This window comes from Mustela putorius, unplaced genomic scaffold (genome assembly GCF_011764305.1).
Source record: "Mustela putorius furo isolate JIRA1106 unplaced genomic scaffold, ASM1176430v1.1 tig00003972_pilon_pilon_pilon, whole genome shotgun sequence".
NCBI lineage: Eukaryota > Metazoa > Chordata > Mammalia > Carnivora > Mustelidae > Mustela > Mustela putorius.
Window position 1 is genome coordinate 9,640,278 of NW_025422115.1, and position 144,179 is coordinate 9,784,456.

Consider the following 144,179-nt stretch of genomic DNA (forward strand, 5'->3'; position numbering starts at 1 on the left):
CCATCACACACTTTTACAGCTTTTCTCCTCCCTTATAGAATGTCTCCCAGGCAGAGATTTCCCCCTCTCCTTTCAGCACTTCCAGAACCTAAATGAGAATCCGGCTGGTGATGCCCATCAAATGGTTGCTGACGGAACACCGGGGCGGGGGCAGGAGGGGACTTCCTCCCAGGTCTGTTTCGTCAGGCTGGAGAGACTTCCCAACCTGTGGAAGCCAGGTTCCCAGTCGCTGACACCTAGCCACTGGCGTAAGGGAGGGAGGGCCCTGGAGGACTGCACCCCAGAATTGCCCCGCTCTCTCCCAAGGACCCCGCGCAGCTTCTGTCTGAGCGCAGGAGGGAGCGGAGTAGGGACCAAGGACAGGAGAGGCAGCGCTGGCCCTGGATAGCCCCCGGCTGGCTGGAGGCGTGATGTGGTGGAGACAGAGGCTGGGCGGGGTGCCCACACTGTAACCAGTGCCGGGGTGCACTTCCCTCTTGCACCCGCGGGCTGCAGTTCCCCGGGCAGCCGCCGAGCCTCCCAGGCCCCCGCGGACCGGCCGGGGTGGGGGCGGGGGCGGGGCTCATCACGTGGAGAAGTGCGCGGAGGCGGGCGGGGCGGGGGCGCGCGCTCGGCTCTTTAAAGGCGCGCGAGCCGAGCCGGGAAAGGTGGCTCCGCGGCCGCAGGCGCAGGCCCGGGCGGACCAGCGAGACGCGGGGCGCGCCGGCCCGTGGCAGCTCCGAGTCGCAACATGCGCCGGTCGGTCTGGCTGGCGCTGGCCGCGTCGCTCTTGCACGGTAAAGCCGCCAGGTCTCCCAGCCCTCTACTCCTCCTCCGCGGGATCCCGGGCGCATTCCGGCGGCTCCGAGCGCCCCGCGCCGGGGCCAGGTTTGGGGGCTCGCGCGAGGAGGGACGGTGGGTGGCGCTATGGGGGTGCCCGGGAAGGGCGAGACCCGTTCGTCTGGGCTGCTTGCTTTAGGTGGCGGGGGTCACAGGCAGGGGGCGTGGGGCGCACCCCCGCTGGCCTTCCCTGAACAGCCCGCCGGGCTCTCCTTAAGTGTCCCTGCAAGGCGAGTTCCAGAGGAAGCTCTACAAGGAGCTGATCAAGAACTACAACCCCTTGGAGAGGCCCGTGGCCAACGACTCGCAGCCACTCACCGTCTACTTCTCCCTCAGTCTCCTGCAGATCATGGACGTGGTGAGTCCGGCCCGGCCGCAAGGCTGTCCTCTCCCCGCCGTGGGTTCTGAGGGGTCGCGGAAGCATCAGGCAGCCAGGCGGTGTAGTTTGTCTGGGACAAGCCAGCTGGCTCAAGGCCAGGAGGGCCAGAACTCTGCCCCTAACCTGAGCCTGCTCACTGCTGCGTGCCTCAGTTTCCCCTCCCGCCGAAGGAACCCGGTATAGCATGTTCCACTGCTCCGGCCACCTGTGCATGAGTACTCCAGCCCCACCCTTCCCTCAGCCTGAAACTCAGGATGAACGTATTCCCATCCTGAGCCAGAATCAGCAAGAATAGGGTCCAAATGGTCACATTGCCGTATCCGTTATGGTATAAGTGTTAGCATGCTGTCTGTGTCAATTTGGCCATCTCTAGACTTTATTGCTGCCTGTAGTATGTAGCCTCTTTGGGTAGGGGCTTGGTGTTGGGCTTTGCAGCTGGTTAATCTGTCCAGCCAGATGGCCAGCTGTGAGCATTTACACGCCCCCTTTGCCCCAATTCCAATAATGGGCTTTTTTTTTTTTTTTTTTTTTTAATCCCTTCCTGGTGATAGTAGTGCTGGCAGTCCCACTCTGATGGTGAGCAAGCCTCAGCACTCGAGATACACTTGTCGGTCAGGCAGCTGCTCCCAGCCCCATGGGGTTCTTTCTTTGTGGACTTACTAGTGCTCACTTTAGTTGACAAATCTAAATAATGTGTGTAAATTATTTTTTTCCTTTTCTTTTGCTCAAAGACAGCGTTGAATGTTCAGAGTTCATGACATATTCTTCATACAATACAAATATTTTACAGAAGTGTTTGATTCATTATAAATGGGTTTCTGTGTCTAATTTGTACAAAGTATTAGCCTCTGTTCTGGGGTACAGGGACGCTGGTGTTCAGGGGGAGGGAAGACTGTGGTGGGAAAGAGGTGTTCAGATAGCCTCAGTTCCACGTAGAAAGTGCTACGATCCACCAGAGGGGTGCAGATAAGTGGTGTAAGAAGACAGGTGATATTTCATAATCTTACAAATAAAGAGGACCCACGTTACCACACTGATGCACGTTACATCACTTAACGTAGCTAGAATTGCCATGATGAACGGCTCCCTCTTCCATAATATACCTGCGTTAAATGTGCACTTCTTCCAAGAGACAGAACTATCCTTAAAATATTCAGTGATTATGTGACAACATAGACGACTTATCAGGAGGTGTGTAGACAAGTGCCGTCTAGAGTTTACCAAAGAACAAAAATCACTGTTTACGGAGCTTGGATTTCAGGAGAGGGGAAAGGATGTAGATTTGGAGTTAGGGGAAGAGAGGCTGAAAAGGAAGCTCTAGGACTGAATGAAGCCAGGTCAGAGAAATGCCAGTGTGGAGGCTTTGGGAGCTCCACAAGGCTCTGCCCCTTGTGGGGAGGGAGTAGTTTCTTTAAGAGCAGCTTCTCTGTTACTTCATTACTTCAAGAGGTACTTGGGGGCCTCTGTGGGTTCTGGCTCTCACAGTTTCTGAATGGTTGCTCTTTGGTAAGTTTTGTAAGTGTCCTGAATCTGTATTTCCCTGTTAGTGAAAGAGACAGGATAACATTTCATTGGTCACTGTGATGAGCTAAAGATGTGAAGGCAACTTTGAGAGATTACAAAGCTAGCACAAGACTATGGTCTTTTTCATCAAAACACACCAAACCAAACACTCTCCACCCCACCCCCTGCACATGGCAGAGGACCTGTCAGCTAAGTTAACACACTTCACAAGTGGTGCATGGTAGGCTGAGAAGGTGAAAGCTGCCCTCCCCCATCCCACTTGCTCAGGATTGGCTCCAGCTAGCCAGATGGCCTCACCATGGCTATGTGCCACAGCTGCTTCTCTGGAGTGCTGGCTGGATGGCATGTGAAGGTACAAGGCTTGCTTAACCAAGGAGCAGGAACAGTGAGCATGTGGAGCAGTCCTCCTAAGGCTGTGGCAGTCTCTTTGGGAGAGAAAATCACTCCCAGTGCAGCTGCAAGCTTCTTTCTAGGTGGTTTTATCTCTTTAGGAGATCCTTAAGGAGTCAACATAAATGAAGGATTCGAAGGTCTTATGAGAAATTTAAGTGTCAGCTAGGGTTACATGATGTGACAAAGAAATAATAAAACACAAGCTTGTGTCAAGTTAGGAAATTTTAAAAACTATCAAAGAACTTGAGGACTGGGGCGGGTTAAGCCTCTGCCTTCGACTCGGGACATGATCTCAGGGTCCTGGGATTGAGCCCCGCATCAGGCTCTCTGCTCAGCGGGGAGCCTGCTTCCCCCTCTCTCTCTCTGCCTGCCTCTCTGCCTACTTGTGATTTCCATCTGTCAAATAAATAAAACAAAAACCAAAACCAACCAACCAAACAAAAAAGAAACCTTGAGGACTGAGTATCATCATCATTCCAGTGTTGGAGAAACCTGAAGATAGCCATGAGGTCATGGGAAGGTGGGAGGAAAAAAGCCTTGGTCTCTCCCTGGCCATCCAGCCATGAACCCATTGAGCTTCCCAGGCAGGCAGTGCTGCAAGCTCATGGTGTGGCCTTGAACAAATTACTTTAACTCTCTAAGCCCTGTTTCTTCATGTGTAAAATAGAATATTAATACCCACTTCAAGGGTTTCAAGAGGATTAAATAAGAAAAAATGGTTGACATTCACTGGTAATTCACTGAAGGTTTGCTCGATCTTAATTATGTAGCTACTCAACTCAGAGGTTGGGAAGTTGATGCCTAGAAAGGTATGGTCACTTGCCCAAGGTTGCTTATTGGTTAGTGGCAGGGCTGCGAGGAAGACCCACATCTGACTTTGAAGTGCTTTGCCTCTTACCTCCTTTGCAGTGGGTAAGGTCTTTGACAGAGGAGTTAGCTTAATTTATTTACATGGGCTGAACTGAAGCTGATTGAGTGCAACTACTCTGAGATCCTAGGTGGGAAGGAAGTCTCTATATCAGAAATAATGAAATATGCAAACATTTGTAATCCATTCGGACTTGGCTCTGCCTGGTTTTGAAGCAGAGCCAGGGTGCTCCAGCTGGAATCTTAACACCCTAGACAAAGATACAGTGGCTCTCATAAGGATTCATGTGATAGTCCTGACTGGCGTGAGATTCTCTTTATAAATTTGGTAATAGGGGTCATTTACTTACCCTGACTGGGCTGTTCTAGACATCATTACCCCACCCTCCAAGTGTTGTTATTGCTCCCCTTTTTGCCAGCGAGATTTCCTGGCTGGAGTGATAGGGAAATGGCATATGATGTTGCATATTTTATTTTCATGAGCGATCATTTCTATTTCACCAATTTATTCCATACATGTTTACTGAGCTCGTTTTGTGAACTTTGCTAGTTCTGGGGATTCGTAAATGAATAAAGGATGGTTTCTACTTTTAAAACTCACAGTCAGGCTAAGGAGACTGACGTGTAGATCCAAGATTACCACATGTGTAATTTAACGTACATGCCTGTACCAAGTGCTACAAATACACATAGAAAACATTTATTTCCAGTGAAGGTAACTGGGAATGGTTTCAAAGCAGAGGTAGTCAGATTTCTAAAATTGAGTAGGAATTTGCCAGTTGGAGAAAGTAAGACTGACCCTCTAGGTGATGGGGGCAGGGTTAGAAGAGTTTGGTGGAGGACAGGACAACTTCAGCAAGGTAGGTGCTAAGAAACGCTGGCTCTCAGTTATTCTTGGCTACAGGTTTTAATGCAAGACTTCTTAGAATATTGAGTGTTCTTGTGTTTATTGAGAATTTCTAAAAGAAGGGTATAGTATTGACTGAAGTAATTTTTCTCTACAGACTTTTCTGGTAAGAATTAGTTTCTAGAAATGCACTTTACAAAATGCAGGATAGGATTATTTTTTTGGAGGATGTATGCATTGAGTTCAGAGACAGGAGGGGAACAAAGCGTGAGGTGCGTTGAGTGTTCTGCAGAGTTGAGGTTTTGCCCTGGCCTGGGTATCTCTGAGAGCATGAGGAGACAGTGTGCCAGGGGATTTGTGAGGCTGAAAGATCAGCTTGCCATAGCAGATTTTCCTAGAAATGGAAACAATCTAAACCATGATACTGGTATTAAATCTAACAAGTATACATTATAGGTTAGAATGAAAAAAATGCATACATTTTAAGAACAAAGCATATATTTTCAGAGGGATTGTTTTACCTGCTGTGGTCTGTTCTAGCTATCTAACAGGCCGCTTGGTGAACTGTTAGGTGGAGAGTGGGAAGGTGTGGTGTATTTTTAAGCAGTGGAGGGATATAACTAGATCTGTGTTTATTTAGATAGAGGATGCTGAGGGCAGTATGTATGTGGGATAGATTGGAGAGGAGGAGAAGTGTAGACAAGGGATGAAGAGGTCGAAACTTCCCACATGGTGGAAAAGTGAGAAGTGGACAGAATCCAGAGACACTTTGGATATCCAGCCTATGATATGTAACTGTTTATATAAACTTCGTGTAGCTACATAGATAAATTTGTTATGTAAAAATGTCTAACTTATTCCTAAATGCATACTCTGACTCATGGCATTTATTAATTTAGTTTGTGGGCTTGTAACTGGGCTGGGAATGAGATGATACACAAGAAATCATTTTGAAGTGATACAAATGCAAGGTTCTAAACTGCCAGTAGTTTCCATAATATTTCTCCTTTATTCCTGCCATGTAGTCATTCACCTGTACGCATACATCTTAAGGCCATTCTAGATGTTGATTTGCATACAATAAATGTGCACAGTTATGAAAGCATGTCCAGAAGGCAAGGCATTTAAAATGAATAATGTGAATCAACACATAATTATACACAATGTAAAACACATAATTATGCACGAATGATTTTTTGGTATTTTATGAATTCTACTTTTAGATTCAACCTTTTAGAAGCTTTAATCACAAGACAATAGAGCTAAGTGGCCCCACATTTGGGGTTTGCTACAAATGACGGCAGGTATGTTTGTGGAGCCCGATGTTGTAAGGGCTTGTGTGTTATCTGACATCCCATGGCGATGCTTTGCTTTTGTCAGACCTATGATTTTGCATTTACTGGCCACTGTTTAAAATGCTACAACTCTCATTTAATAGTATCCAATATTAGCTGTAAAAATTGTTTACATTGAACACCTTCTGTGCAGAAAGCCCAAGGTACAGGTAAGTATCCTAATGATGTTTTTATATGTGGTATTTCTTAAAACTGTAAATGTAATATATATATATATATATGTATATATACATATATACATATATATATAATATGATTTTTTTGTGCAAGAAATGAAATTTTTAAACAATAGAAGAAATCATCACCCAAATCACCATCACTCAAGATATTCTGGTGTATTTCATGTTCTCTTTTCTCTGTGTTTATAGACTATATACAGAAGTATTTAAAAATTAAAATTGTATAACCCCATTACCATACTTTAAACAATATTAGCAGGCATTAATTTTAAAGTGATACAAATATGCCAAGTAGTAAACAAATACAGGTTTTAGATTAAAATTGAATTCATTTTCCACCATCATGCATTTCTCACCATCAGTGCATGTTCAATCTCTGTCCCTCTTTTTATTTTAGAAATCATTTAAAAAGCATGTATTGAAGTGATTCATGATGTTACTTTTAAGTTACATGAAATGATTCACGATGTTGTTTCTAAGCCTTTTCATTTTGTGCCAGTGCATGTAGAAAATTGCAGAGATCATTTGAAGGTTTTAAGGATACTTTTTGTTTGGATAATTTTTGTTTGTTTTTGACCAACATCCAGGTCATGACATCAGCAAGCACAAATTGCTTCAATCTAGTTAGTCGTTGAGAAGATGGGGAGCTGGCCTTACATTCCTGTAAGGGCTGATCTGCTTTTGATTTTTGATTATACATACTATGATGTAAATATAGAGAATTTACTAGAGTCTTACCTCTTTTCAATGGACTCGAGCTCCTGTTTTGTCCCTCTAGCTCTCACATTCATCAAGATCTGCTTAATTATTTGACCCTGTAGACATTGTTTTAAGAATCATCAAGGGGTTGTTGAAAAGTGGCCCCCAAACCTGTTACCTTCTCAGGTCTTCCCTCCCCTCCTGGACCTTGGCTCCGCAATTCTTCATTGCCCTGTTAAGTGCTCTGGTGTTTTTATACACACGATCGCTGCATTTTCTGTCCTCTTTAATTGTTCTCACTGGAGGGTTTGTGAGAACCACTTAGTTCCTCATTGCTGGGGGCAGAACTGAAATTCTAAATTAAAAACTTGTTTACAATGCACCTTTGTAATTGATCCAGATTTACTATGCTAGAAATTTTATCCCTCTCAAACCTCTTTATGGCTTTGGGACATAAACAAACATACAAAATGCTTTAGCTTTATAGACTGAGGATTATGGGTGCTTTTACTGAAGGAATCTTTCTTGTAAATGTTGCTTTTCTGGTCTACCACTGAAGGTATTCCCCAAAGGGTTCAGTTTTCTCAGAGCCCCTGATTCATCCCTGACATGCTGTTAAAGGAAGAGAAATAGTCTTGTTATGGAGGGATGCCAACGAAAATCTCTGTCCTTTTATTGATTTATTAGGATTAGGTAGTGTTTTACTCCTCAGAGGAGAAGAGAGTCATTTAGAACCTTCTAATAGCAGTTCCCATGGTATTTATTTCAGTGATTTACTCATTGACAGTCAACATCAGCTATAAACCATTTCAGCAAAAAAAAAAACCAAAAAACAAAAAAAAAAACCAAAAACTACAACCCCCAACCAAACTATTGTAAAAGTGTGTCTGTGTACATATTTATGTGTATACAAATACACACACACACACACACACACACACTTGTCTTATCTTTCCTTGTTGAATATTTTCTTGTTGAATATTTATTTTGATACCTCAAAATAAGATATCACATACTATGCTTAAGTTTCCATGGAGAAAAGCTGAAAGTTAGAACAAAAGCTGAGGAATCACAGCCCTCAGAATGCCAAAATAATTGGCTGAAACTAACAAAATTAAATGAGGAATTGTATAAAACCCTGTATTATGAGTTAAAAGCCACTGAGGGAGAATGGGTTGTGGGAAGGTCTTCGATGTGGGCCTGACTCCAGTCTCTAACTCAGGTAGTCTCACCTGTCTGTGACAGGTGGAAGCTGACAGGAAGGGAATTGTAACTGTCATGGTTAACAAATGCCACCTGTGAGATGATTCTCAAAGTGTGGAATTTACTCTTGGATTACTGTCTGTAAAGATTTTTGTCTTGGACAAAAAGAGGTATTGCCTATATTGGAGGGAAAAGGCATATCACTAAAGCAATAAAAATCTGGGGCGCCTGGGTGGCTCAGTGGGTTACAGCTTCTGCCTTTGGCTCTGGTCATGATCCCTGGGGTCCTGGTATCGAGCCCCACATCGGGCTCTCTGCTCGGTGGGAGCCTGCCTTCTCCTCTCTCTCTGCCTGCCTCTCTGCCTACTTGTGCTCTATGTCTGTCCAATTAATAAATTAAAAAAAAATTTTAAAAATCTGTTTAATTTCCACTGGAAAACCATTAGCATGATGTTGAGCACCAGGGTTTAATTTTGCCCTTCTCTGGGGATGTATACAGGTGGGATAACACAAGCACACAGTGTGTACTCTTTTGGGTCTGGTTACTTTTGCTTACTTTTATTTTTGAGAGTGACATTCAAGTTGTTGCCTATGGTTGTAGTGTATACATCTTTATTGTATGAATGTAACATTTATTCTATTGATGGGTAATTAGGTGCCAGCTTTTGTCTATTATGAAGACCTCTGTCATAAATATTCTTATTTTACATGTCTTTTGAGGCCTGTGTGAATGCATTTCTATCTATCACATACGTATATATATGGGTGTATGCTCTAAGTCATAAGGTGGCAATACCTTTCAGTTTTCCAAATGAAGCCAAATGAAATGATTTCAGAATGATTCTAAACCAATTAACATTCTCACCAGGAGTGTATGAAAAGTCATTATTGTTCTACATACTCACCAACCCTTGGTATTTTCAGTGCTTTTAATTCACCATTCTGGTGGGTAGGGAGTGATACTTCTTTATGATTTCAATTAGCAGATCCACTGATTACTAGAGGAGTCAAGGGCTATTTCATTTCTTAATTTTCAAGTTGATTCTTTCCTTTCTTTTTTTAAAAGATTTTATTTATTTGTCAGAGAGAGAGAGAGAGAACAGGCAGGCAGACGCAGAGGGAGAAGCAGTCTCCCTGCCGAGAAAGGAGCCTGATATGGGACTCCATCCCAGGACACCGGGATCATGACCTGAGCCAAAAGCAGCCGTTTGACCGACTGAGCCACCCAGGCATTCCTTTTTTTTTTTTTTTAATTTTGTTTTATTTTTTCTGTTTCCGAGATTCATTGCTTATGTACCACACCCAGTGCTCCATGCAATACTTGCCTCCTTAATACCCACCACCAGGCTCACCCAACTCCCCATCCCCCTCCCCTCGAAAACCCTCAGTTTGTTTCTCAAGAGTCCGCAGTCTCTCATGGTTCGTCTCCCCCTCTGATTTCCCCCAATTCACTTCTCTTCATCTCCCCATGTCCTCTGTGTTATTCCTTATGCTCCACAAGTAAGTGGAACCATATGATAACTGACTCTGCTTGACTTACTTCACTCAGCATAATCTCCTCCAGTTCCATCCATGTTGATACAAAAGTTAGTATTCATGCTTTCTGATGGAGGCGTAATAGTCCATTGTATATATGGACCACATCATCTTTAGCCATTTGTCTGCTGAAGGGCATCTTGGCTCTTTCTACAGTTGGCAGATTTTTTTTTTTTTTTTAAGATTTTATTTATCAAGTAGGCACAGAGGCAGGCAGAGAGAGAGGAGGAAGCAGGCTCCCTGCTGAGCAGAGAGCCTGATGCCTGGCTAGATCCACAGGACCCTGAGACCATGACCCAAACCAAAGGCAGAGGCTTAACCCATTGAGCCACCAAGGTGCCCCAGGCAATTATTTTCAAGAAGTGTCTGTTCATGACTCTTGCCTCTTTTTTCTCGGCTTGCTTGTTTGTTTAGTTTTTCCTTAATGATTTGTATCATTAACTTTTCTATATTATGGACATGAGCCCTTAGGCACTTCAATGTTTTTGCAAATATTCTCTCAGATTCTTTGGCTTGTATTTTTGCTTTTTTGAGCTTTGCTTTTTCCGTCTTTTGTAAATCTTTAATTAAAGTATAATATGCTTCTAGAAAAATGGTGCCTTTTGATGCACAGCAATTCTTCATTTTAATGTGACCCAACTCATAAAACCTTTTTTTCTGTGTTTAATGCTTACTGTGTCCTATTTAAAAACTCCTTCCCTTTCTCAACCTCATGAAGATATTTTCCTTTAGAGGCTTTCTGTTGTTGTTGTTGTTTTACCTTTCATATTTTATGTGCCATCCACCTCAAGTTGATTTTTAGTTTAGTATATTTAAAGGTGATTACTTTTAAGTAGCTTTGTGGAAATCTTGACTGATGATTAATTTCAAGGGTTGTTAGTATAATTGCTATGTGATTGTTGAACTATATCACACTTGGACATTTTATTATCTACTGTGTTGGCCCCCGGATAGATTATTTCAGTTATTTAATGTGTGTATACTATGCAGAAAATGTATAGGCTATGACATTTTTTAATACTTAAGAATGTCAGCGTGACACACAACATTTACAGAGCCAACAATAAGGATTTATGAGAAGCCACAGTCATATTCCATTTTTCACATTGCCGTCCATTCCCCTGAGACCTTCAGCAGTTTCTGTTTCTGGCTATGATTCCTGATTCCATACTCATTTCTTATTCCTTGATTGATCAGCTTTATCCATTTGCTATTGACTTCTTGTTATGATGAGATATGAACGTGATTCACTCAGAGCTCTCCCTATCTGCTCTCATAGTACTGTTGTCACTTCCACTGATCACTTTTATACCTTCAAAAAACAGTCTTAAGACTGTCATTTCTGTTAACCATAATTTGGTTTCCTAGTCTATAAGCACTAGAGTGCTGTCCCTACTTTTTTTTGTTGTTTTTTTTAAACCACCTCTATCTCCATGTTGGTAGCATTTACATTCTCTCCTGTAGCCACCTGTAATTTATCTGTAGTTTGATTCTATCATATCTTGATTTTTTTTTTTAAACTGCCTTCACAATTTTGTGACAATGTAAACTATACTCTCTGAAAAGCCATTTTTTCTGAGTCTATAATTCTTTCTGTTTGAATGTTTCTTTTGTCATCTATCCTGGTGTCAAGTTTAGATGTTCTCCTTTTTTATACTCTTCACCAAATCTTATCATTCTTTTCTTTTTCCAAGTCTTTAGTTATGCTGTTTATTCCCTCTGTTCATTATAGAGTTGACTTCCTTTCTCAGAGGAAATTAGTTGAGGGTTATCATTCATTTCTTTATTTTTTAAATTCATTTATTTCAAACTGAATAATATTATTCCTTCTAAGATAATTTTTCCTTTTTCTTTGAATTTGCTCATTTATTTGTTTTTCTGTTTATTTTTATGATTTGTTTGGCAAGCTTTCCTAAAATGCCTTCTGATTCTTAGATTTCTCTTTGCATTTTAAAATTAAGGAAGAGAAGCATTGGTGAAAGTGTTGTATTTGAGGGTAGAATTTAGTGTCAGCTGTGGTTTTAGGGCTTGGGTGAGGACTGTTAGATTTCTTTGAAGACACTAAATGCCAAAGCGCTGGATGCTTTGTCTCAGCATCGTCTCCTGTCACCTTAGCTTCTTTTATATAGAAGCTATCCGTGCTACCCAATACAAATACAATGTCAGCTGCAGGTGTAATTTTAGGTTTTCTAGTGACCATACTTAAAAAATAAAAAGATATAGGTATAATTCATTTTAATAAGATATTTGATTTAACAAAATATACCTAGTTATTAAAATTTCAACACGTAGCCAATGTAGAAACATTGTTACTGAGATAGTTTACATTTTGGGGGGAGGGGAGAGCTAAGGCTTAGAAATCCAGAGTGTATGTTACACTCATAGCCCATCTCAGCACTAGTCACGTATCAAGGACTCTGTAACCATATTTTGCTGGTAGCTACCATATTAGACGACACAGTTCTAATCAATCTTTTTTTTTTTTTTTTTTGGGTTTTGGCTCAGTAGAGTAAGGAGCAACCCTGGCTGTGATGGTTATCCTCAGAAGGGAGTTGACACTGTTCCAACGCTGTCTGTCACCTCACCCATGTTGGCTCCCCTTCGTCCTCCCTGCATCCTTCATTTTACTTCTGAACCCAGCGAGGTTTCAGGTACCATGGGGCATACCTGCCCCTCTCACCTGGCAGCCCCCTCACCAGTATTCAGCACAGGGCTTCCTTCACTCTACACTTGCAGATGCTAAGCCTCCCTGTATGTGCTCTCTCTGTATGTAATGTATTGAAATATCTTACCTTCTTGTGATCCCATTCCCATTCTCTTTGTTTTGAGGCATTTTAATGATTCCACTCCTTTATTTTAATTCTAGTGGTCATAGAGGGAAAGGGGAAATAAATAGGGGTCTTTTAAGCTGACGTCTTAAACTAGAAACTGACAGGATATTCTTACCAGCCACTCAGCCAATGGCATAAATATGCTGTTATGTATGTTTAATCCATTGTTTGATTCACAAGTCCATGTTAGTATTTCTATAATTCACTTAGATCTAATTGGGTCCTTTAAACTGAGTGGTGAACACTTGGGTAAAGTTATTTCTGTCATTTTCTTAGATCAGTGCATCTCCTCAGAATGGTGTATGATCATATCCTGCAGGTGGCCTTTTGTGACCTATTGAATATATGCTTAAAGTTACTGTCTAAAAAATACAATTAAAAGTTGTAATTCCCTGCTCCTTGGCAAGAGCTTTGACTTTAAAAGAATGAGATAATAAGCATTTTCTCACACTTCTCACATATACTATTTAAATGTAAATAAATGTTTTCTTTTAAAATAGTCACTGTAGAAAATGATGCATTTACTCTAAAAACACTACTAACTTACTGAATACTTTTGGACTCCTTTTAGATTTAAAGCACTATTATTTGAAACTTTTCAGCAGGGCTATTTTTATTTTCAGGATGAGTTTATTATGGATGACTGGGTATACCTCAAAATAGGGTCTTGCGATGAAGGTCGGTGCTCTTAAATGAGATGGGGATGGATTTTCTGTTTTTATCTTTCTTTTGGATGCTTATAATCTGATACTGAAGAAAAATCAAAATAAAGTTCCCCAAAGTGTCCTAAGCAACATAAAACCTTCCTATACTATTTTCAAAGGGAGACTGTAATGAGGTAATCAACTTTTTAGTATGTAAGCTTGAAAAAGCTTTAGTTTATATTCATAGCTTATATATTAAATGAAGTGTTTTATGGGTTTTAAAAATTAATTGGCCAAGGCTTCTTTTTTTCAGTTTTTATTTAAACTCCAGTTAGTTAACATACAGTGTAATATGACTTTCAGAGGTCTACTATATAGTGATTCAACGCTTCCATACAACACCCCTTGCTCATCAGAAGTACCCTCTTTAATTCCTACTTCACCCATCCCCCACCCAACTCCCCTCTTGTAACTATCAGTCTGTTCTCTGTAGATAAGAGTCTGTTTCTTAGTTTTCCTCTCCTTTTCGCTTTGCTCATCTGTTTTGTTTTTCAAATTCCATGTGTGAGTGAAATCATATGGTATTTGTCTTTCTCTGACTTATTTCACTTAGCATAATATTCTCTAGCTTCATCCATGTCATTGCAAATGGCAAGATTTTATTCTTTTTTATGGCTTAGTGTTATTTCATTGTGTGTATATATACATTGTGTGTGTGTATATATATATATATATACACACATATATAATACAATATGTACATTATGAAGTATATATGTGTATATATATATATATGCCACTTTTCTTTATTCATTCATAATTTGATGGACACTGGCTGTTTCCATGATATGGTTATTATAGATAATGCTGCTGTAATCATTGGGATGTATTTATCTCTTTGGGTTAGTATGTTTGTATTCCTTAGGTAAACACCTAGTAGTGCAATTGCTAGATCATAGGGTATTTCTAGTTTTACCTTTTTATGGAACCTCTATTTTTTTCAGAGTGGCTGAACCAGCTTGCATTCCCACTAATAGTGTAAGAATGTTCCCCTTTCTCCACATCCTTGCCAGCATCTCTTGGTTCTTGTATTTGTGAGTTTAGCCATTCTGACAGGTCTAAGTTTGTATCTCTTTGTTGTTTTCGATTTGCATTTCTCTAATAATGAATGGTATTGACTATCTTTTCATGTGTCTGTTAGCCATCTGTATGTCTTCTTTGGAAAAATGTCTGTTCGTGTTTTCTGCTTATTTCTTAACTGGATTATCTGTTTATTGGTTGTTGAGTGCAATAAGTACTTTATAGATTTTGGATGCTAACTGTTTATCAGATATGTCATTTGCAGATATCTTCTCCCATTCCATAGGTTGCCTTTCAGTTTTGTTGATTGTTTCCTTTGCTGTGTAGAGGCTTTTTCTTTTGATGAGGTCCTAATAGCAAAAATAATAATTTTTTATTTTGTTTCCTTGTCTCAGGAGACATATCTGGTAAGAAGTTGCTATGCCCAATGTCCAAGAGGTTACTGCCTGTGTTCCCCTCTGGGATTTTGATGGTTTCTTGTCTCACATTAAGGTCTTTCATCCATTTTAAATCTATTTTTGTGTATGGTGTAAGAAAGTGGTCCAAGTTCATTCATTTGCATGTAGCTGTCCAGTTTTCCCAACACCATTTGTTGAAGAGACTTTTTTCCATTTGCTGTTCTTTCTTGCATTTTCTTTTCTTTTTTTTTTTTTTAAAGACTTTATTTATTTATTTGACAGACAGAGATCATAAGTAGGCAGAGAGGCAGGCAGAGAGAGAGGAAGGGAAGCAGCCTCCCTGCTGAGCAGAGAGCCCGATGCGGGGCTCGATTCCAGGACCCTGGGATCATGACCTGAGCCGAAGGCAGAGGCTTTAACCCACTGAGCCACCCAGTGCCCCTGCTTTTTCTTTTTTTTAAAGATTTATTTATTTATTTGAGAGAGAGTGAAAGAGAGAGCTAAGGGGAGGGGAAGAGGGAAAGGAGGTAGAAACTCTAAGCAGACTCTGCACTGAGCATGGAGTACAGCATAGGGCTCAATCTCATGACCATGAGATCACTACCTGAGCCAAAACCATGAGTCAGAGATTTCACTGACCACACCACCTATATTTCCCTATTCTTTCCTGCTTTGTTGAAGATTAATTGACCATGTAATTGTAGGTTCATTTCTGGTTTTCTGTTCTGTTCCATTGATATATATGTCTATTTTTATGCATTGGCCAAAACTTCTAAAAATATTTTAAAAAAACAACTTAAAAACTTCTTTACAAGGTTTGCTCTTTAAAACTGAAAGTGCTACTTTTCGATTTTTCGTTAAATATTATAGCTATCCTCAGAAAATTGTTACTGAATCATTTAGGCCAATATTTTATATTTGCCTAAAATATCTATAGATTGAGGATCAATAAAATTCTAATGGATGATAACTAAATAATAATAGGAATGTTGATTAAAAATGGGCAGATCACATAAAATCTTGGTATTTGCAAACATTCATACATTTCTGGTTAATTTTCTCAGGTACATCCCTGAGTCAGCTGGAAGTCAGGAGATGCTATATATTTGGTTTGTTTTTTTTTTTTTAAGTTAGGCGAAGAGTAGGCAGTGTAGGTAATTAAAGTAGGAGCTGTTCTCTAAATACGGCTTTGAGGTTTTCCTGTTCTTTATGTTAGTAGTTGTGTATCTTATTGCTCTGGAGTGAGCAAACTGCATCAGAGGCTTTTTCCCCAAAGTCATTAGGCCAGGGAGTGGTGACTTAGGGTCCCAGGAATGAGAGAGACATTTAATGCAGCTCCCTGTAAGTTGGAGTTGAGCTGGAAGATGGTCTACAGCCACAGGAAATTTCTCCTTAGTTTATTTCCCTCAGCAGGAGTCAGGCCAGTTGGATCCCTCATCTTATTCCTGTGTATGGAGCAATTAATGGAACGGTCATGGCCCGAACAATCCTTTGTCAGTAACCTTCGGGTGTGTATTAAAACAGCAGTGTACAGATGGCACCTTCATTGTCTTTGACAGGGAAAATTATGGGTAGTGGATTAAATTAAAGGCTGAAAGGGAATATTCATGACAGGAAATTTGTTTCCTTTCCAGTGGTGGTTTGCATCAGCAGGGAGCAGCTGGTCACTGATGTCTCATCACAAACCATCTTTCCACTGGCTTCCTGCATTTTTCCAAATATCACTTTAAAGGCACACCAAATTAGAGAGAAATTCTTATAAAGTGCTTGAGACTTGATCTCAAAGGAAATTAATAGCAAGATGGGATACATGTTGTAGTTTTGGGTAGATTGGAAAGATTGCACTGATTTCAGAAATCAGCTTTTTGAAGGAAAATGAGTCTCCTTTTGACGTATCTCTGCATCTGTCAGGAAATTTGGGAAGGACTGTGGGTATGACCTGAGGTGGTTGGAATTCAGGGCCTGGCTCCCCCACTAATAGGTAGCTTTGATGGCTTGACTCTGGGTGTATATCTCAATATCTGAATTTGAGAAGAACCTTAAAATGTCGTCATCTGTATGTATATAACTTTAAGGTTTTCAAACGCTGTCATACACCTTATTTTTGTTTCTTCAGTGATCACATGAACAATGTATTCTCTTCTCATGTAGGCAGAGAAAGCTTTGGGACTTGAACCCAGGTTCGTTTGGAGATTTTAAAAAATATATACAGTATTCAAAATATTTATATAGGTGACCAATGAGATTTTATTATCATTTTGAATTATTTTGGGGGTATTTGATATGTCTATTTCATTACAATTATTGTTTCTGTTGCTCAAATTCTTAGGTTGACGCCTTTGTCTTTTTGGTGTAGTTTCTGTGACCACGGGTATTTTCTGTTTCTAGCGCAAAATACAATGAAATGTTCCAGACTTATCATATATCTCCCTCTCCACACCTGGATCCCCATTTATCAAGAAACTTGTCAGTGGGGAATTATGTTTGGAAATCACTGATTGACAGTAGGTAATAGAATGACTTCTGACTGGAGTCTACTACCTATCTCAGAAAGAGATAACTGAACCAATGGGAAGTAAGAATAATAAAAAATGATTTTTTTAAAAAAGCTTCAAGGAAGACAGGAAAGCTGATGAAAAAGTCACACTGCATACTTCAATTTCAACAAGTATGAGAAAAGAAAATCTTTAATTCATTCAGAATAGATGAAAATAATTTGCCAAAGGATGATTGCCAAAATGACATCTGTCATCTTACAAGAAAAACCTTGGGGGTGTCTGGGTAGCTCAGTGGGTTAAAACCTCTGCCTTTGGCTCAGGTCATGATCTCAGGGTCCTGGGATTGAGCCCCACATCTGGCTCTCTGCTCCTCCTCCTCTCTCTGCCTCTCTGCCTACTTCTGATCTCTGTCTGTCAAATAAATAAATAAAATCTTAAAAAAAAAAACAAAAAACCTTGGATTTGAGAATTCAGTGGACTGTAGTGTCAAAGATCAGATGACAAACTGATTATTATCTCCCAAATCTCTACAAAGACAAGTAGAAAAGCAAAAAAAAAAAAAAAAAAGTTTTTAAGTATCAAGGATTCAATGTTTAGCCCCCACAAACTATCTGCAAGAATTGCTAGGAAGCTCATTCCAGTTATGCAAAAACAAAAACAAAAAAACCTGAACCCTAACCAAATCCTTATGAGTGGGGTATAAGAAATGCAAATAGTAGGAGAGCAGAAAAAATTCCTTTTAAGCCTGAAGTGTCAAGCAACAACAATCCCTGAAATGTTCATAGCAATCTGTAACCCAGATCTCTCCTGTTCTCCCCTACCTCTCTCTCTCTCTCTCTCTGTGTGTGTGTGTAATAACCAGGGCGCCTGGTTGGCTCAGTTGGTTAAGCAACTGTCATTGGCTCAGGTCATGATCCTGGAGTCCCAGGATCCAGTCCCACATGGGATTCCCTTCTTGGCAGGGAGTCTGCTTCTCCAGCTGACCTCTCTCCTCTCATGCTCTCTCTCTCTCATCCTCTCTCTGTCTCAAATAAATAAGATCTTTAAAAAATTTTTAAATAACCTCCTTAAGAAAATTATAAAATTTTCAAACCTTGAAGGGGAAAAATGAAGCAAAGAAATTTGAGCACTCCAGTAATATCCAGAAATGCTTTTAACAAACACAGCAAAACGCTGTAGGGAAAACAGTGACACATTTTGGTGAAAGAACAAGGCCAGTCTTACCCATAATCCCATAATCACTACCGTGAAATGGGTAGGTAACCCTATTTAAAAATGGGAACCCCAGATTCATTTTTAAAAGTTTGACCTATGTGCTACTTTCAAATTAATTTCAAATGAATCGACTTGTACTACTCAGGTAAAAAGAATCAGATCTAAATAAATATTGATGGGGAAAAAGCTACACCAGGGAGATGTTAACAGTAGACTCACTATTGTATCTTCCTCTCTTGCAGGCTCACTGGGATGATTAATTTAATATGTCAGCTAGACCGGACTAAGAGATGCTCAGATAGCTGGTAAAACATTATTTTTGAGGGTGTCTGTGAGGGTGCTTCTGGAAGAGAGTAACGTTTGAATTTATAGATTGAGTAAACAAGATCACTTCCACTGATACTGCAAGCATCAGCCAATCACTGAGGGTCCTAATGGAACAAAACAGCAGAGGAAGGGTGAATTTCATTTTTTCTCTCCAAACTGAGACCTCCATCGTCTGCCCATGGACATCAGTGCTCCTGGTTCACGGGCTTTCTAACTTTTCAGTTCTGAAAAGATTTACACCATTGGCTCCCCAGTTCTTGGGCTTTTGGACTCAGACTGAATTACACCACCAGATTTCCTCATTCTCTGGCTTGCAGATGGCAGATCATGGGACTTTTTGGCCTTTGTAATTGTGTGAATCAATTCCTGTAATACATTTTCCCTCCTTCCTTCCCTCCCTCCCTCCCTCTCTTTCTTTCTTTCTTTCTTTCTTTCTTCCTTCCTTCCTTCCTTCCTTCCTTCCTTCCTTCCTTTTAGGGGAACCCTGGCTAATGCATTCATCAAGGAAAGCCATGTGCAACTAGCATGGGTGGGAGGGTGGCTTCCCTACGCTGTGAAGGCACTGATGCAGGTATCAAAGTCCAGTGGGAGGACAAAGCATGCCTGTCAAGGGGTGATGGCAGAGGTTGGGACTGTGGAGTGCATGTTCAGAGGGATAACAGCAGTAGCCAATGCCAATGCCTGGCTCTCCATTTAGTCCTTGCTGCAGCTCTGTCCGATGGACTGCTACTCACCTTATTTTGTTAACTGAACACCAGAGTTGGTGTGAGTTTGGGGGAATTGTAAAAGTGGGACCACGAGGCACTGATAACTGCATATGACTTACAGACCGTTGGGAGCTCCTCAGGTGCCCGCATCAGGAATCCTGCTGTGTGGACTGCACTTACTGCATCCTCCACCCAGCTCAGACCAGAAGCTAGGTTGAGGCCAGAGAGCAGGGAGGAGGCCCATCCAGGCACTTGCCCTGCCTGCAAAGAACAGCCTGAGATGGCTCAAAGCCTAGTTCAAATGACATTTCTGTAGAGATTTCCTGGTCCCCTCTAGTCAGAATCAATCTTTTTCCATTTGGTGATATCAAGACACTTTGCTTACTTACAAGTTGCTGCTGGGAAGACTCAGAGAGATACACAAGGTTTGAGATCATAAGAAGAGAGTTTAAATCTGAACTCACACCTTCTATAATTGTGTGAGTTCAGGAATGCTGCCACACCTCTTGGATCCTGTCCCTTAAAATAATAATACTTCCTGTGATAATGTCACAGTACTGTTGTAGGTGGTGATGCTTTTTTAAAAAAAAAATTTTGTATTTTTGTTAATATAATTCTTGCACATAAATTAAACACTGAAATAGATCTGTATGGCTTATTTCTATACCTGCCTCCATTTCCAGAAGCAACCGCTTTCAATTCTTAGCTGTTTCTTTGAGAAGTACATCTAGAATCTCTAAATAAGATCCTTGTTATAACCACTACTTTCTGGTTTACAGTTATGTTCAATAATCAAGGACTTCCCAATACTAAAGAAGAGGATTTATTCCCGCATTTACTTCCTACTGCCAAACAAGTAATACACTTCCCCTTTTCTTCCCATTTTCTCTCAATGGCATTATATCACTGTTTTGGTTAAGTTAATGTATAGTATGTATATCAAAGTAATTATGATATTATTCACATTTGAACCATGTAGTAGCCAATGATTATATTTGTTTGCTACCATAATAATTTATTTTTATTTTCCTCAGGGCTAATGCTATTAGTTTTCTTCAGTTGTTGACTTTTTCATGTAAAAAATCAGTTTCATCCCCTACTTTTTAGTAGAAGTCTAAATTGTTCTTCCTATGTTCAGACACATGTAGTTTTGAGTGTTTCTGGTTCTCAGAGACATATCTTTTGAAGCATTTTGTCTTCTTATTTGAAACTAAATTGGTTGTTCCTTGAGTCTGCCGTATAGCTGTCAAACTGGTATTTTCTTTTACCATTGGGTTCTGTCAACAAATCTCTGTTAGCAACTCAGTATCCTACAATTCAATTCGATTCTCACCCCAGCTACCCAGAGTTAGCATCAGATCTGACAAGATAAAAGGCACAGAGCCCAGCAAGACTGCTCTTCTTTTAGATGCCAGCCCAAGTGGGGTCTCCAGGCTATCAGAACTTCTGCCCTGTTGACAGCAAATTTAGGGCTTTCCAAAACCCCCAGGTTTACTAATTCACTAGAACAACACACACAACTCAGGAAAATGCTATGTCATTATTGAGGATACAAATGAATAACCAGATAAAGTGGTATATAGGGCAAGGTCTAGCAGGGTCCCAAGCACAGAAGCCAGATCATGCTACCCTCTCGTACACCAACCAGGAAGCTCTCCCAAGCTTTGTTGTCCAGAATTTTTAATGAAATTCCTTTTTGTAGACATGCTTGATTAAATTATTTGCCACCTTATTGAACTCAATTTCCAGTACCTCTTCCCCATCTTTGAAGGTTGAACTGAAAGTTTCAGCCCTTTAATCTCATCTAGATTTTTCTCTGATGACCAGCCCCCATTCTAAAGCTTTTCAGGGAATCCCCTACTTTTGCCTTAAGTACTTCATTGACTTAATTAAGTCATTCCTGTAATTCAGGAAATTGAAAACTTTTTTGAAGTTCTGTGTAATTTCAGGACCATGGAACAGAGAATGTGTATATATAGGTTTTTTTTTCTATACTATACTACAGCTATCAAGTAGAGAAGTCCTGTTGCTGTTCTGTAGTTATATCCTTTTCAGGGACCCATGACATCTTTATAGGTTTCTGTTCTCATTCTGGTGGATGGTGTCCATTAGTAGCAGTCTGGGAAAAGGAGCATAGAGGAACATGTTTTCAAGGTCTTATGTGACTTTATTTATTTATTTATTTATTTTTGTGCTTGATATAGATAGTTTGACTGGGAAAACTAAATTTTTCCTCAGAATTTTGTTGTTTCCTTGTCTTCTATATTCCAGTGTTCCAATTTCCAAGAGCTCTGTTTTGTACTCTGTTCCTTGTTGGTGGTATCTGCCTCCTACTGAAACTTGTTCTTTTTACATTGATGCCATAGCTTCTCTTCCATCTCTAAAGTTATTTTTTTTTTAAGTTTTGAAAGTTTTCATCTCCCTGTATTGTCTGTTTCTGCAAAGGATTTTCTTTGCTTATTTTGTTTTCTGTTTTTTCATATTAAAGTCTTTTCCATAATGAGAAGCGATCCTTGCTAAGAACTGTGTGTGTGTGTGTGTGTGTGTGTCCAGATATCTCTCAGTGATTATGACAGAGTGGGCTTCACTGTAGCATGATCTGGCTGGGAAGATATTTGGGGGATCTTAGTATTTTTAGATCTTTTCTTAGGGATGATCAGTTTGCCTAGAGAATGTAGTGCTATTATGTAGACTGGGCAGTATGACCCTGACCAAGTTTTGAGAGCCAAAAAGGGACTGTGGTTAGAGAGGTCAAGTACTCTTTTTTTTTTTTTTAAAGATTTTTTTTTTTTTTATTTGACAGAGAGAGATCCTAAGTAGGCAGAAGGGCAAGCAGGGAGAGAGAGAGAGAGAGAGAGAGAGAGGAGGAAGCAGGCTCCCTGCCTAACAGAGAGCCCAATGCGGGACTCAATCCCAGGACCCTGAGATCATGACCCAAGCTGAAGGCAGAGGTTTAACCCACTGAGCCACCCAGGCAGCCCTGAGAGGTCAAGTACTCTTAACCCCATGTCTCTTTTCAGTATGTTGCCTGTGTTATGGCTGTACCTGTACCTGTGTCTCTGTGTTCAGAGAGTTCTAGTGTTCTGGCAGGCAGGCAGGAGCAATTGCCAGATGTGCATGTGAGTATATTGGGGCATAAACGACTCTTATACTTCATTCCAGTCCTCCTGTTTTAACACCATCTATACTTTTATAGTCACAGTGAGCTGCTCGTTTTGATTTGTAAGCTGTTCTGGGTTTTGTGTCAGCTTCCTCTTTGTTGACTTAGTTTTGCACTTTGTAGACTCTAACAAGTCTATTTCTTGTTCATATCTGTTTCACAGTACAAGTTATTTACGTTATCTCCTTTCCTATTTGCCTTTTATTGTAAATATGGATTTATGCCTTGACATATTTCTTTAACTCTTTTTTTTAATTTGGGAGGAAAAGGATGTATGCTTATGTCCAGATGGTATCTTAATAGGGGTTTTCTGAATGGTGGTACTGACCCAGGACTATGTGCAAGAACCCTATGAAGAACTTTGTCAAATACAAGTGCCTGAAGGATATAACTGAGAATGTAGAATAAGGAAACCCTAAAGATTCTTTCCTCCATAAAAACAAAGAAAACAAGTAGAACACTTTTTCCAAAATCAACTTTTTTTTGAAAACTTTGGAAATTAATCCAAGGCTTATAGATGGCTAGGGAACATTTATTCAAGAAAATCAACTGAATCTTGGTAATAACAAGAAACTTTGTAACTTGCTCTATTTCTCTTCCCCTATCTCCAGCCTCCCTATAGCCTTGAAACCTTTAGTCTGCAATCGTACCAAAAGACAGCAGCCTAACAGCACTGTAGGGAACAGAACAGCATTAAGATTCCTTTATAGTCTCAGTTCCAGAGAATGGTCATTGTTTGTTTCATCTGGTGATTTTTAGAAAACCCTACTTACAAATTTATCTTTAGGAGACCTAATCCAGAGCTTTCCCAGTCTGTAAAGCCTTTTCCCTGGTGGGATTTATTGAAAAAAAAAAAATGTTTTCCCTACGACTCCCATTTCTCTATTTTTCTTTAGTATCATCTTAATTGCTTTGTTTTTATATTTTTTCTCTGTATCTGTTGACTCCTTTCACTTGTTTCTCCCCCCTGCCTCCAACTTCCACCTGTTCTCTGTATCCACAAGCTTGTTTTTTGTTGTTGTTTTAGATTCCACATATAAGAGAGATCATGTGGAATTTATTTTTCTGTGTCTGACTTATTTCACTTTGCATAATACCCTCTAGGTCCATCCATGTTCACACACATCATAAGATTTCATTTTTTTTTTAAAGATTTTATTTATTTATTTGACAGAGAGAGATCACAAGTAGGCAGAGAGGCAGGCAGAGAGAGAGAGAGGAGGAAGCAGGCTCCCTGCTGAGCAGAGAGCCTGATGCGGGACTCGATCCCAGGACCCTGAGCCGAAGGCAGCGGCTTAACCCACTGAGCCACCCAGGCGCCCAAGATTTCATTTTTTATGGCTCAATAATATATCATTGTGTATATGTATAAACAACTTTTTCATCCATTGATGGACACTATGTTGTTTTCATATCTTGGCTGTTGTAAACAATGCTGCCATGATCATGGAAATGCAGATACCTTTTCGAGTTAGTGTTAATGTTTTTGTTTTTGTTTTTGAATAAATACTCAGATGTTGAGTTGCTAGATCATATGGTAATTCCGTTTTTAATTTTTTGAGGAATCTCCTTACTGGTTTCCATAATGACTGCAACAAATTATGCTCCCAACCAACAGTTCATAAGGTTTTCCTTTTTTCACATTCTTGCTAACACTTCTTATTTCTTTTTATTTTCTTAAAAAAATTATTTTTTTTTAGTAAGAGGTCTTCTAACAGGTGTGAGGTGATCTCTCATTATGACTTTGATTTACATTTCCCTGATGATTGATCATGTTGAGTATATTTTAACATACCTATTGTCCATCTATATATCTTCTTTTGAAAAAAAATTTATTTAGATCTTCTGCCCATTATTTAAATTGGATTATTTGTTGTTTTTGTTATTGAATTATATGTTATCCAGGTTGGAAATTTTAGAAGTAATTGCTTAAGGTTGGAGCTGCCTGAGTCAATGGATGTGGGAAATACACCAAACTAACCCAAAGACTGAAAGGAAAGCTGGGGAACTAGATGCCCATATGGCCCTTGAAAATATCCAGAAAGCACATATAAGGCTATGCACATGGTCAGAAAAGACCTGAGAAGCCCTTACTCTTCACCTTTGATTGACCTTGAAGCTGTGTGGAAGCAGGAACTAAATACCAAAGAAAAATAGTCAATTGTCTGGCTGACTGTTGAAAATTTACCTCAACATACACAAAGAGCCTGCTGACAAAGATTAGGAGACTTATTAGTTCCAGGCATTTAAGGAAATCTCTATTCCATCAACAACTGAAAACTAAGTAATCAAACAGTTACTTCACTGGCCACACACAGCAAAGAATACAGAATTAATTGACAAAAGTTACTAAATAAATAAACAACAAGTTCAAACCTGGGGGAGGTTTAGAGAATATGATTTTCAGAGTTGTCACATTATATAAAGTGTCCACTTTTGAACAAAAATATACAAAACATGCAGTGGAAAAGAGAGTATGGCCAATACACAGAAAAAAAAGCAATCAATAAAACTATTCTGAGGAGGCACACACATTGAATTTATATAGGTCCAATGAACTAAGGAGAATCCATGTATAAAGAAATAAAGGAAAATATAAGAATTATGTCTCACAAAATACTGAAGAAAGAGATATTTTAAAAAAGAGCCAAATATAAATTCCAGAGTTGTAAATTATAGTAACTGAAGTAAAAAAATTCACCAGAGAACATCAACAGCAGAGTAAAGTGAAAGAATATAACTAGGAATATGAATATAAATTGAGATTATCCACTCTGAAGAATTAAAAAAAATGAACTACGTCTCAGAGACCTGTGAGACACCAACAAATATATCAACATATGTAAAATGGGAGTCCTACAAGGAGGGAAGGAAAAGGGGAAGAAAGAATATTTGGAGATATAAAGGGTGAAAACTCCCTAAATTTGATGAAAAACATTAATCTACAAATCCCAAAAGCTCAGTGAACTACAAGTAGGGTAAACTCAAAGGGATCAGCACTTCATAATCAGTTGATGAATGCATAAAGATGATGTGAGATATCATATATGTATTTTTTCTTTATATATTAATTTATATTATGTATAATACATATGTATTTATATTATATATTATTATTACATATATTTATATATATAATGGAATATTACTCAGCCATTGAAAAGAATGAAATCTTGCTATTTGCAATGACATGGATGGAACTAAAGAGCATAATGTTAAGTGAATCAAAACAGTCAGAGAAAGATACCATGTGGTTTCACTCATATGTGAAATTTAATAAGCAAAACAAACAAAGGGAAAAGAGAGACAAACCAAGAAACAGACCCTTAATTATAGAGAACAAACTTATGGCCAACAGAGGACAGGTGAGGGGGTAGGTTAATTAGGTGATGGGGATTAAGGAGTGCACTTGTCATGATGAGCACCAGGTGGTATATGAAATTTGTGTATGGACTCACTGTATTGTACCCCTGAAACCAAGATAACACTGTCTGTTAACTAACTGGAATTAAAATAAAAACTTAAAAAAAACCCTTCATAATCAAAATATTGAATGCCAAACACAGAATGAATTTTGAAAACAGAATGCAAAGATCTTCAGATTAACAGCTGATTTATCTATACACATCATAAAGGATAAAAGACAGTTGGAAGGCATATTCAAAATACTGAAAGAAAAAAGACGCAACTATGAATTCTATATCCAGCAACACTGTGTTTCAAAAATTAATGTATTTCAGATTTTAAAACTCCACATCATTTTGTAACTATATATGGTGATGGATATTAGCTAGACTTACTGTGGTGATCATTTCACAATACATACAAATATTGAATCATTATGTTGTATACCTAAAACTAATTTATATCAATTATTCCTCAGTAAAAAGTGAAGAATATCGAAATAAGTGGAAAAATATCCCATGTCCATGGATTCAAAGATTTAGTATTACTAAAATGGGAATACTCTCCAAATGAATCTGCAGATCCAATGCAATTCTTATCAGATTTCTAGATGGCTTTTTTAGAAAAAAGAATCTTGAAAAAAATGTTAGAAGCCTTGCTCCAGCAATCAAGAGTATATGATACTAACATAATATTAGACATCTGGATCCATGGATTAGGATCCAGAATCTAGAAATCTACAAATTATCAGTCAATTGCTTTTTGACAAAGGTGCCAAGGTAAGTAAGGATTTTTTTTTCCCTAACAAACAGTTCTGGGACAATTGGGTATCTATGTTAAAAAATAGAATTGGACATCTACCTCCCACCATATACCAAATTTAGCTCAAAATGTATCAAAGAACTAAATTTAACTGCTAAAACTGTATAAATCTTAAAAGAAAACATGTGGTATATATTTGCGACCTTGAATTAGGCAGTGTTTTCTTAGGACAACTAAAGTACAAGTACTGAAACAAAAAATAAATTGGATTTGTCAAAATGAAAAACTTGGTGCATGAAAGGATAGTATAAGAAAGTGAAAAGATAAGCCCAAGGTTCTGAGGATTTTCTCCTATGTTTTCTTTAAAAGTTTACAGTTTTACATTTTTTATTTAAATCTATGACCCTTTTTGAGTTCCTTTTGTATAAGATATGAAATTTAGGTTGACTTTTTTAATATGCTATTTAACTGATGCAGACCTATTTGTTAAGAAGATTATCATTTATTTATTGAATTTTTACACTTTTGTCAAAATCAGTTAGCCACACTTCTGTGACTCTATTAGTGGGTTTTTTATTTTATTCCATTGATCTGTATGTTAAGCCCTCTACTGAAACCACATGGTCTTGATTACTGAATCTGTTTAATAAGAACTGTAATGTAGTAGGATTATTTCTCATACATTTTTCAAAATTGTTTTATTCTTTTTTTTTAATCTTTCCATATGCATTTTAAAATCTTGTGACATCTACAGATATCTTGCAGGGATATTGTTATAAATTAAAATAATTTCAAATAAATATATGTATCAAATTGGAGAGTATTATATTGAGTCTTCTGATTCATTAATATGTTATGGCTATGCATTTATTTCGATCTTTGATTGTTTTATCATCTATATTTTTAGTTTTCAGTGTGTAAGTCCAGTAGATGCTGTGTAAAATTTCCTCCCTCCGTCCTTCCTCCTTTCCCTTCCTTTCCTTTATGCCTTCTTTCTTTTTGTAAGCAATTATAAATAGTAATGTAGTTTTAATTTAGTTCATGTTTTGTTCATTTCTACTATGTAGAAATAGAACTATGTTTGATGTGTTCATTTTGTATTCTGCCACATTGCTAAACTCTTATTACTGGAGCTTTTTCTGTAGACTTCTTAAAATTTTCTATGCAGACAGTTATGTTTTCTGCAAATAGTGACAGTTTATTTTACCCTTCCCCATATATGCCTTTCTTTTTTTTTTTTTCTTGAACTTATTGCAATGCTAGGATTTCCAGCACTATATTGAATAGGAATGGATTTCTTATAGATGTTCCTTAAGAAGTTGAAGGCATTTCCCTCTATTCCCATTATTTATTTTAGAGTTTACTTTTTATTCTATCCATATGCAATTGATAATGATTGTGTGAATTTTTTCTTGTTTTGCTTATTAATATTCTGGTATTTTTATATTGTTTGTTTCTTAAATGTTAAACCGTGGAATAAACTATGTGGTTTTTGTTGTTGTTGTTGTTTGTTTGTTTGTTTGTTTGTTTTTACACTTAGAAGTCTTATGCCGTGTCCTTCTGGCCACTATGATTTCTAATGAATAACACACTATCATTTGAATTGTCTTTGCCCTATAGGTAAGGTATTGTTTTTCTCTAGCTGTTCTTATTTATTTATTTATTTTAAAGATTTTATTCACTTATTTGACAGGCAGAGAGGCAGGCAGAGAGAAGCGGTGGGGGGGGGCGGGGGTAAGCAGGCTCCCTGCTAAGCAGATAGCCCTATGCGGGGCTCCATCCCAGGACCCTGAGCTCATGACCTGAGCAGAAGGCAGAGGCTTAACCCACTGAGCCACTCAGGTGCCCCTCTCTAGCTATTTTCAAAGGTTTTTCATTGTCCTTAGTTTTTACTATGATGTGTGTTGGTATGGATTTCTTTAGATTGTCTTGTTTGGGATTTGCCACTTTTTGAAATTATAGATTTGTATGTCTTCTCACATTTGGAAAGTGTCAGCCATTATATCTTTATGTACTTTTTCAGTTCCACATTCTTTTTGACTCAAGACTCTAATAATACAATTGTGAGATCTTTGTTGTAGTCCCGTAGGTTGCTGAGGCTCTGTTCATTTTTTTTTAGTTTAATTTTTCTCTGTTTTTCAAATTGTGGAATTTCCATTGTTCTATCTGCCTGTTCACTCATTCCTCAATCATTCTGCTCTTGAGCCTGTCCACTTAGCTTTTCTTTAGGTTATTTTATTTTTCACCTCTGAAGTTTTCAGGATTTTTCTTTACATCTTGTGTTTCTTTGCTGAGACTATGTTTTCATTTATTACTGTTTTGCTCATAATTCTTTGAGTTCTTTTATGATGTTTGCTTTAAAATCTTTATCAGACAATTCTAACATCTTTGAATTGTTCATCTTATTGTTGGCATCTGCTGATTGTCTCTTTTAAAAATATTTTATTTATTTGAGAAAGACCATGAGAGAAGAACATGAAAGGGGGGAGGGTCAGAGGGAGTAGCAGACTCCCCACTGAGCAGGAAGCCAGATGTGGGGGCAGGCTTAATCCCAGATTTAACTGACTGAGCCACCCAGTCACCCCATGTTGATTATCTTTTACTTTTTAAAAATATTTTATTTATTTATTTGACAGAGACAACAAGTAGGCAGAAAGGCAGGCAGAGAGAGAGGGGGAGACAGATCCCTGCTGAGCAGAGAGCCCTATGTGGGGCTTGATCTCAGGATCCTGGGATCATGACCTGAGCCTAAAGCAGAAGTGTTAACCCACTAAGCCACCCAAGCACCCCTGATTGTCTTTTAAAATTCACTTTGAGATTTTCTTGTTTCTTTGTATGGTGACTGATTTTCAGTAAGAACCCAGACATTTTGGTTATTATGTTATGAGACTCTGGGTCATATTTAAGCTTTCTATCTATGTATCTTTCTCTGACACTACTTTAGCAGAGGAACAGGGGGCAATGCCTAATTGCTAGGTGAGGGTGGATGTTGAGATTTCCTACTTGGCTTCTGTTGGTTGACATGAAGGAATGGGAGAGGGATGGGCCCCTTTTTACTGCTAGGCAGATACAGATTTTTATTCCCGCCTCCATTACTGCCTAGTGGAAATGAAAGTCATGGCTTTCAAATTGTCCTTCTGGGACATAAGAATCAAAAATAAAACCCAGGGAATTCACTGAAGTGTTATTCCTTGGTACTAAGGTCTATAGGCAGTCTGCCTTCTCCTGCACACTTTTTAGAGTCTTTTCCTGTTTGCCTTATATATAACATCTAGAGTTTTTAGTTGCTTTCAGTTGTATTTAGTGGTAAGAATGGGAAAAATCATATCTACTCCATCTTTCTGGAACTTAATCATTTTTATGGCTCTTGCAATGAGCATTTAAAAATTCTACAGTAAGCCAAAATATGTAGTATCAAAAATGAGATAAGAATTATAACTCCCATAGTTGCGTGCATGTTAAGGTCAGTATCACATCCTCTATATATTTTATTTAGAGAGGTCAAATAACTCTTAGTAAAGCAGGTGGGTTGTGAGAGAAGATTTCAGAGAGCAGTTCAGTATTGAAAAGATCAGATTATATTCATGAGTAAGCAGGGGATGAAAAAATAGGAGAATCACAGAATAGAATTTAAATAATGGATAATACTATAAGTACAATTTTATGGGATGTTTTTCTCCCAAAACACATTCTAATGTGTTTCTAAGATGATTGTATTTTTTTAAGAAACATTTTAGTAATTACATGGCATTTCCCTTCATGGATATGCTACAATTTATTATTGGGCAGTTAATTTGCTTATAATATTGTGAGTACTGTAAGTAATGTAATCAGTACCTTTGGACTTCCTTGTTAATTCTGATTCCTGACTATTTCTTTAAGGCCATTTCTTAGATGTGGAATTAGCCCCCAAATTTAATAGTATTTTTTAAAATTCTGTTACATAAAGGCAAATTTAAAGGTTGCTTTGAAGAAAGTATGTAGTACTTTACACATTGACTCACAGTATCGGAAGCTACCAGTTTTGCTATAACATCATCAGTTCTGAGTCTTATCATTTTAAAATACTTACTTAAAAGGTGACTTGGTTTATTTTAAGCACATACACCTTTGCATTAATGCAGATTTAAGAAAATGGCCCACAGTTGTGGGAGCCAGTCATTCTTTCAGTTTCTCAGGATCATTTCCTACCATCTATCCATGAACCCATACCTAAAGGAGGACAAGTCCAGGATGTAGAAATGTAGCAATACTTCAAAGTTTTGTTCATTATTTATAAATTTGATGTTATAATTAATCCAATAAAATGAGAGAAGTCAAGCATATTCAGTGCAATATGTCACTTTTTTTTCCCATTTGTATGTTTTGAGTTGTCTCATTTTCCCCCTCTTCCAAATCAGCAATACATATTCACAATCTTTGTGCTATTATTCCTTTCCTTTTCACTTGTGAGTTAATTGGACAAGATTTTCTTTCTTATGAGTATGCTTATTCAGTTTTCAAGAGCCAGAAGAGAAGGTGTGTTCTGATCCTCTTAACTGTTATTCCCCTGTGCCACTTGTGGAGCTGGCCACTGTCAGGGACTGTGAAGACACATGAGGACAGAGGGGTGCATTTAAACTTCTGCCAAATAAGTTAGATGGCATCTCAGGAAGGTCCTACCGGAGGCAAAAGGGGACGTTGAGTGCTTCAGCATGCGGTTGATCAGGGGAGGTTACGAAGTATCTTTAGGTGTGAGGAAGAAGGTAACAACTCACTGTGGAAGTTGGTGAAAGTTCTTAGGAAATGTCAAGGGGGCTCTTCCTTCCCTGGGAATCTCTCCTTATTTCATAACCTAATCTTTTATAACAATCTGTTTATGAAATCCAATTTAAGGCAAGTGCATCTCCCTTGTTAAACTAAAGAGAAATTGACTGTTCTCGATTATAATGAATATAAAAATAGGTGCAGGTTAATTTTGATCTACTGGTGAAGGCATGATTATAGATCGAGAGGGGTTAGGAAATGGGAAGTTGTGGAAGAGAGATTCAGCTCCAGTTGTAGATTTCAACTCAGGCATCTCCTGCACCGAGCATTTTCTTAATAGTGAATTCAGGGTTTATAATGAAAAAGATTTCCCTGAAATATTAAGTGGCTGACATGTAACAAAAGGTCATTTATTAAGGAAGGGCATACTTTGGAACTTTAGGCAAACTATTTAATCACTGGAATCACAAGAAAGTTCCAAAGTCATCTGTTCCTGATTTTGTGATAGGAACATTTTTCTTGGTAATTGGTATAGTGTGCTTTATGGCATGAATCACTTCATTGTACTTTCCAGAAGAAGAAATGAGGTCTGTGAATAGTCTGAATTTGGCTTATTTAGCTCCTTATTGTTCCATGTAGAATAGGGCATCTGAATATGCTCTGTATTAGATGGGAAATGGACTTCTATCCTGGGGAAGGGAAAGGTGTAGACTTTTCCTTTCTTAGTGTTAGAACTCTGTGATGATTAGTTAGAATGAAGTGCCAAGTTATTTCTGGGTACTGGTCATTTATTGGCTTTCTACAAGTCTGTAAGAAAAGGATTAGAGCCTAAAGATCTGTAGAGGACTCATTAATTATAGCTTGTATAGAAGAACAAAAAGGATCCTATAATTCCATTTGGGAACCACAAATTTTGTCAGGTTCTTTGGGACTTATCAAAATCCTCATGATAACAGCATGAACTGGGGTCTGTGAGGGTGCATCCTAGTGTTTTTCTTTGTTGATATACATCATTTAGGTTGTACACTTTAGCCCTGGGGTTTCCAAGATGACCTCAGCCTGGTTTCTTTAAAGGGTAGAAGCTTGAATGCAGACTTCTCTGCTACTGTGTTGCTAGTCAGAGTTGGCACTGGGGACTGCCTAGGTAGCAGCATGTGTGAGAACATCAAAAACTCAGAACAGGCCTGTTGGGTCATGTTGGGCCACCTTTAGGACAGCGTGGGACTTGTGGAACTTCTGTGGAGGATGCAGTGTTGCCATATAATGTTTCTGATTTTCCCTCAGGTATCTGTATGGCAGAGAGCAGGTCCTTAATAAAAATGCATCACCAGGGTGGGCATTTGGTCCCATAGTCAGGTTGAAGAGGAAGACACTTGGAGTCAGCTGCTGTGGGCAGGAAATTTAGACTATTTCAGAGATGCTCTCTCCCCATGCTGGGGGGACCACATGCATGGGGGGACCATGTTGGGGACCCACTGCATAGACTGTACGCATGCCCAGTCTTATCTACCGCCTGACCTCTGACTCCTCTGAAGGGGCCCAGGGGTAAAATTGGCTTATCTTTTTACAGAAGTCCCCACCATCTGGCCTCTTCCTTACTAGATCTTTGGTTGCTTTAAATGCCATATTTTCTTTTTCTATTGAAATATTTTGTTGAAATATTCAAAAGAGGGAAATATTCTCATTTTGCTTCTTGTCCGCTTCTTGATTAAGATGTGCTGGGTAACATGCTGTTTGGAAATGGTGACAAGGACTCTCAACTCCTTTTCCTGAATTGTAGTTGTTAGTGTCCTGGAACCACCACAATGACATTCCTTGTTTTTCTAGTTCCTAAGTTTAGCAACATACTCCTATAGGTTATTCCCATCAGCCTTCTCCGTTTGAATGAGTTTAAGAATATCTGCAAGCTTAGAAATTTCTCTGCCTTTCAGATAGCGTGTAAAAATTTCAACGTTGATTCTGGAAGAAACCCCCATGTAGGCTCTTTGCGTTTTCCAACACTGGAACAAATGAGGTTGAGATGGGTCATTAGAAGTCTCTGCTACTGCTCATGCCTTCTTTAACTTGTGAAAGAAGGAGTAAAAAAAAAATACATTTTGTACCGTAGTCCATCAATTCTAAGATTATTTTTCACATTTTAACATTCTTGTAACATACATGTGTCTTACAGCTGAATGGCATCTAAGATTGGATGTCAGAGTCTTGTCCTGATGCTTGCTTCGACCCTTCAGATTATTTTTTCTTGTCTTTTACCTGCCTGGTGGTTTTTCTGTCATAAGTCAGAAAGGACCTGTAATAGGAGTTGAGGCAAATACAACTTAGTATGAAAATTTATGTTAGTTTGGCTATTGGTTAGGTCTTACTGTTTGCTGTAGCTTTGGGGGCCAAAATTCCTATAGTGTCCTTATTTTTGTCACATTCCTATAGTGTCCTTATTTTTGTCTCCTTGCTTGATCTTGGGCTGCCCTTGGCACTCTTGCTCAGGGAGTCAGCAGACTATTTCAGCCATACCCTGGTGCCCTACACCCATACTGTTGTCCTACTGGAGAGTTGTAGTGGTGGAGAAGTGTGGGGGGAGAGGAAGCATTCTATAATCTTATGATAAAATCACAGTATTTTGGTGGGCCTGTGCTCCTGGGTGTTTCCTAGTGATATAGCTCTTCCCTTCCCCAATCTGGTGAGACAGAAAGATGACAGGGTATTGGTGTGGGCAAGGTGCACTCTCCCAGCAGAAATAAATCTGACAAAGTCAGAGTAGGACTTTTTGGAGAGTAGGACTTTGCTAAGGAGAAGGCTCTGAGTGACCTGTTTCCCTAGAGTTGCTCCCTCTATCCTGTATCAGAGTGAAAAAGTGATCTTATTTTGCATATTTTCCATGAGAACTTGAGGGGGGGTGCTGCTGGAGATAAAAATCCATAGAAACATAGAGGTGTCCATAGAATTGTGGCTTGTGTCATGTGGACGAATGCGGTCTGGGGGTTTGGTTCAGTTCCCCTCCAACTATGGAGTCAAAGCTTTGTCCTCAGTCCCACCAAGGCACTGCTCAAGTTCTCTGTGAATATAACTGGCCACCACTGTTCTATGCCCAGGCCTCTGGCAGCATCAATTCATGCACTCACGATGTTCTTTTTAGTTTTCTCTTGGATTTTTGTTTCGAGGGATTTTTTGTACCTTTTTTATGAGCTTAGGTTTTCATTTAAAAAATTTTTTGTTTGATTTCTTTCACCATTTCTAGGTGTTTTGTGGCACGATGGTGTTCAGGACATGGAGTCTAGTATTTTGCCAGAACCAGAAGTATGTCTCCTGTGCACTTAACTTTTTTCATGGGTCTGCTCTCCGTTTCAGCTCTCCTTCTGTCTTCTTATGTCACCTCCATCTCCGACCTCTTCCCTAATGGACTTAATCGCTTTGTGTTTTTCCTTTGCACTAACTGTGATCATCTCATGCCTCATTTTCATGCCAGTAACTCAATTTTTAAGGGCCTGTTTTGTCCCTTTCTGGGTCTAATTTATTAGCTATGTAATCATGTTGTTTTGGTTCTCAGTTTATTTATTTAACTCTGCAGTTTCCCTTTCATTTCATTTGGTTATTTTATAATCTTGTCTTTGAAATCATATTTAATTTGATCCAAGGTTTTATTAAGTTATATAGTATTAAAGAACTCATGGGAAACATGCTTTTCTTGTTTGGGTTTTTTTTCCAGACATTATTTTACATTTTAGTTGTGCCTATCTGCGTGCCTTCCTTTCTTCTTTGTATTTGCTATTTTTAAAAATGTATCCATCCATTCGTTCATTCATTTATTGCCATATTTTATTTATGCAGCTGTCATTTCATCTTGCCCAGGCCTTATCCTCATATGTGCCTACTCTTAATTTTTAATTTTCTGGGTTGTAATGGTAGTGAACTATTTTTTCCCATCATTCTTTCCTTACTTGTGGTCCTGTTTATTTTTCCTTAATTTATTAAATCAATTAATCTATATTACTTGTAGAAATACAAGAAATGCCAATAACAAACCAAGGGAGAAAATATTACTTCTCTTATATCTTGCTTCTACCTTCCCTTCATTCCCTCCTTTTTGGCCTTTTGAACCTACCTTTGCATCAGTTACACATGGGCTGTTCTGTTGGGATCCCTGTATCTCTAACTGATGTCTTTAGAAGACCTCGGTTGTAATGAGACACACCACAGTCAGTTCCTGGCAGAGTTCATTGGAAAAGCCTGGTGCTGAAGCTGCACACATCTCTGTAATTTCTCAGGCATCTGTGGGGGATCTGGTGCTACATGTGATTCTTTGCTCTTAGCCCATTCAAAGATAATGTTTTATGTGCACTGCATGTGTAGTAGTGAAGGCAAAGCTTGGACACTGATTCAGTTAGGATGATGGTTAAGTGTAAAGGGAAATTTATTGTATCTGTTCAAGTAGAGTTGAGATAAAGTTGATTCCTGGGTCACGCAGGGCCACTGAAGCACTTCTCCCTCTCCTGCACTCCATAATCTCCCCTATTCCTGCCACCATGTCCTCTACTTCTCAGCTCTGTAAACTCCAGGAACAGTGTCTTCTTGGTTAGGATCACTCTTATGATCACCTTCCCCAGCTTCGTTCCTCCAAATTTGGGTCTTTGGGGGGAGATAGGGAGGCCCGTCCTCTTGCAGAAGTGGAAAGAAAGCCTTTCAGTCTCAGTAAAAAGTGCACTCTTGAAATCTCTCCTTGGGGAACCTGGGCAGTGCTGGGGATGGGGTTCACCCAGCAGGAACCATATAACGTCAGGGCAGGTTACTTCCCCAGGGAATCCTCTCATACCTGCACACACAGGTAGCAGAAGCGGCTTGGCCATGAGCCCCGGTCCCTTCGATATTGCACTGGGCAGTGGGTTGTTGTTGTTGTTAAGATTGTATGTATTTTTTGACAGAGGGAAATCACAAGTAGGCAGAGAGAGAGGAGGAAGCAGGCTCCCTGCTGAGCAGAGAGCCCCATGTGGGGCTCGATCCCAGGACCCTGAGATCATGACCTGAGCTGAAGGCAGAGGCTTTAACCCACTGAGCCACCCAGGTGCCCTGGGTGATGGGTTTTATAGGGGAAAAAAATCAGTTCGCATTGGCCAAATCAAGGACCTAAGCTCAGGAGACAGACTTGCCATTAGTTCACCTGGCATGGAAACTTTCCAAGGAGACAGCTTGATGGGCCAGTTTTGTACCCTTGGTTATGATGCATCTTAACTGGGCTTAAGTCAGTAAGGAATTATACACTGACCTGTTGGAATAATACTCTGGTTTGATTTCACAGATTTCTTCCAGGCTTCCTCTGCATTGTTCCTGAAAACAGTGTTCTAATGCTATGCAAGATTAACTTTGGTAATTAAAAATGGGATAAAAGGGTTCAAAAATCACTTTGGGGAATTCGAGAGGCAGTTTTCCAAGGACCATAATTTGCGTTGGTGGAGTTCTTTGGGGCACTGTCTACAGTATCAGGCTCTTCAGAGAGCCATGTTTTAAAGGACCACAGAATAACGCATTTCCTTTATTTATAAGTACTTAACAATACTGTTAGAAATAAGTATATATCTCTAAACAGTGGAGTGATGAGTAAAGAGTTCCAGAACCTTAGTAAGAAAATGGTGAGGTTCCAAGGCCAAGCCCGCTGAGAAGCCGGATGCTGGTGGAAGGGCATAAACATCCAGCACTTGAAACTGTGGCACACATTTTTTTTTTTTTTAATTCACATCTGCACATTCATATATCACAATACCCTTAACCCGTTAGGAAAATTGAATGTTGACATCAAGACATCTACCTTCTGGGCCCAGATTTCTGTGAGAAAACAAATGTAATTATGTGCCACCTGCAAAGGCAGGCCTTTGGGAGTAGAGAGGAGATTTTGTCTCGGTGGGACAACCTTCTAAGTCACCCCAGTACCTTTCTGTTGGAGGAACTTGTTTCTGATCACTGAAAGGTAGAAAACTTGGGACACCTGGTTGGGTCAGGTAAGCATCTGCCTTTGGCTCAGGTCATGATCCCAGGGTCCAGGGGTCAAGCCCACCTTCAGGCTCCTTGCACAATGGGGAGCCTGCTTCTCCCTCTGCCCCTCCTCCTCACGTATGTTCTCTTTTTCTTAAATAAGCAAACTTTTTTTTTTTTTTTTTTTTTTTTTTTTTTAAAGAAAGAAAGCCAGAAAACTTTACTGTGTTTTCGGGACTTCTTGTGTGCTACTCGTTTAATCCTTGCAGTTTGCTGGAGAGATGGCAATCAGTTTCCTATTTTTATGTATAGGAAACCGAGTCTCAGGAAAGTTCAGTGACTGCCCTAAGTCTACATAGCTTGTAAGTAACACAGCCAGGTCTGCCTGTGATGTCTGGACTTTTCAGTTGTACTCCCATGTCACAGACCATGAGCAACCTCAAAAGGAGAACAGAGATGCGGTAGGGCTCTGCACTACGAGAGGGCTGGGTTTTAGGTATAAGAAACAGAAGTTCTTAATGAATTAAGGCCCTTTATCAGTGACTCTCAAACTTGAAAACTTTTACTCTCGTAAAAGTTATGGGAATTCCTCCCAATTTTTCTCATGTGAGTTATATTTATCAATATTTACCATATTAAAAATGGAAATTAAGAAAACAGTTTAAGTCCATTAATTAATTTAAAATTATAATAAACCCATGCCATGTTAATGTGACCAGTATTTTTCTAAAAAAGTAAATACATTTATCCAAGCAAAACAATTAGTGAGAAGGATGGCACTATTTTATATTTTGCCAATCTCCTTAATGCCAAGCTTAATAGAAGACAGCTGGATTCTCTTATCTGCTTCTGTATTCAGTCTGTTGGTGACATCATATGCCATAGGCTCTCTGCAAAGCTCTGCTCAGTGCTCATGAGGAAATGAGGGGGAAATAGCCTAATAACTTCTAATGATTATGAAAAGTTTTTCGCTGATTCTCCAAAGCATCTCAGAACCTCAGAGGTTTCCAGGTGATATTTCGAGAACTCCTGTACAAAACAAATACCAAAGGGAACCACTTTTCATTTACATCACCAAGGTGCTCACTGTTCTGACATTGGGAGCAGAGTGTCATGGTAGCTCAAACACAGGTGTTGGGATAAAGAGGTAAGGGGGTGGATCTCAGCTTCCACGCTGAGCTGTGGGACATGGGGCCAGGAGCTTCTTTTGTTTCACAGTTGATATTTTTATGCACCCCTTCCCTCTTGATTATAAAGGAAGACATAGGCTCAACTGAACATATTTGAGCAGAACGGAGACATATATTAGGCTAAATTTGGGAGCCTTCCCGTAATCCCCATTATTAAAGGAGAATAATAATAGTACTGACTTAGCTGGGTTGTTGTCACAAACTTTAAAAAAAAGCAAAACTGTGTGTGTGCCTGTGTGCACACATGACATTTGGGAAGAATGCAGATGTCTACTGAAGATTTAACTACGGTATTTTCAGATGTCATTTACTGATATTCTCTGTGGTGAAAATCATGTGCTTGTTCATCTTTTGCTCATTTTTCTGTTAGATTGTCTGCCTTATTCTTATTGATTTATAGGAGTTTATTTCTTATTTTGGATATGAGGGGTATGTGTCTGTGGCATGTGTTTCAGATCTACTATCTTGCTGACTTAGGGAAAATCTCAGTTTATTATTCTGTAAAACTAGGACAAAAATATGGTTGGTGTAAAATTAAATTAGATAAAAGAAGTAATCCTTGGTATAAACTAGAGACTACATAAATAGGAATTTATGTTATCCAGCAATTTTTCTCTGCAAACAAGAATTTAGACACAGTGAGATGTATTGTTATCTACTTTTTCTCAGCTTCTATACAAAAGCAAAGAAAAAGTGTTGGGAGCTTTGCAAAATAATGTTGAATAATGTTGCTGTACAGCTTCCAGAAGAATAATTGCTATATGAAATACAAGATAGCACATTACACATTATCAGAACTGGTGTGCCCAAAGCAGATACATGCTTATTCTGGGAGATTGTTCAAAAAGCATGGCTGCTTAAATCAAAGTGCACTTTTTAAAAAAATATTTTATTTATTTATTTGACAGAGTGAGAGAGATCACAAATAGGCACAGAGGCAGGCGGGGGGAGGGGGGAGGGGAAGCAGGCTCCCCACTGAGCAAAGAGCCTGATGCAGGACTTGATCCCAGGATCCTGGGATCACGACCCAAGCCGAAGGGAGAGGCTTAACCCACTGAGACACCAGGGGCCCCAATCAAAGTGTAATTTTAAAAGAAAACAACACTCCCTTTATTGAAGTATGCGTGATATACAGAAACTTTATTTGTATTTATTTATTTATTATTTATTTCTATGATAACATTTAACACAAGATCTACCCTTTTAATAGATTTTTAAGTATATAATATAGTATTGTCAAGTATAAGCTCCATGCCTCACCAGAAATCTCTAGGAATTGTTTATCTTTCAGAGCTGAACCTTGGTTCCCCTGGCCTAAAACCTCCCATTCCCCTGGCAGCCACCATTCCATTCTGTGCTTCTTTGTGCTCAGCTACTTGTTGATTCCTCATATAGGTGGTATTTGCTTTTCTGTGTCTGACTTATTTTACTTAGGATAGTGCCCTCCTTGTTCATCTACGCTCTCACAAATAGCAGAATTTCCTTATTTTACACTGTTGGTGGGAATGTAAGTTGGTGCAGCCACTTTGGAGAACAGTGTGGAGATTCCTTAAAAAATTAAAAATAGAGCTTCCTTATGATCCTACAATTGCACTCCTGGGTATTTACCACAAAGATACAGATGTAGTGAAAAGAAGGGCCATCTGTACCCCAATGTTTATAACAGCAATGGCCACAGTTGCCAAACCGTGGAAGGAGTCTAGATGCCCTTCAACAGATGAATGGATAAAGAAGATATGGTCCATATATACAATGGAATATTACACCTCCACCAGAAAGCCTGAATACCCAAGGTTTGTATCAACATGGATGGAACTGGAGGAGATGACGCTGAGTGAAATAAGTCAAGCAGAGAAAGTCAATCATCATATGGTTTCACTTACTTGTGGAGCATAAGGAATAACATGGAGGACATAGGAGAACGCAAGGAAAAGTAGATTAGGAGACATTGGAGGGGGAGATGAACCATGAGAGACTGTGGGCTCTGAGAAACAAACTGAGGGTTTTGAAGGGGTGGGGATTGAGGGGTTAGGTGAGCCTGGTGGTAGGTATTAAGGAGGGCAAGTATTGCATGGAGCACTGGGTGTGGTGCATGAAGAATGAATCTTGGAACACTGAAAAAATAAATTTAAAAAAAGAAATAAAAAAGAATTTCCATATTTTTTAAGGCTGAATAATATTCTGAGGTGCTCAGAATAAAACAAAAACCAAAAAAACAATGAGGCATTAGACTAGCTGGCTTTGGGGTTGCTTTGTCACAAGGGCCTCCTATGATTCCATGGCAGGAGAGCTCTGTGGGGAGGGCACCTGCACAGGGACAGCCACTGGCACTGAGTCACATGTCACAGTTTTCAGGATGCTCTCCTTGCCTCTTCCACTCTAGAAGGTGGTCAGGGCCTCTGTTACCTCCTTATTTCCTAGGACAGAAAATTGGAACCCACAGAAACTGAGTGCCTATGATTGGAGGGCTCAGATTGGAGCCTGGAGGGTCTTCTGCTGGTATGGGGTCTGCTCCTCCACGCTGTCCTGCAGGGCTGGATCAGATCAGGGATGACCAGGTGGCCGCCTGAGGGTCTGGAATCACTGAAGCTCATGTTCAGATTCTGCGCTGCTTGCTGGTTATTTATTCAGAGACCCTGGGGCTAGGGTTTGGGACTTGGGTTTGGAGATATCATTCTCCCTCCCTGCAGGAATCCTAGTGTTTGTCCATTGTGCCACCCAGCTCATGAGGAAAGAGATTATTGAAAGCAGCTTCATCAGCTAATTCAGGATTTAAACAAGCTCAAGGGAGTGCAGAAGGCTGATGGCTTTTCTGTCAGTGAAGGATGTTTACTTGGGAGAGAAGGAAGCTTCCCTCCTGGGTTGAATAAGTACAGCTTCTGGACAGTGAGAGTGGAGCCCCTGCAAACCCTGCCAGGAACATCCAAATGCCTGAGGCCAGAGACGCATCTGGGAACCACAGCTCCATCTGCCAACTTTCTAAACCAAAGCCTCAGTCTCCGTGCCCAGTTCTCCACATCACCTCAGCATGGACAGCAATGCAAACCCTGAGGCATGATAGTTGAATGCAGGCTTAAGTTTTGCCTTGGGCCCTCTTGCAGAAGGCTCAGGAAGTAGGGCACTGCAGGTATGCTGGGGGTGGCAAGAAGGAATGGCTAGAGGCTGGCGTGGGCACCAGGGTGTGTAGGAGATCTGGCCACTGTAGACTGCGCAGGCCCTGGGTCACCTAAGCTGCACACTTGCAGGGCCACTGAAGTGTCCTCTGCAGGCAGGTGGCTATCCTCTGTTTTTATAACTCCAGGAGCTGGTTACTAGGTGCTTTCTGAAGTAGGCCGGATTCTTGCAGGCTGTAATCTCTCTTATGTCTCTCCTCAGTGCTCCTCATTCTCCTTTGCAAAGCCGAGGTCCTGAGCTGAGTTGCCGGCTCTATGCGGGAGCCGCTGTTGAGTCAGGAGGCAGCCTCAGTCCCGGCAGGAGAAAGGAAGAGGGTAGGGAGAGGGCAGGTCCTGGGAGGTGAGAAGGAGTGAGGTCTTGAAGAGCAAATGATACAGGTGATGTGATAAGGGAGCCATGTCTTTTGGTCTTCCAGTATCATAGGGTGTCAAAAGGAAGGCTCATTCTTGGGACTCCATCCCTGTCATTCTGTCTGAAGGCACCCTGTTCCTTTTCTGTCACCTTTTGTAATTATATCATTCTTGAGTTGTCTAATCCCATTCCTGACTCACATTCTACATTCTACGAGCTCAAGAATGATGTTCAGTTCCTACTGTATATGTCCGGATAGCAATGAGACGGGAAGTGCTCTGCAAACATTTGTTGAATGAGTGAGTGAATGAATAAATGAATGAACACTTGGCTGGACTGTGGCTTGTGTACTACACTAGGAACCGTAGACTTCATTCTGTTAGCAGTGCAGCTGGATAAGGGCAGAGAGCCCCATCTGGAGCTGAGTGGAGGTCAGTGTGTGGTGGGGTATTATCTTCATCAGCTTGGGCTCCTATAACAAAAATATCACAGACTGGGTGGCTTAACACACAATTATTTCTTACAGGTGAGGATGCTGGGAAATCCAGGGTCAGTGCCCTGGTCGATCTGGTATCTGTGCGAACCTGCTTCGTGGTTCATAGACTGCTCTTTTCTCCCCTGTGTCCTCACAGGGCCAAAGGGGTGAGGGGGCTTTCTGGGGTCTCTATCATAAGGCACTGATCCCATTCACAGGAGGCTCTGCTCTCAGGACCTAATCTTCCAAAGGCCCCACCTCCAGATGTCATCACGGTGGGGTTAAGTTTGAACATGGGAATTTCCGGGGGACACAAACATTCAGTGTGTGATGGAGAGAGGGTACTACACCCGGGGGTGGGAAAGAGGTAGGACATTTTGTCGCTGGGCAGACTGAGAAAGCTGAGAGACACAGCCAGCGGGTGGCCCTGGGCTGGAAGCAGGAGAAAGAGACCCACTCTGGGATGCACAGCCTCCTTGCTGATCTGTGGGCTGGTCCCCGGAGTCTCCGCGGAGGGCTCCCCTACCTGGCATCCTTGTGCTCTCCGGCAGTATCTGGCTGCTGCTTAGTGTTGATTACAGTTTGAAATGCCGGCACTTCAGTCCCATGCTGCTACACACCACAGAAATTCCGTTTCACTCTAATGAGGTTTCAGTTAGAATGTTGGAAAGAAGAAAGCCTTTTAATTAGATTGGTAGTAATTGAGTTCCCAAACCACAGAAGCTTTTTTCTCAGAAGCTGAAGACACAGATGCGATTAAAAGAAGGAAAGCCACCCAAATGGAACACTGGCTAATTTTAAGTCCATTAAAAACAACAACTCCTTAATAAGTTGATGCAATGGATATATGTCCTTAAAGAGTTCACTGATGCTTTCAAATAATATTGGAGATTGACCCGGAAAAAGAGTTTTCTTGCGGTGCAAATACACGGCTCTATCGGGGACCATTTGCTCAGTACAGAATACCGAGAGACGTCAGCTATGTAACTTTTTCCACCAAAAAGACACTGCCGTGTTTTATTTTGGAAAATAGGGTGTGTTTTTGCTCTAACCAAGCTGACAACATTTTCTGGACACAGCTGCAACCTGAGACTTTACTAGGATGCTGTCGCCTGTCGCTTCCCAAGCAGTTCTGTTCTTTCTTTGGGATTCACATACCTCCTTGCCTGCCAAGTTCAGCTCTCAAAGTTGCTCCGGGTATGAGCGGCTGAGCTAGGGGCATTGGTGCATCAAAGAATCTTTGCCAAATCCTTACATGTTCAACACATTTTTTTTTTAAGATTATTTATTTATTTGACAGACAGAGATCACAAGTAGGCAGAGAGGCGGGCAGAGAGAGAGAGAGAGGAGGAAGCAGGCTCCTGGCTGAGCAGAGAGCCTGATGTGAGGCTCGATCCCAGGACCCTGGGATCATGACCTGAGCCAAAGGCAGAGGCTTTAACCCACTGAGCCACCCAGGCGCCCCTCAACACATTTTTATTTTAATGGGGAACAGCATTTATTTCTCATTTGCATCCCAGCCCTCTGGCCACGCCCCAGCAGATGCCATGTTGTTTCTTCCATTGGGTCTGTTTTTGTGTAAGCCATCAGTTAAAGGAGCCAGGTAAATCCTGGTGGAGGAACTCACAGTCTCAGCTTCTAGGCACATCTACTTGGGGGCATTGCTTAATACTTTCTCCTAAAGAGACTGGCAGTTGTCAATTTACAGAGTCGTTTAGGTGGGAATTGGGTGCTAAGTTCTGCATAACACCATCACAGTAGAACTACTGCAGGAGACTTGCTCATTAACCTGCACACATTGGTATTTGCTGGGCCATCTTGGGCTTGGCCAGCTGTGATAAGATGATGCTTACATCCCAGCTGGAAAGGTTGATATTGCCTAGAATCTTCTGGAGACGTCCTGTGCTGGGGCAAAGCCATGGTTATTATACTATCCCAGGTTCTGCTTAGAGCACAGACTAGGCACCTTGCTGGATCCCATCCTTAGGTGGTTTGGAAATGTGGGGAGAAGGGGCTTTGAGTCAGAGATCCAAGTTTGATTAGCTCCGTCAGAGAGTCATCTTACCTTGCTGAAACTTGGTTTGCTCATTAGGACAGGATTTACCTTGTAGGTGTATGTCAGGGGCCAGGCATCCTTCTTGGTAGCTAGAAGATGAGAGAAAAGGTAGGCAGATCCACAGGGACCAGGCAGAAATGTGACCCATGCAGCACCATTGGCATACAGTGTGTCTGCTGCCATAGGGTCATATTCCCTTTCCTGGGGGAGGGAAGCACGAGATATTGATATTTGTTTAAAACTGTATACATTCTGGTAATAAACTTGACTTTAAAGAATTGGAATTTGTACCCAATTTTATTTTCTTAAGCATTTTAATTAAGGTAAAGTGTACAAAGGAGAATAAGCTAAATCATTAGCATGTGTCATCTCTGGATAACGGGGCTGTGGGGTTTTAATTTTCTTCTTTATACTTCTTCATATTTTGTAAGTGCTCTATAATGTACATAATTTCAGGATAAAGAGAAAAGCTTAACTCTGGGGAAATGCTGCTTGTGTGTATTTGGAAGTGCTCAATGCCTCCTAATTTCCACACACTCCAGCAGTCTGAGCAATCTGATTCCTGCATGAATAACAGTATCATTCCCTCTTTTGTAAACCATATAAACCATATTTATATGGGTCTTTCTTTTTCTTTGAAGGATGAGAAGAACCAAGTTTTAACCACCAACATTTGGCTGCAGATGGTAAGTTGGGACAATGGCAGTCCTCCCCTGCCAGTCTTCCTGCTCATACTTCACAGTAGCCAGTGCTTGAAATGCAGGGGAAGCAGAGGACCCCTGAGCAAAGCCAGGGAAGTCCTCCCTCACTGCACACATGCCAGTGTATGTGAACTAGAATGCCCACTCTGGGGTTTCTCATTGCATCCTGCAGGATCGAGTGCATGCTTATGTTTCTCTATGCAGTGATTTGAGGGACATTTTAAAACCACTTCATGCAAAACAAATAATAAGACTAAGATCTGCATTGTCTGTAACGTGTCTATAACCTGCACTAACTGGACCCCAGGGCTCAGGGGCACCTGCCTCTCCCACCTCGCCATGCCCCCTGGATGCACATATTGGAATATTAAGGAGTTGCCTAAGCCAGAGGCCTCCACACTTAGTGTTCCAGTGGCCCCTGCAAACATTTGGAAACGCTATATTCCATTCATAGATTTTTAACTTGACATCTAAAATTCTCACCTAAATTTAATGAATTGCAAATGATGTCTCTTCCATCAAATTGTAAATATTGACATTTGAAAGTAAAACTGTTAGTCTCTATTTTCAGTGGAATCTAAATGCCATAATAATTTGATATCCATATCATTCACTTAAGAAATATATAAACAAGGTCTTCTTTAACTGCCAGATATTTCACACAGTCCTTGTCTTCTTTGCACTGGCATTGCAATTCTAATTTTCACACAGAATTTTACCCTAACATAATATAATTTTGTGTTTGCAGGTCTTTTATTAATCACTCTGTCTTGGTTCTCTTAAATATAAATATTTACATAAAAAACTATTCCTTTAGACAGTGTGTTAATTTTTTTTCTTCTAGATTGATTTAGGTTTACAATGATTATTGGTACTTAATTCATCAAGGTGACATTCATCTCTCCACCAAAGATGGGTTTTTGTTTTAAATTAATTCATGTATTCATGGATGACTATTTTTTATTATCAGAAATGAGACACTGATGCCTATTTCACCATCAGTTCTATGACTTTTTAAAACAGATGTTATAATGTGTCACTCATAATGAAAGACATTTTCTTACAGCAATGTTAATCAATTCCTTGAACTTCTTCCAGATGACGTGCCAAAGATAATATAGTTTTATCAGGATGTATCAGCTGACAACTTGATTAGTTTCTCTTTCAATTTTGTTGAAAGAAAGGAATGAAATGAATTAAAACCCACCAAAGATCATTTGAAAGTTATTGTCACCCAAGTTTTAATGCATAGATACTGACATTTTGAATTGACTTGTTCCTTCTTGGGCCACTGTCCTAAGATAGGAGCTGAGGTAAGGGAAATATGCCTTTCTTTGTAAGGAGAAATGAGAGAAGGAAACATGGGGAAAAGGGTACTCCCAGGTGGTTCTTGGGCAGGTGAGTTTTAGTGGGAATGCATGTGGAAGTTGAGGGAGAGAAAATGGATTCATGCAAAGCCATCTGCCTTGTGTCCCACAAGTAAGCTTCGCTCTACATGAGATCCCTCAAAGAACATTTTAGAGATGTTGCTGCAGGATTTAAAGCAACATTCTTTAGTGAGCACATCCTACCTCAAAGCCTGTGCACACCTGCTCCAGCTTTCCTCCTTTTATCATGGGCACAGGGTCAATGCTCCCCTAGAGAAGGGCTCTCCCTCCTGGGAAGGGGTTCCCTCTCTTGGTACCTGCTGAGAACCTTGCTTTCATGGTCCTCCCTGTTGCCTCTAACCTCATAATAGAGTCTGCAGGTCATTCTCAGCATATAGGCAGAGCTCAGTTTGTCCGCATTAACCCCTCCAGTGACTCTAGTTTGCTCCTCACCTTTACAGGAATGTTCCTCCAAGTGGTGGCTCCTTGGGCTCAGACTGCCCCCAGCCTCTTCCTATGCTTCTCAGTTAAACTCACCCTGGCCTGGCTTGGGGTGAACAAACCACTAACCCCAGTTTGCTGAATGCTGTACTATGAATAACAATTTTCCCCAGTTTTTTTGTTGAAAATTTTCAAAAATTTCAAGCTCAGTCAAGTCACAGTGAGTGTATGTCCTCGCCTCATAGACTCTGTAATTAGCACTTTGTAATTCTTGCTTTCTCCCATATTTGGCCATCTATCCATCTTCCTATAGATCTAGCTTCTTTTTAAATTCTGTTTAAAGTAGAAGAGCAGACAGTGGTCACCTTCACCCATGTGTTTCATGCAGCTCTTTGACTAGGGTGTCTTTCAAGGCAAAATTTTAGGTACAGTACAATGCCTAGATCCTAAGTGTACTGGTCAGTGAATTGCCAGGCATGCTTTCAGCACTTCAATCCCACCCTCCTCAGGAAGCATCATCCAGGGTGATGTCTTGTGTCCCTTACCTGTCAATACCTGCCCTGTCCCCCTATTCCCCACCACGGGTAGAATACCATTGTTTTATCTTTTCCAGGGATTGATTTTTTCCCCCCTCTTATCTTAATGGGTCTCTCAGGGCATTTGGTAGAGTTGATTGGTCCCTCTTTCTTAAATCTTTCTTCATTTAGTGTCTAGATACTTCTCCTTAAGTTTTTCTCCTAATTCACTCAGACTCCTAAGTTCCCACTGTTGTCTCTTCATGTCTATCCAGCCATTCCTTGTCTCAAGAGTTGGAGGATCCTGGCTTAAGGCACCATTCAGGAGCTAACCCAACTTCCTTCATGGTGTCCCCATGTGGGCACCCAGTAGGCTCTTAACCCTAGTGTATTCCAGACCATTCATTCTTTTCCTTTCACACTTGCCACCTCCATAGTGAAGAGAAGCTAAAATCTTTCTCCACCCATTAAGGTCCTCCCAGTTGGCCTAAAATTGAATTTACATGAGACAGATTAACAGGAGAAAACACAGTTTTGTTATGTGCATATGGAGGCCCAATAATGGCATTGAGACCTACAGAAATGACCAAGACAGATACTTTTAAGCTTCTTAGACAAAGAGACACATTTGTGAGGAATTGACAGGACAAAGACCCTTGTCTTTGGGAGTTTTAATTAGTAAGGAATTCTGAAGGAAATTTGGACTGTGCTGGGAAATTAGCAAAAAGTAACAAAGATTGTTTCTACAGCCTTTTTGGCTCTAAATTTTCCTATCTCTGGTGATAATTATGTCTCTTTAGCTCCTGGTCCAGGGAGGGTATCTTTCATGGGAGAAATTTATTTCCTGCTTTCAGGGAGACAGAGGAGGGTCTGAGTATCCTTCTTGCACAGGCCTTTTTAGGTAACTTTTATTTAAAATAATCAGTATGATGGGCGTTAAGGAGGGCATGTGATGTGATGAACATTAGATGTTATATGCAACTAATGAATCATTGAACACTACATCAAAAACTAATGATGTACTATATGTTGGATAATTGAATGTAAATTAATAAAATAAAATAATCAGTATAACACAGTGGAACATTTTGGGCAGCTGCCCTTGGCCACTACAGTAGCTGTTTCCATTTGGGATAAATGGTAGCTCCATTGTCTTCATTTACTCAGAGCAGAAGCCTCAGAGTCACCCTTAACTCTTGTTTTTCACACCTACATCTGATCTGGCAATTCGATCTTCAAAACAGATCCAACTCTTATCACCACAAGTCAACCCCATTGCTTCTACCCTGTTCTAATCCATCATTCTCTCTCACCCATGCTATTGTGGAGACTCCTAGCCCAACTTTCTGTGTCATTTCTTACCTCCCCTAGTGATGTCTGTTCTCAATATACCAGTCAGTATGATCCCAATAAGAGAAGATGAAGGTTCAACCACAAGCCTCATTGACCCAGATCCTTCCAGAGACTCCTGTCTCACCAGTGACAAGCTGAGGTCCTTGAGGTATTCTCTGACTCTGTCAGCCTGGCCCTTGCTTCTACCACATCCCCCCCAGTCCTCTTTTTCTTGCTGTGCTCCCTGCCCTGCTTGATGCCCTGCACACGTTACCCAAGCACACATCCACCTCAGGGCCTTTGTGCTTGCTCCCTCTAGCTGGAAGACTCTTTCCCCAAGAACCACTTCTTTTCTCCCTCACTTCTTACTAGTCTCTTCCTGAAAATCACCTTTCCAGTGAGGTGTCCCTGACTACTGTCTCACACCCTCCCCTGCTACCCCAGCTCACTCCATTTTCCTTACCCGGTGCCTTTGTTTGGGCTGCTATAAGAAAATACCATAAACTGCGTGGCTATACACAACAGATATTTATTTCTCACAGTTCTGAATGCTGGAAGTCTGAGATCATGGTGCCACCAGCCATGGTTGGGTTCTATTAGGGCCCTCTTTTGAGTTGTGTTTGTGTCATGTTCTCACATGGTTGAGAGGGAGTGAGCTAGTTATTGGCCTCTTTGTATAAGGGCACTAATCTCATTTGGGAGGGGTTCTTCCATATGATCTAACTACCTGCTAACGGCCCCTTCTCTGACATCCTCACATTGGAATTAGGGCTCAGCATAGCAATTTGAGGAAAGCATGCATTCCATAAGGCCATTTCATTTTGTTTCTAGAGCCTTTGTCCCATCCTTTGTTTATTTGTTCTCTGGCTCTGAGTCTCCCTCCCACAACTGGAATGTACACTGGGAGGGCTGGTCTCAGTTGGGTTTATTCACTACTCTACCCCCAGTGGGCACTGAATAATTTTTGTGGAACGAATGAAACAAAAAAACTCAACCTAGGAACCTAGGAAGGGCTAAGATACCATGATACAAAATAGAGCCAACTCCAAATAACATCTGAACACTGTAGTGTAAGGTTGAAGCTCTGGAAATTCTGGGAGATAATACAAATGCTTCCTTTTTAGCATAAAACCAGAATTGCCCGTGTCCTCTATGGTACAGTCCTGCTGTTGCCATTTTTCTTATATAGAGAGAGACACCTAATATGTTCATTGCATGTGAGGTCACAGACAGGTCTGTCTTCTTGAAGCCTACATTCCTTATACCACAGTAAGCAAATGATCTTCAATGACATATATGACTTGGCAAATGTTTTTTTCAAAGTTGTTGTTTTTCAGGAAAATATTATTTTGCCAGATTATTACTTATTACATTGAGTTCAGGGTCTTCATAAATAAACATGCTTGCTTTGAAGGATGTCGCTGGAGACTTCTAAATTTCTCTCAAGCACAGCTTGTTTCTAATTAATTCTCACACTTGCAGAATTGTCTGCAACTTCATTTGTTCTAAAACTCACCTTATCTCACTTATCTATTTAACAAATCTTTTTGAGCACCTATTATGAGGAAGGCATTGAACTGGGTCATGTGAGGGAGACCCAGAAGTAGATGAGACCCAGCTTTTTCTCTTAAGCCATTTATAATCAGGCTGTGCAATTTACATTCAACCAAAAAGGTTAAAATATTGTGACCAAGTGAGTCCCTAGAGATATGGCAAGAGGCAAGCTGGTGGTAGGGACAATGGAGTTCACAGGTGGGGAAAATCTCTGCTTTACAGAAATGGACTATTTTTTTTTTTTTAACATCTTAATTTTATTATTAATATTTTTTCAGTGTTCCAAGATTCATTGTTTATCACCACAACCAGTGTTCCATGCAATATATGCCCTCCTTAATACCTGAGGCCAGGCTCACCCATCCCCCCACCCCTCCCCTCCCAAACCCTAAGTTTGTTTCTCAGATTCCACCATCTCTCATGCTTTTTCTTCCCCTCTGATTTACCCAAATTCAGTTTTCCTTTCCTTCTCTTAATGTCTTAATGTGAAGATCAGAGAGCAGTAGACCAGGGCAGAAATATGGACAGGAGGGGAAAGAAAAATCAAGGAAATTGCCTTCAGCAAATTTTATTTCCCAGAGCTTCCTGTTGCTGAATTGCTGTTCTGAAAACCTGAATCTGCATAATCTTTTCCCCCAGGGTATTTGAACTCTGAGGTCAATATTCTGCAAATGAGAGATTTTCTATACAGTCTGAATAGAAGGATGGAAAAGTAAAATAAATTAATTAATTATATTTTCTTTTGAGTTACAGTTTGTTACTGTGTTTTCCTTTTTTTCACTTACCCTTGATTTGGCAGGAATTTCCAGCTATTTAGATAACCTGAAGGAAGAGAAAGTTGCTGTTCTGTTTACCTCTTATTCCTAGGAGGAAGCACTTGGGGTATTTTTTTTTCTATAGAGTAGTTTCATCATTTTGGGGAGCCTGTCAGATATAATCTGATTTAATCTGTGAGAAGAAATAGAAGAACCATTTTGGTTTCTGAAGAGAAATCCAAAGACTTGCCTGTGCTTTTCAAAAGATCTCGGAATTTTGATCTCGGAATTTTGACCGTTCTTCTGGCTCTACCTTCCCCATCCTTTTTGTTCTCTATTTTCTACTTCCCGATTCCAATTATGGAAAGAATAGTATTCACATTGTAGAATGTTACAAGTGTCAAGGGTGTAAGGTTTTATAGGCGAGATAAACACAACACCAGGCAAAGTGGGCGCAAGGCAAGATTTATTAAAGGCACTCTCCGGTGAAGTTTCGGGGCTCAGGAGAAGGGGAGCCAGGAAAGTCGCACTGGGAGGAGGTGGGCACCCTCGGGGCGAGGTTCCTTGACTCTGGAAAGAGGAGTGGGGGAAGTTGCACTGGGAGGGAGTTGGCGGTGGGGGGGGGCATTGTCTTTTATTTGTTTCCTGCATAGGTATCGGGTTACCTATGGAGATGTGACCTGGGCATACATCCTTTTGGCGGGAGAGTCAAGGGTGAAGGAAAGTGTGGGAGGAGGCTGGAAGATGGCAGGACCCACGGTCATTTCTGTTATTCTTCCTGCACTCCCAGAGCCGCCAGTCATTTCTGTTGTTCCTCCTGCACTCCCGGAGCCCGCCAACCCAACAAGGAAGGAAAGAGGAAGGAGGAGGCCCACTTTCTTTCTTTCTTTTTTTTTTTTAAAGATTTTATTTATTTATTTATTTGACAGAGAGAGATTACAAAGAGAGAGAGATGAGGAAGCAGGCTCCCCGCTGAGGAGAGAGTCCGATGCGGGACTTGATTCGAGGACCCTGAGATCATGACCTGAGCCGAAGGCAGTGGCTTAACCCACTGAGCCACCCAGGCGCCCCAGAGGCCTACTTTCTTCATCTGTGATCAAAACAGTTGACTCGAAGAATTTTCAAAACACACATGTATGGAGTTTTCTGACACCAAGTACATGCTCTTTCACACCTACGATCAGTTCTCTGATTCTCTGGACACAGACTGGGTGTCCAGCCTTTCAGTTCTATTCTGATCCTCTCTACCTGGAGTTAGCATCAGATCGTACAAGTCAAGGTCTCAGTCCCACAAGACTACTCCCAAAGCATGCCAGCCACAGTGTGGGTGTCCAGGCTACTCATACTTCTGTCCAGCTGAGTTCAAATTCAGAACAGCTCATGGAACTCAAGAAAACACTTATATTTACTGATTTATTATAAAGAATACTGGTCAGGAACAAGTAAATGGAAGAGAGGCATAGGGCAAGGTATGGGGGAGACACAGAGGTTTTCTGCCCTCTGTGGGCTACTGTCCTGGCACCTGGTCACCAACCCATAAGCTCTGAATTTTGTTCAAGGGTTTTTATAATCCATTCTTCATTCTCTCTCCTCTGCCTGGATATTAAGTTTGGGTGGGGCTGAAAAATCCCACCCGGGAGTCAAAGCTTGGTCTCTCTGATGTCCAGCTTCATCCTGGCTACCTGAGGTGATCTAGGGGGTCCACCTTAAGTCACCTCACCTCTTTAGAATAATCTTAGATGGGCTCAGATATATGAATAACAAGAGACATTCCTATCCTCAGGGAATAACCAAGGTTTTAGGAACCCTGTGCCAAGAACCTGGGACATAGACCAAATATGTATCTTATTATACCAGAGGTACTTTCTCTTCTCTCTCGTTCTCCTGTTATAAATATTTTCATGCATGTGCATGCACACACACTTAAAAAGTTTCCTGTGGGCTCAAGGCAAATTTTAATGAGGCCAGTTCTCAGACGCATGAAAGAATTGGGGTTCCTATGGTGTGTTTCACATCCAGGGCCCCTTCCTCCCTTGTATGTCCCCATAACAACCCTACATAATCATATCTTGAAGACAAAATGAGAAGGGATCCCTCAGAAATGGAAGAGAAGGAAAAGCAGAGATTCTTCCAGATGCTCTGGGAGTGATTATCTGACACTAACTCCAGGTAAAGAGGATCTGAATTGAACCGAATGGCTGGACACCCAGTTCCTGTCCAGAGAATCAAGAACTGGTTGTTGGTGTGAAAGACTTGGCTTTGGAAAACTCCGTACATATGTGTTTTTTGTTGTTGCTGTTTTGTTGTTGTCCTGTTGTCTTAAGATTTTATTTATTTATTTGAGAGACAGAGATGACAAGTAGGCAGAGAGGCAGGCAGAGAGAGGGGAAGGGAAGCAGGCTCTCTGCTGAGCAGAGAGCCTGCTGCAGGGCCTGATCCCAAGGCCCTGGGATCATGACCTGACCTGAAGGCAGAGGCTTTAACCTATTGAGCCACCCAGGTGCCCCACATATATGTTTTGAAAATTCTTTGAGTCAACTGTTCTGATCCCAGATGAAGAACATGGCTGTCGTTTCTAGGTTGACACTTACTATCAGGTACCCAACATGCCAGGCACTGTTTATAGGAAGATTTTGTGCAGGACCTCTGCCCTCCAGGGACCTACTTTCTGAGTGGGGAGTGAATGCTTCAAGAGGATAAAAAACCTCTTTCTGGAACATGATTGCTTACAAGCCCTTTTACATATTCAGTCTTCAGAAATGTTCATGGAAACCTTTGGGGTCCTGGGCTCTGATCCTGCTTGCAGGGCATGCAGAGCCAAGGTTCCTGCTACAGCCTCCTGTGCTCAGTTGATGGTGCCTCTATACCTTTGGGTAAAGCTTGGTTATTACCGCTGTCTTGTCCTATAGGGTCTTGTGAAATGGAGAAGTCCTTCTTTTGCTTTTTTTTTTTTTTTTTTTTTTGGTAAGCCATCATTATTTGTCACATTCCTGCTACGGCCATGTGACTGACCTGCTACTGTACACATTTCATCCTCACAGCACCATCCTGCCCTGTGAGGCAGGGCACCTGTGACGAAGCCACAGCTCAGAGAGGGAGGTTTACCTTGTGAAAAAACAAATTGCAACCAAGTAAGGTTGAAGATCTAATTGGCTTAATTAAATGATCAATTCGAGAGTTGGGCAGCACCCTACCCAGCAAGTAGAGAGGAATGAACTCCCAGGAGTTGCACAAAATGGAAAGTTTTTAAAGGATGGAGGGCAGGGCAAGAAAATTACAAGCAAGAGAAAAGAAAGAATTGTTTCAGACAAGGTCACTTTCCCTGAGAGGGAAGGGTAGGGGGTCTTATCAAGCAGATTATTTCATCTTCCACTGGAGGATAGAGAGGGGCTTTTTTTTTTAATTAATTTATTTTTTTCAGCGTAACAATATTCATTGTTTTTGCACCACACCCAGTGCTCCATGCAATCCGTGCCCTCTCTAATACCCACCACCTGGTTTCCCCAACCTCTCACCCCCACCTCAAAACCCTCAGATTGTTCTTCAGAGTCCATAGTCTCTCATGGTTCACCTCCCCTTCCAATTTCCCTCAACTCCCTTCTCTCCATCTCCCCTTGTCCTCCATGCTATTTGTTATGCTCCACAAATAAGTGAAACCATATGGTGATTGACCCTCTCTGCTTGACTTATTTCACTCAGCATAATCTCTTCCAGTCCCGTCCATGTTGCTACAAAAGTTGGGTATTCGTCCTTTCTGATGAAGGCATAATACTCCGTAGTGTATATGGACCACATCTTCCTTATCCATTCGTCCGTTGAAGGGCATCTTGGTTCTTTCCACAGTTTGGCGACCGTGGCCATTGCTGCTATAAACATTGGGGTACAGATGGCCCTTCTTTTCACTACATCTGTATCTTTGGGGTAAATACCCAGTAGTGCAATTGCAAGGTCATAGGGAAGCTCTATTTTTAATTTCTTGAGGAATCTCCACACTGTTTTCCAAAGTGGGCTTTTGACAGTTGACCTCACTGATGCTGATCAGAAAATTCAAGACTGGCCCTTTAAGGCTTAAATCTCTGGGGTTGATTGAAACTGCAGTTAAGTATTAAGCCCAGTTTGGTGACTTGGCCAAGTAATTTGGGGCCCATGGTTTTTTGTTTAACAACTTGCTTGAGCTCACACAACTGGGTCTGCCACAGGCTTGGTGAGAACCTGGGGCTGCCTGATTTCCACCTCTCCCTGCAGCCCACCTTTCCTGTCCTGAGGTGGGGGAGACCCAGCTTGGCTTCAAGTGAGCAGATGCGAGGCACCTTCTGGGATGATGAGGAGCCCACCTCCTTGTGGTGGGAAGTCTGCCAGTGCAGAGACATTTGCTAAGAAGAACCGGCCACAGTAGAGCCTACAGATCACTCTTTTTTTTTTTTTTTTTAATTAACATATAATGTATTATTTGCCCCAGGGGTACAGGTCTGAGGATCATCAGCTTACACATTTTACAGGAGTCACCATAGCACATACCTTCCCCAATGTCCACAATGCAGCCACCCTATCCCTACCCTCCTACTCCCCAGTGACTCTCAGTTTGTTTCATGAGATTAAGAGTCTCTTATGGTTTGTCTCCCTCCTGATCCCATCTTGTTTCATTTTTCCCTTCCTTAACACCCAAACCACCCACCTTACCTCTCAAATTCCTCATATCAGAGAGATCATATGATACTTGTCTTTCTTTGATTGACTTATTTCGCTCAGCATAATACCCTCTAGTTCCATCCATGTTGTTGTAAAAGGCAAGATTTCGTTCCTTTTGATGGCTGCATAGTATTCCATTGTATATATGTATATACCTCATCTTCTTTATCCATTCATCTGTTCATAGACATCTAGGTTCTTTCCATAGTTTGGCTATTGTGGACATTGCTTCTATAAACATTCGGGGACACGTGTCCCTTCAGATCACTTCATTTGTATCTTTGGGGTAAATACCCAGTAGTGCGATTGCTGGGTCATAGGGTAGCTCTATTTTCAATTTTTTGAGGAACTCCACACTGTTTTCCAGAGTGGCTTCACCAGCTTGCATTCCCACCAACAGTGTAGGAGGGTTCCCCTTTCTCCACATCCTCTCCAACATACGTTGTTTCCTGACTTGTTAATTTTAGCCATTCTGACTGGTGTGAGTTGGTATCTCACTGTGGTTTTGATTTGTATTTCCCTGATGCTGAGTGATGTGGAGCATCATGTGTCTGTTGTCCATTTGGAAATATTCTTTGCAGAATTGTCTGTTCATGTCTTCTGCCCATTTCTTGATTGGATTATTTGTTCTTTGGGTGTTGAGTTTGATAAGTTCTTTCTAGATTTTAGATACTAGCCCTTTATCTGATATGTCATTTGCAAATATCATCTCCTGATCTGTCAATTATCTTTTGGTTTTGTTTCCTGTTTCCTTTACTATGCAAAAGCTTCTGATCTTGAAGAAGTCCTTGCCTTTGGCAGTGTTTCTTGGAAGAGGTTGCTGTGGCTGACTGAGGTAAAGAGGTTGCTGCCTGTGTTCTCCTCAAGGATTTTGATGGATTCCTGTCTCACATTGAGGTCTTTCATCAACTTTGAGTGTATTTTTGTGTATGGTATACAGAAATGGTCCAGTTTCATTTTCTGCATGTGGCTTTCCAATTTTCCCGACACCATTTGTTGAAGAGACTGTCTTCTTTTCCATTGGACATTCTTTCCTGCTTTGTCAAAGATTAGTTGGACATAGAGTTGAGGGTCTATTTCTGGACTCTCTATTATGTTCCATTGATCTATGTGTCTGTTTTTGTGCCTATATCATACTGTCTTGATGACAGTTTTGTAATAGAGCTTGAAGTCAGGGATTCTGATGTCACCAACTTTGGCTTTCTTTTTCATCATTCCTCTGGCTATTCAAGGTCTTTTCTAATTCCATATAACTTTTAGGATTATTTGTTCCATTTATTTGGAAAAAATGGTTGGGATTTTGATAGGGATTGTATTAAGTGTGTGGATTGCTTTAGGTAGCATAGGCATTTTCACAATATATACTCTTCCAATCCATGAGCATGGAACATTTTTCCATTTCTTTGTGTGTTCCTCAATTTCTATCATGAATAATTTATAGTTTTCTGAGTACAGGTTCATTGCCCCTTTGGTTAAGTTTATTCCTAGGTGTCTTATGGTTTTGGGTGCAATTGTAAATGGGATTGTCTCCTTAATTTCTCTTTCTTCTATCTTGCTGTTGGTGTATAGAAATGCAACTGATTTCTGTGCATTGATTTTATATCCTGATATGTTGCTGAATTCTTGTATGAAGTCTAGCAGTTTTGGAGTGATTCTTTTGGGTTTTCCACATAAGTTATCTTATCATCTACAGAGAGTGAGAGTTTGAAAACTTCTTTGCTGATCTGGATGCCTTTAATTTCTTTTTGTTTTCTGATTGCTGAGGCTAGCACTTCTAGTACTATGTGGAAGAGCAGTGGTGATAGTGGACATACCTGTTGTGTTCCTGACCTTAGGAGAAAAGCTGTCAGGTTTTCACCATTGAGAATGATATTCACTGTGAGTTTTTCATAGATGGCTTTGATGGTATTGAGGTATATAGCTTCTGTCCCTACACTTTGAAGAGTTTTGATGAAGAAAGGATGCTGTACTTTGTCAGATGCTTTTTAAGCATCTATTGAGAGTATCATATGGTTCTTGTTCTTTCTTTTATTAATGTATTATATCACATTGATTGATTTGAGGATGTTAAACTAACCTTGCAACCCAGGAATAAATCCCACCTGGTTATAGTGAATAATCCTTTTATGTACTGTTGCATTCTATTGGCTAGTATTTTGGTGAGAATTTTTGCATCTGTGTTCATCAAGGATATTGGTCTGTAATTCTGCTTTTTGATAGGGTCTGTGTCTGGTTTGGGGATCAGGGTAATGCTGGCCTCATAAAATGCATTTAGAAGTTTTCCTTCCATTTCTAGGTTTTGGAATAGTTTCAGAAGAATAGCTACTATTTTTTCTTTAATGTTTGGTAGAATTCTCCCGGGAAGCTGTCTGGCCCTCGGCCCTTGTTTGGTGGGAGATTTTTTTTTTCAAATTTTATTTATTTATTTGAGAGAGACAGAGAGAGGGCACAAGAAGGGGGGGGGTGGTCAGAGGGAGAAGCAGACTCCCTGGCAAGCAGGGAGCCTGATGTGGGACTGGATCCCAGGACTCCAGGATCATGACCTGAGCCAAGACAGCCGCCCAACCAACTGAGCCACACAGGTGCCCCTGTTGGGAGATTTTTGATGATTGCTTCAACCTCCTTACTGGTTATGAGTCTGTTCAGGTTTTCTGTTTTCCTAGTTCAGTTTTAGTAGTTTATATGTCTCTAGGAATGCATCCATTTCAAATTGTCAAATTTGCTGGCATATAGTTGCTCATAATTTGTTCTTATAATTGTATTTCTTTGGTGTTAGTTGTGATCTCTTCTCTTTCATTTATGATTTTATTGATTTGGATCCTTTCTCTTTTCTTTTTGATAGTCTGGCCAGGAGTTTATCAATCTTAATAATTCAGTGAACCAGCTCCTAGTTTCCTTGATTTGTTCTACTGTTTTTTTTTTTTTTTTTGGTTTCTATTTCATTGATTTCTGCTCTGATATTCATTATTTTTCTCCTGCTGTGTTTAGGCTTTCTTTGCAGTTCTTTCTCCAGCTCCTTTAGGTGTAGGGTTAGGCTGTGTACTTGAGACCTTTCTTGTTTCTTGAGAAAGGCTTGTATTGCTGTATACTTTCCTCTCAGGACCACCTTTACTGTGTCCCAAAGATTTTGAAAATTTATGTTTTTATTTTCACTTGTTTCTATGAATATTTTTCAGTTCTTCTTTAATTTCCTGGTTGACTCCTTCATTCTATAGTAGGATGCTCTTTAGCCTCCATGTATTTGAGTTCTTTCCAACTTTCTTCTTGTGATTAAATTCTAGTTTCAGATCATTGTGGCCTGAAAATATTCAGGGAATGATCCCAGTCTTTTTTTTTTTTTTTTTGATCCCAGTCTTTTGTTATCAGTTGAGACCTGATTTGTGACCCAGGATGTGATCTATTCTGGAGCATGTTCTCTTCTACAAGAGAAGAATGTGTATCCTGTTGCTTTGGGATGGAATGCTCTGAATATATCTGTGATGTCCATCTGGTCCAGTGTGTCATTTAAAGCCTTTATTTCCTTGTTGATCTTTTGCTTAGATGATCTGTCCATTTCAGTAAGGGGCCTCTTAATGTCTCCTACTATTATTGTATTATTGTCATGTTTGCTTGATTTTGTTATTAATTGGTTTATATAATTACTCCCATGTTAGGGGCATGGATATTTAAAATTTTTAGATCTTATTGCTGGACAGACTCTTTAAGTGTGATATAGCATCCTTCCTCATCTCTTATAATCTTTGGCTTAAAGTCTAATCTATCTGATAAAAGGATTGCCATCCCAACTTCATTTTAATGTCTGTTAACACGGTGAATTGTTTTCTACCCCATCGCTTTAAATCTGGAAGTGTTTTTGAGTTTAAAATGAGTTTCTTATAAACAGCATATCTATAGGTCTTGTTTTTTTATCCATTTGATACTCTGTGTCTTTGAATGGGATATTTAGCCCATTTACATTCAGGGTAACTATCAAAGGATATGAACTTAGTTTCATTGTATTGCCTGTAAGGTGACTGTTACTGTATATTGTCTCTGTTCCTTTCTGGTCTGTTACTTTTAGGTCCTCTCTTTGCTTAGAAGACCACTTTTAATATTTCCTGTAGGGCTGGTTTAGTGTTTGCAAATTCTTTTAATTTTTGTTTATCCTGGAAACTTTATATCTCTCCTTCTATTTTCAGGGACAATCTAGCTGGATATAGTATTCTTGCCTGAATATTTTTCTCATTTAGTGCTCTGTATATATCATGCCAGTCCTTTCTGGCTTTCCATGTCTCTGTGGATAGGTCTGCTGCCAGCCTTACATTTCTAAGATTGTATGTTACAGACCTCTTGTCCCAATCTTCTTTCAGGATTTTCTCTTTGTCACTGAGACTTGTAAGTTTTACTATTAGATGATGGAGTGTGGATTTTGAGGGGGGTTCTCTGTGCCTCCTGGATTTTGATGCTTGTTCCTATGCCATATTAGGGAAATTCTTTACTATAATTTGCTCCAATACACCCTCCTTCTGCTGATCTCTCTCTTTCTCTTCTTCTGAGATCCCAGTTATTCCAATATTGTTTTGTCTTATGGTATTGTAAAGTTTTATAGGAGAGATAAAATGACACCAGGCGAGGTAGGCACAAGGCAAGATTTATTAAAGGCACTCTCCGGCGAAGTTTCAGGGCTCAAGAAAAGAGGGGCCAGGAATGTTGCACAGGAAGGAGGTGTGAACCCTCAGGCGAGGTTCCATGATCTGGAAAGCAGAGTTGGGGAAGTCACGCTGGGAGGGAGGCAGTGGGGGTCTTTTATCGGGCCAAGGCAGGGCATGGGCTCACATCCATATATGGTAGGGTGTTTGATGATCGGAGGCATCCTGATACTTCTGTTTCCTGCATTGGTATCAGGTTACCTATGGAGATGTGACCTGGACATACATCCTTTTGGCAGGAGGGTCAAGGGTTGAGGAATAGGGGGAGGGGGCTGGAAGATGGCTCCCCCAGCGGTCATTTCTATTATTCCTCCTGCATTCCCGGGCTGCTGACCCAACAGGTATCACTTATCTTTTGAAGTCTCCCCTCATGGTCCAGTAGTTGTTTGTCTCTCTTTTGCCTAGCTTCTTTATTCTCCAGCATTTGGTTTTCTATAACACTAATTCTATCTTCTGCCTCATATATCTGAGCAGTAAGAGCCTCCATTTTTTATTATACTTCAATAATAGCTTTTTTGATATCAACTTTGTTAGACTTTAGTTCTTTTATATCTCCAGAAAGGACTTTTATTTCTCCAGAAAGGGTTTCTCTAATATCTTCCATGCTTTTTTAGAGCCCAGCTAGCACCTTGATAATCGTCATTCTGAACTCTAGTTCTGACATATTGCTAATGTCCATATTGATTAGATCCCTAGCTGTTCCTGCCTCTAGTTATTCTTCTTCTAATTCTTTTCTTTTTTTTTTTTTTGTGGTGAATTTTTTTGCCTTGTCGTTTTATCCAGGTAAGAATAGAAGAATGAGAGAACAAAATACTGAAAATGGTAGCAAAGACCCCAGAAAAATAAGATGCTAACCAAATCAGAAGAGACACAAAACAAGGGGGAGGAGAAAAGGGGCAAAATGAAAAAATAAAAAAATAAATAAAATTATATATATATTAGACTGGTGAATAGAACAGAGCCACCCACTTAATTTTGGGTGTATTTTGGTCTCTTAGAAGAAACTACCTCCCAAAATTTAAAGAAAGAAAAACTTAAATATATATGAAAATAAGGGTAAAGACGATGAAGGGATGGAATATGACTATACAGATGAAAATTTTAAAAGATTCTAAAAAAGGGGGGCACCTGGGTGGCTCAGTGGGTTAAGCCTCTGCCTTCTGCTAAGGTCATGATCCCAGGATCCTGGGATCGAGCCTTGTATCAGGCTCTCTACTCAGCAGGGAGCCTGCTTCCTCCTCTCTCTTTGCCTGCTTCTCTGCCTACTTGTGATCTCTGTCTGTCAAATAAATAAATAAAATTAAAAAAAAAAAGATTCTAAAAAAGGAATTGATAAGAAGTTATTTGGAAAAAAAAGAGGAGAAAATGTGATCAGATTGGAGACTAGAACAAATCTGTGCACTCGATTTTGGGTATATTTTGATCTATTAGAAAATATGTCCAAATTTTTAAGAAAAAAATATCTATACATATACAGTAAATAAGGTTAAATACAATGAAGGGATAAAATATGACTATACTAATGAAAATTTATGGAGTCAGATGCGCTACCATTGCACTATGAGGTCACTACCAATGAAAATTTAAAAAGTTTTTTTAAAAAAGGTATTTATAAGATAAAATAGTTAAAAAATGTTAAAATAGGAAAGAAGAAAAGTTAAAAACATAAAACAAGAAAATAATAAAATTTAAAAAATTTATCTTTGAAAGACAAAAGGATCATGGGGGGAAGCCATGAATTCTATGTATTGCTTTCCTCTAGCTCTGGAGTTCCACAGTTCTCACTGATTAGCAAACTTGGTCTTGGCTGGATGTTCTTGCTGATCTGGGGAAGGGGCCTCTTGCAGTGATTCTCAGATGTCTTTGCCTGAGGTGGAATTGCACTGCCCTTGATATTGCCAGGGGCCAGGCTAAGTAATCTGCTCGGGTTCACTGTAGGTAGGTTTTGTTCCCTGAATGCTTTCCATACAGCTTTGGAGGATGAGAATGAATATGGCAGCCTTTCAGTCTCCTGTCCAGAGGAGCCAAGAACTCAGGGCCCCACTCCTCAGTGTGCCCTCAGAGAAAAGCAGTTAATCCCTCCTGTCTCCCTGGTCTCTAGCCATCCAGCACTGTGCTCATCCAGCCTGTGACGTGCATTTCTATATCTGGTGCACAGCCCTGTTTGGAGACTCCAAATCCAGCAGATTCCTGCAGCATGCTCCCGCGTCGCTTCTCCCAGAGGAGGAAGAAGGAGAGGTCTCTGGATCTGCCACTTGTGGGGTCCCCACTCGAAGAACAGTGGCCCAACTCTGCCTCAGACCACAGTTTAAGGTAGCCCTGAGCTGAGAGCCCACTGCTCAGCTCCATCTCTGTAGCCAGCTTCATCACTCTGATACCTAGGAACTCTGCCACACTCAGGTCTTTCTGTGACCCCATAGGTCCTGAGACCACACTGTCCCTCCAAGGGCTCCACCCTTTGCTTAGCCTCTGGAGCGATATCCCTCAGTGGAGCAGACTTCTAAAAGTTCCAATTTTGTGCTCTGCTGCTCTCTCACTTCCTGGGAGCTGGCCCCTTCCCCTGCGGTCCTTGTTTCTATCGCTTTGGATTCACTTCTCCACATGTCCTACTTTCCAGAAAGTGGTCGATTTTCTGTTCCAAGAATTGCTGCTCTTCTTCTCTTCTATCTCTTGTTGAGTTTGTAGGTGTTCAGAATGGTCTGATAACTAGGTAGCTGAACTCCTGGGACCTGATGATATTTCAGTCTGCTACTCCTCCACCATCTTGCTTCCTTCTATATCCTGATCACTCTTCTTGAAGTCAAACAATGCAGCCCTGAGTCTTGACCCAGTGATTGAAAGAAAGGATGTTGCTTCTCTGTGCTCCAGTCTCCTCTTGTAAATAGGAATAGTTGTCATGCTAGTATTCCTGGATCATGGCCAGCGAGGTGTACACATGACTTGAAACAAACAAGATGGTCAGGATATATGCCTACAGGACACATGCAGCTAAGATCATGATTCGGGTAGGGGGAGATTGCTGGGGAGGTAGCCAAGAGCTCACACATGGTGCCATCAGAAGAGGCTGAGCTTTGACCAACCAACCAAGCACTCCCACTCCCTGCCTTACCTCCCTGCTCTGCTCCTCATTTCAGCAGGCTGGGGAGATGGGTATTTTCTTCCCATGCACATCTTCATTCTGGGAGCCATGTGACCCTCATTAACATAGTGAGAGTAACAGGCTATGCAATAATGAGTCACCAACCCAGAGAAGCATCCCAGGGTAAGATGAGATTCTAGTAAGGAAATCACAGGTGTTGGGTATGAACGGGCTCATCACCAGGACAGAGGAGGAAAAAGAATGGTGCCCTGGGCCGGTGGCTACAGAGATGGAGCAGTCTGGAGCAAACACAGTTTGTTGATGCCCAGGGATTCCTGCAAACCAGCTTTACCAAGACTGGCCCTCTGGGAACTTTCCTTCCCCTCTCCTCCACCAACCACCCACATCAATTAGAACTAACGGTGGGGTGGCTTTCTATCCTAAATACCCCCAGGTGATTCTCCAGCACATTATGCATTGACAAATCTTCATTCTCAGAGGCTCCTGGCTGTCAAGTGACATTACTCTCCCAGCTATTCCCTCTCATCTGACTTCAGATGGTCCCAGAAGTGGGACCACCTTTCCAGATACTTACCTGTCCTCTCCAGAGGATGCAGGGATCTCTGGGACATGCTCTGTGATCCACTACCACTTGGCTGCAATTCACAAATCTCAACAGCTTTGAAAATTAAAGGACTTTTGTCTCCCTTGATGTTGTTTTTGTAACTCTGCATCAGACTCATGGAGTTTAAAAATCAAACTGAAATAGATATGCAGTGAAGGCATTTATTTTTCTGACTTAGTATCAGTATGCATGTTTTTCAGCAGAAATAATGATAAGTTTGATTATGGGAGTTGCCTTGGTCCCAGCTGGAAGTGTTGTATCAGATACCTTTCTAAGTCTGAGAAGGTCTGAGCTCCAGGGAGACTGGGTACAGGATGGGGCGTTTGCTTGGGTCTTCTCTGATTATGGCACATTTATAGGAGCTGCTGAGTCCAAATGGGCTAGCTCAGCAACCCTGGCTTGGTGGTGCTCTTTGTATATAGCAGCTGCCTGTGGGATCCTTCCTGACCAGTCTTTATAGAGCTAGTGGACTCCAGGTAGGACCTGGGGTATGTGGTCCTGGACAAGGGACCCCAGGCATGGGCCTTCCTCTGGCAGAGGTCATTCAAGAACCAATTTAAGGCCTGGCCCCAAGGAGATGCACCTGTGCTGGTGTGTTTAGGACTATTTCTTGAGTCCTCATCTGCACACTTGTACTGATTCAGTGTTTTACCACCAAGGCCAAGTGTTTGTATTTTTCGGTTGTGACATCAGAAGCACTATTCCTGCATGAGAATACAGACTCCAGTCCAAAAACAGCCCCCCATTAGAAGGTTCTGAGAGGTTCCCCAGCAGCTGCACAAAATTGTTTCATGGAAATAAATATTCTCCTTTTTTCCAGCTCAGTTCGTATTCCAGTTGAAGTAAGTGAATTTATTTTTCCCAAGTGTCCTTTCAGTGGAGAACTTTGAAAGCAGAACAGTCACTCATTTGGCTAGAAAAACCCCATCTGCTATGGGAGGGAAAGGCTTGAGGGCATGCAGTGGACCAGAATTAACTTTACTGCTACCGTCTGAATGTAATCATGGTGACAGCAGAATCTTAAATGTGATTTTTTTGTGCTATTGATGGTCATTTTGGAAGAGATTATTTAATTCTCAGTTTCCTTATATTTTGTAGATAACAATTAAATTATGTAAATAAGTATCTGGATCTCGTTTTGGCTCTAAGTGTATCTAATAATCTTGTAGAAGAAATATAAGTAGGCAGGGAAGCAAAGTGCTGCTAATGTCATTGTATCTGTGTGTCAGTCTTGGACAGATCACTATTTACAATGGAATATGTCAGAATATCCGGGTGTGAAGACTGTCCGTTTCCCAGATGGCCTGATTTGGAAGCCAGACATTCTTCTCTATAACAGGTAAGCATGCTGGACAAAAGGAAAAATGATTTTATTCTTGCATATATGTAATAACCAAGCATATTTACATATTTTATAGAAACACTGGATACATTATCTGTATTGAGATCATTGCTGTCCATGATGCTTTGTGAATGCCCAGGCCTTTGATCAGCCTTCTGCCCGCCCCCCGCCATGTTCTCTGCTGTGGCATGCAGGCTTGTATTACTTACTACTCTCCCTATGATGACCATGTCTCTAGGACTGTGCATGATAGATACATACATACTTTTGTACATATTGGCACTGAGGCATTTTTGCATGTGGAAGTAACCTTTGCACCTGAATGGCAGCATTATGGTCACAGCATAAGTTGCTGGCCAATGGCGTGCATGACTGGAATCTACTCTTTGGACCCAGGTCCTCATTGGGTGCGTTCCCCAACGTGCATTGGGAGAGTCCCACTGTGTGTAGCTGGGTGCATGAGATCGTCATCTCTAGCTGTGCTTGGAAGCTTGTGATACAGGTCGAGTGACAGAAGGCACATAACAGTCCTATTCTAATAGTCCTCCTGCTCCTGAGGTCAAGAAATGAGGGATTCATTAGTAATCCAGGACATTCTGATTTGTAGACTAGATGCCCAAAAGCCAAGTATTCAGGCAGAGTAAATTTCTAGAAGCACAAAATTTTGGGCTAAGCTACATGATCAAAATAGGGATCCAGAACATCTCTTTCCAGTAAGGTGTAGAATATGATAATGAATTTAATGTAAAAGAAAGATGTTTCCTAGTGGGAACTGCTGCCTTTGGTCCTACCTGGAAAAGAAGGAAGCCCCATGCCTTCCTGACTTAGGAAACAGTGTGACCAATGTGACCATTGAAATCAAAGGCCCTTGCCTTTGATTTCCACAGAGTGGTTCTGGGACCAGCTGATATGTTTGTCCTATATTGACTGCTTCCAGGAGGCTGGATGATTCTTATCTTGTATCAGCTATTAATTTGCTGGAGATTACATTTCATTTGAATTATTGGGACTGTTTTTAGAAGAATATTATCCCTTCCTGATTTGCTGCCAGACTTCAGCTCCTTAAATTAGTTCCAATACCTGAGTTTTGCAACATGTCTAAAGTCAGAGTACGTGGTCCCCTATGGAGTAGGTGAAGCACATGAAATCCTATGGCTCATCTTTTGGGTCCTCAGTGTCCCAGGACTGCCATAAGAAAATACCACAGACTGAGTGACCAGAACAACAAGAATTTGTTTTCTCACAGAATTGTTTTTTTGTTTTTGTTTTGTTTTGTTTTGTTTTGTTTTAAGATTTATTTAACAGAGAGAGAGAGAGATTACAAACAGGCAGAGAGAGAGGGGGAAGCAGACTCTCTGCTGAGGAGAGAGCCCGACATAGGACTCGATCCCAGGACCCTGAGACCATGACTGAGCTGAAGGCAGAGGCTTAACCCACTGAGCCACCCAGGTGCCCTCAGAAATGTCTTTTATTTTGGAGCCTGGAAGCCCAAGATTATGGTGTCAGCAGGTTTCCTTCTTCTGAGGCTCCTCTCCTGTAACTTGTAGATGTCCTTCTTCTCCCTCTGTCTTCATATGGCCCTCCCTCTGTGCATGTCTGTGCTCTGTGATCTCTTGTGAGGACAACTATCATACTGGATTAGGGCCCACTCTAATGACCTCATTTTAACTTAGCTTCCTCTTTAAAGACTGTCCAAATACAGTCACGTACTGAGGTACTTCAGCATAGGACCTAGGACTTCAGCGTGTGAATTTGAAGGAAACACAATTCAGCCCCTAACAGGGGCACTGCAGTTGACTCCTTAAGGACAACGAGTCAGGACTGGAGAAGTCCGAGTTGGAATCTTAGCTGTAATGTTTACTGTGTGTACAACTGTGAAGTCTCAGACTCCTGCTTTGCAGAACGGGGGAGATGCCAGCTTCACAGAATTTGGAAGGGATCACTCTGTGGATGTACCTAGCATGCCCGGTGTGGTACTTGGCAAAGACTGAATGGCAGTGCATTTACAGAGATGGTAATGAGGATTTCCGCGTAGAGTAAGAGGGTATGGCAATGCAGAAGGAAATGTCTGTACGGGTTTTGCATTGTGCCTAACTTAGTTCTTTTTTATTTGAAGTCAAGAATAAATATTACAATGTGGTAGAATCTTTTCTTTTTATAAAGATTTTTATTTATTTATTTGACAGAGAGATCACAAGTAAGAACGAGGCAGTTAGAGAGAGAGGAGGAAGCAGGCTTCCCACTGAGCAAGGAGCCCGATTTGGGACTTGATCCCAGGGCCCTAAGATCGTGACCTGAGCCAAAGGCAGAGGCTTAACCCACTGAGCCACCCAGGTGCCCCGGTAGAATCTTAATAAGGCCCTAGAGATGGTTCTTATGGTTTATATGGAGGGCCTCAAACCCTAATAAATAAAATGTTTGATGATTCTAATGTTCTGGATAATGAAGAGTTACCAAGAATTCTATATAAACTGAATTTCAAGGAGCAAAGGAAAAGTCTCCACCTGCCATCACCAGGGAGCAGGCCCTCAGAAATAATGCTTCCCCCCATATGTCTGACCCAACCAATGGCCCCAGAAACCCTTTCCTCTCAGTTTCCCCTTGAGCTCTAAATAACTATCTTTTTTTTTTTTTTTCCCTCTTTTCCCCACCTCCCTGCTGGCCACATTCATAGTTTCCTCCCATAGAATCTGTAGAGGCTGCCTCCTCTTCAGCTTCAGTTTTTCTGAGAAATGGGAGGTAGAGCCCCCTTTCTGAAGTAATTGTTAAATATATGGCTTGCATGCCCACACAAACATGTTGTAGCATAAGCAGGTTACAGAATATATTTTAAGCCTGTCATAGACACAGTGTCATTTATCCTTTGCTGTTTGACAGACTACCCTGAACTTGGTGTCTTAAAAAATTGTGGACATGTTACTTCTCACCAGGCTATGGACTGACTGGATCCCTGTGGTTGCCTGTCTCTGCACGTGAAATGTCGGCAGGAAGCAGGGGCCTGGGGCTCAGACAGGCTGGAATGTGGAGGGCCGCAGCACCATGGCTGGCAGGGATGGCAGCTGCCGGTGGGAGCTCAGCTGGGGCTGTCACCTCTGCCGCCTCAGCTTCCTTTTAAAAATCTTTTCCACTTGGTATGGGCATCCCCCAGTGGGGTGCTTGAAGAGGAAGGAAGTGAGGGCCACGAGGCTCTGTAGGGACTGATCATATAAGAACCCCAGAATAGCCCCTTCACTACACCCTGTTGGGCAGAGTAGCCAAGGGCTCAGCTTGGATCAGGGGAGCAGAAGTCAACCTCACCAGGGCACGCAGGGAGGGAGGGAAAGGAAGACAAAGGTATGCTGGGCTCTGTGGAAGGGACGTGGTGAAGCATGAAGGCCAGATCCGATGGTTGTGGGGGGAGGGGATGAAGAACCAAAACAGACACGTGTAAGGAAGGAGGCCTCTGTTCAGGGCACCCTGGAGGGACCTGTAGAAGGGAGAGAGTGCACAGGGAGGCAAGCAGAGAGAGCTTCCCAACATCCTCTCATCCCCTGACTCCATTCACTGGCTTACCTCTGCTGTCCGGACAGAAGTCACAAGGCCTGGCCAGCAGGCGGGAGTGGCCCAGCCCATCCCCTCCAGCTGCCTCTTAACACGTGCTGCTCCCTAGCTAGAAGTTTGTCTTCTAGCTCCTTGGTGTGTCTGGACTCTCCCACTACAGGACATCTCTCTGAGCTCCCCTCTTGACATGGTCACCCTTCTGTCCTCCCTCGGGCCTCAGCTTGATGCCCTATCCCACGGAGTCCCTGGTGTGTGTCTCTCTGTCACGCTCTGTCACAGAAAGAGGCCCTGCCGCCCATAGCACATGGGGTCTAGAGGGTGGTTAATACATATTTGTGCACAGGCAGGATAGAAGGAGGAAGGGAAGATGCAGGAGTTAAGAGGAGCGAGGGAAGGTGATGGAGCCATGTGATGTGGGTGCTGTTAAGAACAGCAGGGAAAGAAGAAAAAGAAATCGTATGGGCAAGCTGGAAAATACGAACCTGTAATGGAGCCAAAAAATGGACACAGGAAGTAGCAAAAACAGGCTTGAATTTAATAGGATCCTGACCTTCTGATATTCCGTTATTAGAGATTTTGAGAGATGTTGAGCTTAATACTTTCTGCCAGCTTCCAGGCACTCCAAATGGTATGTTCCCTCGGTAGGCTTGTGAGATGGTTCATTAACATGTTGTGTTTGCAGGGGGAGCTTTTCCTAAAGGACGGGGGCATACCAGCATTTCTGTGTAAGTCATGGTTTTAAAAGGAGCATTGATTCAGGTTAGGGGAAGCATCACAAACATGTCCATCACGTTTCTTGGTCTATTCTGGTTTGATAATGGAGTCCAAGTGTGAGCCACTAATGGTTTTTGGGATAGAATACATTTTCTGTGCTTTGAAGAGGCTGGGTCACTGCAAAACAGCCATCTCTGCATCATTTCTGGGATAGGATGCTTTATTTCCCTGATGGATGGAGAACAAGTTACAGTGCTGCCAGCCAGCTGGCCGGCTTGCTCTGAGGAGAGGACGGGCGCTGATAAAAGCATCCCTGCCGGATGCTGATCCCAGTAGTTTCTCGGTTGCTTTATTCTGCTTTACTTTAAGCCTGCAGTTCAAGGATTTTTCTGAACACAGCCTTGCTCAAAGTGAGTAGCAATTGTGGATAGCTTTTCATGATTTTCACATTTGGATGGAATGAAAGGCATCCATTATCAGCAGTCGATTCATAGAAGAAAGCCTGAACCGCCGGGACACCTTGGCTTGCCCTGCACTGTGCAATCACAGGCAACTGCCTCCGCCTCTCTGGGCTTCTCCATTCCTGAGCTGCTCAATCAGTTATAATAGTGGAATCTTTGCTGATGAATGTATTTGAAGGTGTTTTTGTTGGCTCTGTATTTTTAGGACAGCATGATGTGTCAACCATCCCTTTCTTACCGCCTGTGCAAAATTGCATTTCCATGTCTGCAGGCTCATGTCTGGCTCAGAGACTCCAGTCCCCTGGCTATAGCCTTCTTTCTGTCATGTATTCCCATAACCCTGTACCTGATAGCAGAGCCTAGGGAAAGGGTGATGTGTGCAGAACAAGCCTGGATGCAGTGTATTCCAGCCCATGAGGGCCAGTAATTGTGTGCTAATCAGTGACTCACCCATGAAATAGAGTTTATTTCCTTTCCAAGTGTCTTTTGTTCCCCCCAGCAGTCAATCTATGACAAGTATTTCAGCACATGGTTTATTTGGGAGAAGCGAGACAGGGAAGGAAGGAAGCCAATGTAAGATGAATTAAAAAGCAAGCTACTGCTCTGGGCAGTGGGGCCCATTCTCACTGGAAACCTCTGGGCTATTTATCTGCCAGCTGCCCTCTGCCTGTGATAGGTTGACCGCTGCTTCCAGGAATGTCACCTCCCTGACACCACCTCTGCTTGCCTGCCCTGTGCAGAGACCGAATGTGAGTTGGTCCTCAAACCTCAAGCCCGGCTGCTGATGCCTGCAATAGGCAGATGTCAGGGCCTTGGGCCTGGGAAGGATGGCTGTCAGTCTGGTCAGCTGCAGTGCAGATGAGTTGCATACTCACGTTTCAGTCGTTGTCACCTTGGCCTGATTGAGGTTCCAGTGCAGTTCCCTCTGTTGTGGAAGGCAGCAGTGATGCAAGTAGGAGGGAGAACACCGTAAGGACTAGGCGGGTTTCTCAGCCAAAGCAGAGAGGAGACAGGCAGGTAGCAAAGGTAACAGAGAAGAGCCAGGACCTATATCCTTGCGAGTGACCTTAGCCCCTCTGTGACCTTCGTGTGTTATCATGGTTTCACATCAGTCTACATATGCAAAGGGATTTTAGGGAGCGAATCTCTTATTCAGTGTTGTCACTGTTAATGCCTCCTGGAGAAGATTAATGAGTTAGTACTCAACAGCCCATGTGCAGTGATGGCTGGTTGTGGGGGGTGGGGCTGGAGGCAGGAGGCCATCACCGAAAGGACATCAGTAGCGGCTCTTAGATGCAGCAGAACTCTCCAGTTGAACAAAGGTAATTTTGCAACTATAGACCTCCCAGCGAAGGAGGTTTTAGGATGTGCTGTTACAGCATTATCTGCTTTATCAAACATTCAGACCTACTCTGGAGGGAGGCTGTTCCTAAGAAGGTATAACAGGAAGAGATCGGAGCAGTCACCTGTTTTCAAGAAGTGAGTGGAACGATCTGATCTATGTGTGCATTTCCAAAACTGTCCTCCGAGCTGTCTGCCCAAACCTCCCCTTTCTTACCCCTGTGCCTTTGATGTTTGTTTTTAATTTGTTCGTTCACTGAACCAATATTTAGTGAAGGCTTATGTGCTGTTATCACACACTGTCTAGGATCTGAGGACACAGCAGCGATCAAGACAGGCAGAAATCCCGGCTCTCTAGAGAAAGGGAGAGAGAGAAAAGACGGGAGCACACACGCCAGATTATAGGGGCTCCAAGAACAAGAAAGCAGGGAGAGCAGATAGGGAGTGGTAGAGCCATGGGTAGCATGTGAGGTCAGCAGAAGGTCCAGAGGAGGTGGGGTAACAAGTCATGTGGCATCAGGGAGATGAATGTTCTTGATTGAAAGAATAAGGCCTCTCAGGAAAGGTTATAAAAAAGCCTTGCAATGTGAGAGCAAAACAGACAAGAGAAAGATGACCAGGTGGCCTACGGCATGCTGTGTGTGGTCACACGCACCTTCTAGGTTAGCAGAAACTATCTCAAACTCTGTCATGGTCTTTGAACTACTTTCCAACTCTGTACATTCTAGGAAACCGAGAGTAATGCATTTAAATGACTGCAGTGCATAGAGAAGCAAATGGATTTTGTCTCCTGGGCTGATTTTTCCGTTAACAGATCTGATCCCCACTCTTGATTGCCTTTGTATGTGTCTACTTTCTGGATGCTCCTTAGAATTGGTTTTTGACACCTTGCTTCTTCCCTAATTAATTGACTTAAGTAAAAATTTTGACACATGTTCACTTTGTATTTTGTGCAAGTGTCATGCTTTTATCTTTGAGAGAATTTACCTTTTTTGATCACTCTCAGATAGGAACATGCCATTTGGGTCTGTCTGGGAACACGAGGGAGAGTGTGGCTGGAGTGCGTGGGTGGAGAAGGGCAGAGACATGATGGGATGTGGCCCAAGTATTCGAGGGCTTGGCTCCTATCAAGAATGAGATGGGAGAGGCTCTCATCCTTTTTGTAGAATTTAATTTCTTTCTTTCTCTGGATAATTGTCAAAATACTTATTCATATTCTCCTTCTGACTCCTCCTTCTGCCACCAGATGGTTCCCATCCCATGGTTATTTTGTCCAGAAGTTACCTGTTCTCTGCTTGCACACTGCTCCCAGCCGATGGCAGAGGATGTGTTTTGCTTCTGTTTCCTCTAGCTTTTTGGTCATGCTGAGTGGGGGAGGGCCCATGAACACATGCCGTCATTCAGCCACTGTTAGCCCACATACTTGTCTGCCTCAAACTGACTCAGAGGCCAGCCTGTCTGCACTGGACATCACAGACTGTCCCTGCTGGACCTTTAGCACCTCTGCCTGGTCCTATTCTTTCTGCAAAGGGCTGGATGACTTCAAAGTCAGTCTTTCGCATCCATATTTCTCAGGACAAGAAACTGTACCCAGAGAGCTTTAGTCACTTGCCCAGAGTGACCCAGCAGTGTGTGCCCAATGCCATAGTCTGATGTACCTCAGGCTGGCCTGCCTCTGGTCAGGCCAGAGATCCTTTATTTTTCTACAAGTTAGACAAAACAAAATAATTCCTCTCTCCCTCCCTCTGAGTTGACTCTACTTTTAGACCTTCGCTGGGCCTCTCTTTTGTCTTTCATTCTGGAAAGGTGAGTCTGTCTCTTCCCACTCTCAGAGCATGTGACATCCAACTTTTCTTTCACCAAATCCCTTGCCAGCTAGAGTGGGATGACAAAATGCAAACCACTGTGCAAGGGTTTGAGCAGAATTTCAAACAGAGGGCCAGGTGCTGCAGCGATTGGAGTTTGCTAGGGAGGGCTTTGCATCCAGATGGCCCAGGCCAACGGTCTTTCTGCCTTTGGCACAGGGCCAGTCCACTAGCGCCCACCCCCTCCCTGCACCCTGAGGGCCTGTGAGACTGATTGAGTCCAAGAGCGTGGCTTTTGGAGATGAGCTTATTGATCTTAGTGACATTGGACACAGAGCCAACATGGTTGTAAGGGTCTGTGTAATAAATATGTGAGACAGGAATTCGATGGGAAGTTCAGTCATCATCATGAGCTGCCTGAGGAAGGGGCGGGGCAGGTAGCACAGTGGTGGTGGGCAAGATCAGCCCTTGCCTGCCCTCCTCAGACTGCTCTGGGGATCCCTGCAAATTTCCACTGCCCTCTGCCCAGGACTGTGCTCAAGGCTGCCTGCATGGAGCAGCACATAGGGGTTTGTGAGTCACAGGAAGAGATGTATGGGAGAAAAACTGGTCTTCCCCAGCAAGCCCTCACAACCTCCTCTACAGAGTGTGGGGCCCTAGCTGACTGTGCCCCATGGAGTATATCAGAGTGTATGGAAACCTGGAGGGGCCGAGACTTTACTTGTCTGATGTGGCTGATGCTATCAGTTCAGCTCTGGAGGATTTTCTGAGGACCTACTAGGTGTGAGATTCTGTGCTTCTAAAAGGACACACATTCAGTGACCTGAAGGCACTTGTAATCAGGCAAAAAAAGCACTTTACCCTAGGTGGTCTCATCTGATTTGATCTCATCAAATTACTATCCCCAGTTCATCTGTTTCTGAGATTAAACGGCCTGTTCACACAGAACCACAGCCTTGACTCCAAACCCTTTTGCTTTTTGCAATGCTTGACACCTTCTTCCTGGTGTTGACAAAGGCTCAACGGATCGTCTTTCAGAGGAGAAATGATGTATCCGGGATCCGGCATCTTAGAAGGATCTGGAAGACCGAAAGCCTCATCCAGAGGCAGGAGAGGAGTACTTGTCTGTGGGAAGGTGGCTGTACCAGATCTGTCTACCTGGGAGCCTGGGACAGGCCTGAGTTCAGTTTTCTGTCCTGGCACAGCTATTAATAATGCTTCATTTCACTTCTAAGAGTAACTCAGTTTAGACCATAATTTAAGTGGTCGCCTCACTTTGGGACAGTGTCTATCTGCTTAGAGAGGACAGTTAGATTAAGACATGGGAGCCAAGATATATGGCATTTTCATGAGAAAATAAGAATTAGGCCATGGCGTGCAGAGGGCTCTTGAGGAAGTGATGGGAGTCAAACTTGGAAGGAAGCAAATGTTGCAGGATTTGCTTTTAATGCAAAGGAGGGGATGAAGATAAGATAGTAAGGTCAGGATGAACTACAATGAGGAGTTCAGATCAGTCTGGCCAGGCTTCTCCTCTGGGACTGTCCCTGCCTTGGCCACTGTGGACCATGGAGGAACTTGCTGTTTCTAAGCAACATGGCCCATAGAAAATCAGGTTTAACACTCTCCTTCCTCCTCACTGGCCAGTGATCTCTGTCAGGGAGGCCATGTTCTGTCCACATGTTTTATCCCCAAAAGTTAGTGTGGCAAATAGCACTAGACAGCATCAAATTACTGTGAGTAGTTGCACTACTGGAGCCATTAGGTGGGTCCATTAGGGAGTGGCTGGAGCCCAGAGTTTGGGTAATGGCACTGGAACTCACACTGTCTGGATTGACCGATTGCTCTCCCCAACACCAAACACATACCTACCTACCTACCTACCTACCTATAAACATACATGAATTTTGGTTGTTTGGGGTGGGGGTGTTGGGTATGGGTCCTAAAATATACATGGTGTAGCCTGAAAAACAAATTAACCTAGAGATTGTCATTCTCTTTTCTATAGTACTTTCCATACCAATCTCTCATGAAGGATTATTCAATTTAAATTATTCAAGTTGTCTTTTAGCATGATGTATGGTCTTTTATTTAAAATAAATTTTCATTCTTAGTAAATCAGATCTATTTTGTTTTTATTGTTTTTTTTTAATGTGTCTTCTAAGACTTTGGGATTCCATGCCAACAGATGACATGTGCATTCTATTATAGTTTCTTTTAATACTTTAAGAAGTTTGTACTGAGCTAAACTGACTGCTAAAGTAAACCAAGAGAAGATTTTTTTATGTTGTGGGTTTTTTTTTTTTTTCCCTGAAATTTTCCTGTATGGTATGAGGTCAGAGTCTAACATTATTTCACTCTAAAGAATAGGAAATGATTAACATGATTTGGTTGAGCATTCCATCTTTTCCCCAATGTATTGAAATGGGATGGTGTATTTGTCTCTTCATGTACCAATAGCATACTGAATACTAAGTAGGGTAAACAGAAAGAGACTTATGTCTTGAATATCACTTGAAATTTACAAACGTTGAGGATGAAAGGAAAACCTCTCAAAGCTCTCAAAGTGAAAGATCTTTATAACAGGAAAAAAAAATTGCCTAAGTTAATAGAGCCTTACTTTCTAGTATTAGAGGTAAAATTCTTTTCATAATAAAATATTTTAATAAACTGTACTACCCAGGCAAAAATTAAGGTAGTTTAGAATTTGTGAAGACTTGAGTGATTGACTCAAGGATAGACTGAACAAAATGGGATGAAACCAAAAGAGAGGCAAAAAAGACTGTTGTACAGTCAGCAGTGGTTACCAAAGCAAACATTAGAAGTTATAGCTAAGTTTAAATATTTGATAATATTTTTAAATAAATTAATATGCTGTTAAGTTAGTAGGAATTGAGGCATCGAGGAGTGACGTGGAAGTTCGCTCTACTGTGGTTTGTGTATGAGACAGATAGATGCCCTAGTTAAGTGTACAGGATGGACAAAAAGTACGATTAAATTGATTGGTTATAAATTTTGGTAGATATTAGAGCGACAGACATGGTATAATAACTTCCAAACCACTAGACACAAAACAAAGCAATCAATCAGGATTTTAGAATCTAGTGGTTTGGAAGTTATTATATGCAGAAATGGAAAAATAAGAAACAACATAAGAAAATATGGTAAAATGACAAGAGAAAAGCAGAAATAAGTTAAAATAGTCACTAATCATAAAAATGCAAATAGGTTTACATCCCATAACAATTTCTAACATAAAATAGACTCTCTGATTGGTTTAGAAAAAAAAACAAAAAAACAATCTGAGGGGTTTGAAGTGGCGGGGGGTGGGAGGTTGGGGTATCAGGTGGTGGGTATTAGAGAGGGCACGGATTGCATGGAGCACTGGGTGTGGTGCAAAAACAAGGAATACTATTATGCTGAAAATAAAAACTAAAATTAAAAAAAAAATTAAATAAATAAAAAGATATATGCACCCCAGTAAAAAAGAAAAGAAAAAGAAAACCAAACAAAACTCCAACTGTAGGCTGTACACAGAGGACGAATTTTCATCAAAATGATGCAGCAGAATGAGTAGAAAAGAATTGAAAAAGTTATGTCTGGAAAGTGCCAAGAAAAAAGACACCTGACTTAGCAGTGTTCTTATTCAAGAAATAAAAATCAAAAATAGAATACAAAAGACATGAAAAGGAACAAAATGAATCTTTTTATATTGATTAAAGGCAAAGTTACTGAGTAAACAAAGTGATTATGAGCAGTTATGTAGCAAACAATGTAATTCAAGACATTTGCAGCTAATACTGATGAAGTACGTAGGAGAAGTAGACAAAACCATAATCTCAGGGAAAAAAATTTGGTTAATAGGATGAAATAAAATAGTTGATAAGACCGAATCATGAAATACAGAAATTCATACTCAACAAACAAAAAATACTTTTAAACACTTGAAATATTTGCCAAAAATTATTTTTTTTTAAAATTTATTTATTTATTTGAAAGAGAGAGCAAGAGAGGGAACACAACAGGGGAAGTGGGAGAGGGAGAAGCAGGCTTCCCACCAGCAGGGAGCTCGATGTGGGGCCCAATCCCAGGACCCTGGGATCATTACCTGAGCTGAAGGCAGATGCTTAATGACTGAGCCACCCAAGCGCCCCCTGAAATTATTTTTGAACTATAAGTAATATCTAGTGTATTCTAAAAAAGTAGATCTCACATAGCTCGTATTCTCTGATCACATGTTAAAAGATGAATAACAACAGAGGGATTATGATAGGGCATTCTGTGTGCATATGTATCTATAATCTGCACTTTTTTAAAAAAAGACTCTCAAATTAATCTTGGTTTATAGAACCTTTCAAGAAATATCTTTTAAGGAATGAATGACAATGAGAGTGAACATAACAAGACCAGGGAGATATTGTCAAAGCAAAAATTAGAAAAGAAGGAAGTTTGAAATTTAGTTAGTAAGTTTGTACCTCAAAAATTTAGAAAATATTGGGGCACCTGGGTGGCTCGGTGGGTTAAGCCTCTGCCTTCTGCTCAGGTCATAATCTTGGTCCTGGGATAGAGCCCTGCATCAGGCTCTCTGCTCAGCAGGGACCCTGCTTCCCCCTCTCTCTCTTCCTGCCTCTCTGCCTACTTGTGATCTTTCTGTCAAATAAATAAATAAAATCTTTAAAAAAATTAGAAAATCCATACCAGAATAAACCTGAAGAAGGCAGAAGGAATAAATTAGTGAAGGCATAAACAGAAATTATTTTTAAAAGATACAAAACAAATACACATTTAGAGAAAGGAAAAGAACTAAAATTTAGTTCTTTGAAAAATAAACTCCCAATGAAAATATATATCTGGTTGAAATGGGTGATTTTCTAAGGGAATACAAATTACTAAATATACCTAAAGAGAAGAAAATCAGATAGATTTAAAAATACATTAAAAAATGGGAAAAGTAGGCCAAGATTTATATTTTAAAAGATACATTTTTACATTGGACTTTTGCATCTTCAAGAATAGATAAATCTACGTTATATAAATTATTATAGAACATGCATAAAAGATGGAAAATGTATAACACTGATATAAATTAACATGGTAAAGATATCTCAATAGAAGAGAACTATCAATAAATCTTGCATGTGAATATGGATGCTGGTATTCTAAATGAAATGCTGGCAGATAAAATCCAGCAGTGCATTAGGTGAAAAAAAACAAATAAATTTTATCCCAGGTATGCAAAGATGGATTAACTTGGTAGACTTGCTAATGGAATTCACTGCATGTCCATGTTGAACAAGGAAACAAAGACAAAATCTCGAATGACAGAAAACTTTTTAAATTCAGCTACAATCCTTGATCAAAACACATGATAAAGGGGCGCCTGGGTGGCTCAGTGGGTTAAAGCCTCTGTCTTCAGCTCAGGTCATGATCCCGGAGTCCTGGGATCGAGCCCCACATCGGGCTCTCTGCTCAGCAGGGAGTCCGCTTCCTCCTCTTTCTCTGCCTGCCTCTCTGCCTACTTGTGATCTCTGTCTGTCAAATAAATAAATAGATGTTAAAAAACACATTATAAACTAAGATTAGAAGAAAACTTTTATAACTGGATAAATATTATCCGCAAGAAAACTCCTGCAGACATAAAGCTAACTGTTGAAAAGTCAGATAAATTCCATCCAAGTTAGAAAGGGAAGATGCCAGATATTCCTGCTGTCAGCGGTCTGCTGGGAGGCCCTAGCCAGAGCAAATTAAAAAATAAGAAATCTAAATATTAAAAAAAAAAGAAATCTAAATATTACAGAGGAAGACATAACACTGCTCCTAGTTGATTATTTACCTAAAAATAGAATTAGCTGACAGATTTTGAGCTAATAAGAGAGTAGAGCAAGGAAGAAGGCAAGATGACAGCTGAGTTACACATCAGCGGATAGCAACATGGAATAAAGGGTCTGGGATAACCCTGAGATACAGAGGAATAAATCTGGTACAAAGGCACCATCCTGTTGTTAGGAAAACTATAAAAATTCACCAAAGCACCTCAAGGGGAGTGAAACAGCCAGAAGTGGCATATGTATTCTTCCTAACCCTCTTCCCCATGTGGCCCGCCCAGACATCGGAAGCAGCATGCTGCAGGAAGACTGCTAAGGAAGCTTCCTGGATCAGGCTCGACAACTTTATCTGCAGTCTCTCTGTACTAGGACAAAGGGTCCACAAGGAGACAGATTAGTTTTGAAATTTTTCAGATTGCTCAGCGGTTCTGCCAAAAGAATCTCCTTCAGTACTTTTTAACAATGGAGACTTCCCTTCTACCCACCCCCAGGGCCTGATCCAGCAGGTGTGAAGAAGTACAGCTCAGGACTCTGCTACATAGGGTCCCCAGTCCAAGCTTTGAAAGACTCTGCCTGCTTAGCACTAACACCTGCTTACATTTTTTTAATTAGATGGAAGTTAGCAGGAATTTAGTGCTGGAAGTCTGAATTTCAACTCATACGCTAACCTCAGTTATATTCTTGTCTCCCTCTTGCTGTCCAGAGAAATACCAACTGAATGGTGAATTATACTCATGCCATTGGGGACTATGATAAAAGAACCAATGAGAACTTGATTGTAACCATCTGAGTGTTTCTCTTTGGTACTTACCTACTGAGTGCTTCTCATTTTTCCCTGGGATGCATGCACTAATGCTAGACAGCTTTAGTGAATCATTACAGGATTCCTTACCTATTTTGTAATCAACAAATGTGTTATTATAACATAGTCTTTTGATGTTGTTGGTATGCAGAACATGGTATGGATTCCGTTTTACGGTCTTCCGGATGTTGCCTCTGAAAGACGTCCTAAAGATCGATGGCAGTAGCATCTTTCAGTACCTTCTGACCTTCCAGTAGATGTTGTTACTTTTTGTGTTGTCACTGTTGACCCTTATTTATTATGAAAGCTAACTTCAGATTGAGAGCAAGGTAAAGAAGATCCTCTTCATATTTAAAGACTACCATCAATGGCCATGAAAAAGTAAAAATGCTTAATTTCTGTCTCTCCTTTCCTAAATAGCTAAATTTCACTTTATTATGTCTTCCTTTAGTCCATCTGCTTAATATGCTTTTATGGGATTATAATGACATAATTTTTCAGTTATCATAGATATTTTCTGTTTCCATGGACTTTTCCTAATCATCATTTAAATGGTGACATAGTAGCCCATCGAGAAGGTGTATTTTATTGAACATTGTTGGATATTTTGTAAGTTTCTGACTTTTTCAAATATTTTATTTATTTATTTGACAGAGAGAGACAGCAAGAGAGGGAATACAAGCAGGGGGAGTGGGAGAGGGAGAAGCAGGCTTTCTGCTGAGCAGGGAGCCAGATGTGGGGCTTCATCCCAGGTCCCTGGGATCATGACCTGAACTGAAGGCAGATGCATAATGACTGAGCCACCCAGGCACCCCAAGTTTCTAATTAAAAAAAAAAAATTCTACCTTCATTTTGAAATAATTATAGGTTCACAAGAAATTTTTTAAAAGTATACATGGAGGTCTATCTTTCTATCCTGGATAGGACTCAGTGGTATGGATGTACCACGGTCTGCGTAACCATTTATCCATTGAGGAACATTTGGGGTGTTTAAAGTCTTTAGCTGTTATAAGTGCATCTCCTGTGAACATTTGTGTACAGGTTTTAGGTGAACATAAGTTTTTATTTATCTGGTATGAATTAAGTAAGAATGCCATTGTTGGCTTACATAATAAGTGAATAAGTGGATATTTGGTTTTACAAGAAATTGCCATAAATCTTTTTCAGAGTATCTGCATTGTTTACAATCCCCTAACCCCAGAAGTGTATGAGTGACTGAGTTACTCTGTGCCCTTGCCAAGATTTGATGTTATTACTAGTTTTTATTCTGATAAGCATGTAGTGATATCTCATTGTGGTTTTCATTTGCATTTCCATAATGGCTAATGAGGCTGATCTTTGCATGTATTCACTTGTCATCTGTATATTCTCTTAATCAAATTTCTGTTCATGTATTTTTCCCTTCTATTTGGATTGTTGCTTTTTATTATTCATTTAATTTTTACTGTTGAGTTTTGAGAGTCCTTTGTATGTTGTAAATATGAGTCATTTGTTGGACATGTCATGTGAAAAAAGCTTTTGCCATTCTGTGGGTTGTCTTTCCACATTCTTAACAGAGTCTTTCACAGAGCATTTTTTAAAAAACTTAGTGGAATCCAGTTCATCAAATTTTACTTTAATGGATTGTTTTTGGTATCAAATCCAAGGACTCTTAGCTTAGACCCAAGTCCCCAAGATTTTCTCCCAAGCCTTATAGTTTTATGATTTGCATTTCAGTCTCTAATTCATTTTGAGTTAATTATTGAATAACAGGTGAAGCTCAGGTAGAGGGTCATCTTTTTGCTTATGGTTTTCCAATTGCTCCAGCTCCATTTATTGCAAAGGCTTTATTCCTCCTTTGTGTGTCACACTTTTGTCAAAATCAGCGGGGTGTACTATAGTCCCTTCTTATTCATGGGGGATATTCCGAGTTCCCCAGTGGAGATCTGAATGCCTGAAACCACAGGTAGTACTGAACCCTGAATATGTTTTTTTCCCTTATAGATATATACCTATGATAAAGTTCAATTTATCAATTAGGCACAGTAAGACATTAACAATAATAATAATAAAATAGAACAATTATAACAATATATTGTAATAACAGTTATGTGAATGTGGTCTCTCTATCAAAATACCCTGTTGTACTGTACTTACCCTTCTTGTGATGATGGGAGACAATAAAATGCCTCACTGATAAGATGAAATGAAGTGAATGATGTAGGCATTGTAACATCAACTTAAGATACTATTGACCTTCTTACAGTGCATCAGAAGGAAGATGGTTTGCCTCTGGACTCCGGGTAACTGAAATCACAGAAAGTTAAATCTTGGGTAAGGGCTGGGGGAACTACTGTATTCATGTGGGTGTACACTTGGGTTCTCTGTTCTGTTAGTTTCTTTGTCTGTCTCTCCACGGATACTGTATTGTCTTCCTTGCTTAAGCTTTACAGTAAGACTTAAACATTGAGTATTTTCTGCCACTTCACTCCTCTTTCTTCAAAATTGTTTAAGCTGTTTTAATTCCTTTGCCTGTCTGTATCAATTGGAGAATGACCTTGTCTATGTCTACAAAATAACTTACTGGAATTTTGATAGGAATTTTGTTAAACCTACAGATCATTTTGGGGAGAATTGACATCCTATGTTGAGTCTTCCAATCCATGATTACGGTATGTGTCTCTTATTTAAATCCTCTGCGATTTCTTTTACCCACATTTTGTAATTTTCAGCATAAAAGTCCCATGAATGTCTTGTTAGGTTTATATTCGAGTTTCATTTATTTGAGTGATTATAAATGGTATTGTGTTTTCAGTTTCCATATGTTTATTGCTAGTTTATAGACACATAATATTTTTTTTGTTTTTTTGTTTGTTTGTTTAAAGGTGATCTTGTATCCTCTGATCTTGAACTCGTGTATTCTAAGAGCTGTTTTTTGTTTTTGTTTTTGTTTTTAAGAGACTTCTCGGGATCTTTTTCCTACATAATCGTGTAGATGATTTCTACTGTCATGTCAACCCAAATAGGGACAATTTTCTTTCCTTCTGATCTTTATGCCTTTTTTTCCCTTTATTTTCGAAGTGAGGACTTCCAGTGTTATGTTGAATGAGAGTGATGAAGACAGGTGTCTTTGCTTTGTTCCTGATCTTAGGGGGGAAACATTCAGTCCTTTTACCATGAAATATAATGCTAGCTTAGTTTGTCTTTAGATGTGCTTTATCAGGCTGAGGAAGTTCGTTACTATTCTAGTTTTCTGAAAGTTTTTATTATGGCTAAGTGTTGACTATTATCACTCTATCTTTTCCTACCAGTTGGTATAATCGTGCTGTTTAGGCTCTTAATATGCTTGATTCCACTGATCAGTTTTTAAATACTGAACCAGTTTTGCATCCATGGACTAAACCCCTTTTGGTCATATGTGCAATTACTTAAATATGCAGCTGAATTATATTTGCTAATATTTTATTAAGGGCTTTTTTAATGTCTATTTATGAGGGAATGTAGTTTCTAGCTATATTTTTCCTTTTTCTCTTCTTTTCCTTTTTTTGGGGGGGTGGGGTGGGATGGTCCTATCTTTGTGGTTTTAGTTTCAGAATATTAGCCGTTTAAAATGAGTTGATAGACATTCTCTCATCCTCTGCTTCTTGGGAGAGAGTTACAGAGTTAGTATTCATTATTCTTTGATTGCTTGATGAAATTCTCAAGTAAAACCATCAGGATCTAGAGAATTCATTTAAGAATTTTTAAAATTATTAATTTAATTTGTAAAATAGCTTTAGGGCTATTCAGTTTCTTCTTGGCTAAATTTTCTTAGTAAATTTTTAGTAGTTTGTGATTTCCAAGGAATTGGCATATTTCATCTATTGGTCAAATTTATGTGTCAAGAGTTGTTTATAGTATTCCCTTATCACCTTATCATCCTTTCATTGTTATAGAACTTGCAGTGTTATACTCAGATTCCTTCCTGATACTGGTTTGTCAATTTTATTGATCCTTTCAAAGAGGTAGATTTTGCTTCATTGATTTTCCCTATTTTTTTCTCTTTTCACTTTCATTGATTTTTGTTCCTATCTTTATTATTCCATTCCCTCTATTTAGTATGAGTTTATTTTTCTCTTCTTTTTCTAGTTCGTTGAGAGGTAATCCCAGATTATAGAGTTGAGACTTTTTTCTAACGTAAGCAATTTGCTACTATAAATTTCCCTGTCAATTCCTTGTCTACATCTTACAGATTTTGATGTGTGTTTTTTAAATTTTCATTCAGTTCAGTGTATGTTTTGAATTCCCTCTAGACCTCCTCTTCGGCACATAGACTACTTAGAAATATGGTGTTTGAGTCCAAGTGTTTTGAGACATTTCCTGTTGTTTCTAATTTGATTCTGTTGAAGGCACATATTATGTTCTATATAGTTTCAATTCTGATAAATGCTGTCAAGCTTTGTCCGATGGCTCAGGATACAGACTTAGTATACCTTCTGGAGAGTATTGAAAAGAATGTGTTGGGGCACCTAGGTGGCTCAGATGGTTAAGCATCTTACTTTGACTTGGGTCTTGATCTCCGGGTCGTGGGATCGATCCCCACATCAGGTTCCCTTTTCATCCAGGAGTCTGCTTTTCCCTCTGCCACTCCCTCTGCTCATATTCTCTCTATCTTTCTCTCTCTCTCAAATGAATAACTAAAATCTTAAAAAAAAAAAATGAATAAAGAGAGTGTGCTTTTACTGTTGGGGGAAGGGTTTTCTCTCCATTAAGTCCTTTTGGTTGAGGGTGTGTTAAGTTCTTTTGTATCCTTGCTGATTTTTATGTCTATTTGTTCTGTCTTCCATTGTTGAGGGAGGAGTGTTGAAGTCTCCAGCTATAACTGTGGGTTTGTCTCTTCCTTTTTTTCACTTCTATCTGGTTTTGGTTCACATATTCTACAACTTGTTTGTGGGAAAGATTACATATGATTATGTAAGTTTATGTATGATTACGTAAGATTACGTATGATTACGAATGATTACGTTGTCTTTTGGTGGATTGAACCCTCATCGATGTGTATATTTATTCTGTCCTTTGTAATTTTCTTTTCTCTAGCGTCTACTTTATCTCATAATAACATGGTAATTCTTGCTTTTTTGGATATTATTTTCTTGCTATATACAATTTGGTTGGAAATCTGGAGTCCTCACTTAGCCGTTGCTGATGGGGTTGGTAATGGTATATTATTTTCTTCTTTGGTGTTAAGCTGATACACGGATATTGTCTAAAACTTTTCTGTCTCTCTGCTACCCTTCTGGTCACTGGGCTAGATAGAGCAGGCTTTTCTTGGGGCATTATTTTTTTTTTCTTTTGATCTATGCCTATTGGTGCTTCTCAACTACCCAGTTTGGAATTTGGGGAGACAAATGGAGCATGCAGGGACCTCATGTCATTCCTTCTGCCTTCTTCTCTGCACTTATCTCCTTATGTTTATTTATATATTATATTAAGAGTTTTTAGTTATAATTAATAGAGAGAATGATGGATTAGCCAACTTGAGCTGCCATAACAAAGTGCTATATGTTGGATGTTGTGTTTCTTTTTGTTTTGTTTTGTTTTGTTTTCTTTTTTGTAACAAAGTAGATAATATTTTTAGAGAGCTAAATCCTCAAGCCATGAAAGTTTTTTTCTTATTTATTTATATACTGTGCTCCTCCCAAGAAGCATTCAAAGTGATTTTAATGGATACATACAAATGGAGACTTTTACTTCTCACAGTTCTGGAAGTCCAAGATCAAGGAGCGAGCCAATTTGTTTCCTGCTGATAGCTTTCTTCCTGGCTTGTAGATTGCTGCCTTCTCATGTCCTCAAATGGCATATATAAAAAGTATGGGGGAAGGGAAATGGAAAGAGAGAAGTCTCCTTCCTCTTATAAGGCTGCCAGTCCTGTAGGACTAGGGCCTCATCCTTATGACTTCATTTAACTAATTACCTCCTTTAAGCCTTTAAGCTCTATCTTCAAATACAGTCACTCTGGGGTTTAGGGATTCAAAGTGTGGATTTTGGAGTGGGAGGACCCAAATCAGTCCATAGTAAAAAGATAATGTTCTGTCTTTCTATAACTGAAAGTCTGAGCTCTATATTCTATCAAAATAGTAATAAACATATGTGACTATAATTGTTTTAACTTTAGGTAACTTTCCAGACAAAATATGGAAATGTTAAGGCTCCTAAATGCTCTTACTATATTTTGTGAAATTTCTTTCCAAGCTTGTTATACCAACGTGGTTTACTCATAAAGAAAATAAGACCCTTCATTTCCAACAGCTTTTTTAATTTTACTTCTTTGGCCTAAACTTTGCATAATTTCTAAAAAAAAAAAAAAAAAAGAAAGAAATAAAGAAAGAAAAAGAAAGGAAAAAAAAAAAAAAGAAGAAAAGAAGGCCCCAGTATTATATTCCACATACTCTAAACCAAGTTTGATTTTTATAATTAATTATTAATCTGTTTCAGTTTTTTGGTGGAAATACTTGAAATAATTATGGGCAGGAAATCTTTAGATTGAGTTTATTGGTTTTTTTTTTTAATATAATGTCATACATAGCAAGTGATATTTTTTGAAAGCATATGCTTACTTTATATAGACATCATATTCATTCAGATTAATGCTGATGGAGTTCTTTACTATCTATAGTCTAAAAAGGAAAGTCCCCTTAAAAAAAAAAAAAAAAAAAAAAAAAAAAAAAGATTTTAGTTTGGGGCGCCTGGGTGGCTCAGTGGGTTAAGCCGCTGCCTTCGGCTCAGGTCATGATCTCAGAGTCCTGGGATCGAGTCCCACATCGGGCTCTCTGCTCAGTGGAGAGCCTGCTTCCCTCTCTCTCTCTCTGCCTGCCTCTCCATCTACTTGTGATTTCTCTCTGTCAAATAAATAAATAAATAAAAATCTTTAAAAAAAACAAAAAAAAAAAGATTTTAGTTTGGGCGCCTGGGTGGCTCAGTGGGTTGGGCCGCTGCTTTCGGCTCAGGTCATGATCTCAGAGTCCTGGGATCGAGTCCCGCATCGGGCTCTCAGCAGGGAGCCTGCTTCCCTCTCTCTCTCTCTCTGCCTGCCTCTCTATCTACTTGTGATTTCTCTCTGTCAAATAAATAAATAAAATCTTAAAAAAAAAAAAAAAAAAAAAAAAAAATTAACGTGGTCACTTTTTTAGCCAGTTACCTCAGCATGGATCTCAGGCCACCATTTACATAGGCATTTCCTAAGCTGACAGAGATTGCTGGAGCCCAGGGGGGCAAAGTGTGATTTTGTTACATTTACCATTGTGTTTTCCAGTCACCCTGCGCGCGCGCGCGCACACACACACACACACATACACTTGTGAATTTCTGCATATGATTTATAGTCTTTTAACACATAATCATACCAGTGGCAGAATACTTTGTCCACTAGCACAGGCGATTAGCTTTTCCTCTTTTTCTCTTTGTTCCACAGATCTGGAGCCAGAAAGGAAGTCGTAGTTTGCATAGTTTAGAAATGAAAAACTACTTTTTGTTTCATTGAGGTCTTCATATCGATTATATGGGCTACCTAAAACACCGCTAGAAGGAATGCCCAGGCTTTCTTTTCTGCCCAGGTAGCAGACTTAGGAAAATGGAGATCAGCTCTCTCTTTCCCGCATGGAGCCCTGGAGAAGTTCAATGAACTGTTCTGTGTCACAAAACTAAGGCAGGAGTGATAGCGGTGCTTCTGCTCTCTTGCCCCATACAAGGTGGATTGGAACTGAGAAAGCTGGCTGGCTGTGGAAATGCTGCCCTCAGTGAGAAGCTGGACTGAAAAGCATTTGCTTCTCAGCACAGGAGGATTAAAAAGAAGCTTGCCTGTTGTATGCTGTGCTGGGGGGGAGCTGCCTCCTGGGGCTAAAAGGCTCAAGGTTCATTCTGGTCTGTCCCAGCAAAAAGCTACAGCATGCCCTGTTCAAGCTCTGTGGGTGGGAAATCTGCACTTGAGCCAAGAGTTTTGTGCAGCCTAACAAGTAGTACAAGGCACAAGTAGATAAATGTCTGGAGTGGGAGGCATACAGCTGTGAGGAGAAAGCCACAGGACTCTTTTTTTTCCCCACTGTCCCCTCACGTCCCCCAGCCTCCTCTCCCACCAGCACTGTTGCTGCATTGATGCCTCCTGAGCTCTCATTCTTACAGAAAATTGTACAAAGACTCTACCGGAAATAAAGCAGTAGGGAAGGTAAGATGGAACTCAATTCAACATGTGCACATGCACGCACACACACAGACACACACCCTGCTGAAGATGAGTTGAAAATTAAAATTATAAAATTTATAAAGAAACAGCTCACTTCGAGCAAATAGTAAACATGGCAAACAACAGATTTAGATCTAAATCTTAGGTCATAGAAACAAATAATTTTAAGGTAATTAAACATGATTAGGAATTGAAAACACAAGAAAAGAGTGGCACACCCTCTAAAAAGCACCATTTATTTATTTATTTTAAAGATTTTATTTATTCATTTGTCAGAGAGAGAGAGAGAGCACGAGCACAAGCAGGGGGAGCAGCAGACAGAGGGAGAAACAGGCTCCCCCCGAGCAAAGAACCTGTTGCAGGGCCTGATCCCAAGACCTTGGTATCATGACCTAAGCCAAAGGCAGACACTTAACCGACTGAGCCACCCAGGCATCCCTAGAAAGCACCTTCTAAAAGTCAAGTAAAACTAATAGATTGAGAAATTTAGCCATCAAAATGAAAAACTCGGTAGAGACATTGATTATCAAATGAGGCACAGTTGAAGAAAAAGCTATTTCCCAGATGAATCACAGTGAGCTAAATAGATGAAAATATGAAAGAACAGTAAACAGTTGCAAAAATTTCTAACACTTCTATGATGCTTCTCTGTGCCAGGTCCTGGTCCCGAAGTTTCATATAGACTAACAAGGAAGGTACTATTATTATTCCTCATAGCAATAATAATAGTAAGGTAATATTATTATTCCTATTTTCCAATAGGGAAAAATAGGACTAATTGATCAAAATCATAATAAAGTACAGTATGTCTGAGGTTATGTGGAAAACATATATGGAAGCATGAATCCATCCAGGAGATACCATGTACTTAATCCTGCAAGACCTGGAGTATGGGTTCCTTTCATATGTAGGATTAGTATTCCCACACATGTTTGCTAGTACAATAGAAGGAAATAATACAAAGAATGTGGGATAAGTGTTCAAAGATTATTTTCAGAAGAAAGATAAAATTGTGACTTGTAAACAGATAAAAAAGTGAACACATGTTAAAGAATTTATTTTACTCATAAAACACAAGGAAACCAGGCAGATGTTAGAGCCAGTTCAAAGGAGAAGTCAAATCAGGACAAATTTATATGGACTGGAATGTTGAGATAAATTAGAGGTGGACACAAAACTTGTTTTCCTATAGGGCACAGAAAGTCAAGTCACTGTCAGTTAAATCGGTACCAGACAACATATAATTTATACATCTATCAGTTGCTTATGGTTTACAAAGAACTGCAAAATAGCTTGAACACAGTACAGGCTAACTCAGAACTGTGTTAGAGAGGATGAGATTTTTCCACTGAAATACATCTTTTTTTTGTTTTTTTTTTTAAACAGAAGCCATATTCTGAAAGAATAGCTGAAAATTTAATAATATTGATGAAAAACACAAATCCTCAGCTTGTAGGACATACAACAAGCCTAAGAAAAGGTGGATAGTCAGAAATGAGCCCATAAACATACTGTGCTAAAGGCTGCAGAACACCTGAAGCTGAGGAGATCCTGGGAACAAGGGAAGACAAAAAGGGCAGCTTCTTAATGAAGAGCTGAGAATTAGACTGCCTGCGGACCTTTTAGAAGCCAAAGTAGAAGCTAAGGGGGAAAAAAAGAGAGAGTATTTTCTAAATACTGAAAGAAAATAATTATCAACTTAGAATTCTTTCCCCAGGCAAACATTTTTTAGGGGCAAATTAGACATCCTGACATCTTCAGGAAAACAAAGACAAAAAGAGTTTCCCATGAAGGGGAAATGACCAGAAATACTACTATTAAGAAAACTGTCAGAACATACATTTAGGAACAAGTTTTGAGAAGGAATGGTAAGCAAAGCAGTTGGTTAGAAATTCAGGTAACTATAAGGGCACCCGGGTAACTCAATTGGTTAAGGGTCTGACTTCAGGTCGGGTCATGATCTCAGGTTGTGGGATGGAGACCTGAGGTGGACTCTGTGCTCATTGAGGAGACTGCTTGCCCCTCTCCCGCTGGTATACACTCTCTCTATCTGTCTTTCAAATAAAATCTTAAAAAAAAGTTCAGGTAAATATAAACAGGTTGGAATATATAAAATAATAATGATGAGGGGCGCCTGGGTGGCTCAGTGGGTTAAAGCCTCTGCTTTCAGCTCAGGTCATGATCCCAGGGTCCTGGGATTGAGCCCCACATCGGGCTCTCTGCTTGGCAAGGAGCCTGCCTCCCCCTTTCTCTGTGCCTGCCTCTCTGCCTACTTGTGATTTCTGTCTGTCAAATAAATAAATAAAATATTAAAAAAAATAATAATGAACTTGGGGGTATTAAAAACAAAGAGTTTAAGATGCTAGAAAATAGTAACATGAAAGGTGGTACTTGGATAGCACGTGGAGGTAAAATACTCCCTTGTTGCTCTGGCAGGCCACAGGGTGGTCAGTTCTGAGTAAGAGACACATGTTAAAAATGTAAGAAGAACCATTAGAAGTATAAGAATAATATAGTGAACTTTCAAAGAGGTGGGGTGGGAGAATAAGGAAAGCATGAGTAAACCAAAGGAAAGAGGGGAAAATGCAGTCAAAGGAGAGAGAAATCAAAAGCACAAAATTAAGTAGTAGAGAGAAAAACCAAGCGTATCAACAGAGAAGATAAAAGTAAATGGATTAGGCAGCTGATTAAAAGTACTGATGTTTCCCAACTATGTTATATATACTTTTAAAAATCTAGCTATAGGTCATTCGGATAGAACTAAAGCATTTAAGTACATAAGAAACAAAACACATTAATTAAAGTAAAAAGTAAAAAATGAGAAGGTATACTTGACAAAGAGGAACCAGGAATGAGAATGACTGTGTTTACAACAGAAAAACAGCAACCAAGAATAAACCCCCAAAAACAGAAAACCAAAAGTCATAACACACACTGTAAGAAAAAAAAAATATTAAAGGCCAAGTCCATGATAAAAAAGAAACAATTTCTAAGAATGTATGTACTAAATACAAAATACCTTTAAAACAAATGAAGAAAATTGGCAGACAAATCCATAATTATGGTAGATTTTGATGTCCTTTTTTAGTAATTGATAGTTTAAGAAGAGAAAAAAGCGTAAGGATTTCTCAGTTTTGAACTACACTGTTAACAAGACTTATCCAATATATAAATATGTACAGTTAAAGGGATACACATGGAGACAGATATAGGAATAGATTTATCCTTGTTATATGAAAAATAAATATCTGCAGAACTAAATATCATATATGAATAAAAACTTTGGTGTAAGTGTGTGTGTGTCTGTGTGCCTGAGTGTCTGTGTCTGTGTGTGTAGGGAGAATACATAGCCATAAATAATTACTTTAGAAAAGATTTAAAAAGGCAAATGTGTGATTTAATCATCAATCACAAGAAGTTAGGAAAACGACTAAGTAGAAAGAAGGAAGAACAAAGAGTAGAAATACCTTAAATAAGAAACATAGAAATCTAGAAGGAATAAGCTGATTATATTCATTTTATTTCTTTAAAGATTTTATATATTTGATAGAGGGAGATAGAGGGGGCACAAGTTGTGGGGGAGGGGCAAAGGAAGAGGGAGACTCCCTGCTGAGAAGGACACCTGATGTGAAGCTCAGTCCCAGGACCTTGGTATCCTGACCAGAGCCAAAGGCAAGCACTTAACTGACTGAACCACCTAGGTGTCCCAATAAGCTGGTTTTTAAAAGAACTAATAAGGTGAATATACCTCAGAATAATTGCCAAGAAAATAAAGGAGATACAAACAAATGATAATTAGCAGTAAAAAGGGTTTGTAACTGCGGACAGGTATTTTATTTTATTTTATTTTTCGGACAGGCATTTTAAAACAAGTGGGGCTATTATGGATAATTTTATGCCAATAAATTTAGAAATTTAGCCAGAATTATTTTTTTCTGGAAAAACAGAAGCTGATTCTAGACAAAAACAGAAAAAAAAATAGATAAGATTGAATCAACATGTATTTCTTAAAAATAGACTTTACTTTTTAGAGAAGTTTTAGGTTCATGGCATAATTGAGTGGAAGAGAGATTTTTCCCTATATCCCCTGTGCCCACTTATGCAACACCCCCCCCCCCGCCCCGCACCGCATCAGAGCGGGACATTTAACATAACTGATGAACCTACATTGACACATCATTATCACCTAAGTCCATGATTTACATTACGGTTCACTCTTGATGTATATTCTCTGGGTTTGGACAAATGTGTAATAGCACATATCTGCCACCTTTATATCATACAGAGTAGTTTGACAGCCCTAGAAATGTTCTGCTTTATCTGTGTATCCTTCCCTCACCACTACCCCTGGAAAACACTGACCTTTTTACTGTCTCTGTAGTTTTGCCTTTTCTGGAATGTCATATAGTTGGAATCATACATATACAGCCTTTTTACATTGGCTTCTTTCACCTTGTAATAAGCATTTACAATTCCTCCATGTCTTTTCGTGGCTTGTTAGTTCATTTCTTCTTAATACTGAATAATTTTCCATTGTATGGATGTATCACAGTTGATTTATCTAGTCACCCACTGAAGGACATCTTGGTGGCTTCCAAGTTTTAGGAATTATGGATAAAGCTGCTATAAATATCCATGCGCAAATTTTTGTGTACCTGTTTTCGACTCCTTTGGGTAAATACCAAGGAGTGTGATTGTTGGATTGTATGGTAAGAGTATGTTTGGTTTTGTAATAAATTGCCCAGCTGTCTTCCAAAGTTTGTATTGTTTTGTATTCCCACCAGTAATGAATCAGAGTTCTTACTGCTCCATATCCTTGTCAGCATTTGGTGTTGTCAGTGTTTTCGATTTTGGCTAGGCTGGTTGGCCAAAATCCATTTTAATTTGCATTTCCCTAATGACCTATGATGTGGAAAATCTTTTCTTATTCTTATTTTATATTTGTATGTCTTTGCTGAATTGTCATTCAGGTTTTTGGCTCATTTTTAAATCAGGTTGTTGTTGGGCGCCTGGATGGCTCACTGAGTTAAGCCTTTGGCTCAGGTCATGATCTCAGGGTCCTGGGACTGAGTCCCGCATCGGGCTCTCTGCTCAGCAGGGAGCCTGCTTCCCCCTCCCTCTCTGCCTGCCTCTCTGCCTCCTTGTGATCTCTCTTTCTCTCTCTGTCAAATAAATAAATAAAATATTTAAAAAAAGGTTGTTTTTATCCTTATTGTTGAATTTCAAGAGTTATTTGTATATTTTAGATAACAGTCTTTATCAGTTATGTCTTCTTCAAATATCTTGTCCCCATCTGAAGCTTGCCTTTTCATTCTTTTGATTGACACATTTTGAAAAAGAAAGCAGAAAATGTGGGGTTTATAGGCAAGTTCCACCTAACATACAGTGTCACTTATGAACACACATGTATAAATTTTAACCAAAATATTAGCTTGCTAAATCTAGCAATAATTAAAAATAAATCCAATCAAATTTAGTTTTCTATTAGAAATACAAGTTTTGTTTAACTTTAGAAAAATCCATTTATATAATTCATCCTCATATGGTATCTTGGTAAGTGGAGAAAAATCAACTGATAGTATGTGATACCTGTTTGTGAAATAGAATAAAACTTGATTTCAGTTGATGTAAGATCTTTACCAAAAGCCCATTTAATGTGAAACATTAGAAGTTTCTGTATGTGGGAACGAAATAAGGATACCCATTGTCATCATATATCTTAATAATGGTATGAATCTGGGGCGCCTGGGTGGCTCAGTGGGTTAAGCCGCTGCCTTCGGCTCAGGTCATGATCTCAGGGTCCTGGGATCGAGTCCCGCATCGGGCTCTCTGCTCAGCAGGGAGCCTGCTTCCTCCTCTCTCTCTGCCTGCCTCTCTGCCTACTTGTGATCTCTCTCTGTCAAATAAATAAATAAAATCTTTAAAAAAAAATAATGGTATGAATCTAAGTCATAATAAAAGTAAAGTACTAAAATATCAGGGATTAGAAAGGAATAAACTAAATTAACCATTATTCGTAGACTGTTGTTTGTTTACATTAAAAAGAACTCTTTAGAGACTACACAGACAAAATATGTTGGATACAAAACAAGTGTGAAAATATTGAATGTATTCCTTTGCCCTTGTAACAATTAGAAAATGTAAGTTAACCAGTTTTATTTCCAATATCTGCAAATGGCAAGAATTACTAATAAACAAACATGAGAAAGACCAAAATAAAGGATGGATTATGTCATATTTAATCCTGGGAAAACTCAGTATCACAGAGATGTCCAATTTTCCCAAACTATTCTATAAATTTAATGTGATTCCAGCTGAAGTCTCAGCAAGGTCTTTGTGGGACTGGACAAGTGGATCCTAAAGTTTATGATGATGAAGGAAGTGTTAAGGATAGATAATACAATGTTTTAACAAAAGAACAAAGTTGGGGGACTTATTCTGCTAAATACAACAATTTATTATTTTGTATATTAAGATGATATTATATGAGGGGTTCAGGGTGGCTCAGTCAATTGGGCGTCTGGTCCTTGATTCTGGCTCAGGTCTTGATCTCAGTGTCTTTAGATCAAGCCTGGAGTCAGGCTCTGTGCTGAGCATGGAGCCTGCTTGGGATTCTTTTTCCCTCTCTGCCCTTCCCCTCACCATCTCTCTTCCTCTCTTTAAAAACAAAGATAATATTGTAGGAGGTCATGGATAGTCATACAGTTTAAAGAACAAAATAGGGAGCTCAGAAACTTGATAGATACTGTGCTAACATTATCCTATTCATAACATTATTATAATCCATCCAATGTTACGTTCAATTGTTATAATAATATCCATGTTATATGCCACCTAACATGTAAATTGGTGGATAAAGAAAGGATCTTGAATGCATTCCTCTGGAAGCCTTCTGCTGATGCTGATAGCTGCCTCCTGGGATCTCTGACAGGTAGAAATGACCATGAATTTTTAGTTCTGCTCAAGACTTTGTTCATGGACTATGACTGGCCACAATGCTGGTTGTAGACCCTTAACATCTTAGATAAAAAGGCAGAACTAAATCAAACACTCAGAAATCAAAAAGAACTAAATAAAAAAAAGAACTAAATCAAAAAGGCAAAACTAAATCAAACAATCCAGAAACTGGACTCATTACTTTTGAAAAAAAATCATCTCTTTTAAACAGACTGTTTTCCCTTCTGACATCTAGGTATGCCTTACTTAAGAGGTGTTTTGTTTTTGTTTTTGTTTTTTTAAAGATTTTATTTATTTATTTGACAGAGAGAGATCACAAGTAGGCAGAGAGACAGGCAGAGAGAGAGGAAGCAGGCTCCCTGCTGAGCAGAGAGCCCGATGCGGGACTCGATCCCAAGACCCTGAGATCATGACCTGAGCCGAAGGCAGAGGCTTTAACCTACTGAGCCAACCAGGCGCCCCCATAAGAGGTGTTTTATCGTGTAATTGACAACATTTTTTTTTTTTTGGCAAGAGATTTAATATAAATGATACCTTAAATCCACTATATTTTGAGATAGATTGGCTCTCTCTGTCTTCCTCCTTTACTTTTTTTCATTCCAATATTTTAATTTTATTATTTTTTATTGAGATATAATTGACATGTAACATGCCAGTTTACTGTGTGTGATGTGTTGATTTGATCCATGTGTATATTGCAATAAGATTACTGCTGGAGCATTAGCTAACACCTCTAGCACATCACATAATCATTATTTCATTTTGCGGTGGGAACAGTTGACATCATTTTTCTTCTCTTCTGCTTTTCTGTTTCTCTTTGAAGGATGATGTGAGCTCAGAGAGGACAGGATGGGCTGCACATGAGTTCTTATTCATCAAGGTCCTCATGAACTCACACACCTAGTGGCTCTTTGGTACAGCAGGGTGACCCTGGATTATTTTTTCTCTAATCCTTCTGCATTACTAATATTCAGAGTCTTAGGTTTAGTGAGCATGTGTCTGTTGGGGGTTGGTCTTTCTGGGCTTCCTTGATGACTGGCCCCCCTTTTCTTCTCTCTCAGGGCACTGACAGCTGGACTCCAGGGACAGATGATGCTGTGAGTGGCACGGCCACTTTCTTTTCCCTGGCTTAAGGCTAAGCTCCTGCAGACTGTAGGGGTCTGTGCTGTAGGGCAAGCTAAGCAGGAGGCTACGGCGAACTGGCTTCAGAGGCTCTGCTTCCCAGGTCAGGAGCCAGTACTACAGCCCCAGGGGGATGGAGAACAGGAAGACATCTAATCCCAGACCACCAAGTTCATCTCTGCCTGTGCCTTCCTTGAATTCTGAAAGTACAGTTTGCAATGAACTCACTGAGCATTGAACCCTGGACCCTGCAGGCACGGCTACCCATGGTTTGCCCTCAAGCCCTGATGCTAGCTTTCCTGTTAAGGCAAGTGCTATGATAAGGTATTGGGGCAAACCTCACTCACTCCAGCATCCAGGCAAACCACACCTTCACAGGGCTTCCCTCTGTATAGTTTACTTACAGGTATATGATCAGACCATGCATTCTGCTGGGGACGTACCAACCTTCCTTTCCACCTGCTGGAGTTATGCCCACCTTTCAAGCCTGTCCAGTTGCCCTTTCTTCCTGACCACCCTATGTACGACATTAGGGTCTGAATAATTGGGCTAAATATCCATCCTCTCCATGATCACTTCTCAGTGACAAAGCCACTTTGCCCTTTGTTGCCCCATTGGTGTGTGTGTGAGGGGGGGTGTACCCAGAGTTCTTCTCACACCAGTGGAGGGCTTGTCTGTCGTCCTCTGGCTGGACAAGGATGCAGGCAGCTGGAAAGAGGAGCTGTCAATGGGAATGAAGCGGCCATGTGCCTGAGTTGTCAAGAACTCTGAGGGTTCATCATGTCTTAAGGACATAACCAGTATACATATTCAAACTGTTTAATACAGGAAGTTTCGCATGCACACCAGAGCAGAGGGAAGAGTGAGCCAAGGCCTGTGGACCTACCCCAGCTCCCATGGTTGGTTGGCTACAAAGCTGTGTGATCTCACCCCTCATGCTCCCTCTCCCCTGGCACCCATTATACATCACTGCATGACCTAGTGCTGGGCCACAGGACACGTTTCACTGACACTGTCACACCCCAATGTCATGGCAGTGGCTTGGGGCCACTCGTGTTTCACAGAGCCTTGTTCAGCCTCAGTTTTTAGCAAGAGAGCCCTTTTGCAAACAAATCTCATCTCCAGTTCTCATGGCCAAAACAGATAAAGTGGTATTAGCATACAATTATTACAGCAGTTTACTTTTACATCATTGGTATAGAAAATAGGAAAGAACTCTAAGACTGTCAAAACTAATATTAAGATTTGACCATTGATAATGATAACAGTGTCACAGTTCTGTTTATCTCAATATTCTGTTTTGGTTGAACTGTGTTTAGAAATCAGTGAGTCACACAGGTAAACTGTTGCTAATGGAAACCGATTTTTATCTTGTTTTTACACATTTGTCTTTTGATCTCAAGAGTCTCTTCAATTAAGTTGATCCAAATGTGTGGAGGAAGAGCGGGGAGGAATTCTTTTTTTTTTTTTTCCTCTAGAATTAAGTCACTGATCTAACAGATGCTCACAGCCTTTGTTATAAATATAAAAATCAGACAAGAAGAAACCCAAGCTTAAAATAAGCAGAACCGTGCATCCTGTGTCATGCATCCCGAGACAGTTTCAGTTGTTGCAGTGGTGGGAACAGGGGCTGTGCAGTGGGGTCCAGGTTCTTTGCTAGAACTGTAGGCTCAAATGTGGATTTTTAAAAAGAGCAGTGCAAAACTGAAATCTTACCGGGTAACTCATTTGCAAGAGATTCAAATTCATGCACAGGCATGGCAAGAGAAGTTTTAGCTTAACTTTCAGCCAGAAGGGAGTTAAATGGGCAAATGGGCCACAGGTAGTAATCTATTTGTCGTCTAGTCTGAAGAGGTAGAGTTTTCTAAAAGTCCTTTGAGTGTCTTTGGAATTTGATTAGTATTTCCAAGTACAAGGAAAAGAGCGTATCAGAATCTACATGTACAGAAACTCCAGAGCACACCCAGAAAATCTCAGGGTTCCAGAGAACCCGATTTGAAAATCATGGTTTGAGCTAGAGCGCTTTTGTGATGGTCCACATGTTCAGCTTTTCTGTGCTCAGTCACTGTTTATCATTTGTTTCATGGAGACAGTTGGGTACAGACCACAGTCAAGCAGAGAATATTTGCACCTTGAGCCGGCCTCCTCCTCTCTCTCCCTGTGCAGTTTTGCCAGAAAGGATGTAGGAGTGTCCTTCATCCCAAAGCTAGGAGCTTAGTCTCTCTCCTCTGCTTCTTCCTCTGCACCTCAACACATATTTGTTTCATATTCAAGCCCTGGCCTTTTTTTTTTTTTTTTTTGAAGATTTTATTTATTTGACAGGGAAAGAAATCACAATCAGGCAGAGAGAGAGGGAGAAGCAAGCTCCCTGCTGAGCAGAGAGCCCTATGTGGGGCTTGATCCCAGGACCCTGAGACCATGACCTGAGCTGAAGGCAGAGGCTTTAACCCCCTGAGCCACCCAGGCGCCCCCAAGCCCTGGCTTTTTTGTATAGTTTTTTCCCCCTGAAGTTTCTGGTTGATATTTTACTGTAATTTTAAAAAATGTGTTCTTGATAGAATGCATGGTGTTTTCCAGCTTATTTCTCTTCTCCCTTGCTCTGAATCTACTTCACTCTCCTGAGACCCCTCATCTCTTGCTGTAATTTGGACAGGTCTCCCAGTCCCTCCTCTTCTAGGCCCGCTGCACAGCTCAATATGGAAATACATTTACTTGATCCCCAGGTTTAGTCCAAAAGTTTATTCCTTCCTTTTTCAGTATTCACCCTCATTTTCCTAGAGCTCATCCTCAAATCCATGATCAAGAAAATACACGTGGGACACAAGCCCTCTGAGCCCTTTAACGTTTGTGAAAGTGCCTCCCTTTGCCTTCGTGCTTGACTGGTTTCTTTCAGCTCCAGCATTTCTCTGTGTGATTTCTTGAGTAATTGTCTCCCGCCCTTTTGTCTCTCCAGCATCTGTCAAGTGAGTTCCTCGGGTCTTGGGCTCTGGAGGCTTTCCTCGTCTCTGTCCTACAATTTCATCTCTGATTGTTCTCAGCCCAACCTCCCACCCATTTATAAAAATTTATTTCATAAATCATTTTTTAACTTTCATATTTCTCTTTCTAAATTCAATGTCCTCTTGAATTTCTGAGAGGATATTACTTTTTTAAGGATAAATTTTTTATTCCTTTCATAGATGGCATCTTCTTGGAGGGAAAGAGCCTTTACTGTGGTGTCCGTGGACTGGAACTGGTGAGGCAGGGTGAGCTGGGTTAGGCTTGGCTGGTGTGAAGGATGTCAGTGGGTTCTGGGTCATAGGGGCTATCGCTAGTTGCTTGGTTCCTTGCCCTCAGGTAATCAGGACAGAGGGAGAGAGGGCCAGAGTGTGAGACCTAGAGGAAGGGGCTGGGGTATGGGCTCTGGATTAGATGTTTGCGTTTGACAGATGCACTGGTGAGCATGTTGTCTCCTGTCTCTAGGAACTGGCTAACTTGGCAGTGGAGGGGGGACAATTCCTCCAGGGTCAGGAAAGCATCAGAATACAGAAGATACAAGACGTGAATAATAAAGGCTGATGGCTTTAACTGTTCTTTTTTCCTGTTTCATGTCTTTGTTCAAGTTGGTAACTTCTGGCTGCAGGAGGTTCTGAACAAGGACAGGGAGGGGCCTGGGGTGTACCTGTCTGAAACCTGTTCCTATCTCTGCTCTCTTCACCTGCCCTCCTTCCTGTCATCGCTAATCATGGGGCCCAGAATGCCTCTGGGCTCTGCTGGTGCCGTCAGTTCAGTCCCTCAAGATATATTGGTTGAGCACCTGCTAAGCATTGGGGCCATTCAGGAGGCGGGAACTGGAGCTTTGGAGGTAGTGAGTCAGAATCCCTGCCCACATGGGGCTGTCCATAGCAGAATGCTTACCCGCTCTTTATTTCCTACAGAGAGACCGGAACGTTTCATCTGCTGATGTCCTGTGAAATTGTCTTCAGGTTTAACTTCTGCTAAAAACTTTGTTTTATGTGCATATGAAAATCAGAGTGTATATGAAATGGGTGGCGTAGATGGACATTGGCCACTACCAGCCTGTGCTCTGAGAAGATCTCCCAGGCCAGCTGCAAATGGTGTTGGCATGGTCTAAGCACCAAGGGTAGCACTTCTTAAGCTTTTCTAGCTGCAGTCAGGACAGACGTAAGAGCCCCGAGAAATCCACCGCCTGGCAGTGCTGACTCATGAAATCCTTCTCGTGTTTCTAGTGCTGATGAGAGATTCGATGCCACATTCCACACCAACGTGTTAGTTAATTCTTCTGGGCATTGCCAGTACCTCCCTCCAGGTAAGACCTGCTTCCTTTGTCCTTCTATAATTAGACAATTTAAGTGAGTTCAGGGTGCCAGTTCCAATGGTCCTCACATGAGTGTGGCCTCGTTCATACCCGACCCCTCCTGTGTTTGCAAATATTTCCTGAACATGACAATGCCATCTTCCTCTTTTTCGTCTTGGGGTCGTGGCTCAAACTGTCTTTGCCAAAATGTGTTATATGTCTTTATTGTGTGCCAAGTGTTCTTTAAAGTTAATCCACAGTTAAAGCAGGTCTCCCTCATCAGGTCACTTCCAGGTCTCCTTACAGTCTGCAAGGCAAGCACCCTGGCCTTTCCCTCCACCATTTCAGCTAGCTGCTTCCCTTCCCGCCAGACAGCGTATCTCGGCCGGGGCTGTTCTCCAGGTGCTGGGGGCGAGATGATGGACTTGCGGGCTTTTTGAGCATGTGCATTAAAAAACTTGCATGTTAGATAGAAGAGCAAGTGGTTTCAAAGTGGGGCTCATTAGTGTCTTATCCCTGACTGAGCTTCTCTCCCTCGCAGCCAGTTGCTGGTTAACTGCTTCCTGGGATTGATTTTTTTTTCCCACCAGCCCCTCATTTCTCTCCATTCATTGAGCCCTAGGCTGCTCACTGAATAATACAGAGCATGGGGAATCTGGGTTTTAATGCTTTGAGGCAGATATTAACAGAGTTTTAAAAATCTTTTAGATGATTTTTTTTTAACATGTTCTTTTCCAGGATTATCTCCCCCACTGCAACTGTTCAACTTCCTGTTCCAGGCAATCTGCAGCCAACTCCTATCCCAACACCAACATAAACACACACACACACACACCATACCATATGCACACACCTACCACTCCCACACTCACCACACACACACATTATACATCACACGCACACCCCCCCACATATACACCCCACATCCATATCTCCCCCACACACATATCCACACACATTCACACACCAAGCAAGCCCCCCCACAATACACCACTCATACACATCACACATAACACGTCCCACATCACACCTCACATGTACAACTACATCCATATCTCCCCCACTCACATATCCACACACGTTCACACACCAGTCACATCTCCCATATACCTACACTACACACCACACACACATACCACACCCCACATATATACCCACACTCATACCTCCCCCCCACAAATCCACACACATTCACACTCCAACCACCTCTCCCACATACATATACTACACACCCACACAATATCCACACACTATCTACTGTCCCCCCCCCCACACCACACATGCATTACACACCACACATCCCACATATATGCCCTACATACCTACTTCCTGCACACGCATATCCACACACCAACCACAACCCCTCCCCTGCATACACACTACACACCATACATACCACACTCACATACACACACAGCCTTTCTGCTGTAGTAAACCCCATTCTCACACCTTCATTCACAGCACACAGCAACGCTGGCCTTGTTTCTTGTTGTTGCTTACACATTCTTCCTCCTTAGCAGATGATAAGCATCCCGTGGGCAGATTCTGTGTTTACACGCCTTAGAACCACCACTAATCAACCAGGCACCTGGCCCACTTGTTCATAAATGAATGTGTGAGTGATTAAACCCATCAAAGGCAGATACCTCCCAATAATGTTTGTAGAGACCGAAGAACCACAGATTTCCAGGTTTTCTACCTGAAAGCATGTGCTTCCTTGCTGCTTCCCCTGTTCCTTCACCCCTCCCCCAGCCGAAGCTTGCTTTCTGCCTAACAGCAGGCCCCTGGGGGACTGAGGCTATGGGAGGAGTCTTCCATCACACATGCATTCATTCTTTTTCCCCAGCCTGGGAGTTACAGTTTCTATTATGAGAGCTATTTTAGAAAATGATCTCCGGTAGTCATCAGTGTACAAGAATATGGTGCTGCACATTGTTTTGAGGACGGAGGCTATTTTCAGCTACAAGAAGCAGCATTCCTGAGCCCTAGGCCACCTGTGTGCAGCAAACTCCTCTAGGGCTCTGTGCCTGTGTCCCAGCCTTTATGGCCCCAGGAGCCTGGGAAGGACAGGGCAGTTGTGCTGGGAGTGTGGGAGTCTCCCCTACTTTGGCAGGATCAGAATGGAGCACTCTGGCCTGGGGCAGCAAGCCTGTGACCTGGGGTCATGTAGGACTGACCTGGGATGCTGTTCTGTTTATGCAACCAAGTACAGGCAAGAAAAAAAAAAAAAAAGTGTTTTGGGTGCATGATTTGAAATAAAGACTTGGTTATGAAATTCTATTTCATGTTTTTATTTTTAACAGGTTTATTATATAATTTACATATCATACAGGTCACCCATTTTAAGTACACGATTCAGCGATTTTTAATAAATTCACAGAGTTGTACAACCAATACCAAAATCTAGTGTTAGAACACTTTTTACCACCCCAAAAGATCCCTTTTACCATCCCGCAGTTGATCCCCACCCTTACTGCCAGTCCTAGACCAGCACTGATCTGCTTTCTATCTCTAGGGATACTCTTTCTCTGGCCATTTCATGGAAATGGAATAATTCAGTCATGGAGTTACATTTTCCACAAGCAGTGTGGGTTCAGGGGGATCTCGCCCATTAATGGGAGGGCAGCATCTGTGGATTCCTATAAACAGCAGACCTGGCACTTAAAGGAACTTGTGAGGATAGGACATTGTTTATCGTTTCCCAGCTTGGTTGTGGAGTGCAGGTTTGTGTTTGCAAGGTTGCTGAGTCCCTTCCACCATTCATTTTTTCTTTTTTCTTTTTTTTCAATTACTAGCAGAAATGTATGGAGCACTAACCCTGTCCCCAGGAATAGGGGGCACCCTTAGCTCTTTGTGCCTTCCACAGCCTTCAAGCCTTTTTCTGGGCAGGGAGGAGCACATGGGCATAAATTACTGAAGGGGGCTTATCTGGTTTCGTCTTCATAACCTGCCAAAAATTCACTTCCAACTTGTCTGAGGCTGAAGTCACTCTTTTCAGTGGAAACTTTTACTTGAGCCCAAGCACCGTCTTCCATTTAAACCTATCAGTCTTTGTTCTTAATCTAAGATCTAAACTAGTTAAAATTATCCTGCACATACACATGCACTGTGAAATGATGCCCCAAAGTTAACACATACATCACCTTACAGGGCTGGGTTTTGTGTTGTTTTGTTTTTCATGAGAATGTTTAAGATCTGCTCTCTTAGCACATTTCAAGTACACAGTGTTACTAACCAGAGTCCCCTTGCTGTACTGCTGATCCTCCAAATGTACCCCTTGACCAGCCCCTGTCCATTTTCCTACTTCCCCTAGGCCCCTGGGAACTCACTGTTTCTGTGAGTTCAGTTTTTTGTTCTTGTTTTTTTGTTTTTTTTTTCTTTTGTATTTTTACTTCAAAATCCACATGTAAGGGAGATCATAGAGTATTGTCTTTGGCTTACTTCAATTAGCAAGATGTCCTTCGTGGTCATCCGTGGTACTGCGAAAGGCAGGATTTCCGTCTTTTCTAAGCTGAATAGTATTTCACTGTGTGTGTGTACGCATTTGCATGTGTGTATGGTTTGATCATCTTTTTCTGTTTTTATTCATTCATCGATGAATACTTAGCTTGTTTCCATTCCTCAGCTGTTACTAATAATGTCGCTTCGCAGTGAACATGGGGATGCAGTTCTCTCTCCCGGAGGGCGATTTTGTTTCCTTTGGATATATTCCCGGAAGTGGGGTCTCTGGATCATAAAACAGTTCTATTTTTAATATTTTTAGGAATTGCCATACTGTTTTCTAATGACTATACCAGTTCACATTCCACCAGCAGTGTGAATCTGCTGGGTATTTAAAGCCGGGCTTGGTCCCCTTCCATTTCGGTTTTCTGACTGTTTTCTTGCCCATATAGGCATATTCAAGAGCTCCTGCTACATTGACGTGCGCTGGTTCCCCTTCGATGTGCAGCAGTGCAAACTGAAGTTTGGGTCCTGGTCCTATGGAGGGTGGTCCTTGGATCTACAGATGCAAGAGGCAGATATCAGCGGCTATATCCCAAACGGAGAATGGGACCTTGTGGGTAAGCCCAGCAAAGACCTGAGACTAGCAGCCTTGTAGAAAGCTGCTTTTTAAAAAAATATATATATATATTTATAAAGCAGTACCCATTTATTAGCTCCTAGGGTTTTTTTTTTCAATTTTTTAAATTTAAATTTTTTATTTTTTATTAACATATAATATATTATTAGCCCCAGGGGTACAGGTCTGTGAATCGCCAGGTTTATACACTTCACAGCACTCACCATAGCACATACCCTCCCCAGTGTCCATAACTCAATCACCCTCTCCCTAACACCCCCCTCCCCATGAAAGTTGCTTTTTATTCCTGGGCTGGCTTTAAAAGTCTGGATTTTCCACTCTGGTTTCAGTGTAAGCATTTATTGAACCCTGCGGCAATCTCTATAATTTACTGAGAGCTATACAATAAGAAACAAAAAACAATTAGAAAATTCAGAGCTTTCCATGAGAAACGTGCAGCCATTTAAAGAAGTCAGTGCTAGTATAGGCATGACTATATTATTAGAATCTGCTCCATTCCTAAAATCAGGTTGGATAGCAAATTGCAGTTCACAAAAACCTGTATTTGATTATTTTTAATAGAAAAAAATAGTAATTACATTTATAATGGTGTAAAATTCATAATGTATTATTTATAATCATGGTGTCTTAGACCATTCAGGCTGCTAAAACAAAATACCATCGATTAGGTGGCTTATAAACAGCAGAAATTTGTTTATCACAGTTCTGGAGGCTGGGAAATCCAAGATCAAGTCCAAGATCAAGGCATATCCAGTGTCTGCTGAGGCCCTGCTTCTTGGTTCATAGATGGCTGTCTTCTGTCTATGTTCTTACACAGCTGAAGAGATTAGGGAGTTCTCTGGGCCTCTTCTCTAAGGGCAATAATCCCATTCATGAGAGCTCTGTGCTCATGACTTAAGCGTGCCCCCCCAAAGTCCCCATCTCCGAAAGTCATCACTGTGGGGGTTAACATTTCAACATAGGAATATGTTAAACATATTCCTACGGGGACACAAACATTTACTCTATACCTCATCTAGTTCAGTCCATTAAAAAAAATTCTCCTGGTTTGCTCCAATATCACTAAGATACTCGTGAACAACTCAAATACACCAGAAAGAGTTTATTCAAACACTGATTACCCAGCTTTATTATTTTTTTTTTATTTTTTTTTGTTTTAGCACCTAACAAACTCCATGGTCATTTGTGTGATATGCCCATTAAAATAAACAAGCAGGGTAATTTTCTTCAGACACTGTTCCTTTCCCCTTTTGTTCATGGAGGAATCCCAGGCAAGCGGAGTGAGAAGTTCTATGAGTGCTGCAAAGAGCCCTACCCAGACGTTACCTTCACAGTGACCATTCGCCGCAGGACCCTCTACTATGGCCTCAACCTACTCATCCCCTGTGTGCTCATCTCTGCACTGGCCCTCCTCGTCTTCCTGCTTCCTGCAGATTCAGGGGAGAAAATTTCCCTGGGTAAGTGTCCTGATCTTGGGTGTGAGTCTGAGACAGGATGGGAGGCCCTTGCCTTGAGGTCAGCTCTCTAGGGATCCCGGTGGATGATGCAGGACATGTCATGGCTATGGGGGCAGAGATGTGGGGTCACACACTGACCTCCCAGCCCGGGACATCTCCTCAACACCTCAGCCTCCTGATTTAGCTTCATGCTAGATGCCCAGTGCCCTTCTGAGAATCTGTAGGATCCTCCACAGAAGATGGGACTGCCCAAGAAGAGACTACTGGGTTCTGTCCTGAGGGGCATTACTTTCTCTTCTTGTGCCACCGCATCCTGTTTCTTGGGGAGCAGCTGGCCAGCATTTGTTATGCAGAGGCAACACTTTAGTTAGTTCAGTATCTGTTTGCATCTCTATATTGCTGTACACAGGAGAATTCCTTCCGATCATCCAATAGAAAGATAAGAACACTAAGACTTAGAATGGTGAAATGAATTTCTCAACATCGTAAAGAGTTATTAAAGGTCATGTGTCATACATGTAGAAATCATCCTCAAACCCTTATCTTCTGACTGCAAGGCTCAGGCACATTAAGTGACTTATCCACAGTCACACAGGTAGTAAATAGCAAAGTCAAGAACAAAAGTGAGCTCTTAAGATTGTGTGGCTTTTTTGTCTTGCTTTGTTTTGTTCTTTGTTTTCCTGCTATATGTAACTACCTCTCAATTCTAATGTAATTAAGAAAACGAGAGATACTTGTGTTGAGTTCAGTAATTCATTTTGTATCCTTGTTCTAAAGTTCTGGCTCCTAAACTTACCTCGATCTGGGACTCTGATAATTGATGTGAACAGCCCCCAGAAAAAGGCCATACCCTTACAGACAGAGAAAGAACCCTGCATTCACTTTTAGGACATCACTGGTCCCTACCCCACACCTCCCTCCTTTGAATCTCAGATTAGGCACAGTTAATGGACTTGAGGCATTATCGTCTCTTTTGTCTCAGGCACTGCTGTGTTTATGTTTCAGGGATAACAGTTTTACTCTCTCTTACTGTCTTCATGTTGCTGGTGGCTGAGATCATGCCTGCGACATCTGACTCGGTGCCCTTGATAGGTAAGCAAATGTCAGGTCTCTTTTAAAGATGTGGGCTTAGTGAGGGTCCTGGATAGCCACATGGTCCCAGGAGGAGTGACTTTCTAGAACTGTTTGAGTGACCTATAGATTCTGCTTCCCTGGGTACATGTAAGGCAGTGTGGGGAGTCGAGCTTCATGGTTTGGCTTGAAGGTACAGAAATGCACCCTTCCTCCCATTGTTCTCCCCCTCACACTTATGCAGCCAGAGATTTTACCATTAGAGATTTGTCACTTTAGCTTTGAGTCATTGTTCTTCCACAAATTCTTTGTCAAAATCAGAGGAGCTCACATTTTAACTCTGAGATGCCTCAGTGTCTCTGGATAAAGTTAAAGCTTATGAGAAAATATAAACAGGATAAATATGTTTTGGACAAGACACATATAAATCATGACCTCCAGCCCAGGACAGGATGACAGAAACAGGAGATAGCATTGCCCGTGGCTGTGTACCTCCCTGGATTGGAATAAGTAGCAACGTGCAGAGGGGTGCTCAGAGGTCTAGTGGTCAGGATCTGCTACTTTCGCCACTACAGCCAGGGCTCTGTTCCTGGTCAGGGAACCAAACCTTCAAGCCAGTTTTGAGAATGGGAAGCAAACAGCCTCATAGGGGATATTAGGTTTAATATGAGCATCACTCCTCCAATTGGGTGATGGAGTTCAGAAAGACAAATGGAGTCTATGATTATTCCTGTTGCCCCGGCCACCTGAGGGCCACCCTGTGTGGTTAACAAGGGAGGGTGGGTCTAGGGGAGCCTATTTATCTTACACAGATACTCCCAGGCTTCACAAACTACAAAGGCAAGTTTCTCCTTTGTTCCTCTAATGTGTGATATTTTGACCAGAGAGAGACAGTATTGCTGTGAAAAGCCTTTGTGGGTGTTCCTAGTTCTCTCACTACCATCCAGATGTCAAGAAACCATGCTTCAGCCCACTCTTCCTACCTTCCAACACAATGCTTTCAGTAGAGACTTCAAACAGAAAGCAGGCTCTGTGGGGTAGAGGGCATCCCTGCCTTGACCGATGAACCGATGAGCAAAAGACATGGTTGGTGCATAGCCCATGTCTAGAAAGATGGGATTTCAGCTGTGGGGATCCTTTGACCCCACATGTCTCCACAGGTCTTTGTCTTGGTCGGCTAGGTTTGCTACAGTAAAATTCCACAGACCAGGTATCAAAACACAGAAATGTATTTGCTTATAGATCTGGAGGTTAGGAGTCAAGACCAAGGTGCCGGCAGGTTTGATCTCCAGTGAGGCCTCTCTGCTTGACTTGTGGATGACCACCCTCTTGCTGTGCCCTCACATGGTCTTCCCTGTCTGGGTGCATTCCTGGTACCCCTTTGTGTGTGCAAAGTTCCCCTCTTATAAGTACACTAGTCAGATAGGATCAGGCCCAACTCGAAGGACCTCATTTTAACTTAACCCCCTTTTTAAAGGCCCTGTCTTCAAATACAGTCATATTCTGAGATACCAGGGGCTAGAGCTTCAACATATAAATATAAACTCAGCCCACAGAAGTCACAGTTTTGTTCTACCTCCTTCCTTTTCTTAGAGATCCCTGGTGCTAACTTGAAGTCTCAGATATCCTTCTCTCACAGCTTCTCACATGTACCGCTTGATTCCCGCAGTGGGGCAGTGACTTCCTTCCTGCCCAGAGAAAAGGAGGCATTCTTAACCGAGTGTGTGGCCATGCACTTAGCCTCTGCACCAGGATGTCCTCTGCTTCAAGCTCAGCCCCCTTGAGCTGAAAGCCACACCAAAGGTTTAGTAATGAGAGTTGCCAACCAAGGAATGTCTTCCCTTCGCCAGGCTTTCTTCTAGATCCTCAGCTCATATAATTGCTAATGCCTGCACCAGCCCCACAAAAGAAGGCATTGCCATCCTTGTTATACTGCTGAAGAACCTGAGGCCCAGACAGGCTGAGTAGCCTGTCTAAACTCATAGATGTCTGAACTCATGGTTTGAGGCAGTGGGTTAGTGGAGAGCTGTTTAGGATGTGCCATGCTTCTCATGTGGACCAAGGAGGAGAAATGCATCCTTGCCCACGGGAGCTGAAGCTGGCATTCTCAGCCAGGGAAGTCCCTGTCTTTCACGTTTTCTTCAGACACCTGACACCTCCTCCTATCTCTCATTACATGGGACCAGGCTCATTTGCCACCTGACACCTCCTCCTATCTCTCATTACATGGGACCAGGCTCATTTGCCACACTAATTCTAGGTACCCTGCCAGTGATGCCCAGGTTTGTCCTTATGACACCCCGGCCTCCAGCATGTCCCTGGCCTACAGTCATCACGATGGGGACCAGACCTTCACTACCACGGTATTCTCAGCTCCCATCACAGTCCACAGCCTTTGTCCTAGGAACAACCTTATCAGCGTCCTGTGAGGCACTGTTAACCCTCCCTGGAGGAGGAGGCTCGCGGAGTCACAAAAGTGGGGTCAGCCAAGCCAAGCAGCTGGCATGGATGGGAAAGCTGGTCCCCGTGCTCCAGGCTGGCCTCTGCCTGCCAAGAGTGTGGGCGGGGGTTCTGGAGGCCTGTAGACAGTCCTGCCCTGCTCCAAGCTCTGCCACATGGTCCCAGGCAGTCAGAGATCGCCATCTGGTTCTGCCTTCCATGCCATGATGCCTGTGCCGTGGAGGGCCCGGGGCTCACCCTACATCTCTTGTCTCCGCAGCCCAGTACTTTGCCAGCACCATGATCATCGTGGGCCTCTCCGTGGTCGTGACGGTGATTGTGCTGCAGTACCACCACCATGACCCCGACGGCGGCAAGATGCCCAAGTGGGTGCGTCCCTCCTGCTCTTCACCACAGGGAGTCAGGGGCCCTCAGCGTGGGTGACTCCGCAGATGAATTATCTGTTTTAAAACTCCCACCGACAGCTAGCAGCCCTCAACACAGAGCCATGTATCCCACAGGACCTCATCGGTCCGCACTATTGTATTATCTCTGGCCTGTTACGGTGAGCATGCTCTTAGGGGCCCATGGCACTGTTCTTGCAACCTGACATTCCAGAACGGGCCCACACACTGGCCGCTCTCTACGTTTGGCTACCAGTGTGTTTCTAAAACGTTTCGCACGTACGCTGTGGAGAACAGGACAGTGGTTGGAAGAAGCAGAGGAGATAAGCACCCAGCCATGTGGCTGGATCTTCCAAACAGAATGAAGACCAACGGGGTGAGAGAGAGTGAGCCATGTATTAACACAGGTAGTTAGTGCCTGGACGAATGCCAGCGTACCACAGGCTTATCTAATAAAGGTTAGTGCTTACCAGTGGGCAGGGGGGGCTAGGATAAAAGCAAAAGGGAAAAAGATAAATGATTGAATATAACAGCCTATTATGTCAGCCCTGGGCCATGCCATACCTTCCCAGCTCCTGCTCAGCACTGGGCACTGGGATATAGGCAGATGCTTACCAAGCTGTGCCCTTGGGAGTCCGGGATCAGAAGCTCCATTCCGTTCCTCACCTGACACTCAGGAAACCTTGATTAGGGCCAAGTATGGCCTGGGCTTTCCTCACCTCAGCACACTGTGACAACACCCAGGGCCAGGGGAGGGATGGATCCTTACTTGGGCCCTGCAGACCTTCCAGTGTTCTTGTCCAGAGAGCATGGCCTGGGCACAGCGGGTTCTGAAGGAGCCCTCTTGTCAAAACAAGGCTGTGTTCTTTGGAGATCTATAACCTTGCATCCAAGTTTGGAAGGGACTCTAAGAACCCCCCCCCCCCGCCCCGACACACACACACTAAATGCAGGTGCAAGAAGTCAGGGACATTTTGTGAACCTCTGGGAAGAAAGCATTCCCAGGCCTTCTAAAACTATTCATTGTGCAATAATTTACAGTTACCCAAAGTGATTGAAAAGACCAATTTAAAATTTTTTTTTTTTTTTTTTTTTACTTTACCGAGTTACTGTGTCCTCTTAGATTCTTTTCCACAGCAATTTCATACACTTAATAACGACTTTCTCTCGTAGCCCATTGCATCAGCACTGGAATGAGCCCCCAGAAATGGTGCTGTCTCCTACATATGTCCCATCACTGCAGTCCGTGGGCTTGTTTTGAGAAGGTCCCCCCATTAAAAAGTGGGACACATTTGCACATATTCACTACATTGTCATCTGACTTTTACAGCCCTGACACACTTTCTGGCTACCTTCCTTCCATTTGAAAAAGGTAATACATTCACATGTTTCAAAAGTCAAAGTGAAAGTTAAATCATACGGAAGGAAATCCTGCTCTCATTCCCAGCCCTCACTGTGCTTCCACCACCAATACTGATAGCCATTTTAAGCAATTTCCCCATTATCCTTCAAGTGTATATGCAAATGTAAAACTAAAAACACATATTATCATTCCTTATATTTAAGACACAAAACCATTTTTAAAGACCTGATAGTATTACTGCCCAGAAAAAAAAAAAATCTTAATTAAGAGTCTATGCTAATTATTCACCTCTCAGCACGGGAGTGTGTTAAAACCAATGGCTGCAAATGAAATATGAAGCTTGGATCTCTCACTTTCAATTTATATAACCTCCTGCATTTTTCTTTCTTTCTGTGTGTATTTGAAAAATAAATAGCCTCCAAGGAACTTTTATTATGATGTGTTGCTATGAAGAAGATATTGCCGGTGCCGTGGCATTATGTGACATTTACACAGCCAGACACAAAACCATAACCCAACAGAAGAGGTCATGAGCACAGTTTGATAAGTGTCAAGAGGATAATTGCATCTTTGGAGATGCTTTAGCCTTGAAAGCTAATGATTCAAGCCATGGAACTCAGAACAGACTTGGTGGTGTGGACCACATTAGCTTGAGATGTGCTCCAGGGTAGGCACAGACTCCCCTGCCCCCCGCCCCCCGCTACACACACACACACACACACACACACACACACACTCCATGTGTATAGCTGTCTCTGGGCTTGGACGCACTCGCTGTCCAATGCATTTCCTTGAAGTGGGGGTTGGGCTAAAGTCACAGGAGTGTTGAAAAAGACTTCATAGACCCTTTCACAGATGAGCTGTGAAAGCCTAAACGCATAGATGGCTTGCTTACTGTGTGACCTTGAGCCAATTTATTAGCCTCTTTGAAGCCTCAGTTTCTTTATCTGTAAAATGGGTGGGGAAATTATACTCACTTCACAAAGGCCCTGATAGGAGCAACTGAACTGGCATGTCTTCTCAGCCTCCTGTGGAGGGCTAGACTGACCTGCAGATTCATGGGGTGCCATATGTCCCTGCTCCTTACTGGTCATGGAAAACCCTCCAGGGTATGCAGACAGGCATTTCCCGGCTCTGGAGATTTGTCCATAAGGTGTGGGCAGGATATACAGAGTGCCTCTGCCCTGAGCAAAGGGTTCTCTTTACAGCTGGAGTGAACCTGCACTTAGGCTTCTTGTTCTTTTCATTGCCTGTCTCCAGACAGGTCTACTGCAGTTATCTCTGAGAAGATGCCATCAAAGTGCTACAGGCATAAACTTCACAACTTACTGCCTGTACTTATAGATGGGAAACATGCCTTTTATGTTGCTGATGGAACTCACTGCAATCCTAAACCAAAATTAAAATTGGTATCTGGATAACTTCAGGGAAAGGGCCCACTCTTCCCACAGTTGTCTCAATTAAGTTTCCAAGAAATTTTTTAACCTGAATTAAGGCTTTGCATGGCTCCCTCTTTTCATTAGAGGGAAAAACCAGAAATCTCAGTGATTTCTCTCCAGCATCTTCTGCACGTAGGCAGTATATGTTGATAAAACATGTTAAACCAGAGGTCAGCCAACTGTGACTCCAGTGGTCAAATCTGGCCTACCAACTGCTTTTGCAAATAAAATGTTAGTAGAAAAAAGCCATGTTTATTTTTTTACAAGCTTTCTATGACTATTCCTATACTTTATTAATAGCTGAGTAGTTACAACAGAGACCTTATGGAGGTTATTATGTGGCCCCTTAAACTCTGCCAACCCCTGCTTTCGACTTTTCCAAGTACTTTCCTCATTGCAGCCTAATGAATTAGGTTAGAGGTCCCTAAACTTCCCTGGTTCACAGCTCTTTTAGTGTCTTGTGGATTTTTTTCACAGGCCCTAGGGCAAAAACAAAAACAAAAAAACCCCACCTAATGACTCTCTTTATTAAGGTGGTCAAAATAATGTACTAAGTATTTATGTCCTGACCCCGAGGCACCTGTTGGCACAGCACACCCCTTCAAATCTTAGGAGCACAGTGCCCCCATTTTCTGTTCCATGTTGACTTTCTTGGCACTTGCTTTTCACCAGGACAAAAACCTGCTTTGCAATGATATGCCATCCTTACAAGGGACCCGGTGTTCCAGCAGACACTATTTCAAGCGGGGTTCATGCAGCATCTGATAGGTGTCACGGAGTTCCCCTTGAAAGTTTTAAAATCTCCAGCGGTGTGCCCCTGCAAGTCTGCCCTGGCACTGGGATGCCCCACAGACAGCTGGGTATGATGGTTGCTGGTGGAGGATGGGGGAAGATTGGAGAGGGAAGGTGACTTATTTTGTTTACACATCTCAGGCAGGGCTCTGTTTCCAAGACAGCTCTCTCCTTCCGTATGCCTATTTGTCCCAAGACTGCAGTGTGTCTGCCACTGAGAATTCTGCTCATTCCCAGGGTGACTTTCTGGATTGGTTTATTCTAGGCTCACATTTGACCCAACCATTGCAACACGTTGGCACTGCTTGCCTGTGTAAACTCAGGGAAGAAGTGGGAGCCTGGCTCCCCCAGGAACCCCTTCCCCCCACAAGTAGGGCTGTGATCAGGACCCGCTGATGCTCGCTTCCACCTGCTCCTAACTTCCCTGTTGTCTCCCCAGACCAGAGTTATCCTTCTGAACTGGTGCGCATGGTTCCTGCGCATGAAGAGGCCGGGGGAGGACAAGGTGAGGCCGGCTTGCCAGCACAAGCAGCGTCAGCGTCGCTGCAGCCTGGCCAGCGTGGAGATGAGTGCGGTGGCCGGACCGCCCACCACCAACGGCAACCTGCTCTACATCGGCTTCCGCGGCCTGGATGGGGTGCACTGTGCCCCCACCCCCGACTCAGGCGTCGTGTGTGGTCGCATGGCCTGCTCCCCCACGCACGATGAGCACCTCCTGCATGGTGGGCAGTCCTCCGAGGGGGACCCGGAGCTGGCTAAGATCCTGGAGGAGGTCCGCTACATCGCCAACCGCTTCCGCTGCCAGGACGAGAGCGAGGCCATCTGCAGTGAGTGGAAATTCGCGGCGTGCGTGGTGGACCGCCTGTGTCTCATGGCCTTCTCTGTCTTCACCATCATCTGCACCATCGGCATCCTGATGTCAGCTCCAAACTTCGTCGAGGCTGTGTCGAAAGACTTCGCTTAACCTGGTCTTGGTCCCCAGCATGTGGGAAACGCACCGACAGGCGATGCCGTTGGCTTGGGGAGAATCTGGGGTGCTACACTAGACATGGGGATGCTGATGTACCCAGAGCGCTCGCTGCCAGTCATATCCGTTATAGTTTCCTTGTTACTTTGAATAATACAATCTCAGCACGTTTTGTTGAACCCTCTCAGATGGGCTACTTGATATTCTTGGAACATCCTTAGGGTCACTAGGACCACTGAAAGCTGTTTTTGCCCATTCCCCAATGCCTGGTGAGCCCTTCAGAGAGGTCAGGGTGGCTCCAGACTGCCAGGGGAGGCCTGTACAGTTGGTTTTGCATGCCTGCATGTCACTTGCCAGAAGGCCTATTTGAAAATTCAACATAAGCTTTTGCTTGTTTACAAACCTCAAAGGAAAGTAACAATAATAGTATTAAACCACCCTCACTAGATCCATTCAGATAATTGGTAAAAGGACACAAAACTAAAAGGAAAAACCTAACTGCTCGTTTTTCTGTGATTCAGATTTTATTTTTCTCTGCCATAGATGGTAGAGAGAGACAATTTTACACTGCTCCTGCATTTTATTAGAGAGAGAGAGAGGCATAGTTGGTCTTTTAAATTATGCTTTTACCAGTCTGATTTTCTGCCAAGCTACCCTGTGGTGGGAATCAGGAGGGACATAGATGTATGTTGATTCTGAACTAGGACCACACCTGGCCCAGTCCGGGGGATGTCTGTAGATACCAGGGGACTCCCAAACTTCGTATGCTGCCCTCAGACATTGGGGAGCTGAATTTGCTCTATTCTGAAAAACCCAAAGGGCAAATAGAATTCTGTTAAAATTATAAGCCCAATGTAATAGCTAAAGTTAAATTAAGCCAGCTATGTGTGTGTGTGTGTGTGTGTGTGTGTGTGTGTGTGTTTAATAATGCATTAGATGTTTCTCATGTACTCGAGTTGATTAGTCTTAGAAAATTGTGGGTCTGTACAAATGCACAATATAAAGTGAAAGTATGCTATGCCTTTCCTTATGTGTCAAGGCCAAGGAGCAGGATCTGGGACCTTTCTGGTTCCTTGTATGGCAGGAACTGGGAAGGGGATGATGTGGGCAGCAGCTTTCCTAGAGCAGTAACTCCAGTCTCTGGCTTTTAGGGATCTGCTTTCGCACAGCTCAACAGCTCCAACGTTAGCCCAGAAAGGTAGCTTGAAAAGGTAGATTCACTGGAGATAAGCATTTTGAAAGCAAAGGAATCTTTCATTTTAAACCTGTGTGGTGACAGAATTCTCTAGTTACATTATCTAGCTGACAATGGTCACTTTGACTCTTCCCAGTTTCCTTATTTTTTAATGCAATCAGAAGGAGACACAACAAAATCTCTCCTGCTCTGTTGTTTCATCTAGAAACAGATCAGAGCTCAAAACCGCAGAAGGCTTTGAGCTCCTGGAGATCTTTAATTTGCTTCTAACCCCTGAGATGGGTGTATTATGAGGGAAGATTATGTTTTCAGAGAGAAAGAAATGACTTTTCTCCGGCCATTTATTTCACTCATTTCTGGGTAACGCACATGGATTTGTTTGCACTGAGGAGAATGGAGGCTTGGGTATGCTCCGAGTGTGGGTGTGCATGAAAGCTGAGTGTGCAGCTGCAGAGGGGCAAGCAGGTTGATAAGTGAGGGCATTCTAGCTAACGTCACGCCATTTGGAGCAGGGTTGTCCTCAGAGTTCAGCCGTTCTACATGGGATGGATGAACAATGCACAATCTTTTCTTTCCTTTTTTTTTTTTTTCCTATTGTAGACACAAGTAGAAGTGTTTTGATATATAAGAGAATGCTTCATTTCTTATTGCTACCTGAAAACCTCTGTAACACTTTTGCTTGGGAAAAAAAACCAACTGACTTTGATTTTGTATTTTATACAGAAAAACATTAAAAAAGCAAACAGAAGTAGTTTATTTTTTGACCCCTTGGCCAGTACTCTGCCATTTTAGAAAGTGATAATAAGGAAAAGATGCACATGTAGTAAGAAAAGCATAAATAGCTACAGGGACCATTGGTGAATGAGCTTCTGAGGACTGGGGGGCATTTCCAGAAAGGAAGAAAAAGAAAGGGAGGGAGGCCGGGAGGGGGTGTAAGGGGGCTCAGAGAGACTCCTTTGCTACCCCCTCCTGCTATGCACAGCACTCTGCACTTTGCTTTCTGTGATTAGTGTTTTATCCTTTCATGGCAACATAAAAAGATCTACCTCATTCTTCTTAATAGCTGCTTAGCATTCCATTGTCTCGATGGACTTTTTTTTTTTTTGGTTAGTCTATTAGTGAACATATAATTTTCAGGATTTTTTTATTTTTATATACAAATCTGTAATGAACATCCTTGATTTATACCTTAGCATGCATTTGTGACCATATCTTGGTATAAATGGGAATGGTATAAGTGGGAAATGGAATTGCTGGATTCAAAGCTCTGCGCATTTACTATTCGGTAGATATTGATAGATTACCCTCCAAATACCAATCAATGGATATACCTACCAAGAATATAATGAAAAGGCTAGTGTCTCAACTTTCTCAGTACTGGGTATCATCAAACTTAATATATTTTTTTCCAATTTGGTGAAAAATTATATTGCAATGTTATTCTGATTTAGTTTATTTTATTAGGAATAAAGTTGAGTATCTTTCAGATATGTTTTAGACATTTCAATTTTTGTAATTTATGTCCTTTACATAATTTGGGGTTATTTGGCTCTTTCTTAATTAATTTGCCTGTGTACTTTGGAACTTTCTTGTCTTCTATCTTGAAAATATTTGTTTAGAAAATATTTTTATTTGTTTATTTTTGTCTTTTGATGTTATTTATTGTTTTATTTCTTAGCATATAGAAAGTTTAAACTTTTATGTTGTCAATTTATCCATATTTGCCTGGGTAGATCCTGGGATTTGTTTCCAGTTATAAAAGGCCTTCCCCATTCTGAGATTATAAATAAATTTACTCATATTTTCTTCTAAATTTTTATGGTTTCATTTGTCTACCTTTACATCTTCTAACTCCCTGGAATTCATTTACTGCAGGAAATAAAGGTAAAAATGCACTTTTTTTTTTCTCTCCAAATGGTTGGTCAGTTGTGCCAACAAAATATATAATAGTGTATCCCTGTAATATAGTTAGTCTTTTCCCCGTTTTGTTCAGAATGGCTCCTTGTTTGTAAACTAAATTCCTGTCAAGTGTTTTGGGGCTGTTTCTACTTATTGGTTTGTCTCTCCATGAATGCTTTTCATTTCTGAAGCTTTATTCATGTTAATATTAAATATTCACAAATCGATATTTTCAAGTTAACCATCCCCTTAACATTTCTTGCCTTTCCCTTCCTCTCTCTCTCTTACTCTCTCTCCTCCATTTCCCTCTCTCATACTCACATTTTTTTTATTTAAATTCAATTAGCCAACATATAGCACATCATTAGTTTCAGATGAAGAGTTCAGTAATTCACCAATTTCATAGGACACCTGGTGCTCATCACATCACATGCGCTTCTTAATGCCCACCACCCAGTTACCTCACCCCCAACCCCTCCCTTCCAGCAGCCCTCAGTTTGTTTCTTATAGTTAAGCGTGTCTCATGGTTTGTCTCCCTCGTTGAGGTCACAATGAATTTATATGAGTCTTCCTATTCAAGAGTGCTGCAGGCATGTGTTCAAATCTAATTTTATGCCGCTTGGTAGATTATTATGGTTTTGTTCAGATAGGTTCTATGAATTTCTTGTCTAGTTCTAGATAGTTTATTGTTCGGTTACCATTTTCAATGGAATATTTCTTCCATTTTATTTGATAACTGGATGTATAAGAATACAGTTGATTTTGTATATTAATGCCATAACGGCTTTAACTGTGTTTTTTTATTGTTTCTAAGATTTTCTTTTGCCTTCTCCTTTCCAATAATTTCCCTTATTTCTTTCCCTTAGGCAATTGCGCTTGAGAACAGTGTCAAATAATAGTGATTCAGGTGGCATACCTATCTTGTTCCTGACATTAATGGGATGGTTCAGTGTCTCAATATTCAACTTGTATGAAGACATGTATTTTCCTTGTCATAATAAAAAAGTGTCCGTGTATTCTCAAAATATTCAGGCTTTCTGGGGGAATATATAGGTGTTAGATTATTGTGACAGCCCCACAGTATCTATGGAGATGATCAGAAAGCTTTTCCCTTTGCTCTAATAGTATGTTGTATTATATTAATAGATTTCTTAAGACCAAACCACTGTTAGAGTGAGGTGATCCCTACATGTGATTTTTCCCTATTAGTACTGATAATTGAGATTAATCATTCTGTTGCTTGCTTTTGTGTACTAAGCAAATACCTCTATAATCTGCACCTGGTTACTTGGTTTGAGAATCATCTTCTTAAGGGTAAAAGAACTCACCTGGGGGCTGTCTGGGCATCCACCAGTATGTGTCTGAATTCCTCCCATTTGGGAAGGTTAGGTCCTCAAGTTGACTTCTGGAGTCAACTTTAGTTACAGATGTTAAAGAAAATTAATGACAGTCCCTTTTTTTCAACATATTTGCATAGTTTTTACAATATAGGCACTTAGGATTTGTTAATTTCCTCTGTGTTGGTAGCTTATTCTCAGGCTTTCATTTTTAATTGTGTACATTTCTCCTTTCTTCTGTTTTTATTGATATGGCTCACCAAGGATTTTGTTTTTGTGTTTTCAGACCCCAAACCCTTAGACGTTTTCATCCGTTTGGAGAACTCGGTGCAGCCCCTGTTGGCACTATGCTGACCTGACCTGTCCTGGGACAGCTTGTATACTATGCAAGGGAGCCCCAGCTATGAGGATCCACCTTCCCACTGGCTTCCGGGGCCACAGCAGGAGTATCACTAGGCAGAGGGAGCTCAGGGGTCAAACCAGGCCAGGCAGCACAGATATGGCACACGTGAATAACCATTCTACTGAAGAGAGACGACCATAGTTTGCTGGAGAATAGATGGACTTAAAGCTTTAACCAGAAGCCATCTTGAGGCACAGGCCACTGAAAGTATCCCTTTTTCACATAATTTAATGTTCTCTCATTAATGCATTCTTTTTGACCAAACCCTCCCCAATCCACACAGGACTGACCTCACTGCTCATGGCTCCTTAACTAAAAACCATTTACTCCATTTGCATATGATATTATGATATCAGATATTATGATAATATGGAGAGGGGGTCCTGATACGTACCTGGGGGGAGGGAAGGGGAGGAAGGTACTGTCCATAGTTTCAGCCTTTTTGAACTCTTATGATCGATTGTCACCGTATCTTCACACCCCAATTAGGAGTGCGCGATATTCCACAGTTCAGCCCAGTTCTTCAACCTTTCCTGTCTGACTCCAATGTCTCATTTAAAATTGTACATTCTCTAAAATATTTTTTTTTCTCCAGAAACCTTATTACCAGTCCCTCTTCTGCTGTATTGGATTTTTATGAATTTACCTTCTAACAAATACTGCCCATCAACAAATTCTACGGAAATGTTTTATAATTCTTAAAGTTCTACTTTTATTTTTAATATTTCAGCCCTTTTCCTCTATTCTTATTTTTATTTTCTTACATTTAAGATTCGTTTTTGAGCAGTTTTAGGTACAGAATAACGAGAGAGTACAGAGAGTTTCCATATTACCCCCCCACACACACACATGCACAGCCTCCCCACTACCAACACCCCCTACCCAGGGTGGCATAATTGTTACAACTGACAAAAATACATTGTCAATGTATATTATATACTATATAAGCACCCAAAGCCCATTGTTTACTTTAAGGTTCATTCTTGATGTTAAACATTCTATGGGTTTGGACAAAGACATGTGTACACCATTATAGTAACACACCGAACAGATTCACTGCTCTAAAACTGTGCTCTGCCTGTTTATCCCCCTACCCCCACCAACCTCTGGCAACCACTGATCTTTGTCTTCAAATTCTGCTTTTGTTTTTCCAAAACGCCACATAGTTGGAATCATACTGTATATAGCCTTTTCAGACTGACTGCTTAGTAATATGCATTTAGAGTTTCTCCCTGTCTCTTCATGGCTTGATAGCTAATTTCTTTTTACAGGTGAAGAGTATTCCATTGTCTGGATGTATCATAGTTTATTTATCCACTCACTTACTGAAGAACATCTTGGTTGCTGCCAAATTTTGGCAATTATGAAGAAAGATACAAAAACATCCAAATGCGGATTTTTGTTTGAAAATAATGTTTCCACTCCTTTGAGTAACTACCAAGGAGTGCAATTGCCGGATCATATGGTGAGAATGTGTTTAGTTTTGTAAGAAACCCTCTTCCAAAGTGGAATGCATTTTGCCTTCCCACCAGCAGTGAATTGGAGTTTCTGTTGCTTCCCTTTCTTTCCAGAGTTTGGTGTTTTCAGCCTTCAGATTTTGGTCATCTAATAGGTGTGTAGTAGTACCTTTTTGTTGTTTTCATTTTCCTTTCCCTGGTGACGTATGATGTGGAACATCTTTCAATATACTTATTTGCCGTATGTCTATCTTGTTTGATGAAGTATTTGTTAAGGGCTTTGGCCTATTTTTTAAATTAAGTTGTTTTTTTTCCTCGTTGTTGAGTTTTAAAGAGTTCTTTGTAGATACTGGATAGCAGCCCTTTATCCGATGTGTTTTTCAATTTTTTTCTCCCAATCGGTGGTGCTTTGTCTTTTCATTCTCTTAACATTGTCTTTCACAGAATGAAGTATTGCATTTAAATGAAGTCTAGTCTATCAATTATTTCTTTCAAAGATCATGCCTTTACTATTGTATTGAAAAACTCATTTGCATATCTAAGGTCATCTAGGTTTTCTGCTACATTATCTTCTAGGAGCTTTATAATTCTATGTTTTACATTTAAGCCTGTGATCCATTTTGAGTTAATTTTTTAGACCGTGTAAAATCTATCTATCTATCTTTCTTTCTTTCTTTTTCTTTCTTCTTTTCTTCCTCTCTCTCTCTTCCTTCCTTTCTCCCTCCCTCCTTTCTTCTTTCCTTCCTCTCTTTTCTTTTCCTTTCTTTTTTTTTCCTTTTATTTCACTTTTCTTTCTTTTCTTTTCTTTCTGTGGATATCCAGTTGCTCCAGTACCATTTATTGAAAAAGCTGTTTGCTCCATTGTATTGCATATGGATGTTCAGTTTTTCAGGCATCATTTGCTTAAAAAAACTGTCTTTTTCCAGGGTGCCTGGATGGCTCAGTCACTTAAGTATCTGATTCTTGATTTCAGCTCAGGTCATGTGAGCTAGAGCCCCGCGTTGGGATCTTGCTTGGGTATGGAGCTGGTTTAAGATTATTTTTCTCCCTCTCCCTTTGCCCCTCCCCCCTCAAAAAGCCAAAACCAAACATAAAAACAAATTTATCCTTTCCCACAGAATTACCTTTGCTCCTCTGTCAAAAAGCAGTTGACTGTATTTATATGTGTCTATTACTGGGCTCTCCCTTCTGTTCCACTGGGTTTCTTCTGAGTTTTTTATTCTGTTCTATTTGTCTATCATTTTATTAATGCCACACTATCTTGATTACAGTAGCTTTATAGTAAGTCTTGAAGGTAATATTTTTAGAAAACTATTATAAATATATAATTGTGCTAAAATATAAACAACATAAAATTTATGATTTTAACAAAATTTTTAAAGATTTTATTTATTTATTTGACAGAGAGAGAGACAGACACAGAAAGAACACTAGCAGGGGGAGCAGCAGAAGGAGAGGGAGAGGAAGAAGCAGGCTCCCCACTAAGCAGGGAGCCCCACACAGGACTCAATCTAAACCCTGGGATCATGACCTGAGCCAAAGAAAGATGTTTAACTGACTGAGCCATGCAGATGCCCCCAGTTTTAGCCATTTTTAAGTGTACAGGTCAGTAGCATTAAGGGTAGTCACATTGTGATGCAACCATCACCCATCTATCTCCAGAATTCTTTTCTTCTTGCAAAATTGAAACTCTACACCTAACTTTGTACTAACGCCCCATTTCCCATTCCCCAGACCTTGGCAGTCACCATTCTGTCGTCTGTCTCTATGAATTTGGTTATTCTAAGTAACTTACGTAAGTGCAATCACTTTGTCGTTTGTCATTCTGTGACTGGCTTACTTCACTTATCATAATGTCCTCCAGGTTCATCCAAGTTGTAGCTTCTTTTCTATTATATCATTTATTTTGTTGGTGTTCTAATTCATTCGGTAGATAGCTAGTTCATCTAATTTCATTAATTCTGACTTACTCATATAAGTACTTTACGGTCTAAATAGTCTTCTCACCAAAGCTTTAACAGCAATTCATATTTTGAGATGTAGTTTTTTTTAACCTTCATTTTCTAGATATTCTTTACGTTCTGTTTTGACATCTTCTTTGAAATGAACGTTTTTGAGCATTTAAAAAATTTCCACATTTTTAAAAATTAAAATTTATTATTGTATTACATTGTTCTTTGAGCACCATGTATTCTGTACTATTTTTATTATTTATAATTTATTAAGCTATATTTTGAGGGGTTTTACTCTTGTTTTGTTTTTTTGTTTTTTTGTTTTTTAAATATAATCAGTCTGTAGGAATGGGTCCTTCCCAGAGTATGACCTTGGAGTTCCGCCTTTTCACACTGAACTCTCAGAGTCTGGCAAGAGGGGTCACACTCTATTAGCTGTACTTCTTTCATTTTTCTTTCTTTTACCAGGTGATATCTAACAATACATCATATTTTGCTTCTGTTCTAAATGTTTACCTTGAATACATACTTGTCTGCTTTCAAAATCAGGGCCCCAGATTTCTTTCCCTGAGCTTATGCTTCATATATCCTCCCTCATGATTTTATTTTTTTATTTTTTTTTAAAATTTATTTATTTTCAGAAAATAGTATTCATTATTTTTTCACCACACCCAGTGCTCCATGCAATCCGTGCCCTCTATAATACCCACCACCTGGTTCCCCCAACCTCCCCCACCCCCGCCACTTCAAATCCCTCAGATTGTTTTTCAGAGTCCATAGTCTCTCAGGGTTCACCTCCCCTTCCAATTTACCCCAACTCCCTTCTCCTCTCTAACTCCCCTTGTCCTCCATGCTAATTGTTATGCTCCACAAATAAGTGAAACCATATGATAATTGACTCTCTCTGCTTGACTTATTTCACTCAGCATAATCTCTTCTAGTCCCGTCCATGTTGCTACAAAAGTTGGTTATTCATCCTTTCTGATGGAGGCATAATACTCCATAGTGTATATGGACCACATCTTCCATATCCATTCGTCCATTGAAGGGCATCTTGGTTCTTTCCATAGTTTGGTGACCGTGGCCTTGCTGCTATAAACATTGGGGTACAGATGGCCCTTCTTTTCACGACATCTGTATCTTTGGGATAAATACCCAGGAGTGCAATTGCAGGGTCATAGGGAAGTTCTATTTTTAATTTCTTGAGGAATCTCCACACTGTTCTCCAAAGAGGCTGCACCAACTTGCATTCCTACCAACAGTGTAAGAGGGTTCCCCTTTCTCCACATCCCCTCCAACACATGTTGTTTCCTGATTAGATTTTTAACCGTTTTTGAGTCACTTTGTTGTAGGTTCATCTTGAAACTCATTTAAACTTTAAATGTAACTGATATGGTTGTCCTGATATTATTTTTCCTCAAATGATTTCTGTATTAGTATAAATTTTTTGCATCCTATGTTTTGGGTTTCCTTTCCCCTCTTTTGGGGATGTGGGTTTTCTTTTTGTTAAAATGAAAGATTTATTATTTGTATCTGTTTAAAGTGGCTACCTATATACTTTTACATAATATCAAACCTATATTTCTTTTTTTTAATAAAACCTATATTTCATGATTTATCTATCTGAGCCTGTTTTCAGTGTTCTCGCATGTTCTGAAATGGTGGGTTTTGGATTCTCAATTTGTTTCTCAAGCTCTACAATTTGCCTTTCATTTGATTCATCGATCTTTTCTTTTAGCTCTTGTTTTATTGAAATCAATTTCTCATTAACTTCCTATAACCAATTTTGGAGCATTTCCTTCTGTTCATTGGGTTCTTTGTCCTTGCTGAGTAGAATCTTTGCCTTTCTTCCAGATGGGTCACACTTTCCTTTCTGTTCTCCAGGAACCTGTTTGCATGAATGCCTTGCCATTTATTTTTGTCTTCCTTCTGCTTAATTTGAGCAGCTCTGTGTGGACCTTCCATTTCCTCTGGTTGAGAAGATCTCTGACCCCCTTTCCCAAATCTCTAATTATTCTCCCATTCAAGCTTGAGGTGAAAGCCCACTCCTCCCTCTTCTGCTCTTTTCCCTAAGATTCTGGGAGGAAGGATGGAAGATCTAGGGTTTATGTTTACCTTTTTGCTGTACTTATTGGCCTGCTAAATGCCACTGACAAATGAGGTACCACTTTCAGAAACTTCCATTTATTTCTCTAACTCAGCATGAAGTCCTGGAGCCTCCCACCAGCTGATTATTTAAGCCTGATCTCAGCAGCAGCATGGCCCAGCCCTTACCCTTAAATCCATTCATTCAGGACAGAGAGAAGAAAAAATACTGGTGGACAGAGCTGCTGTTCCCGCCAATGGGTGCGATGTGGAAACACTACCTTTTGATCTGATTGTGCCTCTGAGGTGGTTAAAAATCGCATCCCCGCCCCCTTTTTCCCATCCATCTCAAAAGGGTAATGTGAAGCCCCCTGGTAGGTTTCTGGCTTCTGCAGAGATCCTCAAGGGGTCCATAGGGCATTCTGCACTCATGGGGTTTCTAGAAATGTTCCCCTCTGGATTACAACTTCCCTTTTCAGTGAGACGCATGCCAGACTGGTGTGGATGGGGTTGGGCAGAGTGGAGTCAGCTGCTTCGGTGGGACGTCTACGTAGTAGGGGTGTCACACGGAGGCAGGGTCTGGCCTTGCAGACCCACACCACTCTCATCTCTCTCTTCGTGGCTGCAGTATTTTGACAAGTGCAGCATGCAATTCTGTCACTTCCTTTACCTCCCTCTGCTGCTTAGCATTCTCGCTGTTTTGGCTGGGAGCATATCTGGTTCGGCTTTCCTCCGCTCATGATGCCTTTTTAAGGCCCTTGACCTATATTCGGAAAAATGAGTAACAGAGGAGAATAAGTGTTGTATCCTTAAATACCAAGGCTAGTGGATAGTTATATTCTCAATCACTTGAAAGTATCCTGGCAGGTTATTTTTAACTTTATGTTGAAGGAGCATCTGGTTGTGCAGCTTAATATTCCTCCACCTCTATTTGCCCATTTTTCTCCCCAGGGTAAATGAAAGCAGCCAAGAGCTGGCCGTTTATTGTAGTATACCTTTCTATTAATACTAATGACATAACTGTTTTTCAAGACCTGTTATACCAAACTATCTTTTAAGATATGGACAGTCTTGAAGGAATAAATACTTCTGACTTAAAGTGAGTGGTGTGTTTTCTCCTGTGCATTTTGGTAATTACTATACAGTGTGAACTGCCGTTACACTCTTCAAATGTAATAGGGCTCAGAAAAGAACTACCCATTTGAAATTATAATATGATCTCGTCCTGTCTATACTTCGGCATGATCCCTATACCCTGTCGACCTCGGCCTTCTGGTTCCTCTGTGATGACCTCAGGCGTCCTCATTTGCCGAGGCTCACGTGCTTTCTACAGAGGGAAGTGTGGTTATGCATTTGAGAAAGCAGTGTCTCAAATCTTTTGCAGAATAAGGTTAAATTTGTCACCAGCTAGAAAGATCCCCAAACCTGAACTTCATTCCCGCCTGCTTGTGCTCACCGACCTTTGCTCTACGTTTTTCCTTCGCTCTTCTTTCCAGGTTATCTCTTAAGTCAAGCAAATGGACAATGAAACTGACCCTTGAACAACAGCAGCTTCCCTGACAAGACTTGCAGCTGGCCCAGAACACCCACAGGCACTCTGACTCGTGCCTGTGCAGATATGACCCTGGAGTGACCTCTAGAATGACCAAAGACTACCTTTACCTCATTATAATACTACAACTCCCACTCAAGGAGGAGCATGAGCCTCATTCACATACATACAATGCAGGTACAGGCCTGTTTCCTTATGCCCACCCCTACATACATACAAGGCTTCGTTATCTAAATATTCATCTTAACCCTAAATAAAAGGGTCACATCCACCCTTGCATGGGGAGTCACAGCTTTGAAAGTCATTCCCTGTGATTTTCTTATTTGTTGCAAATAAAGTTTTTTCTGTGCCACAACGACCCCGTGCAGTTTATGACTCCCCAAGGAGTCAAGTCATGTTGTTTCAGTTACAATCTGGGTGGATTCTAATCTGGTCTAACTGGTGTCCTTCTAAATAGAGGAGATTAGGACACAGACACCCACAGAGGGAAGGCCATGTGAGGGCACATGGAGAAGAAGGTCATTGGCAAGCCAAGCAGAGTGGCCTGAGGAGAAACCAAGCCTGCTGGGACCTTAATCTCAGGCATCTAGCCTCCAGAACTGTGAGACTGTAAACCCTGGTCATGTAGACCCCCAGTCTTCTGTTCTCTGTACAGCAGTTCTATCAGACTAATAAACCACCCATGATGCAATGTCCCCTGTCAGGCTCTTTGGTGAAGAGTGGGTGCTGTCATGTGCAAGAACAACAGTTCTTCATCCAGAAAAAGAGGTCTTCCCAGGGAGAGACTTAGATGCAGAAATAGACAAGAAGTGAGGCATCTCAAGCTTGGGAAATCAGGGAAGACTTCCCAGAGAAGGTGGTGCCTCAGCTATAATCAGACAGCCAGACTGTGGCCAAAACCAATCATGTGTTCAGTTTCTCACAAATTATTGCTTTTGAATTAGGTCTGGAGACTTGATGTCCTAAGGTTGTATTCATTTACCCCAGACACGTCTGTCCTAATTTGGAAATGGAGAATGCTGTCCTGTCCTTCAATACCCAGATTTAAACAAAAGTGTAGAGATGCTATGGCTGCCTTGCCGACTCAGCATTACATCCTTCGAAGTGATTATTTTTTCTGTCACTGGCGTGTGCTGTCTTCATTAGTTAGCTGTGGATGAAAATTTTGTCTGAAACCATTTTTCTTTGAAAGGTTAATTCTTCAATGCCATCATTTTGGGGACACTGGTGGTCCTGAAAGCGCTTTTAGCTGAAACATGGGTGGCAAGGGGCAACTGGGAATGGTGCCCTGAGACCCTGTATCTAGAGCTTCCCACAGAGTGGTTTAGGGCTCTGTTCAGCTGCCACAAATCGAATAAGTTCAGGTGGGAGTGATTAAGAAAATCTCTCCAAGGCACTTTGTGGCTTGCAAATCCATTCCCTTCAAACTGTCTATCAATTCTCTAGTGCAGTGGTTAGAAATGGCCAGCCCAGGTCAGCCCATCACACCCGCAAACCCAACCCTGGCACGGCAATGACTCAATGACTGACCTCCAGCCCGCTACTCAACCTCAGTTTCCCCATCCATAAAGAGTAAATGACTAATAGCTCTATCTGCTGAGACAGGTTTCCAGATACAGGACACAGGAAACAATCAGAAAATGTGAGCTAAGTTCATTTTCACCAGGATCAAACCTCATCATCCCACACGGGAGACATTCGATTCTTGTTTTTAAAGGCTTATGACAAACAGCTTCCCAATTGTTCTGTCACAGGCTTTGCCTTCAAGTTTAACAAACTGCTCCTGCCCCACTGGCGAGGACATCCAGCCACATGTTCCTGGGGAGAAAAAGCAGTTCAGAGAGACATTGTCTGACATCTCTTCTGAGTAGTATTTTCCAGAACCCCAGTACTGAAACGCACAAGTCAAACACGTAGAGAGGGGCGTTGGCAGTGAACCCCCAGAAAAGCTGGCAGGTGGGTAGGGAGGGGCCATTCCACATGAAAAGCAGCAGAGCCGTCACAGAATGAGTACATATTCAATGCCTCCTACACGCTCCACAGGTTCCCACACGGAAAGAGAGAGAAGCCTATCCACACGTCTGGTAGTCTGGGAGTCTGGTAGGGAGTGTGATGAACTTGTGTACAGACATGGACATGAATGAGATAGGATGGGGGTGACAGGATGAAGCCCTGGGAGAGTGGAGTGGAGGGAAGGGGTCAGGAGAGTCTCTCTGGAGGCAACCTCATGCAATACATAAAGCAAGGATGAGCAGAGTAACCCAGCTCTGGGTTGGGTGGATGGGAGTGGCAGCCCACAGCAGAGGCCCCTGACCCTGTGTAGCACCAGAGGGACAAGCAGTCAGGTAAGGCTAAGAGCTGGGAGTGGTGACACTGGGGTGTCACTGTTTTTCCTCAGAGCAATGGGGAGGCTTTGAAGGTTCCAGCAGGACGGTGGTATAATCCCATTTGTCTTCAGATTCTTACAGACAGGTTTGAGGGAGACAGCATATCCCCTGCTACCACTTCCACCCCACAGGACATGAGAGAGTATATGTTGAGGACTATGCTGAAAGCCTAAACAAGTTTGACAGCAGAAGCCGAAGCCCCCTGATTTTCCTTTAAGATTTAGTTATTTATTTGAGGGAGAGAGAGAGCACAGTGGGATGGGGCAGAGGGGGAGGAAGAGAGAATCTTCTGCAGACTCACCACAGAACTTAGAGCCCAGTGTGGATCTTGATGTCATGACCCTGAAGTCATGACCTGAGCAGAAGACAAGAGTTGAATGCTTAACCAACTGACCTACCCAGTCACCCCTTCAGCATCCCCCCGCCGACCATTTTTAAGGTGAGAAACGGCGTGAGAATTGCAGAATGGGGGATGGAAGGTCACAACCAATGAGACTTGGCTAATGAATGAATGAGTAACCAATCTTTTATCAAAGCCCAGGACAGAGGGACCTAGAAGAAAGCACAAAGTCAAAAGGGATTTTGAGGCATTTTCTAGACAGGTATGATATAAACACTCTCCTCCATCTCATCAAATGATATTTTCTAAACTTTGCAAAGCCCCATCTGCCAGTCTGTGCAGACGGGAGGCAGAAACGTGAGCAGGGAAAATTTCATTCGAAGAACCATCAAGCAGTCAAAGGTAGCCAAGACTGAAAGGAGGGATCAAGGACTCTCATGTGTATAGAGAGGCTGGGTCACAGAAAACAGCTGCCAGCCCTGGGCTGAGGGGAAAGACAGATTTTCCAGGGTTTCATTTATTTAAAGGTGATGTATCATTTTTTAAAATTTTTTTTTAAGATTTTTTTTATTTTTTTTTAAAGATTTTATTTATTTATTTGACAGACAGAGATCACAAGTAGGCAGAGAGGCAGTCAGAGAGAGGAGGAAGCAGGATCTCCACTGAGCAGAGAGCCCGACATGGGGCTCGATCCCAGGACCCTAGGATCATGACTTGAGCCGAAGGCAGAGGCTTTAATCCACTGAGCCACCCAGGTGCCCCGATGTATCATTTTTGAAGCAATTTTTTGTGATGGCTACTTTCTTGTCAGGTAATTCCAATATCTGATTCATTCTGTGTTGGTGGCCCTTGTCTTTTCTCATTCAAGTTGTGATTTTCTTGGTTCGTGATATGACAGGTGATTTTCCTGTATATTGTAGACATTTTGTCTGTCATGTAGGGAACTCTGGGTCTTTTTCAAATCTTTTACTTTAGCAGGCAGTCACCTATTTAAGAATGCATGCCCTGGCCTATTCTGTGTGCTGTGGTTCCGATGACAGTGTCAGAGTCTCTGCTGTGTTATTTTCCCCTGTTGGTTTCTCTGATGTCACTGGATCTCCCATGGTCCCTACTGATGCTGCCTGATGGACAGAAGGGTCTTCCCCCAGCCCTGGGCGTCTCCCGGTGAGGCAGAGTGATCTGTGCTGGACAAAGAGGCGTCTCAGGTGGAGTTCCCCTGCAGGTACCATTTATTCATCCGGTATCCCTAGGTGGCGAGGAAGATCTCAGCTTTTGAGAAGGGAGAGTGCCTCCCCTGGCAGTTCTTACTGGGGGTTCTTGGGATCCATTTCCCTTGCTAGTGGTGTTGAGCTGGAATTGTCAGAAGAATATCCTTCATCAGAGAAGGAACACGTCCATCCTGCCATCTTCAGCTTCTGGGCTAGGATCATCTTCTGTTGGGCTGGAGAAACTCAGGTCTCCTTCCACTGTTCCTTCCTTCCTAGGGTCCCAAAGCAGCCCTCCACCCTCTGACCACCTTTTAGAGTTCTCTGATTGCCTCTTGTGTGTTACTCTAAATATCTGGTTGTGCTTGGAGCAGCAAGAAGTGGTCTATGCATCTTGGCCAAATGGCAGATGGGGTAGTGAAATGGGGGCACATTACATGTTTATCATAGACTGTTTTTGGAGGGGGAAATGTATGGCCACGGATTGTTGGGAAACATGGAGTCCAGGAATTGTGAAGATATTGGGTAGATATCCCCAGGGCTATGGGCGGAGGAGCATCCTAAGTGAGGGAACCACAGTGCAAGAGGCACTCATGAAGACAGACGTAGCCTCTCCATGGTCTCCTGGGGTTCAGTTTAGTGGCTGCAGTATCACTGCATCTTTGAATAGTGCAAGATATGATTATCTGTAACCCAAGACTTTTTTATTACTTTTCCTTTATGAATCCCGTAATTTGAAATATCATATCTACCCACTTAATCATATCCCAGTGTTTCTAAAGAAAAGAACGTTGATGATATGTTATTCATCAATAATCCTGCAGTACACAAAAACAAAAAAAAGTGCTAATTTAGTCATATTTTGCATCAATTATTACTGATTTGATATGAGAAAGAGAAATGATGGGCAGGCACTTGTCTGGCGCTCACGGCTGGGCCTTGGTGCTCTCCTGATAAGCGTCAACAATCACATTGCATGCAGCAGGCAAAACCATTCAGTGTTTGTGATGGATCAGGGTGAGAGCGAGACCAGTACATCATCATGTCTGAATACAGACAAAGCAGGAACACTGTTCAAGCTCCAAAACTGGCCAAACATCCCCCTCTCCCAGATGAAGTGAGAGTGCTGCTTCCTTATAATTAAAAGAATGCCACCTCACTTCTGTCTGCCCTTCTTCTAGATGTGATTTATTAGGTCACCAAGCAAAGCATTATGCTTCCTGACAGCATCCAACCCCAAACAAAGCCCCACTTCTTTTAACCCTCCTCCAGAGTCACCCAACGCTAGCCCTAGTCCTGTAAGAAATCCTTTCTGACACCCCGTTACCCAGATGCCCCACAGTTCCCCATAGAGGCCCCATGGGTTGTTTCTCCAGCTCCAAAGGAGCAATAAGCCTGCTTTGTTCAAATGCAGACATGTTCCTAGGGGGTCTCCAGCTGAAAGACATTTTCAGTTACAATATACTCAGGTAGCATTTATGGGCTAATTTCCATGAGGCCTTTTGAAATATGTCAAAAAACTGACATATTTAACTCCCACCTGGCCACCAACCTCATGACAATGCAACTTTTGCTAAATCCTAGGATTCTGGAACACTCCAGATTTTAACTTCTGAGCTAAGAACATCCTTGTAATTTTTGTGGTATATGAATGGTATATGAATAAATAACAGGAGTAACTTAATGAGATCGGAGATCACATTTTCTTCAATTATTAATCTGCTGATTCTACTAATGACGAATGAAAACCACCTGATGCCTTTAAATTCTCCTTCTCACCTCTCCTGCTATTTGTCCCCAAGAGACACACTCCATTAGCTTCCAATTACTTTGTATCTGCTTTCAAAGAATGTATTTTTTCAAAAAACAAATAAAAAAAAAAGGTGCTATAATGGATAGCCACCACCAGTGTGCTCACTGAGTTGCACAAAATTGTTCATTTTAAATGTTAGCATAAGGAAACAAACAAAAAAAATAAATAACTAGAGCTTACTTAAAGTTTCTGGTTATAGACTTTTAGAAAAATGGCTCAAAGGACGATATTCAAAATCAGGATCTTTGCACATCATATGAAGCCTTTGACACACATGTCTGAGCAGCCTACATATCGACTGAGTCTGGAGTTGAAGATGAAGTTATAGAAGCTTCCAGAAGACACTGTCAGCTCTGCACAGTGGCTCCTCCACCCCTCGCAGGAGAAGATGTGGAGGAAATCTGAACAGGCACAGTGTCTACCACTGGGTGATCCTCCCTTCATGGAATTCACGGTGTGGGCATGAAATCGTCACCACTGCATCTTACATCAAACCCTAATATAAATAAACAAGCAAATAAAGCTTTTAGACATGTATTTTTGATACGATACAACCACAATAGGATTTCGGAAAATATCTCCTTGAGCTTGGGAGAGGGGAATGAAGGAAAGTCGGGTTTGTAGATCTAGAAAATAAAAATACAGGATAGGATAAGAGTACATGAGACATATTTACACGAAAAAGTTATTCAACTGAAATTCAAGTTTCACTGGGTACCCTGTGTTTTATCTTCCCAGAGGTCATCACAAAAAAATAATATTAAAAACCAGTCAGGTGGAAGTGTTGCTCTATATTAAGAAAGATTTGGCCTATGATGGGATTCCAGGTGTGCAGTTCCTGACTGCTCTGAAAATGACCAAGAAGCTTTGGCTGGAACAGGAACCAATGGTTGGGCAAAGGAGAACATGGGAACAGTATGAGTGGCGCAGGATTGCCTGTTGATGGGTTCTAGATAGTCTAGTCCTAGACTCCTTTTTAAAATATTTTATTTATTTATTTTGGAGAGAGATGGGGTGGGAGAAGGGGTGAATGGGTAGAGGGAGAGAATCCCAAGCAGACTCTCTATTGAGCATGGAGCCTGTCACGGGGTTCGAACTCACAACCACAAGATCGTGACCTGAGCCAAAATCAAGTCAGATGCTCAACTAACTGAGCCATCCAACCACTTCAAGATCTCTGACTTTTTAGGAAGGTCTGGTTACCCATCAGAGCCTAGAATGGTAGGGCAGGAGGCTGAGGTATGTGCTGCTAAGTGGAGTAAATTGAGTCAAGTTTCTTGGCTCAAAATTGACTGGCTGTGAGGCAGTGTTCTTAGATAAAGTGAATGAAGAGGTCCACGTCCTGCTTCTCTACCCCAACAGGACTCTGGTCCGCCCTTGGGCTCTCCTGAAAGCCAAAGACAGTCACTGGCCTGTAGTGCTCAGTGTGGACAAGAGGGAAGACAGAAGCCTGATAGAGGGACTGCCTGCCTTTATTTTCCTTGTCCCAGCAGCCGTCCTGCTCTGGGCTGGCCATGCCTGTCTCTGGTTGGAGCTTGCCAGTTCCAGCAGTTACTCTGTCTCAGGTCAACAAGGCTGCTTTTAATGCAGAAGTGTCCTGCTGTGAATGATAAATTACATGATCATCCTATTCTTAGCTCAGGGGCCTCTCTGGGTTGAGCTGATTGCATCAGCTTTGTTTTAACCATAGAATCCACCTTTGCAATAGGGGGGCAATATGATTCTGGCAGACAGAACAAAGATGAGGAAAAATGGGACAAAAAGGAAACAAAAAAGATGAAGACAGGAGAGAAAATGGTAGGAATGCAGAGGAGAAATCCTACCCTTCCCTCCTGGGTCTCCTGACCTTTGCAGGCCTCAGAGGGACCGGTTCACTGGAGCGAACCTGAAAAACTCACTCCAGAAAAGGATTCCAGGAAGCTGTTTCTAGAGATACTGAGATCCGGCTCTGGGGAAACTGTGCCAGTGTCGCTCCATCCAGGATCTGAAGTCTGAAGAGGGATCTAGTCTGTTTCCCAGAGATGCTTCATTCAAGTGGGGCAGGGGGACTGAGGCCACGGACACTGGATTGTGCAAGGCACTTAGCACATGCCCTGTCAGCGTTGACGGAGAACATACATACAAGTTCAAACTGCCTTATTAGAGTTTCAGATACTTCTCCTCTGTAAATTATTAAAATATTTCCCTTACTTTCTTAGAAATAATTTTATTTAAAACCCACCTGTGTTAGTTTCCTAGGGCCAGTGCAACAAATGGCCAAAACTCGGTGGCTCAAAATGATATAAATGGATTCCCCAACCATTCTTGTGGTCGAAATGAGTCTCATAGGGACAACACACCAAGGTGTTGGCAGGCTTGGCTCCTTCTGGAGGCTCTGGAGAGGATCAACGTCCTTGCCTTCTCTAGTTTCTGAAGTCACCTGTGTTCTCTAGATTGTGACACCTTCTTTGCAGCACACAGCCCTTTCTTCTCCTACTTCTCCATCATACTGCCTTTCCTTTCTCACGTCAAGTCTTCCTCTGGTCTCTCTTGAAATGGCATGTATAATTACATTTAAGGCCCACTTGGATGATCCTGGATAATCTCCCCATCTCAAAATCCTTCATTTCATCACATCTACAGAGTCGTTTTGCCATGTAAGATATTTACAGATTCCAAGGATTAGGACAGGGGCAGTGGAAGAGCCCATCATTCAGCTGACCACACAGCCCTTATCTCAGATTGAACTGATAGCCTTGTCTGTTCCTCTTTCAAAGCAGAGGGACTACTGGGTCCCCTGCTCCTCACAGAGCTATCTGTAAAGAGTCTTACTCACATACATCCGGTATGCTCTTCAAAACCACCCACAAGCCAGTAGTCAGTCACGATTCCTTTGCAAATGAGAAATTGGGAAGGAAACTAACATTTACTGAGTTAAATCAGATACCAATTGAGCATTATTATGTGCAAGGTCCTGTCTTTTCATTGCTTCATGCAATCCCTTTACGATATGGGAAATAGTTTTGTTTCTGACTGTTTTTGTTCCTGTAGAGAAACCCAACAATAGAAAGGTGAAGCACTATAACTAAGACAGCAGAGTCAGACATGAAGGTGCTGAACTCAAATGGGGGTTTGTAATTTCCAACCCTCACATGTCCTTCAGCCCCCTTCTGCCTTGTTCAGCATTCCTTGAGCGAGGTCCTGCAATGGTCAGAGTATGGGGTGGCTGCTGGCAGCAGCGGACCCTGTGACTGTCTCTCTGTGGCATGCAGGCACATCTTTGGATGTATCCAGAACCACAGAACAGTAAGGCAGAAATGAGTCCTGCTGAAAACCCTCTACATGTGCTACCTGAAGTACAACATTTACACAGCTATATGGTTGCTTATAAAACCTAAAATTTTCTGAGCCCCGTTCTCAGGAATTTTAACTTAGAAGGTCAGGGGTAAGGACCAGAAATTCAATCTTTAGCATGCCCAGAGCATTTTTAACATGCTCTGAAGCAATTGGATAGAAAAGAAAGACATCAGGATAAGAGAGGTAGTGCATGTTTTCTGGAATGGGGCATTAGCCCTTCTGAGAGCACGGGTTTGTGTATCATGGAGGCTAGTTATGGTGAATCATATGACCATAAAATGGCAAATAATTCTTCTTTTAAAAATATTTTATTTATTTATTTGAGAGAGAGTGAGAGAGCAGGGGAGAGAGAGGGTAAGAGAAAGAGAGCATGAGAAAAAGAGCATGAGCAGGGTGAAGACAAAGGGAGAAGCAGACTCCCTGCTGAGCAGGGAGCCTGATGCAGGGTTTGATACTGGGTTCATGACCTGAGCTGAAGGCAGACACTAACCCTACTGAGCCACCCATGTACCCCATCTTCTCTTTTTAAAAAATATTTTGTTTATTTATTTGAGAGAGAAAGACAGAATCTGAAACAGACTCCACACTGAGCACAGAGCCCAATGCAGGGCTTGATCCCAAAACCTTGGAATTCATGACCTGAGCTGAAACTGAGTCTGATGCTTAATGAATTAATCCATCCAGGCACCCTGGAAGGGTTTTGGCAGTCTGGACTCTGATTTGAGTAAGAGAAACAAGTGAAAGGTGGACTTCAAGGTATGGAATGGGATATTTGGGGATGGCTAGCGTCTAACTTGTGCATTTGCTGGAAAGAAATCTAGAGTGGCTGCTAGAGTTTCTACAGTACAGTCCGTCTAACTGCACTTTCTAGAATACTGACTGTTGAGTAATATTTCAAATCAGGGAATAGATAGGCAGTATACAGAAGCCATATATTAACCAGAGATTTTAGCACAGACTTGAGCTTTGTTCCTGATTAGAATATTGAGAAATGCAGCACCAAAACTTCATATTTAGGGCTGGGGGAGAATGTGCCCAGACCAAATACCTTGACATCTGGTTGTCTTAGGCAAATTTGCCCTATGGACACCTGCTTTCTTTGTATTCATAAACTTACCAAGTCACCTGTTACTTACTGTATGTTGCATTTCCCAAGCTGAATTCCTGGGGACAGAGATACAGTGAGTCTGTTTGACTGGCATAATCCTGGTGGTACAAATGAGACACATGAATGATGATTCATGGACTATGGTGAATGATAATGTAACTTACCACACTGGGATCTGACTCCGCATTTCACTTGGGCTTCCTGCAAGTTGATTTCTTGAAAGAGCTCAGATTCCTGGCTCAGCATGCCTTTGCTGGAGGAGTGTGCTCTGAAAGGAAGAGAAGCAATAGTTTTGTTTTTTCTCAGTAGACCGCTTCTAAGTCAAGTCAGAGTTTTAACCAATGTTCAATGTCTCCTTTTAAAATCCCCACGTCCCTGTTTCCCATAAAAGATCCAGGCCAGAGTTTATGCAGACACTATTTTTTTGAGGGCAAGGTCAGCAAATTGTGCTAAGTATGTGTCCTATGATCTCCATAAAAGGGAATCATTGAATTTTCTGTCCACTTAGCAGTGTTTTTTTGTTAATGATGGGCAAGAGGCTTGCATTATTTATGGAGAACTTTGACAACTCAGCAGTTTATGGAGTATATATGAAGAAAAGGGGCTTTTTATCATCTAATAAAATGTTGCATAACAACTTCAGTATTGAACTTCTAAAGAAAGAATCCTGGATTATCATGTGGCCCAGTATAAAGGACTTACTTTAGTCTCATATTCAAGCTAACCTACCAACCTTTAAGACTGTGTGTCTATATGTCTGCTGGCAAAAGTGAGGTATTACTTCAAAGATAAGAAGATTTATTTTATCCATTATAAATCCTTCCCAAAGCAAAGAGCCATCTTATTAAAATGCTGTAAGTTCATCCACATGGGATTTGGGTGAAAGCAATTTTGGACAAGTCACTGTGTACCGGTAATGAAAACAGAAATGAATTCAACCCTCTAATGGGAAAGTGACAAGCAAATAAATTAGTCTCCAGGTTATCCAATTTTAGAAAATTATCTAAGACAAAATATGACCAAAAATTGAAATAGGAAGTTAAAAGAGACTCCGGTTTCTGTATGGATAACTTGTAATTTAAAATAGTTGGGGCGGACGGGGGTGTCTAGGGCAAATCTGAACATCAGAATTCGCCCCCGTCTCTCCGATTGCTGCTGCATAAACTTTTGCTGCACCTGTTCTCTCTACACTTCCCCATAAGTGTTGGCAAAACTCACACAAAACTCTCACCAGCCTAAAATACACAGCCTGCTGTCTGAGACTGGCCAGAGAGTCCCTTAGTTTTGTCTTTTACTTAAACAAGTTATCACCTCTGCTTAATTATAAGAAAAATAGAAACCATGTCTTGCAAGCCCAGGACACAAGACTAGCATGACATGACATCTTCATGTTTAGGGAAAGGGGTGGGAAGGGCCTATCTTGGACACATGTTGCTCTTCTTCCTTAGGATTCTAGGACACTCCTTCCACTCTTTGTTCCTAAAATCCCATCCTCAAAGTCTTGCTTCCCTCAAAGTGCACCATGCCACAGAAGTAGCACCTGAACTTCCTCCCTTTACTTTATCTTACCTCCTCCTCCTATAACCCAGGTTAGTCAGAATACCCAGAGTGCTGGCTTCTACAAGCAGGATGGTTGTACTGGGTTTCAAGACAGGGTGGCAAACTTTCCATTATAAAGTAAGTCAGTCATGACAGAGATGCCAAGGATAGCTTGGGGAATACGGTCAGTAATGTAATTTTGTAATGGTTTGCAGGGTGAGTACACTTACTGTGGTGATCACTGAGTAATGTTTGAAATATCAAATTGCTGTGTTGTACATTTGAAACTAATATAATATTGTATGATAATTATATGTCAATAAAAAAAAAGATCATGTTGAGACAAGTGCATAGAAAAGAAGTGGATATGGTTTTTCCATAGTTCCCCTCAGCTCTTCCTCCAGGGCAGTGGGACAAAAGTCAGGAGAGGTCCTAGCTTTTAATCCAGGGGTTCAGCCTGAAACCTCTCTGATGCCAAACACCTGAGATGCTGGGAAGCCCAGACTGATCATGGTTTTCGGATACTCAAAGATCCTTCTTCCTGTCCCCAGGTGTTTTTTAAAGCCCATCCCATCAGATAGTCAGAAAAATCAACCATGTGTTTGTCCACAAAGAAAATCTTTATAAATTTCTGAAAGGAAAAATGATACATGCATATTTCCTTTTATAAAACAATGAAATCGGAAATTAAGAATGAAGGAATAGCAAAAAAAAAAAAAAAAAAAAAAATCTGTCCCCGTTTAACAAGCCCACCTTTCTTAATACTTCTTAAATTAGGGAGGAAATCACAATAACATTTTAGATTATTTAGAAGTGTGTAACTGTGAGGACACCAAACCCAAATTCATGGAACACGCGCAGGCATCAGCTAGAACAAATCTATTGTCTCCATGATATACAATGAAAAGAATAGAAGTATGAACAGCATATTAATTATGTATACCAGTTTAAAAAAATTCAAGAGATTCTACTTGGCATAATAAATGGAGCTGATGTGGATGAAGTTCACTTTCAGCTCAAACTTTTGAAATTCTACATAAAATATCCAAAGAGGAAAAAAAATGTATGTATTTCTCTAAACTGAGGCATGGGTTTTCCCCAATGGCAGAAATTTGTACACATTTTTCAAATACTGTTGACTCTTGAATAGCACATGGTTTCCAAGGCATTCTGGAAGGAGATAGGAGGTAGGAGGTAGGAGAGGAGACCTTGGAAGAAAGTGTGAGCATGTTTTAAGGGTCTGGCTTGGCAGTAACACCCATCACTTCTGCTCACATTCTACTGACTAAGACCTCAGTTACATCACCCAATCTAATTGCAAAGAGTGCTGGACAACAAGTCTGGCTGTTTGCCCAAGAAGAATGGCAAACTAGATTTTAAACTTCCAGCAGATTCTGCCACAAATCTAACAAAGAATGTACAAGGCTTATGTGAATAAAACTTTAAAGTTTGCTTAAGGACGTTAAAAAATACTAAAGAGGAGAGACATATTTTGTTTTTTTATGAAAGATACAGGCCTGTAAACTATAAATTCTCCCCATACTAGTCTAGAATTCACATGAATCCTCAACCAAAATCTTAACTGAATGTTAATGGAGCCTGACAAAATGATTCTAAATTTCATATGATAGTATCAAATTTTTAAAAGAGGATATTATAATGTTATTATCACTATAGATCTATCATAATTAAAACATAGTGGTATTGGTGCAAAAATAGATGCGTAGACAGGCAAATAGACTAGAGGATCCAGAAATCTGGATCTGTTGCACAATAATGTGAATATACTTAATACTACTGAATCATACACATTAAAATGATAAATTCTGTTACTCTTTTAACCACCATTTAAAATTAATTAAATTTGGAGCTCCTGGGTGGCTCAATGGGTTAAACCTCTGCCTTTGGTTCAGGTCATGATCTCAGGGTCCTGGGATCGAACCCCACATCGGACTCTCTGCTCAGCAGTGGGGACCCTGCCTCCCTCTCTCTCTCTGCCTGCCTCTCTGCCTACTTGTGATCTCTGTCAAACAAATAAAATCTTTAAAAAAATTAATTAAATTAGTTTAAAAACAGATCTTTTAGTGTACTAATAAGACAGTAGCTTATGATAATAAAAAGGGGTGTTTCAAGTTAGTGGTAAGTGTGTAGTACATTTAAGAAATAATGTGGTGGTAATTCCATACCCATATGGAAGAAAATGTTCCCTTATAAATAATTAAAAAAATACAGTTTATAATAAAAAGCAGAACTTTTAAACTTAGAAAAAATATTACAGAGTGTTTTTATAACATGGAAGTGTTGCAAAAGCCAGATAAAAATCAAAATTGTGCACTTGATAAATAAAATGTAGGGAACTGTTGCATTATGTTGGAGTGGCATGAAAGTATGTCCAAGCAAAGTGTAAAATTCAGAATCCACAATTAAATCTAATGAAGTATTTGCCTTCATAAAACCTAAAACCTTTTGTAGAGAAAAAAGTCTCTGTAAAGTTAAAAGTAAGTGATGGACTGGTGGGAGATATTTGCAACATAGTTAATCAATAAAGCATTAATATGCAAAATGTATAAAGATCTAAAAAAACAATTAGGAGGAAAACACTTTAATAGAAAAATTTAGACTATGGACATTAATCTCACAGAACCCTGAAAGAGCCAATAAGCAAGCATATGAAAAGATGTTAAGTCTCACTCAAAATCAAGAAATAGCAAATTACTACCATAATAAATTTTTTCCCTCATCTATTATATTGGGATTAATTTAAAATATGAAGAATAATGGGTGTTCTTATTCATCTCTGGTGAAAATCTCGAAGTTTTGGTTTCAGAAAAAATGAATATTTGTCAAAATCTAAAATGTAAAAATAAATAAATAAATAAAATGTGTATGTATTTTATTCATGAACTTTGCACTAGGCATCTATCTTAAATATTCCTATATGTGAATAGAGGTAAATATACTGAAATGTTCATTGCTGATTTAAAGAAATGTTCATTGTTGATTTAAAAAAAGATCAGAAGTTAAATATTCATCAATAGGGGTTTCACTAAATGAATTGTGCTACTTGCATATTGTGGGATACTATGTCGCCATTAAAAATGTAAAGGTTAGATTATATGTACTGACCTTGGAGGATCCCTAAGACATATCATTAAAAAAACAATGCATATAGAGTGATCAATTCTGTAACTATGTAATAAAATGATGGAAAGGACGCATCTTGGATCAGTTAGATTTTGTCGCAATCCTGTCGTGTAACAAACTCAGTGGACCTGAACAACAATTTCTTATTCTCATGAATCTCTGATTTATGGAGCAACTTTGTCTTAGCCTGTAAGCCATGCTTTGGTATGCACCACCTGTTTCTCCTCCTCTTTCGATCAATAGACTGGTTATGACATATACTTCTCATCCTGGTGGCAGAAGCTCAAGAGCCTGAACAGAAACATGAAAGACTTCCTTAATGCCTGGGAATGGAACTGTGCACCATCACTCTTGACTACCTTCCCTTGGCCAAAATGAGTCCCAGAGATGAGTCCAAAGTCAAGACACTGCTGGTCTGACATCCCTGCCTATAGGAGTAGAGGACTGGGGCCAGTATGTCAATCTACTACATATACTTAAGTGTTGATCCTCAAGACAAGATTTTGCATGATTATTTTATGCATTTATTTGATAAATACTTATTAGCTTCTACTGTGTACCAAGCTTTATTCTAGGCATTGGGCAATTAACAATGAACAAAATTCATCACCCTATAGTTGCCCTTCCCTCATGGACCTTACATTCTAGTAAAGGAGACACCATAAATGAGGTCAATAAGAAAATATATACTGGATTAGATAGTGATAAGTGTTCAAGAGGAAAATAAAACAGAAAAGAGACATAGCATTTGGTCTGCAGGGAGAGGGAATACAAAAATAGAGATCACGTGTTAGGGAAGGCCAACGAGTGAGAAGATAACTTTTAGGTAAAGCTGTGAAGGAAGTGAGAGAAGGACCCATTTGTATATCAGGGGGAAAGTACCTTCCAGGATGGAGGAACAGCAAATGCAAAAGCCCTGAGAGAAAAACACAGCCAAAGTGTTCATGAAAGAGGAGATGCCATGGTGCTGAAGCAGAATGAACAAGGGAAAGAGTAGAAGGATTTAGTCAGAGAGGTCACAGAACTCAGTCATGTTCCTGACAAGTGCTTGCCAGGGACTGCAGCCCAGTTCAAAGACGCATACTTGTAGGCACTTGGGTTTTCCTGCTTTGGATTTTCAGGTATTCTCACCAACTTATTTTCTGTTCCCATGCCCTGCTCCTAAGCAGGTGTTGTTTTGTGACTTTCTTGTATCCACTGGACTAGGCTTTCCAGTGACAGTAAATCCCTCAGAACTCTTTCCTTGTTTATGTGGGTCTCTTGTCCTAGTTCAGGCTCCACAAAATAGTTTCTTCTTCCTCAGTTAACCAAGATGTAATAGATCAAGATCAAGAGCTCTATGGATTGTGCCTTGACTGGTAGTAAATGGGTCAGGGATTTGGGGAAACTGCTCTATGACTAAAAAGATTAGAATTTCTCTGATCAGGAAAAAAAAAATTATGATCCAGATGATTCCTGAAAAGCCCAGTAAATTATAAGATGGATAGATGGCCTAAGCATTTCTAGCCATGGATACCATATTCCAGACACCAGAAGTTGCTTTCAGGGGTGACAGCGGGATTGAACCCAAATAACAAAAGCCATTATTAGATCCATTGGACACAGAATAACACCTGCCAGCCCAAAACTGCAGAAATGGCCAGACAACAAAAACCCCTCCTGCTTCATGAAGCACATAATATGGGATTATATATAATCCCATATTATATTGTATAGATATAATATATATTATATCTATATATTATATAATATATAGATATCTATATAGATATACTATCTATATAGGTTATTTATATCTATGTGTGTTTGTGTATATGTATATAGATATACACACACACATAATAAAAATGGCCCCTTTTAAAATAACATTTAAAGAAAACATTTATAATAACATTTAAAACATTAAATAACATTTAAATAAATTTAACATTTAAATAAATATATTAAACATTAAATAACATTTAAAGAAAAATAACATTTTTCTCACTCTTTTAGTATCAAAAAAGTGGAGGTCAGTAGGGAGGAATTCTAAAAGACAAAGTATTTTTCCATCGCATTTAAGTGGTAGAGCATTTCAGCTCACTCCTATAATTACCATTGATGTAGTAGATGGACAAATCTATTAAGTCCTTGAATTTTAATAACCTTAATGGTACAAGCCACATTAACGATATTAACATTACTCCTTCTGCATAAAGAAGTTAACCAAGTTTGCCCTTTTGGGCCTTACGAAGACCACAGACTGCCTCCAGCCAATATTGAGTTAGGATCCTAGAGTGTGGATGTAAGCAGGGTCCCTATACACAGCCACAAACAGGCGGTGATGTGGTGTGTGGTGTATCCAGCCCTCTGGATACGACCAGGACAGATATTTACTGTCCTGGAATATGGTTCATGCCATTCAAAGACACTGAGGTGGGGATGAAGTCAAAAGGGCACTCACTAATAAGTACTTAATGATGAGTTTTCATGGTAGTAGAGCTAATG

At 41.1% G+C, this 144,179-nt stretch overlaps 1 protein-coding gene across 1 annotated transcript; it reads left to right on the forward strand.

Annotated features, from left to right (window-relative positions):
• Positions 1 to 593: 593 nt before the first annotated feature.
• On the forward strand, positions 594 to 117,948 carry CHRNA7 (cholinergic receptor nicotinic alpha 7 subunit). Its single transcript, XM_004779547.3, has 10 exons — positions 594 to 776; positions 1,038 to 1,177; positions 45,423 to 45,467; positions 65,757 to 65,866; positions 100,860 to 100,939; positions 104,821 to 104,988; positions 106,271 to 106,465; positions 107,471 to 107,557; positions 110,256 to 110,365; positions 114,413 to 117,948. The coding sequence occupies exons 1-10, from the start codon at positions 731 to 733 to the stop codon at positions 114,935 to 114,937; spliced, it is 1,506 nt and encodes a 501-aa protein (XP_004779604.1). The 5' UTR covers positions 594 to 730; the 3' UTR covers positions 114,938 to 117,948.
• Positions 117,949 to 144,179: the final 26,231 nt, after the last annotated feature.

Coding starts and splice junctions, on each gene's coding strand:
- CHRNA7 (XM_004779547.3), top strand. CDS start 731: ATGCGCCGGTCGGTCTGGCTGGCGCTGGCCGCGTCGCTCTTGCACG. Junction 777..1,037: donor GGCCGCGTCGCTCTTGCACG/GTAAAGCCGCCA, acceptor GCTCTCCTTAAG/TGTCCCTGCAAGGCGAGTTC. Junction 106,466..107,470: donor AGGGGAGAAAATTTCCCTGG/GTAAGTGTCCTG, acceptor TTTATGTTTCAG/GGATAACAGTTTTACTCTCT.